Below are 143,322 nucleotides of genomic sequence, written 5' to 3' on the forward strand. Positions count from 1 at the left end.
TGTTAATGAGGGAAATAAGTATTTGATCCCCTGTCAATCAGCAAGATTTCTGGCTCCCAGGTGTCTTTTATACAGGTAACGAGCTGAGATTAGGAGCACTCTCTTAAAGGGACTGCTCCTAATCTCAGCTCGTTACCTGTATAAAAGACACCTGTCCACAGAAGCAATCAATCAATCAGATTCCAAACTCTCCACCATGGCCAAGACCAAAGAGCTGTCCAAGGATGTCAGGGACAAGACTGTAGACCTACACAAGGCTGGAATGGGCTACAAGACCATCGCCAAGCAGCTTGGTGAGAAGGTGACAACAGTTGGTGCGATTATTCGCAAATGGAAGAAACGCAAAATAACTGTTAGTCTCCCTCGGTCTGGGGCTCCATGCAAGATCTCACCTCGTGGAGTTTCAATGATCATGAGAACGGTGAGGAATCAGACCAGAACTACACGAGAGGATCTTGTTAATGATCTCAAGGCAGCTGGGACCATAGTCACCAAGAAAACAATTGGTAACACACTACGCCGTGAAGGACTGAAATCCTGCAGCGCCCGCAAGGCCCCCCTGCTCAAGAAAGCACATGTACAGGCCCGTCTGAAGTTTGCCAATGAACATCTGAATGATTCAGAGGAGAACTGGGTGAAAGTGTTGTGGTCAGATGAGACCAAAATCAAGATCCTTGGCATGTCTGGAGGAGGAGGAATGACCCCAAGAACAGAAAAGAAGAGAAAAGGACCTGCAGCAGCAATACCATTACATGACATTACATTATCATCCAGGGCGACTTACATTTGTACCCATTTATACAGCTGGGCGTTTTACTGGAGCAATCTAAGTGAAGTACCTTGCTCAAGGGTACAACAGCACTGCCCCACCCAATACCCTGTGCTTCAATCCGCCAGGATGAACACGACACTGGCCTGTCTTTGTGGAAGCAAGAGGAAGATGCAAAAACCCAGGCTGTAAGGGATTGATCAAAGTCCAATGCCAAAAGTGCAGTGCGAACGGAGCCAAGGTGTACCTCTGTTTCTGAACTGTTTTATGGAGCCACACACAGTAGAGAACAATGTCAGGACTGGATAGTCAGGATAAAAGACTGTGAGGACTGATTTAAATCTGTCCACAGTGTTACTACATTTCATGAATGAATGCATTTTTTTCTCAAAGTTTTTTTTCCATTCTGTAATTGAACAATGATACTTCCAGGTAACATACCTACAAATATTTTTATTTTTTATTTTTTCCTCCTTTATTTCATAATGCGTGCAATAGAGGGTAAAATGATTTGCAGATAACTCTAAATCATTAAAAGATATCTGCAAATCATTTAAAGATATCTCTAAATGTACTTTTAAATAAGACATCTTTAAATGAATTGAAGTTCTCTCTAAATGATAAGTTGGCTTGCCATAGCGATAAGCTCTGCTACTGGGTCACCTTGTCAACAATACTAAAATAAAGTGCAAATGGCTGACAGCAAATGCCCCAAACAAACACAAGTGTCCACCTGTATGGTACCAGAGAGGGGCCGAGAGTTGAGCGATAGAAAACCTGCACAACTGCACACACACACATACACTGGACAGATGAACTATAACGTCTTTAAAATCTGTATTGTGTTATTCAGTATTTTTTTCATGAAGTAGAACTGCAACTGTGTACTAGTTAGAAATGAGCTGAGTAAGTCACCACACGGGGGCACCAGCATTGAGTTGAATCGGCTACATATGCACAGATGTGTGTGTGCCCTGTGCACTGTTGGGCTTCGTGTTTCTAGCCTGTGTCTGTGCAGAACGCCGACACACAAACAACCAAGAGTTTTATTTTGTACGGTTTTATTTTCAGAATATAGAAAACGGCCGAAAATCTGCATCGTCGTCGTGAACACACAAAAAACGAGGAGAGCAGCAAAAAACGTAGAAAACGGAAGCGAGACGCAACAACGCACAAAACCGCCAGCGATTCGGCCCAGGACGCCGACTTCCCTGGATCCCGAACTTCCTCTCCCGGGAACGAGGCAGGATTTACAGTTGGTGGTTCCCAGGAAAAAAAAAATTAAAACAGCCATAAAAAGTTCCACTGAATTGTCTTTACAAAGTTGTATTGATACTGATGTTTACAGGCAGAAAGAGAAGCACCGAGAGAGTAAGCACAAACAAAACAGCAATAATAATCTTGATCTTGCTGGTTTTTGTTCCAACTGAGCCCTTAATTACTTAATTAACATTTATAATCCCTCATTTCAATTAACCAATTACCAAAAAACTGCAGGGCAGGGTAGTCAATTACTATCAACACCATTTTTTTTCCCTGTTTATCTTCTAGCTGCACCTGCCGAGACACAGAGTCACTTAAACATGTCACCAGGTACTAACAAGACTAATTAAGCGATGCCCCACTTCGGTAAGATTTATAGCAATGTTCTGGTTCTCATTCCACCTTGAGCTGCTAATTAGTTAATTAGCCTAATCACTTAATTGGTTGAGCCCCTATCCCAGCTGGATTCAAAGCCCTTCCAGGACAGCCAGCTGCTTAATTGGATGAGGGGATTGTCAATTAATCAATTAACCATATGGCAGTGTTTAAATCCAGCTCTTGGGTGCAATGGAGTGACCAGGCCTTATTATTAGTTCAATTAAGTAATTGAGAGACTCCTTTTTCGTCCCCAGATTGATGGGGATGGGGGAAGAATGGGAGCTGTGCTATATCATTTTGTATGGCACTGCACTTATTACCCTACAGTGTAGTGTGCTTGCCCTGCACTCCACTCCCGTACTGCAGTTTACCGCGCTGGGCCGACATCCCATGACCCCGTTCCGTGCCTCCCACAATGCACTGCAACACTGTGAAAAAGCCACACACATCGTTTTTAAGTTACAATCATAATCCGAGGAGGAGAAACGAAATAACAGATAGAATACTAAACAATAAAAACGATGAAGGGGAACAGTCCCCCAGGGGGGTAGTAATGCCAGCTACCCTGGAGTTGCTTGGCCTCGACTGGCTATAGTCTAGTCGAGTCCGGGCATTCTGGAGCAGGGCGCTTCATTAAAAGAACATATTTACAGATATAAAACACAACAAGGCCACATTTGATCTCGTAACGGTCAGAGGGGATGTAAAGATCAGACTGTCACTATATATATATATGGGAGAATGTCTGTGTTTAATGTAGCTCGGAGGAGAGAGCATACTGCCCCGCCCAGTCTAGTTTGGCTGGCTCCGTCCAGAAGAGAGTCCTCTCTTCCTCTCTTCCCTCTCTCCCTCCCCGCCTGTCACCGTCTTGGCCTGAAGACCGGTTGGGTGGGAGCGCTAGAACTGCTCACCCGGAACCAAAACAGTCTAACTGTGGCGCCAGCTTCATTATCTCCTCCTCTTCCTCCTCATCCGTCCATCCTTCCTTCTCTTCTGCTGCCGCAGGTTTTTCCAGCCTCTCTCGCTCACTGTGAAGACAGGAGACGCAGAGAGGGAGCCGTGAGGCGCCGCGCCGACGAGGGTGTCTCTGTGCCGTACTGTGGCCACCGCGGCACAGAAACTCAACAGCACACCACACAGAGGGTTTACTTCCGCTCCCATTTTCAGGAATAAAATAAAGTATTGTTGCACATATATTTGCCTGGAGATTAAGATGATATTCATGTATATATATATATATATATATACACACACTCACCTAAACGATTATTAGGAACGCCTGTTCAATTTCTCATTAATGCAATTATCTAACCAACCAATCACATGGCAGTTGCTTCAATGCATTTAGGGGTGTGGTCCTGGTCAAGACAATCTCCTGAACTCCAAACTGAATGTCTGAATGGGAAAGAAAGGTGATTTAAGCAATTTTGAGCGTGGCATGGTTGTTGGTGCCAGACGGGCCGGTCTGAGTATTTCACAATCTGCTCAGTTACTGGGATTTTCACGCACAACCATTTCTAGGGTTTACAAAGAATGGTGTGAAAAGGGAAAAACATCCAGTATGCGGCAGTCCTGTGGGCGAAAATGCCTTGTTGATGCTAGAGGTCAGAGGAGAATGGGCCGACTGATTCAAGCCGATAGAAGAGCAACTTTGACTGAAATAACCACTCGTTACAACCGAGGTATGCAGCAAAGCATTTGTGAAGCCACAACACGTACAACCTTGAGGCGGATGGGCTACAACAGCAGAAGACCCCACCGGGTACCACTCATCTCCACTACAAATAGGAAAAAGAGGCTACAATTTGCACAAGCTCACCAAAATTGGACAGTTGAAGACTGGAAAAATGTTGCCTGGTCTGATGAGTCTCGATTTCTGTTGAGACATTCAGATGGTAGAGTCAGAATTTGGCGTAAACAGAATGAGAACATGGATCCATCATGCCTTGTTACCACTGTGCAGGCTGCTGGTGGTGGTGTAATGGTGTGGGGGATGTTTTCCTGGCACACTTTAGGCCCCTTAGTGCCAATTGGGCATCGTTTAAATGCCACGGCCTACCTGAGCATTGTTTCTGACCATGTCCATCCCTTTATGACCACCATGTACCCATCCTCTGATGGCTACTTCCAGCAGGATAATGCACCATGTCACAAAGGTCGAATCATTTCAAATTGGTTTCTTGAACATGACAATGAGTTCACTGTACTAAACTGGCCCCCACAGTCACCAGATCTCAACCCAATAGAGCATCTTTGGGATGTGGTGGAACGGGAGCTTCGTGCCCTGGATGTGCATCCCACAAATCTCCATCAACTGCAAGATGCTATCCTATCAATATGGGCCAACATTTCTAAAGAATGCTTTCAGCACCTTGTTGAATCAATGCCACGTAGAATTAAGGCAGTTCTGAAGGCGAAAGGGGGTCAAACACAGTATTAGTATGGTGTTCCTAATAATCCTTTAGGTGAGTGTATATTCTTATAAAACACGGTCACATAAAACGAGTCTCTGAAATATTAGTCTATCCAGCCCCTGGAATTAAAGGGGAGGTTTCTACACTTTACAGCACAGAAGTCACTTAAATTCCCCTTTAAAAGCCGTTTCATTTACATGAAGGCAACACTGCAGATTTGCCCGTTATCGCTTGGCCAGCGATTAAACCATTTTACATTGTGATGCACCTTGTAAACATGAGTCTCCTTCATAATAACAAGCGTTATTAAACAATCAATACATAATTTTTAAGCTATTACATCATAATGACAACAGCATATAGTACTATATGTCTGTAAAAAGGGGCTCTCTCATATCTCAAGAGCACAGACAGAAAATACAGCACCTTCCCTTTAATGAGCCTGAGGCTGCGTCATTCAGCGCCTTATGCTATTGGCTGATCGACTAATATTTCAGATAAGTGACATCATCAAATAGCGCCAGACTGGGGAAGCGGTGTGCGGCGACGGCCATGGGAGTCGGGAGCCGCCCTGGGAAGTGTGTAGTGCTGGGGCTGTCCGCAGCTCGGCCCCCCCGGCGGTGCCCAGGTCGGAGGTCACGGGGTCAGAGGTCAGGGGGGTTACGTACAAAGGAGATGTCAGTCTCCAGAACGATGTCCGTCAGGGAGAGGGCGTTCGCGGGGTCTGCAGTGGCTTCACTGAGAGAGAGGAGGAGAGAGAGGGAGCTTAAACTCTCACACTTATTTACAGTCACTCACACTTTCTTCGCTCCCTCCATCCCTCCCTTCCCTGCGGTGGTACCTGTGCTGTGAGCCATGGTCCTGCTCTGTGCTGGCAGACTCGTGCACGTCCACCCCAACTGACCTGGACAGAGAGAGAGAGAGCGAGAGAGATAGAGAGAGAGATTGTGAATGATAGGAAAGGGATGGGGGGGACAGAGAGAGAGACACAGACAGAGGGCAGGAGACAGACCTGCGAGGCGGGGGGGAATGCTGCCCAGCACTGCCAAGCGACGAGGTCGACAGGGTCGTCTCCACAGAGTCGCTGATGACCTCATCTGGGGGCGGGGTCGTGGGGAGCAGGTCAGGGCGGCCCGACTGCATGCCTGACAGAAAATCCACAGACAGCAAATTCATTATTCCACACAGTACTGCCCTGCTCCCTCCCCGTACCCATTCCCTCCCCAACTCTCTCTCCCCAGACTCTCCCTTCCTCCCTCCCTCTCCCTCCCTCCACAGACTCTGCCACCTCCCCCTCACTCACCGCTCTCCCCCGCCACCTCACTGCTTGCGTGCTGCAGATGCGAGTGGTACACTAGTCTGGGCTCCAGCTGGGTGTGGTTAGGGGGCTGCTGGGAAGCCCCTGCGCTTGACCCTCCCCGTCGCGTCCCCCCCAGGCCCCCGCTTCGACTCTTCTTGGAGGGTGAGGGCTTCACTGCACCAGGAACAAGGGAGAGAGGAAAAATTTTAAAAACAGTAAAAGAGAGAGAGAGAGAGAGACTGTGTCAGACAGACAGACAGGTACATATAGAGAGAGAGACAGACAGACGGGAACACAGAGACATACAGAGGCAAGTAAACAGAGACAGACAGACACTGAAACCGAACTGCAGACAGAGACACAGCTCTTACGTGGTATTTTCTTGAATACAGTGTTGCACATGAACCTCTGGAAGCGTTCAGCATAGAAACCCGGCCTGTGGACTGACACCGTGTCCTGAGAGAGGGAGAGAGAGAGACGAGAAAACTGTAGTCACAAATGTAGTTTCCGCAGCCGACCAGAGGGAGAGGGGGGAGAGGGGGAGAGGGGGAGGGAGAAAGGAAGAGGTAATCCAGGGAGACTCACCCCATCGTGAACCAGGGCTTTCCAGGAGTGCTCCAGCTTCTTCACAAACCTGCAGAGAGAGAGAGAGAGAGAGAAACACCACAGATCAGGCCAGTGGACAGTGGTCAGAGGACAGTGAATGGTCAGTGGACAGTGCCTGTGTGGGTGGTCAGTGAGTGGACAGTGGTCAGTGGACAGTGGTCAGTACCTGTATGACTGTAGGATGTCAATGATGCCGATGTAGACAAGCAGTCTCTCCCCCTTGGCATTCTTGGCCGGGATCCCGCCCATCCTGCAACGCACAACACCGTTACACAACACTGCTACACAACACACACCAGCATTAATTTCATACGAAAACTATGGCAAAAAATATTCGTCAATGACCTATTTTCAGTAACGAAAACTATGATGATAATGAGACTAAATACTTTGAAAACAACGATAGCTAAAAAGAAATGCCTTCTAATGTTAGTTGACTAAAATTGGACAAAAATGAAAATGAAACAAGACTAAAGGACATAAATTACAGTATTTTGCAAGGCAGCTGGTCAGATAGCTGTTTCATGGTCCAGTCATAATCATGCATGCCTTGACTTGGTCATCGGATTTGTGTAGTGCAGCTTATCCCAGTTCTGCGCAGATCTGCGCTGCTCCACCAATGGGACCGGTGGGATTCTGCAGCTCTGCGCAGAGCCGCGGAAATCTGCGCAACAGAATGCGACCCAATTGTACACAAGCATGTGTTTTGATAAACGTTGAACGCACTTGGTGTGGTTTACTGTGTTGGGCTTAATGTGAAGTTGATACATATTGTGAAGTTAAATCGCCTCTTCTTTTGTATACAGGACTGGTATACAATTAGTAAACTAATTAGTAAAGTTAGGATCTAATTGGTTAACTTATAAGTACAGTAAGACAAGTTAAGTGCTTACAGCATGAAGCACAATTCACGCTTGACTACAGTAGAGCTTAACAATATGCTTATGCTTGTAATATCACTGTAAACATGCAGTATTTTGTGTATCAGTGGGGGGCATGTTTGAAAATGAAATGTTAATGCAACAGCCATTTGAAATGTTAATATTGTCAGTGAATGTGCGCACTGGAATATGAAAATACAAATGGCATGGTTATATTTGCATTCAGACCTAAATAACGCGTGCATTAATAATAAAATAAAAAAATGTAACCATGGGATTACATTTGCAATTGAATAAAGTCCATAGATATGCATCCATACTGTTCTAGTAACTCTATTCTTATTGTGACTCGAATACATTTCAAATTAAGTCAATCAATGTTTGTTTTGCATCCATCCACTAATTGATGTAAACATCTGGACATAATGCATAATGGTGATAAAGAAAGTAAAACAAATTACACTGACTAAACCTAGACAGGAGTTTTCATCAACTAATATTAACTAAAACTAATGAAAGATGAAATAACTACAAAGTGTCTAACACTGAGAAGCATTTTAGTCGAAAGAGTAAGACTAAAACTAAATCTAAAAGAGCTGCCAAAATGAACACTGCCACACACACTCACTTGTCATCCGTCTCCACGGTGCCCTTGCCCCTGGCCTCCCCCTGGATGGACTCCACAGCTGTAGAGTACAGGGCCTTCTGCGCCCGGTGGTCTGGGGTCACCGCCCTGTCCGGGCCCCCCGCCGGCCCCCCACTGGCCCCCCGCTCCCGCTGGGCCTGCTCCAGGTTGTGCACACCCACCAGCAGGCTGTAGTCCATGATCTTAAAGCTCTGCAACAACTAGAGGGGTGGAGAGAGAGAGAGATGGGGTTAATGCAATGACAGAGAGAGAGAGAGAGAGAGAGAGACACACACACACACACACACACACACACACACACACACACACACACTCTGTCCCCCCTCACCAGGCAGTCCCGCTGGATGGTCTTGCACAGGGCATTGTACATGTCCGTCTCCAGGAACAGCCCGTCTGGGACGTCCTGGATGAAGTCCAGGTCCTTGCAGGTGGGCACGGCCTTCTCGCGCTCCTTGGCTGAAGCGCGGCGCTTGTAGGTGGAGCCCTTGAGGTCGTACTTGTGGTGCATGCGCACGGCGCGCGGCAGCAGGTTGTTCATGACGGCGATGCGGATGTTCTTCCCCCCCGCCTGAACGCAGTAGAGTCCGTAGAACTTGGGCAGCAGGGTCCGCTTGTTCTGGTTCAGGTTCTGAGAGTGGGGGGAAGCATAGGCAGCACAGGTTATTCAAAGGGACTTATATAATATTCAGTTGTGGGCCGACACCTGGCAGATGAAATTCAATGTGGACAAGTGCAAGGTAATACATGCAGGTAACAAAAATGTCCACTATAATTACACTATGGGAGGAACAGAACTAGATGAAGTAACGCATCAGAAAGACCTAGGAGTCTATGTGGACTCCTCACTTTCTCCATCCAAACAGTGTGGGGAAGCAATAAAAACGGCAAACAGGATGTTAGGGTATATTGTCAAAAGTGTAGAATTGAGAACAAGGGCAGTGATGTTCAGACTGTACAATGCGCTAGTTAGAGCTCATCTGGATACTGTGTACAGTTCTGGGCTCCACACTTCAAGAAAGATATCGCTGCTCTAGAGGCAGTTCAGAGGAGAGCAACCAGACTTATTCCAGGTCTGAAGGGAAAGTCCTACTGAGAGACTGAGGAACTGAACCTTTTCACCCTGGAACAGAGGAGACTACGTGGGGACTTGATCCAAGTCTTCAAAAATCATGAAAGGCATCGACCACATCAAACCAGAGGAGCTTTTCCAGATCAGCAGGGACACACGCACCCGGGGACACAAATGGAAACTGGGCTTCAAGGCATTCAAGACAGAAAACAGGAGACACTTCTTTACACAGAGAGGCGTCACAATCTGAACAAACTCCCCAGTGATGTGGCTGAAGCTGAAAGTTTGGGAACATTTAAAAATAGACTGGATAGGATCCTTGGATCACTCAGTTATTAATGGACACCAAACAAGCACGATGGGGCGAAAGGCCTCCTCTCGTTTGTAAACTTTCATATGTTCTTATGAGAGGGTGTCAGTCGGTGTGTCAGTCACTTAGTGTGTCAGTCAGTGCCAGCGTGTCAGTGCCAGTGTGCCGGTCCCTCTCACCATGAAGTAGCCCGGCAGCAGTTTCTGCAGGAACTCGGCCTCCTTGTGCTGCACGGTCTTGATGATGAACTCGTCGTCACTAGACACGTAGAACAAAGAGCCGCTGGCCCCCGAGTTGGACAGCTCGATCAGCGGCTGGCTGCACAGGGAGCACTGGCCAAGGGGGGGGGAAGATGCTAGTTAGCCATACTGTACCCCCTCTCCTCCTTTCAACCTCCCCCACTCTCTCCTTCCCTCTTCTCTTTTCTACCCTCCCACCCTCCTACCCTTCCACCACTCTCCGCCTATTCCTCTCCCCATCTCACCATGTAGTCGTCGGGCCGGATGCCGAACAGCTCTCTGAAGTAGCGGAAGGCGATAGGAGCGTAGGTCTTGAAGCGGAAGTCGCTGTACTGGTGCGCTGGGGTCAGGTTACTGCCCTCACTGTGAGAGAGAGAGAGAGAGAGAGGGAGGGAGGAGAGGGTGTGAAGGAAAATTAATTACAAGGAAGCATTAAAAAATATATACAAAATACAAAAAAGCGAGAGATGAGAGACACCCTCAGAAACACACCCACACCCAGATACTGGCAGATACAGCCACAGAAACACCCTCACAGAAAAACACCTGCAGACACACCCACACAGAAACCCAGAAACACACCTAGATACACCCAGACACACACCCACAAAAACCCAGAAACACACACCAGACACACCCAGACACACACCCCGACACACCCACCAACACCCAGAAACTCACCCCGACACACCCACAAACACACACTCGGATATACCCAGACAGAAACACACCCAGACACTGGAAGACACCCAAGCCCGCCCCCTGACACCCCCCCAACACCCACCCAGGGAAGAAGATGCTCTCCACGACCACGAAGTCCTGCATCAGCACATCTCTCTCGGCCTTCTGGCTCAGGCTGCCCACCGTGTGAGTGATGCCCAGCTGGATGGCCCCCTTCAGGGCTGAGGATGTGGTCTGGAGAGGGAGGGGGAGAGAGAGGGAGAGAATTCATCAGTCTGCCTTGCTCTCGCCGTGCTGTGCTTTAATGCACCTCCGTGTCACCGGCTGACCTCTGACCTTTTTGTAGGTGGTCTCACCAGTGGGGTTGACACCCCGGTGCCCGAGCTTCTTCATCGTCTGAGAGCTGGACAGTCCCGACGAGCTGGGGGCCTGGGGGTTAATAACATGGAGTGAGAGGAGACAGACAGAGTTGTACATTCATACACACGTTGCACAAATCTGGTATGTTACACAGGTATAGATCGGGGGGGGGGGGGGAGTGTCACTGGCTTACCTCAGTGGGGGTCGTCATCCGGGGTCCACTGGGGCCTGAAAGAGAGGGAGGGAAAGAGAGAGAGTTACCCACAGAGAGTCACAGGAGAGAAGAAAAAGCGAGAGAACATAGAAAGATAGGGGGGGGGAGAGAGAGAGAAACCAAAAGAGAGATTATGATCAGACAGCCCACATTCCAGAGAATCTTCTGTGAATCCGCATCCATGACAACCGTTACCGCGACAACGACAGCTGCGCCCGCACCAATAACGACACCGCACCGCACCGCACCGCACTCTATAGACAGCCCGACCCCACACACACCGGGGCCTCCAGCTACGGCCGCTCACCTCAGGAGAGGAGAACAACACAGTTCGGCGCACAATACCCCCATATAGGTTTGACCCGAGTCACTGAGCGGAGAGAGATGGGGAGTGGGGGAGGGATATAGAAGAAAAAACATCAATATTATTGTCCGCTGAAGTATCACAGACCATGGGAGAGGCCACCGAGAGAGAAAAGGTCAATATATCAAAACGATAAATATCCTAATTAAAAAAGAAAAAACTGTAGTAATAATCTTGTATCTCCTCTCAAATCTTCCACTAGGACAAATCAATCAAGTAGATTACAATTAAGGGTCAAGGACAATTACCAGTCAATCACAATCCATAAGCCACTTACACCCCACTGCAAGTCACATTAAAATCAGCCCAACGTGAATTCTGAGCGCGGAATTCCTCAGGCTGGAATTCTCAGAATGGAATCTCTCTCCTCCCTATAAGGCTACTGCCACACCTGGGCAGAATGCACAGCTGGCCCTGGGTGGGCTTTTTTCCCCCCAAAAGCAAAACATGAGCCAAACACTGAGTCAAAAATGACTCTGGAGGAGAGAGCCATGTGCGCTGTGGAAGTACACACATGCCTGGTGCCAACGCCTCCCCCTCTCCCTCTCTCCCTCTCTGCCTGGTTGTCTGTAGATACCTTTGGGCCACACTCACACGCATGCTGATGGACAAACTGAGACACGGGCTGACGTACACACGCTCTCACTCCTCTGACAGTCCCCCCGCACTGCAGCAGCTCCTCCCAGTAGAGTGATAAGCTCGCCACGCCAAAAGACCATGTCTCCCGACGCAGAACATTTTCCACTGTACCGATTTCACAGAGGGGCTACGTCACAAAGAGCCCCGTGATACACACACTCACCACACACCCACACACGCACACAGTGTACCTGTGTGAGGGAAAAGCAGTCTCCAGAACGGCATCCTCAAGTCTGGGAGGAGAGGACAAGGTCAGTTACTCCAGAGATACCTAGAGCTCAGACCACAGTTACTCACAGCCCAAGGCACTCAGAGTTAGTGTCAGAAAAAACTAAGTTATTCTAGACATACTCAGAGCTCAGACCAGTTACTCACAGCCCAACTCCACACTTTCCTCTAGAGCAGGGGTGGCCAACCACGTTCTTTGAGAGCCGCAATCCTGCAGGCTCTCCAGGTCTCTCTAAACCACCAATCATTGGATACTGTGGATAATTAAAATCCACAGGGTTAGCCACCCCTGCTCTAGAGATACTCAGAGCTCAGACCAGTTACTCACAGCCACACACCACACTTTCCTCTAGAGATACTCAGAGCACACATTTCTCCAGTGATACTCCAAGTCCAAACCATGCTTTATGCCAGAGAAACTCAGACCACACTACACTCCAGTCCAGTCCTGGGGGGCCACAGTGTCTTCTGTTTTTTGTTCCAACAGGAACTACTTAAAAAATGTCATTATGTACTCAGATAGGCTTATCTAAAACTTCCATATTTTATTTTTATAGCCAATTGGTTGATTACTCAAAACATAGAGCTTTTCAGAGTCTTAATAGAAGTGTTAAAGCCATCCAGTTAATTGTTTAATTAGACCAATTAAGGGCCCAAGTGCTGGGCTGGGCTGGGCTGAAACAAAAGCCAGCAGACACTACATCTGCAAAAGTGTGAGGACATGGACTCCAGAACTCCTCTCACTGCAGACCACTTACTCCAGCATTACTCATTCAGACCAGGTTACTCAGAGCAGCTCCTCTCACACAGGCGTACACAAGACATCACAGTTCTGGAATCTCTCCCTCTCCCGGTTGCCAAGGAAACCGCTCCATTGCACAACAGCGCTGTCATGCAGGCCTGCTCCTACACACCCTGCTCTCCACTGGCCTTTCCCCCTCCTTTTCACTCTCTGGGTTGTCAAAACAGTCTTTTTTTTTTTTTTTTTTGGTGGGTCTGTCTAACTGTCCACCCTCTGTACAGACACCTCCACCAGAGAGATGGAGGCACAGACAGACAGAGAAATATGGGACAGACAGTGAAAAATGGGACTGACAGAGAGACAGGTAGAGAGAGCAGACAGGCAGGCAGAGAGTGCAGGTCTATATTTAACTGTATTTCTGCACATTTAGCAGCCCATCCCAGAGCTGTATTAATAAACCGAGGATGAGGGGTAAAAATAGAGCCCTGCAAGGACACAGGGGAAGGCCGACACACCGCAGCCTGCAGAGATACAGTCCAGGAAAGCAGGAGCAGAGCTGAGACCCTGCTGGACTGGACTGTGTCTCTGTAGGACCAGGGCTGAGACCCTGCTGGACTGGACTGTGTCTCTGTAGGACCAGGGCTGAGACCCTGCTGGACTGGACTGTGTCTCTGCAGGACCAGGGCTGAGACCCTGCTGGACTGGACTGTGTCTCTGCAGGACCAGGGCTGAGACCCTGCTGGACTGGACTGTGTCTCTGCAGGACCAGGGCTGAGACCCTGCTGGACTGGACTGGACTGCATATTGAATGGGTGGGACTAATTAAACATCCACAGGCCACTCAATTGCAGCGATTCGCATTGTGTTCTGCGGCAAAAGTGTTGTTGGTTGTGTTGTTTTTGTTCCAACTTAATCGGTCATCATTTCCGCGGGCAATACGGTCGTTATAGACGTATGTCGACCGGGAGTCCAAACAGGCAGGATGACATAACAATCGTTGATAACAATGAAGGGGGGGATGGGACCCAACAACAACAACAACAGCTTCAATGCAAACTTTTATTGCGTTTCGTTTCTAGCGATTCCTACAGGATACTATCCCAGCTGGCACCAATCACCCCCACTAACACAACACAACCCCTGCCGCCCCAACTCCGGCTCTGTCCGACCACGTCTCCCTGCTCCCGCCTGCTTCCCCACGGGTGTTGCTGTCTGTTGCACTGTACCTGTGGGAGCAGTCGATCCCGAAGCCGCCGGCCCCGCTGTCGCCATCTTGCCACCCCCGGAGTCGTGCGGCCTCGGTTTTTCCTAGGCGCTCGATCCGACTCAGGCGGCGCCTAGTCCGGCTGCTGCCCGGCTGTCTTTGCCGCGGTGCGGGTTGCCTCCTCTCTCCTTTCTCCCCCTTTTTTTTTTGCCGATTTGTAATCCCGGAGAAAACACAAACGAGGACGGCACACCCGGCCCCACAGTCACTCTTTCCCTCCACACCACATTCCCCGGCACTGGAGAGGAAGATGAATGGAAAATAAAACCCAATCTGGGAAAAGTCCTGCTTGTGCCAATAATATGATTAGATGATAATAAGATGATCCGACGAAAAAGGGAAAGTCACAGCAGCTGCTCTTTCAGCACCTCGTCCGGAGACATAAAAATAAAAAGCGCTCCTGTTTGTTTGTTACTCTGTCCCCACGTCAACGGCTGTAAACATGTAAACAATGACGCCCTGCCTTAACATACTAATAAAACTACTACTAATACTAATGCATTGCAGTAAACTATGTACACTGATGCCAGCTTACAGATCACACTGTGGTGTTATTGTAGTCCGGAGCGATTTCCACAAAAACAACCCCCTGCTCAATTAGCATCAATTAGCGCGTCTCGGCGCCGGTCTTGCGGCCGCATATATGAATAGTAATGCGTCTTCCCCTCGAAACCAAACGGTGAGAAATCAACCCCAAAAAACAACACGTGTGACGTCTTGTGTCGTGATCTAGTCGCGTCCCCCGTCCAGGCGAGGACTCCGCTTCCGTGGTTTGCCGCGGAGACGGGGAGCTGCTGGCCGGATCCACTGGCGGCTGCGGAACAGGCCGACCCCGGCGCGGAGAGGGACACTGGCGTGGGAGAGGGACAGGGGGACGCTCCCGGTGCTGCGCATGCGTGGAGCGGCGAGGGGGACAGACGTTGCGGGGCAAAAGGGGATAAGGACGGGTTTGAGTCCAAGTGACCTGCCCAAAGCCTCATTCAAATGGATTTAGATGCACTTTCAGAAGCGCAATCTGGATGCGGTTTGACTTTTAATTGTGTTGGGTGGTCCTGCAGAGACAGTCCAGTCCACTGCAGTCCAGTCCAGGAGGGTCTCCAGCCCGGATTGCGGGTGCAGAGAGTGACAGCACATCCCCTCTCAGCACACGGAGCAGCACTGCCACGTTGTGGTGAACCGAGGAACCGTTTCCATGTCCTCTTTGTGATGTAGTTTCCAAATAACAGGACACACACACAAGTAGAATTTATATGTTTTTTATTTATGGGTGAGGGTACAACATTGAGTTCCCCCGTCCCACCCCCGCAACCCTGAAATAGATATAAACTTCCCAATTAATTGCAAATATAAAATGTAGTGTGGAGAGCATCACTGGAGACCGTGACACCGTCCCCTCGGTGTATTTGTCGCTGAAGCCCACCAGTGGAGAGAGGCAGGATTTTGGCAAGTGACGTCTAGAGACTGCTGCATTGTGGGTTGACTTCTGGGAGTAATTATATGCTAGGTAAGAGTAGGGCACACACAGGTTGATAATTATAATAAAATAAGCTCGGTTATGTTAGCTCTCCTAGCGGTTGTACAGTACACTGGGACAGAGCGTGTAGGAGCAGGTATACACCGACTGTGCTGTGGCTGTCCTCTGCGTTCAGATTGGGGAAGTGTGTCGCAAAGTGTGATTTGTTTATGTGTGCCAAGAGAGGTCCAATTTGTTTACGGATTGACTATTTTTCCCCACCCCTCCTCCACAGGCTCAGATCAGAGGACACTTGTTGCGATCCGGGGAGGCAGTCGCTATGGAGACGGCCTCCAGCTTGTTGCCGTAGATGCAGCGGGCCCGTTTGTGGAGGGGCAGGCGGCAGCAGGCCCGGCGGTCCGTCCAGTCGCTCATCCTCTGGCCACAGAGGTGCTCCGGCAGCCCTTGGACCTGCAAGCACAAGCAACAGTCACTGTGGGAGCCACGCCCGTCAGCTACTTAACGAGCGCTGTAATGGGTCTCCATTGGAGAGGCCTGGATCAGTTTAATAAAATGTGTGTTATTGTTGTAATGGTTTGGGGTTAATGCTGGGAGTCGCCTCGCCTCACCTCCACTTGGGCACACGCAGTCCTGCGCGGCTCCCGCAAGGGGCAGCACTGTGTCTTCAGCCTCATCAGCAGTTCGGGCACTGGGGACCTGTGACACACAAACACGCAGTGAGACGACACACACACGGCACAGTGAGGCGACACTTTCAAGTGCGCACACACACACACACACACACACTCCTGCTGCACTGAAGCACCAATGTCCTGCAGCCCCCGTGTGAGTTCAGTGCTTCCTACCCCGCTCTCCTTACTTCTTGCTCAGCAGCTTGTGCTCCACGCAGACGGCGTCCAGGGCTGCGGGCGTTGGCGTGGAGAGGCTCAAGTTGCGGACCTCGCGGTCGTAGCCGGGGTGGGGGGCGCGGTCGGCAAAGCAGCGGAACAGCCCGTCCCCCTGCTCCCTGCAGCAGGGCTCCTGTTTGTCCTTCACCGAGGACACCGCCTCACAGTACTGCTGCAGCACCACCTTCCACTGAGAGAGAGAGGATTGATACAGAGATACTCAAATGACACTATCGTACATAAGGACTGTGGAGAGAGAGAGAGAGAGTGGGACGGCTCACCTCCCTCACAGCGCAGTCCAGCAACGCTCCCTCGCCCTTACAGCAGCGCTTAAGCCCCGCCTCCAGCTGGCCCAGGGCCTTCGACTGGCGGGTGAACCAGCCGTAGCCAGAGCGGGGCAGGCACTTCGAAGGGTAGCGGGGGCGGAGCTTGCGCAGCTGGCAGATCCGCTGGATGTTGGAGGGCGAGGGCTGGCCGGGGGGGAAGCTGAGATTGGGGATGAGGTCCTGTTTGGAGGACCGGGGATGGAGCACCACCCTGGAACTGAAAACATAGGAGACTGATTAATAACAAAATAAAAGTGGCGAGAAACGGGAGACAAGTAAACTGTCCATCAACTGCTTTGGATAGATTTATTTTACGCACACGCGCACACAGGCAGCCAGACACCCCTACCTCACCTCTGGCAGGTTTCGGGGTCCCATTGGAAGCCGGGCTCTGCAGTGGCGTGTGGAAAGTCCATGTCCCGGACCTCTGACCCTGGTGGGGGCAGGTAGGTGGTGTCAGGAGCATCTTTTTGGAAGCAGTCCCACATGGCCTCCCCCTTCTTTCGGCAGCAGTGGTAGTGGCTGGTTTTCACCGTGAACTCCTCCTTGCAGTAGTCTGAGAGAGCAAGATGCCACTGCAGAGAGAGAGACTGGAATCAAGGATTGATCACCCCCATTTATAAAAGTGGAGACAAATTCGACCCCAACAACTACCCGGGTGTCTGTGTGAGCAGCAACCTGGGGAAGGGGTTCTGCAGTATCATTAGCACCAGAAAAAATACCGTTTTATTAGGTAGAGTATTTTACATTTCAATAATAAAAACAGTCAACATTTTAATACTTATGATTAAAAAAAATTAAAACAATTCCTAAAATCACGTAATTTTTTACAGTGATTAACAAAACACATGAACTCAAATAAACCTGTGGTCAGGGCAATACTGCCAAATAAATCCATTAAACAAATAAACAATATGGTCAAATACATTGAAATTAACTGAACCAGAAAAAAGGCAGATCTCAGGGACACAGATAGCGCCTCACGCTGGACAGCACAGTGCTACAGCACAGCACCAGCTACAGCTACCTCAGTGACTCAGGGAGTTTCAAATCAGGCCACCAACAGTAGAATAAAAAGCACGTCTGGCTTTCTACGCCATAAAACCAATTCGGCCAAACAAGAATACCAATACAAATCTGGTTGAAAATGTTACAAGCAATTATCCAGCCAATCCTGCTCTACGGGAGCGAGGTGTGGGGTCCGCTAACAAACCCCACCTATACAGTCTGGGACAAAAGCCCGATAGAAAAACTGCAACTTGAATTGTGTAAGCACATCCTGCAGGTCCACAGGAATGCCCCCAACACAGCCTGCAGAGCAGAGCTGGGTCTGTTTCCCCTGCTGATCCCCATCCAGAAGAGGGCAGTGAAGTTCTGGTCCCACCTAAAGCAGGCGGACCCCCCGTTCTACCACCACCAAGCACTACTGAGCAACCAGCTCTCCCCAGAGTGGGACCCCCTGTGCCAGCTGGCCCTGAGGCTCATAACCCCGAGCTGCATGGACACCGGAGAGCCCCAGATCTCCACAACAACCAAAACGGTCGACCTTAACCTAAATCTTGGACTCGGGTTTCCCTCCAATAGCGAGAGAAACCTTTGTCCAGCAGGGGGCTTTTGAACTGTACTTGACAGTCTTTCTTTTTTCCTTGCAGGGAGCTGATCCATCAGGCCAGACCAGACGAGACGGGGAGGTGCCGGTTGACAGAGCTGCAGAGTCCTGGGTCCTTGGAGCGGTCCGGAGGCCGAGGCGAGTGGAGATTGGGACGGACCGGGAGCGACAGGGGACCTAGCCAGAGGGGTCGGAGGACTCCTCACGGAGTGGGTCCCATCCAGAAGCCCGGCCGACCATCTACCCGGAGCCCGGCCTGACCAGGACTGCTCCCCGCTGACGTCACCAGCCAGGATCCAGGAGAGGCCTCGGATTCCAGGGACCGACCAGGCCGATCGGCAACGTCCCTGAGGGAGGCCTCCTGCAGCCAGGGCCCGGACTTCTCCCCGCAAGGCCCGCTCCCTGCAAGAGCCCCGGAGGTGGAAGCTGCTCCCCAGCCAGGTGGACTTGCCCCGACCTCCGGATTGAGAGCCTCCCGACCCTTCTCCAAGGTAGGAAAGTGCAGCATGGCCCAGCGAACCGCCGGTGTGAGGCGCCATAATGCGGTGCGCTTCAGCCGTGAGGCTGGAGCCGAGACCGCGGCCCTCACCCGGCTGGAGTTCAGCAGGTCCGTGCTGCAGAGGGGCCTGGGCTTTGCCCCTTCTGAGCTGAACTGTGTGGTAAAACTGCCTGGACCTAGGGACGTGTTCGAGGTGAGCTTTAAGAACCCTCAAGTGCTGGAGAGTTTTTGGAACCTGTATAGGGAGAAAAAAGACAGCATGCCCCTGAATGACTTTGTGGTCGACGCCCTGACAGATAGAGAGATTAAAATTGTAACTATTCAGTTTTACAACGAAGCAGTGGCAGAGTACGACGTAGAAGTATGGCTGAGGAGACACTGTGAGATCCTGTCTGAAAGTAGGAGAGTTAATGATGAGGATGGGGTCTGGACCGGTGCTCGGCGGTGGCAGGTGCGCCTGCAGGTGGAAGTGGCCGCCATCGGCGGAGTACGACATCTACCAAGCACCGTGGTTTTAGGAGCAAATAGGGGGCTTGTCTTTTATCATGGCATGCCCAAATTATGTAGGTACTGCGGGGCCCTGGGTCATTTAGCCGCAGCCTGTACCGTTGTTAAGTGCAAGGTCTGCGGCGGGGAACATCAGACCAGGGCCTGCAAGCAGGAGAGGGCCTGCAACCTGTGCGGTGGGGGAGGGCACCTCTTTAGGAATTGTCCCTCCTCCTATGCAAATAGGGCGCGGGCCCTCGGGGGTGGTGGAGAGAGAGAAAACCAAGCGGAGGCTCCTCCAAAGGTGATACCCCAAGATGGGGGTAGAGAGGAAACAATCCTCAGGAGCCTCATAGGCTCCCTCTCTGACTCTGGGTCAGAAGTGGAGGCAGAGGGAGAGTGGACAGTGGTAGCGGGGAAGAGAAGGAGGGCTGAGAAGAGGAGCATGGGTAGGGGGGGTATGATGAAAAAGAGGATTAATTCTGCAGATTCTCCCCCCCCCGCCGGCTCCTCCCCCGCTCCAGAGTCCCCTCCCTCTAATTTCTATACGCCCCACTCTGACTCCGGAGAGGAGAGTGGTGGGCCTTCTCCACTGCCCCGAGTGGGCAGCCTGGTAGATGAGAGGCCCCCTAGAAATAACATTCCTCCTGCCCCACAACTGAGACTCTCCCAGGGGAGGGGTCAGGTATGCCCTCCCGGCAGTAGTGGGAGAGCCGCAGGTCCTCAGGAGACGAGAGTCGGCGCCAGTGTCCTTTCCCAGAAAGACATCAGGGACGTGATGGCAAGGTCACTGGCGCTGGGGGAGGAGGCCTGCGGCGGCAGACAGCCGGGAAGGGAGAGACCACCCCCTCCCCCACCATTAGTTAAAAGAACGACTAGTGGGGTCTATACAGTTTTCTCCCCAGTTGTACATAAAGCCTCTGCCCTGCCATCTGTTCGTCGGGCCTCGGCCTCAAAGGAGCCAGGGAGAACCTCCAGCACCACGGGCCCTGAGCCCAGTGGAGTTTTGCCCGCCTTACCGGGTGGCGGGAGCCGAGCCCCCCCCATAGTCTTCCTAGAGGATCAAGCGGTGAGGCAAATGATTGAAATGATGGGTGCTAGCGCTAAGCTAGGTGAGGGAGAAGAGAGGAGTGCGGAAGAGAAAGGTTTCTTTACATGATTGTTACGGAGCGGGTAATTGCCCTCACAGCCATTATGGCATTAACCATTATTTCAATTAATGTGAGGAGCATTGCTGAGGTGAAAAAGAGGACCGATGTTTTAAACTCTCTGGCTGGAATGAAGGCGGATATTATCTGTTTGCAGGAGAGCGGCATCCCGTTCCAAAAAGAATACAAAGATCTCCGGGACACTTGGACCCTAGGAGAATCCTTCTGGTCGGGGTCCAATGTGTCCCGAGCGGACGGGATTGCCGTACTCCTGAAAAACCCCTTCTTAATAGTTAAAACATTCAAGGTTATAGAGGCGGGCAGACTGGCCAGCCTCGATTTTAAATACAAGGGGGCTGTATTGAGGCTGGTCAATGTCTATGCCCCCACCAGCCAGAGAGAGAGAGTCCTCTTTCTCCCTCAGCTACGCCCGCTCCTGATCGGCACCTTGCCAGTTATCATTTCAGGTGATTTCAACTGTGCTCTGAGGGATGTAGACCGGAGTAAGCCCCGCAACGATAGATCCAGCAGGGACCTCGCTGCGTTCGTGGAGGACTTTGAACTCTGCGACGCAGGTCGGGACCTGGTCCCCTTGTTCACCTGGGTGAGTTCTTCTGGCTCCTCCTTCTCCAGGATAGATCTCGTCCTCCTCAGCAAGCCACTGGAGAGGACCGCCATGTCTTCGGAGGCGGTCTTCTTTTCAGACCACAGGCTCCTGACGACAGAGGTGCTCATTCCGAGCACACGGGAGTCGGGGCCTGGGGTCTGGAAGCTCAACACCTCTCTGCTCGATGACCCTCGTGTGATTAAGACCTTTAGCAGACGCCTCGAGGAGTGGAGGACCCTGAAGGACCTTTTTGATTCTCCCATAGAGTGGTGGGAGATGATGAAGAAAAGAACCAAGGGCTACTTCATTCAGCTGGGGAAACGGAAAGCTCGCGAGAGGCGGGCGAGATATTCCCATCTAAACGCCCGCCTCCAGCGCCTGAGTCTTTTACAGCTCAGAGGCTTCGACCTAGCTGAGGAGGTGGCCCGGGTCAAACTGAGTCTCTCCGCCCTCTATCGGGAGGAGCAAGAGAAGATCAAGGTCCTTTCCAGGGTCCGCATCATGGAGGACGATGAGAAATGCAGCCGCTTCTTCTTCAAGAAAACGAAGGAGAGGCGGCCTGCAATGTCCTCCATGATCGACTCCTCGGGGCAAGAGGTGGAGGGCAGAGAGGCTGTTGAGACAGTGGTGCGGGATTTCTACAGGGAGTTGTACGACCAGAAGGTGGTGGATCAAAATCTGATCCATCACTTTCTGTCCCTGTTGGAGTCCCGCAATGAGGGGGACGAGGAGGAGGAGGAGGATCCAGAGATCACCACCACTGAACTCTCCCAGGTGATAAAGAGTCTTAACTCTGGAAGGACACCGGGTCCCGACGGGATCCCTGCTGAGTTCTATAAGATCTTTTGGGAGGTGCTTAAGGAAGATCTGGGCCAGGTCCTGGGGTCGATGTACAGAGAGGGCAGATTGGCCCCTTCGATGAAGAAGAGTATCCTCTCCCTTCTTCACAAGAAGGGAGACACGAAAGATCTGAGGAACTGGCGGCCAGTCAGCCTCCTGTGCACCGACTACAAGATACTGGCCAAAGCACTGACGCTCCGGCTGCAGCGGCCACTCCCTCAAGTCGTGGGTCCCGACCAGGTCTGTGGTGCCCGGGGGAGATCGGCGGCCGACAACGCCATGCTGCTCAGGGATGTCGTGGCCTACTCGAACGAGAGAGGGCTTCCCCTGGTCCTAATCAGCTTGGACCAGGAGAAAGCCTTCGACAGAGTGGGCCACGAATACCTGCAGCTTGTTATGGAGAGGATGGGTCTCGCTCTTGGCCTGAGGAAGTGGGTCAAGATCATCTACAGCGGCCTAAGCAGCAGGGTCCTTGTGAACCGCCACCTGACCGAACCATTTCCGGTCAGGTCGGGGGTCCGGCAGGGTTGTCCCCTGTCGGCCCTGCTGTACGTCCTCTGCTTGGAGCCGTTCATGCAGGCGATCCGCCGGGACGTCCGGGTGACAGGTTTCCATCTCCCGGGTTCCGGCGGAGAGCAACTGAAGGCCCTGGCCTATATGGACGACGTGGCCGTGGTCTGCACGGACGCTCAGTCCGTGGCCAGGGTCGAGGAACTGCTGGACGGCTTCTGCGGGGCGACGGGGGCCGCTGTGAATAAGGCCAAGAGCGAGGTCTACCTCTCCAGGGCATGGCCTGTCGGCCGGGGCCCGCCGACCGTGTTCCCTGTGAAGCCGTTTATCAAGGTTCTGGGGATCACGATCGACGGGACCAACACGGGCACCCGGAGCTGGGAGGAGGCCATAGCAAAGGTCCAAAGGAAGATCCACGGCTGGAGCACAAGGACCTTGACGATGGCTGGTAAGGTGCTGGTCGTAAAGGCCATCCTCTTCCCGATACTCCTCTACGTAGGAATGATCTTCCCCCCAGACAAGGGTATCGCAAAACTAGTGACCCGAATTATATTTCGGTTTGTCTGGGGGAGCAAAATGGAGAGGCTGAAAAGAGTGCAGATGGTGAAGGGTACCCTGGATGGAGGCAGGGGGGTCCCGGACGTTGTGCGGCTGATAAAGGCGCAGGGGCTGGCCTATGTGGTTAAGAACATCCAGGCTGCTGGCAAGAAAGTGAGTTTCATGAACCGCTTTTATTTTGCCAGCAGCCTGAGACCATTCGGCCTCTGCGCCATGGACAACACCAGGCCGCACTCGTGGGATCCCCCGCCGTTCTACAGGGCGCTCCGAGCCTTTGCGCTCGAAGTAGGCCTCCATAAAGTCGTGCTGGCCTCCTGGGATTATAAGACCATCTGTAGTCAGATGAGATCTGCCCAGGAGACCAGCCGGATAGAAGATTTCCCTCCCGAAACCTGCCGGTTTATCTGGGCTAACGCTACGCACGTTTGCCTCACGAACACGCAGAAAGATGTCTCCTGGATGGCTGTGAGTCGGTGTCTCCCCACCCGAGTGTTTATGCACAGAAGGGGCATAGCTCCTTATGACACCTGCCCCTATAAGGGTTGCTTGGGGAAGGAGACGGAGGCTCACATCTTTAGTGAGTGCCCCTCCGCCCACAGGGTCTGGCTCCTGTTTTCTCCGTTCCTCCACAGGTTCGCCGTTCCTGCGCGGGCGACCGCCCAGCAGATCCTATACGGTCCAGCCAAGGGAATTTCTACATCTACCTTGAGGTGCTGGTGGCGTGTCGTCTGCGCAGTGAAGCAGGCACTGTGGGAGGGACGGAACATCTGTTTGTTCAATAAGCAGGAGCTGGACCCGATCGTCATCGCGCGGAGGGGCATGGTGTTTGTGAAAGACTACGTCAATCTGGAGGTCCATCAGAGGGGCAAGGAGGAAGCCTTTAAGAACTGGCGCATACAAGATCTGGGGGAGCTCAGGATCCCATGATGGGACCCACCTCCGGGGACGGTTAGTTCCCCCTGCTGGAGCCCGAGTCCAAGATCTTTTAAAGATCTTTTAAAGATTTTAAGAATGATTGTTTTTAAAAGAAGATTTTAAATAATGAATCTTAATTGTTTTTAAAGATTTAGTTGTTTTTAAATCACACTGTTTAGGGTTTTTGGTAGAGTTTTGTTATATTTTTTTGTCAAATACATTGACCGTTTTGGGTTTAATTTAAAATGCATTAGACTTTTTTGTTTGTTTTTTATTTTTACTTTTTAATTGTTTTTTTAATTTGTTTAATGCATTTTCTGTTATTTTCAATGTATTTGACTCTTTTGTTGGTGTGCAATTTTTTTGCTTTTATCACGTTTTGTTTATTTGATTTGAGCACGTTTATTTTAAAGTTTATTGTTTTAGTTTTGTTAAAAATCACAAAGATTTTAAAAATTTTAAGTGATTTTAAGAACTGATATTTTGAACGATTTTAATCATAAGTATTAAAATTGGAATTGTTTATAATTTTGTAAAATGTGAAATACTTTAACCAAATAAACAGTATTTTAACCTAAAGGAGAAATGCAACGAAATTTGGGAACAATTAATAGATAAACGTGAATGTTATTGGGCCCTTAATAGGAATATTATGTTTGCAGAAAACTCTAAAGAAAGGCAAACATTGACAAGGTACAGACTCAGTGACCACAGCCAGAGAGGAGTGGCTGTGCGCCACTGTGAGCAGGGAGAGATTGAAAGGGACACTTCCTGCTCGAAAGACATACGAAAAGAACACCCCCCCCACACACACACACACACATTTCTGAACCATATCAGAGAATTCACACTCCTCCCAGATACTGAAAAGGTCCCCATCTGTCTGGGAGAGGAGGAGAACACTGCTGGTATAGCAGCCAAATATGCGTCTGCATGCCACAGACAGTGTGTGGACAGTGGTGTGGACGCCCTGCAACCGCACGGACCCACTGCTACAGGGCAGGGGGGGCAGTCACACAGCCCATAGTCCGATATAGGATCAGCGCATCAGAGGGGGACAGTGTTAGAGCTGCTTTCTAAGGTGGGGGAGGGGGGACTTTACTGGGAATGAGGAACATTTTATTGAGGTCTCATAAATATTACCATTATTTACTATGATACATTAATGTATTGAAATGTACCCAATCATACAATGATATTTTAATGTATTCATTTAATCTATGTACTTATTTTTATTTTCTATAAATCAATATTTATAATATGTATGAATTATATCACATGATTTGGCAATACATGTATTCAAATGACATGCCCATAAAGCTTGCATTGAATTGAATTGGAGAGAGAGAGAGATACTGATCGGAGACAGGCGGAGACTCACCGCCTGGTCGGCACAGCACAGTCTCTGCGTTTCGTCGCCACGGCAGCAGAGCGGGTACCAGGACTCCAGGCGGTTGATGCAGTCGCCTTGGCGACTCTCGCGGCCGAAGCCGGTGGTGGGCAGGGAGGGGAGCGGGTAGCGGGGGCGGCGGTCTCCATGCTGACAGATGTTGGGGAGGTTGGCGGCGGAGGGGCGCGCGGGGGGGAAGGGGACCTCGTGGGGGTGGGGGGCTTGAGGAGAGAAACGGGGAACTGAGAGAGAGAGAGAGAGAGAGAGAGAGAGAGAGAGAGAGAGAGAGAGAGAGAGACACAGACACACACACACACACACACACACGTGTAAATGGCATGCCAATAAAGCTCGTTTTGACAGAGACAAATCAATGGATTTGAAGCCAACGGAGGTCCCTCAGCCAGAACTTTTACTCTCAATCACTGATCAATCAAGAGCATCTTAATAAACAATCAGTTAATGACAGAATGGGTCAATGGCAACGAACTCGCAGAGTTAGTTCGGAGCTCTGTACTAAGTCACGTACTAGCTAGTAAGGCATTATCTCAGGATGATCCCCAGCTGCGGACTAAAGTTAGTACCCATTGCAATGGAAAAAAAAAAAGCTTTAGTCCGGTACGAAGGATTAAGGTTGTTGTTAGGTTGTTCCTACTAAGCAGGAAGTACAATCAATGAAGAGGCCGGGCCTCGGCTCAACTAGCACATCTGAGCAGTTGTTTGCCTTGCATACAAAGTGCCGGGTAGTGATGCCGATTATTATTTATTATTTTTATTTCTTGGCAGACGCCCTTATCCAGGGTGACTTAAAACATAATGATGCGCATTGGCAGTGCTAATCGTGTTAAAATCCAAATGTCATTTACATGCTATAATACTACATTTATTTTAGTAAATAGTCGATAATATTTCCTTCTTCAGAAGTATTTTGTTTGTGAATATATTTAAACACCAGACAAGTGTACGAAAATATATTTGCATTTCCCATTGCACTTCCCCCCCCTCCCCAAACATTATCTAGACTAAACATTTAATGTGATGTTTGTCAAAGTTATTTTAAAGAAAATAACGAGTTTAATGCACAGGTGGAGGTTCGGACCTGGCACCTCCCAACTGTGGTCCCGAGCGGAGCTCTCAGTGCGGAGCCACAGCCCTGCCCTGGGCACGGTATACCAATATACCAGTACTTTATTGGCAAATACACTACTGTTACTGTACTACTAAGTCAGCTATAGGCTACATACAGCCCACTATATATAGCTTCATATTATGCATAATATTGCATTACAGTTACAACTGTGCAATAATTCCTATAGAGCTTTCAATAATCTATATTCTCAGTTATTTCATAGCATTTAATCAAACCTTGCAGAAGTTTTTTTTTTTTGTTTTTTTTTTAGCTGGTGTCAATTTGTATCCATGTACACCAGAGCATTTGCCGCTATTCATACATTACAAATATAGTCAGTCAAAAACAAAAATGTAAAATGTTATATGTAAAAAAAATAGTGTGGATATGAATAGTTAAGTTACACAAGTAGTGAATACATTGCGATTGGCACATTTTGTCCCCCTTAATATGGTGCTATCCATAGTTAGTCCATAGCTGGAGTAGGACTAAGTTAGTCCCGTACTTAGTCTCCTCTAGAGGCAGCAGCAGCGATTTTGGGGTTCGTTGCAATGGAGACCTTGTTTAGTCCGCAGCTGGAGACTAACTTAAGCTGCCAAGTTTGTTGCAATGGGTATTAAACTTGCAGACTCATTTAGTACGGAGCTGTGCACTAACCACAGGAGCATCTCCAGTTAGCACGCTTCTTTTGGTTTGTCGCAATTTACCCAATAAGTGAATATACATGCGTGTACGTGTGTGAATATTGATGTCAGTGAAGAAACAGGAAGCAGGAACACTTACAATTCTCCTTCTTGCTTTCCTCTGGGGACACAGACACACAGAGGGGGACACAGAGGGACAGTGTTAATGGAGGTAAAACAATTTTCTGAAAATTACTATGATGAGGAGTAGTACTAGCCATCATTTAGTAGTTTCCAGAGTATCTACACGCTGGGTTACCTCTCAATGGGATATCAGGGAGTTCAAAGGTCACCTCTCTCTGGGTGATATCAGGCTCCCCTGCATGGAGATCTAAAAACAACAAGTGTGCAAGCAAAGCTGGACTATAAGGCCTATGGCATAATTTATACATTATACAGACATACAGTTAGGGCCATAAATATTTGGACAGTGACACAATTGTCATTATTTTGGCTCTGTATGTCACCACAATGGATTTGAAAGGAAACAATCAAGATGTGCTTTAAGTGTAGACTTTCATCTTTAATTTGAGGTAGTTACATCCAAACTGGGTGAACGGTGCAGGAATTACACCCATTTTTATAGGTGTCCCATAGACATCAGCAGATGCTGGGTTTCTTCCCTGGTGATGCTCTACAGGCCTGCACTGCAGTGTCTTTAGTTCCTGCTTGTTCTTGCTGTTTGGCCTTCAGTTTTGCCTTCAGCAATGAAATGCTGCTCAGTTGGATTCAGGTCAGGTGACTGACTTGACCATTGCAGAATATTCCACTTCTTCACTTTAAAACAGTCTTGGGTTCTTTCACAGTCTGCTTCAGGTCATTGTCCATCTGCACTGTGAAGCGCCGTTCAATGAGTTCTGAAGCATTTGGCTGAATCTGAGCAGATAATAGAGCCCTGAACACCAGAATTCATCCTGCTGCTTTTGTCAGCAGTCACAGCATCAATAAATACAAGGAACCAGTTCCCCTGGCAGCCATACATGCCCATGCCATCACACGCTTCACAGATGAGGTGGGATGCTTCGGATCATGAGCAGTTCCTTCCCTTCTCCATTACCCTTCTCTTCCCATCATTCTGGTACAAAGATCAACTTGTACCAGAATGATGGGAAGAGAAGAGTATGGAGAAGGGAAGGAACTGCTCAAGACCCAAACTGGTTTCCTTTCAAATCCATTGCGATGGCATACGGAGCCAAAATGACAATTAGGTCCATACATATTTGGACAGTGACAACTGTATATACACAAACACAAACACAGTATGGGGACAAACTGGAGCCAGTGCTATGTGACTATAGTATAGTATAGTGGCCCACCTTTCAGCTTCTGAAGGATGGAAGGGTCAATTGGCACCTGTCTCTGGAGCAACGGGTCCATGTCGTCATCTTTTGTGATATCTGAACACGAAAACAAAGATATTGAGACTACTGACAGCAGGAGAGAAAGAGAGGTAAAGGGAGATGGGCACAGATGGAGAGAGAGAGAGAGAGAGAAAAATGTTTTTTTGCAGTGATGTCACACCCAGCTCTGGTACCTGTCCACTCCAACCCCTCAAAGTCAAAGGTCACCTCCCGCTGGGTCAAATCAGGGTCATGCTCACCAGCTCCTTAAACACACAGAGGAACAGATAAGCCCAGCAAAGCCCAGTACAACACAGTAAGCCCAGTCACACTGACGTTCCCAAACTACCCCAGCAATACCGTTTCCTACCCCAGTTCCCCCTGCAGTACAGCCGGTCGCCAGCAGAGGGAGGCTGGCCACTGTGCAAAAATGGATTAAAACGGCTCCGATTCATACAGGTGTGTACACTGGATAGCACGGGTTCCTGTGACGGCAAACTAGTGCATTGCTCTCTTGGGATGCAACAAGGAAATAGAGTCAATAAAAACAAAAAGAAGCATACAAACTGCTTGCGACAGTGCTTTTTTGCATGATATATCAGTCATAGTAGCCTAATAAAGTATTATGTACTACTATGTAGGTTATATTAATAATGTTTTTTTTTTTTTTTTATGTAGTATGCGGTTCAATATCAGCGAGCTAGCGATCGAAATAGTAATTTTATAATTCGGGTTAGGAGTCGTGTGCATCAGCAATAGTGTGCAACAAGTAGGTTGTTAATAATATTAATAACGGATTGTACAGTGGAAACTGCCCCCCCCCCCAAGACTAATTAAACTTTTTACACCATAACCCCTTGCTATGTAAATACGATCCTGCTAAGGACAAATATAAAAGTGTCACATAGAAGCAAAAAGTGGCATGCGTGACCAAAAATGCCATTGGGCCGCAGAAAACAGCATACAAGAGTAAAGGAGCTGGGGGGCCCGTCCCGGGTCCTGGAGGGCCCCAGTGCCTCTTGGCTTATTTTATCCGGATTGTTAATTGCTTAATTGGTCCAATTAACGGGTCTTAATTAGTACAAATGTCCCTGCTTTCGAGGTACCCAAATCTCACGCCCTCCCAAACAGCAGCACCCGGCAAACCCTGAACGCACGCACTTTCCCAGCCTGTATCCCTTCATGTCCCTCCTCCACTTAGCGGGGGGATGCCAGGGGGGTTTCTGATTGGCTTGTCCCCGCGGCCGGGTCATCGCTCCCGGAGTCAAGCGAGGTCAAAATAAACAGTTTTTAACGTCTACTTACACCCGCCTGTTGGGCGGGTCTGTGTGTGTCCCAGCTGGAATGCAAACAAGTAGAAGCAGGTGAAACCAACCCGAGAGCCGCATGCAAACCAAACAGCCAGCACCCCCACAGTAACGCACGAACACGCACTGGCGTCCCGCAGAGGCGCAGGGGTTATTCAGTGCAGTGTACAGACCTCGCTCAGGCGCCGTGCAGGACACCCGCAGCACACAGAGCCAGCACAGCAGCAGCGCGACGCGCAGCATGGCCACTCTCAGTGTCCCTCTCCTCTCCCTCCCCGACGCAGATGTCTGTCCTGAAACGACTACGAAGAGCCTAGATGTGGGTTTGCGGGCTTTGTTTCTTCGCTGGTTGTTCCTCTTTCCTCCGTTTCCTCTTCTCCACCTCCTGCGCCTGCAAACTGGGGAAAGGCAGCAAGACGGGAAATGTGTCCCAGACTGATTTCTCTCTCTCTCTCTGACCTTTTAAGTGTGTGTGGGAGAGAGAGAGTTATTCCCACCCCCCTTCAATGAGCTGCGGTTAGCGGAGTTTATTTATTTATTAAATTAGTGCATTTTCTTTCTGTGCCAGGAGCGGAGCAGTAAACGGCCGACACTCCCTACCGACCGCAAATACGTGCTTTCCCACGCTGGCACCGGGACTTGCACAATCACAATGTACCTATCGCAGGGGCCCCCAGCCCTGGCCCTGGAGGAGCCCCTCCCCTGCTGCTTTTCGTTCCAGCCGAGCTCTCAATTACTTAATTGGGCCTGCATTTGAGTACCAATCTGCTTAGATTTGACTTGTGTCATTTGAACTTTGTTATATAATTCTGATTCTTTCACAAGTTCTTTCAATAATTATATACTTCACTTAACCCCCCTACTGTTTAAAATAATGAAAAGGAAATTTTTGGTTCAATTAAGGTTCAGTTAAGTAATTGAGAGCTCGGCTGGAACAAAAACCAGCAGGGGAGGGGCTGCTCCAGGACCAGGGCTGGGAACCACGACACATATGTACCGTATGAACTCCGTTTGATTATTTTCAATTTTGTATGTGCTTCATACACTGACAGCGACAGTCGATAGGTTTTTCTTGTGTCCTATTATTTAACGTTTCTAAACCGTTTTAACCCAAAGTTGTTTCAGAGCTATGCTATTTTATATTTTCCATCTCTGGCATAAATCCCCGTATGATACATAATTGTGAGTCGTTTTTCCTGTCTGGCCAGCGGTTACAGTGGGGCGGTAAAGAATAGTTAAAAAAGGCAGGGTGGGGGGGCAAAAAATCAAAAATCAACACATGCACACAATAACAAAGATTACGTTTGGATTGTTTCACCCTGCTGGCACATCTTAGCCCATTGGGGTATCATTGACCTCACCCTGCCAGGACGTTTTTTCTTTTTAATGACAGAGCGACAAAACAGCCGCACCGCAAATGCGTTTACCTGGTTGACGTCATCAGAGTTTGTGCAAGTGGCCTATGTTTCGTCATCACTGGATCAGGACAGGTCTCTGTGTCTGAAGCATTTGAGAATTATATCCTGGTGAGTGAGCTGTCTGATGCATAAGCTCGACTATTCAATTAAAACTATTTCAACATCCCTGAATAGAAAAGCTATTAAAACTGCCAATGTATACACGTTTTGTTGGCACCCCTGGCCTTGAGGCGTTTTAAGTACTTTACATGTTTATGCTTGGACTTGTAAGATGTTGTTTATTGATAACTAATATACATCTTCTTCTTTCTCTTTAGTTGACTTTAAGTTTAAGACTTTGCTGTGGACTTTATTTACTTAATGAGCGCATTTCATGAAACGGTTTGTGTTTCAATGAAGCAATACCATGACGTGATTGTTTAATAGTAAAATATTCTCCAATACCAATACCCCCCCCCCCCCCCCCAAAGGCTGTACCATATTAATCTGATACTTCCACTGTCCTTGTCCTACAACATTACACATAATATCCTGAAAGGGGAGACTTTGCGTATTGCGTCACATATGGTAAACTCATGCATTATCCAGAATCGGGATCTTCCCACTAATTACGACTTGATTGGCCGTCCAAGTAGGAAATGTGTCATTTGTCAGTGTCCGATACCACCTGCATACAGCATAAGACCCCACTGCCTTCAATTCCTCGCAACGCCTCTGCTGAACCCTATTGCTCAGCCTGACACAGTTGTGTGTTGAGTGATGGCTAAGGGACACGGTGCTGTTGCAGCGGGTGTCTGCGCAGTCTCAGTGCCAGCACGTTTCTTCGGAGAATTTCAGTGGAAATCAGTGCAGAGACGAGCCAAGATCTGTCCGTGTGTTTCTGTGAGTGTCTGTGTGTGTGTGTGGAGGGGGGAGTCAGTGTGTTTCTGTCCGTGTGAGAGAGTCAGTGTGTGTGTGTGTGTGTGTGTGTGTATGGGAGTTTGTGTGTGTGTGAGTGTGTGTGTGTGTGGAGGGGGGAGTCAGTGTGTTTCTGTCCGTGTGAGAGAGTCAGTGTGTGAGAGAGTCAGTGTGTATGTGGGGGGGAGTCAGTGTGTTTCTGTCAGTGTGTGAGTGTGTTTGTCTGTATGTATGTGAGTTTGTGTGTGGGTGAGTCTGTTTGTATGCGTATCTGTATCTGTGTGATTTTGTGAGTGTCTTGTATGTATGTGTATGTTTCTGCGGGTCTGTGTGTGTGTGAGTTTGTGTGTGTGAGTGTGTCTGTATGTGTATCTGTGTTTGTTTGTGTGTGTGTGTGTGTGAGAGTGTCTGTGTATATATATATATATATATATATATATATACACACGAGTTTGTGTTTCTGTGTGTGAGAGAGTCGTTGTGTCTCTGTGTGTGTCAGTGCGTTTCTGACTGTTTACATTGGAAGAGCTCGTCCAAGTTTATCGGAAATATTACATAAAAACCAAGAAACAGACTGCATTCAGGGAAGGGAAGCTAGCACCGCGCTGACATACACTGACGGGGGAATGAGGGAGGAGGTAGATGGGAAGGAGCAGAGGAAGGGGTGAAGGGTTGGTATGCGTCCTTTGCTCTGTTTGTGATGTTTTGTTTTCCTCCCAGAAAAGTTTAGTCTGCCGCAGCTGTATTTTTCAGATACTTGGAGAGAGGGAGAGAAACCGCAGGAGGGGGAAATGGGAAGATATGAGAGAGACAGAGACAAGATGGGATCAGGACGGAGAGAGGGAGCGAGAGGAGGTGAGGTGAAAGAGAGAGACACGGAAGGAGGGAGATGGAGAAAAGAAGAGAGAGGGGAAAGGATGGAAATGGAGAGAGAGAGAGACTGACACTGACAAGGCTACCGAGCCATCATTTCCCGACAGGTTTTATTGCAATTCTCCTCGTTACAAATAATTACAACCAAAGAAAACAGAAGTGCTACAGGGTGAGGTTTGGACCAAATAAAAACAGATTGACCCCAAATAACAACAACAACAATAATAATAACAATAATAATAATAATGACAATAATAACAGCCTTCATTATGTTGGTTATATACAATGGTAACTCATAAAAAAACCTGAAATGGAAATCTGTTCCTCTGTGATACTGTAACACTCATTACTCACACACACACACACACACACACACACACACACACTCTGTCCTCCCACTCCTGCCCCAGCTGTTTCAGTGACACATGCCTCGCTCACTCCAGTGGCTGCTGGGCTGTGTGGGATGGGATCCACAAGCACTGGTCATTCACACGGCTTTCCCGTGTACAGGGTCTGTGGGGGGTGTAAGGAGCTAACATTCACACACACACATGCATACTCACATACTCACATACTCAGACAAACATACACACTCCCAGACACTCTCAAAGACACACACACACACACACACACACACACACACACACACACACACACACACGATAATCACATCCAGTGATCTGCACATCTCTGTCTGCTGGTGAAGGCGGCTTTGGAAAAAAAAAAACATTGTTTGAAAATCCCTTCCACTGCCCTGTATTGTCAATATTCCCACCACAGTCACATCCTATTGCCATCCAAAATGAGGGTAATTTATACCTCTTCGGTTTGCAAAAATATATTTATATCAATAGATGCATAAATAGACTTTGTATTTATAGGTTGATAGAAAGAGAGAGAGACTTCCTGTATCTGTCCCCCGGGTATATATCAGCATAGGGACATCTGTGAGTGTGAGTGTGAGTGTGAGTGTGAGTGTGTCAGTGTGAGTGAGTGTGACTGTGTGTGTGAGTCAGTGCTTCACTATGTCAGTGTGAGTCAGTGTGGGTGTACAGGCAGTGCGGGCCGCAGTTGGCGTCCTTGGCCAGCGGGGGCTCCCCATCGGCGGCGAACAGCTCCTTGTAGAGCGGGGGGAAGAGCGAGTGCACGACGAGGGGGTGCATGCGGGAGAAGACGCGCAGGCGCTCCATGTGCAGGGAGCACACCACACCCAGCAGCGCCACCTTCTGGTACAGCTGGGGACCGCAGCCACACACACAGAGGGAGAGGGAGAGGGAGAGGGAGAGAGAGGTCAGAACAGTACAGTATGCTGGTCCCCCCTCGTTCTTTCATCCCTACCTCTCCCTCTCCCCCCCTCTCTCTCTCTCTCTCTCTCTCCCTCCCTCTCTTCCCTTCTCCCTCCCTCTTCCTTTCTCCCTTTCTCCCCCCCCTCTCCTTGTTCCTCTGTCTCCCCACTCTCTCTCTCCCTCTTCCTCTGTCTCCTCTTGCCCTCCCTCCCTCTCGATTCAATTCAATTCAATTCAAGGGTGCTTTATTGGCATGACAAACAGTTTTGTAGTGTTGCCAAAGCAGTTGATATTATATATATGTTTTGGTGTTATACTGTGTACTAAATATCCCTTCCTCTCTCCATCTCTCTCTCTCTCTCACCTTGCTGATGAGGCTGTGATGCTGGCTCCTCTGCAGGGTGTGGGTGAAGGCCAGCTCCACGCGACTGCGCAGCCTCTCCACTCGGCCCCTGTCCTGCAGGCCAGCACGGTCTGAGAGAGAGCGATAGAGAGAGAAAGGGATATTTAGTACACAATATAACACCAAAACAATCACAGTCTCCGCTCTCTCTCTCTCTCTCCCCACCTCAATGCACACACCTGGATTGATGAGCACTAGGGCAGAGAACAGCGCGACCTCCTGCTCGGTCAGGTGCAGCGCACACAGGCCATTGGCGAACTCAAAGATAGTGGAGATCAGATCGTTACAGCCTGGAGAGAGAGAGCATTAGTCAGTGTGAGTGTCAGTCAGTGTGTCAGTGAGACTGTCAGTCAGTCAGTCAGTCAGGGTTACCCAGTGACTTGAAGAGCTCAGTGCCGGCGTATTTGCCCTCGAAGAGAACAGTGTTGTTCTCTGGGTTAAACACTTGGCTCATCCGCACCAGTACCACCTCCATAGAGCCTGAGAGAGAGAGAGAGAGGGAGGGAGGGAGGGAGGGAGAGATGGAAACAAAGAAAGACAGAAGAGTGTGTGAAGATCAAACTAAATTGAATAATGAGAAAAAACATCAACCAAAAAACAATCTCCTCTGTTCTGGCACCCCACCCATCCCTCTCTCCCTCCCTCCTTCCCCTTGACGCATCGCCGGACAGACAGCCAGCGGAGAGAGTGACCGAGTGATCGGTCCGCTTCCGACTGACCCAACGCCAGTGGACAAGCGATCTGTCAGTCAGTGAGGGTGGGGGGGCGGCGACCGGACACGGTCATTACCGGCCTTCAGCAGGGCAATCTGGTCGTTCTGGCTGAGGTCCATGAAGCCGGGGGTGCGCTTGGCGAACTCCACCACCCACTCGATGGCATCGGTCAGCCGGCAGGCACAGCGCTCCCACATCTCCTCCATGGGCTGAGAGAGAGAGAGAGAGAGAGAGAGCAAGCAGGGTGGGAGGAGAGAGTTACAGTTACATCTGTGATAATAAGGACAGTAATGACAATTAAAGTTTCTCAGTGTTCAGGGGTACAGTCTCTCAGTGTCACAGTGTTCAGGGGTACAGTCTCTCAGTGTCACAGTGTTCTGAGGTACAGTCTCTCTGTGTCACAGTGTTCAGGGGTACAGTCTCTCAGTGTCACAGTGTTCAGGGGTACAGTCTCTCAGTGTCACAGTGTTCTGAGGTACAGTCTCTCTGTGTCACAGTGTTCAGGGGTACAGTCTCTCAGTGTCACAGTGTTCAGGGGTACAGTCTCTCAGTGTCACAGTGTTCTGAGGTACAGTCTCTCTGTGTCACAGTGTTCAGGGGTACAGTCTCTCAGTGTCACAGTGTTCAGGGGTACAGTCTCTCAGTGTCACAGTGTTCTGAGGTACAGTCTCTCTGTGTCACAGTGTTCAGGGGTACAGTCTCTCTGTGTCACAGTGTTCAGGGGTACAGTCTCTCAGTGTCACAGTGTTCTGAGGTACAGTCTCTCTGTGTCACAGTGTTCAGGGGTACAGTCTCTCAGTGTCACAGTGTTCTGAGGTACAGTCTCTCTGTGTCACAGTGTTCAGGGGTACAGTCTCTCAGTGTCACAGTGTTCAGGGGTACAGTCTCTCAGTGTCACAGTGTTCAGGGGTACAGTCTCTCAGTGTCACAGTGTTCAGGGGTACAGTCTCTCAGTGTCACAGTGTTCTGAGGTACAGTGTCTCTGTGTCACAGTGTTCAGGGGTACAGTCTCAGTGTCACAGTGTTCAGGGGTACAGTCTCTCAGTGTCACAGTGTTCTGAGGTACAGTCTCTCTGTGTCACAGTGTTCAGGGGTACAGTCTCTCAGTGTCACAGTGTTCAGGGGTACAGTCTCTCAGTGTCACAGTGTTCTGAGGTACAGTCTCTCTGTGTCACAGTGTTCAGGGGTACAGTCTCTCAGTGTCACAGTGTTCTGAGGTACAGTCTCTCAGTGTCACAGTGTTCAGGGGTACAGTCTCTCAGTGTCACAGTGTTCAGGGGTACAGTCTCTCAGTGTCACAGTGTTCTGAGGTACAGTCTCTCTGTGTCACAGTGTTCAGGGGTACAGTCTCTCAGTGTCACAGTGTTCTGAGGTACAGTCTCTCTGTGTCACAGTGTTCAGGGGTACAGTCTCTCAGTGTCACAGTGTTCAGGGGTACAGTCTCTCAGTGTCACAGTGTTCTGAGGTACAGTCTCTCTGTGTCACAGTGTTCAGGGGTACAGTCTCTCAGTGTCACAGTGTTCTGAGGTACAGTGTCTCTGTGTCACAGTGTTCAGGGGTACAGTCTCAGTGTCACAGTGTTCAGGGGTACAGTCTCTCAGTGTCACAGTGTTCAGGGGTACAGTCTCTCAGTGTCACAGTGTTCAGGGGTACAGTCTCTCTGTGTCACAGTGTTCAGGGGTACAGTCTCTCAGTGTCACAGTGTTCTGAGGTACAATGTCTCTGTGTCACAGTGTTCAGGGGTACAGTCTCAAAGTGTTCAGTGTCACAGTGTTCAGGGGTACAGTCTCTCAGTGTCACAGTGTTCAGGGGTACAGTCTCTCAGTGTCACAGTGTTCAGGGGTACAGTCTCTCAGTGTCACAGTGTTCTGAGGTACAGTCTCTCTGTGTCACAGTGTTCAGGGGTACAGTCTCTCAGTGTCACAGTGTTCAGGGGTACAGTCTCTCAGTGTCACAGTGTTCTGAGGTACAGTCTCTCAGTGTCACAGTGTTCAGGGGTACAGTCTCTCAGTGTCACAGTGTTCAGGGGTACAGTCTCTCAGTGTCACAGTGTTCTGAGGTACAGTCTCTCTGTGTCACAGTGTTCAGGGGTACAGTCTCTCAGTGTCACAGTGTTCAGGGGTACAGTCTCTCAGTGTCACAGTGTTCAGGGGTACAGTCTCTCAGTGTCACAGTGTTCAGGGGTACAGTCTCTCAGTGTCACAGTGTTCTGAGGTACAGTCTCTCAGTGTCACAGTGTTCAGGGGTACAGTCTCTCAGTGTCACAGTGTTCAGGGGTACAGTCTCTCAGTGTCACAGTGTTCTGAGGTACAGTCTCTCTGTGTCACAGTGTTCAGGGGTACAGTCTCTCAGTGTCACAGTGTTCTGAGGTACAGTCTCTCTGTGTCACAGTGTTCAGGGGTACAGTCTCTCAGTGTCACAGTGTTCAGGGGTACAGTCTCTCAGTGTCACAGTGTTCTGAGGTACAGTCTCTCTGTGTCACAGTGTTCAGGGGTACAGTCTCTCAGTGTCACAGTGTTCTGAGGTACAGTGTCTCTGTGTCACAGTGTTCAGGGGTACAGTCTCAGTGTCACAGTGTTCAGGGGTACAGTCTCTCAGTGTCACAGTGTTCAGGGGTACAGTCTCTCAGTGTCACAGTGTTCAGGGGTACAGTCTCTCTGTGTCACAGTGTTCAGGGGTACAGTCTCTCAGTGTCACAGTGTTCTGAGGTACAATGTCTCTGTGTCACAGTGTTCAGGGGTACAGTCTCAAAGTGTTCAGTGTCACAGTGTTCAGGGGTACAGTCTCTCAGTGTCACAGTGTTCAGGGGTACAGTCTCTCAGTGTCACAGTGTTCAGGGGTACAGTCTCTCAGTGTCACAGTGTTCTGAGGTACAGTCTCTCTGTGTCACAGTGTTCAGGGGTACAGTCTCAAAGTGTTCAGTGTCACAGTGTTTAGGGGTACAGTCTCTCAGTGTCACAGTGTTCAGGGGTACAGTCTCAGTGTCACAGTGTTCAGGGGTACAGTCTCTCAGTGTCACAGTGTTCAGGGGTACAGTCTCTCAGTGTCACAGTGTTCAGGGGTACAGTCTCTCAGTGTCACAGTGTTCAGGGGTACAGTCTCACAGTGTCTCAGTATTCAGGGGTACCTTGCTCTGGAAGGCGCTGATCTCCTCTCTGCTGAACAGTTTCCAGTACAGCGACGGGACTGCCTCCATACGGCACTGACTCGTCTCCCTGTGAGCGCGTACCACCCCTGCACACAGCTCCTCTGCACAACAACACAACACATTAACACACACTGACACTGACTCGTCTCCCTGTGAGCGCGTACCACCCCTGCACACAGCTCCTCTGCACAACAACACAACACATTAACACACACTGACACTGACTCGTCTCCCTGTGAGCGCGTACCACCCCTGCACACAGCTCCTCTGCACAACAACACAACACATTAACACACACTGACACTGACTCGCCTCCCTGTGAGCATTGTGTCTGTGTGTGTGTGTGTGTGTCCGTGTCACAGTACCTGTCTGCAGCTGGGATGAGGACGGGGGCTCCAGTCCTGACAGCAGGTTGCTGTAGAAGTCCACTGTGCTGATGAAGGCCGCTGGGCCACCCCTTCCCCCACGGCCCCCCAGCTCCGACTGCTCTGGAGGATCCGGGCCCCCCACGCGCTCCCCTGCAGGAGAAAGAGAGGGAGAAAGGAGAGAGTGAGAGAGTGACAGACAGAGAGAGAGAGACACTTCTTGTTTAACTGTGCCCTTCAATTACCTTTCCCCTCCAGCCGACTCCTGCCCTCCCCCCGGCCCTGCAGACTCGAGACCGGGGATCCGGGGAGGCCCTTGTAGGCCGGGCCCGTGGACATGGGAGCCTGGGACTCGCCCGGGGAGCAGGCCTGGCACGTGAGCCCCTCGGACGGGTAGGCCGGGCCGTTGGAGTCCCCGGCTCCGTTGAAGGGGTAGGCCGAGGCTGGGGGCTCATCTAGCCGGGGCTGCCCATCCCGGAGCTCCTTGCTAGGGAAGGGTACGGCCACTTCGGCCTCCCCGGGGCTGTGCTGGAGCTTTTGCTGCTGCCTGTGCCGCTCCACCTCAGCGAACAGAGTGTCTCTCTGGCGCTTCGACATGCGACCGAACTTCACGGCTGAGGAAACAGGTTGATTGCTGTTAATTTATAGGTCGTTAATTAATTAATCAGTTCCTTCATTTACGGTCAGTCCTGTTGGTTCAATATGGGTAAGAAATATATATACCCTCACACAGGTAATGTATTTAACTCTCTCTCCCTCTCTATACCACCCCCATCCCACCCCTCTCTCCCTCTCTCACCGTCTCTGCTCATCCCCTGGGCGACGCACTTCTGTAGCCGGCAGTGCTGGCAGCGGTTCCGGCTGGTACGGTCGATTTGGCAGTTCTTCTGCCGGGAGCAGGAGTACAACACACTGGACTGCTGGCTGCGCCGGAAAAAACCCTGAGAGAGCGAGAGGGAGAGGAGGGAGAGGAGGAAGAGGGGAAGGAAGGAGAGGGAGGGAGTGTTATGCTGGTCGGTGTACTCTGCTCTGTTGTATACTGACACATTCTCCGTCCTGTGCTGTCTTACCTTACATCCCTCGCAGGTGATGACCCCATAGTGGACTCCTGATGACTTGTCTCCGCAGATTTTACAAGGAATCACCTCAATCTGAGCTGCACACACATACACACACACACACACACACACACACACACACACACAGAGCGACAGATGAGAGAGAGAAAGATAAATTAATCAATACAAATAATCCTTACATACCACCTTAATTTAGGAAAACAAAAGTTCACCAGTTGATCCATGTGACCACCAGAGGGGAGTATTGAACTGAGTACAGAATCTCTGAGTCCGATTCTGATTGCAGCAGAGATGCACAGCAGAGTATGGTGTAGTATAGTATAGTATAGGGGCCCAGACTGGAGCCAGCGCTGTGTGGACTATAGTGTAGTATAGTATAGTTTAGTATAGTACGTTAATATGCTAGTTTTTGTGTGCAGTGTGTTTTGTGTACATTGTGTGTTTGTCGTGACTTTTTTTTTGGTAAATCTAACCAGTTTAGAATCTTTGAATCTGTCCGATTTTGGTCAGCATTGGTCTTCCCCTGAATTAACCAAGACAGGGACCACACGGTTATACAGAAGAACAGACACACACACACACACACACACACACACACTAACACAGACACACACACAATGTGGTTCCTATTCAACTCAGTAGTGAACATTGGTGTCACAGAGCGTTACAGCACAGCCCTGTTCAACGGGCATGGAACTCCCACAGACAGAGCACCCCTGGGATGAACTGGAACAGGCGAATCGGGAAGAACGAGGCTTCTCTCTCTCTCTGAACGTTCCCTGTGTATTTGGGCCTGCGTTAGCTCCAACCCACACATCCTCGCACTGTTAGACCACAAACCGAAAAATAAAAAACATCCCTCTGTTTGCTCGATTTAAATCTTCTAGAACTCGGCTATCTTTTGGAAGCCCTTTGTCGTTTTGTGTATCTATGCATATTGAAATGTCTTAAAATATTGAGATATCTTCTTAAAAGGTAATTGAAAGTTCCTGACATGAGAGAGAGAGAGGGAGAGGTTAGGTGTTTGAATAAAGCTATTTAAAACTATCTAAAAAAAGAACAAAGGCCGAGTCACAACTGTCACAAAAGAAAGAGAGAACCCATGAAAGAGAAGGAATGGGTAAGGTGTGAGGAGGCTGGGAGGAGGGGGTTGCTGTGGTAATCTCAGCCCTGTTTGAAGCGGTCTGTCCGTGGCTCTCGCTCTGAGTGTCCCTCTTTCAAGCCGTCTCTCTCGCTCTCTCGCTCCCTCTCTCTCTCTTTCGCTCACACAGGAGAGCTGCCGGTAATGCAGCCTTTCATGTGCGGTGTGTCTGCCGGGAATAACCCCCCCACCTTCCTTCCATCCCCCCCTCCCCTCCCCTCCCTCCATCCATCCGAGATCAAATGTCTCTGTCCCCCCCAACCCCGCCGCAGGCTAATGGCAGACAGACAGACACACTGCTGTACTGAGACACTACTGAACTGACACACTAACACACTGACTCCCAGAAGCAGACACTTTGACACACTGATACACCGACGCCCATAAGCACTGACACAGTGACACACTGCTGAACTGACACACTGACACACTAACTCCCAGAAGCAGACACCTTGACACACTGACACACTGCTGTACTGACACACTGATACACTGACACACTAACACACTGACTCCCAGAAGCAGACACTTTGACACACTGACACACTGATACACTGACGCCCATAAGCACTGACACAGTGATACACTGACACACTGCTGTACTGACACACTGATACACTGACACACTAACACACTGACTCCCAGAAGCAGACACTTTGACACACTGACACACTGATACACTGACGCGCATAAGCACTGACACAGTGATACACTGACACACTGCTGTACTGACACACTGATACACTGACACACTAACACACTGACTCCCAGAAATAGACACCTTGACACACTGACACTGACACACTGACACACTGACTCCCAGAAGCACAGACACCTAGACACACTGACACACTGTCACACTGCCTCCCAGAAGCACAGGGATGGCGCTCAGCAGGCTGAGACGAAGCAGGCGTCCGCCACCTTACCACAGCCATTATGCGAGGAATAACCTATGACCCCTCGGCAGCTGAGGAAAATGGGCCAATAGGATGTGGGAGCATCGCGAATAATAATAAGATACAATCTTCAACACCAATGGAACGTTCATTCTACAGCATGACCAAAGCAAATATTCAACAGGAAGAAAACAATCTCAAAAACAGAAGCGTCCGGGCCGACAGTACAGTACACAGGGGTGCGGAAAACAAACACGGAGTATAAAGCACAGACAGGCAGATCTCCATAGAAAGCGAACTCTGTCAGTGCTGGGGGGGGCAAGAGGATAGATAGCACTTCAGCTTATTATGCTCCTCGTGTTCTTGATTGTTTTCCTCCTTGCTCCCTTTCCCATAGCCCTTGTCTGTGACCCTACATCTTGACAGCACTTAGCTTTCACCGTCCAGGATGTAGGACCTCACTTACTGTACTTGTGTAAATTGTAAATTGGAATTTGTAAAATGTATTATTTTGAATTGCTATGTTTTAGCTGAGTTGAATTTGTAATGATTGATGCCTTGCACTTCTCTGTATTTTTGCACTTTGTTTGCACTTATGTTGCCCTGGATAAGGGCGCCTGCCAAGAAATAAAAATAATAATAATAATAATAATAATAATAATAATAAAAGGAGCTGGGTCTCACGGCAATGGCAAGGTCAGAGTTCGGACAGGGCAGGGGCCAAAGCACTGGTGGCAAAACCAAGGTCCACAATATATATTAAAATCAGGCAAAGTGTGTAGAAAGTAGATGTTGAAACACATGCATCGTTGTTAAGGAGTTGCAGTGGCGTGTAAAACAACGCACCCCATTTTGAACTTTGTCCACTCAGGGAAGACCCCCCAACCACCATCAATTTATTAAAATTAATATAACACATCTTCAACACAGGAGATATGCGCACAGACAGACAGACAGATCCATCTGCTTGTATTTTTAAAACATATCTGACTGAGTGACGTTAGTGTGACCCCAGTTCCCCTCTGTGTGTGTGTGTGTGTGTGCGTGCGTGTGTGCGTGTGTGTGTGTGTGTGCGTCAGTCAGCTCTTGCAGGCCAGAAAAGAGTAACAAAACTGAAGTTTCCTTTCCCTTGTGGTTGGAAACCAAACTGAGTGACACACACATACTCACACAAACACACACTCACACACCCAAACACACTTTTGCACTCACACACACACTCTCTCTCACACACATCTCTCTATCACACACATCTCTCTATCACACACACACACACACACACACACACACACACACACACACACACACACTTCCTGCACCCCCCCCCCAACATAGTCAGGACTGGAACCACACTCCCACAATCTTATCTCTCCATCTTCTATTTATTTCTCTGTCTGCTGTGTTTTTCCTGTCCTGTTCTTGTCTCCGTGTTTCCAGCGTGATCAGCAGAACACGGCTGCCGGAAAGTTCTCCCTGCGTGGCTGTTTTGTCGGGGGCTATTTTTACACGCTCAGACAAGACGTGCTCCCCTCGAGGGGTGCGAGGTCAGCGCCGCCCGCCCCCATGGTACCGCCGAGCCGGAAGACAGACAGACCCCCATGTCACGCACTGGTAACCTTACACACACGCCAACTTCACACACTGACGGACACACGCGTTGCTGAATGAACGCAATGGCCAGGGATACATTCACACACACACGCACACACAGCCTTCAATCACAGCTTCACACATCCTCGAATAGACACAACATGAATACACTCTCAGAGAACTCATTCACAAATTCACACGGAGACACTCATTTGCTCTTTGACACACGCATGATGCTCTGATTCACACAGGCACGGATATATTTTTGCCACAAGGGTAATTCACACAGCAATACACTCATTCACTCAAACACACACACACACACACACTAATTCACAAATACACACACACACACACACAACATACACTAATTCACAAACACACACACTATCCCAAAATACACAAATTCACACACACACACACACACTCCCAAAATACACTTGTTCACAAACAAAATATAATACATACGGTTATAATTATACAGTAATATAATTTATTATTATTAACCTTTATTACTAGTATTATTATTATTTATTTATTTATTTATTTATTTAATTATTTTAACAATGTTTATTTCATTTATATATTTCACTTTTATTTACCTAATTATCTATAAATATGTATTTTCTTGTTGTTTTTGTGTATCGCTTGTATCTTACTTGTTTTGGCGATACCAAAGAAAGAGGTCATGCCAATAAAGCTCAAACTGAATTGAAGTGAGAGAGAGATGCGCAGAGCTGGCTGAGTGTGTCAGGCACTGTGCTGTACAGTGTGTAAACCCTGAAGGTTAACACCCCAGCCCCAGACACACAACCACAAACCCCACTGAGACTCGGTCAGAGGGAGCCGGGCGATCGTTTCTGCGCTGCAGAGAATAATACGAGAAAACAAACGCACCAAACAAACCAACACGCCGCTGAGAGACACTGCCGGGCCACCGGCGCCCACAGGCCCAGAGACTGTGCTACAGTGCTGCTGATTAACACCATGCTACAGCACAGCACAGTATTAAAGTACTACAGCACAGTACAGTACAGTATAATAAAGTACTACAGCACAGTACAGTATAGTAAAGTACTACAGCAAAGTACAGTATAGTATAGTAAAGTACTATACCACAGTGCAGCACAGTACAGTAAAATACTACAGCACAGTGTAACACAGTGCAGTATAGTACTACAGCACAGTACAGTATAGTAAGGTATTACAGCACACTACAAAACAGTACAGTATAGTGAAGTACCACAGCACAGTACAGTATAGTAAAGTACTACAACACAGTACAATATAGTAAAGTACTACAGCACAGTACAGTATAGTAAAGTACTACAACACAGTACAATATAGTAAAGTACCACAGCACAGTACAGTATAGTAAAGTACTACAACACAGTACAGTATAGTAAAGTACTACAGCACAGTACAGTATAGTAAAGTAATGTACTAGAGCACAGTGCAGCACAGTACAGTACAGTAAAGTATAGCACAGTATAGTATAGTCCAGAACAGTAAAGCACTGTACAATCCAGTATAGTACAGTAAAGAACACTGTAAAGAAAACTGACACACTGACTGACTGACTGGCACACTGACTGACTGACACACTGACACTCTGACAGACTGACTGACTGACTGACACACTGACTGACACACTGACACTCTGACTGACTGACTGACACACTGACTGACTGACTTACTGCACACTAACTGACTGACACTCTGACACACTGACTGATTGACTGACACACTGACTGACACATTGATACTCTGACTGACTGACTGGCACACTAACTGACACACTGACACTCTGACTGACTGACTGACACACTGACTGACACTCTGACTGACTGACTGACACACTGACTGACACTCTGACTGACTGACTGGCACACTGACTGACTGACACACTGACACTCTGACTGACTGACTGACTTACTGCACACTAACTGACTGACTGACACACTGACTAACTGTCTGACTGACTGACTGACTGACACACTGACACATTGACACTCTGACTGACTGACTGACTGACTGACTGACTGACACACTGACTGACAGACTTACTGCACACTAACTGACTGACACACTGACACTCTGACACACTGACTGACTGACTTACTGACTGACTGACACACTGACACTCTGACACACTGATTGACTGACAGACACACTGACTGACAGACTTACTGCACACTGACTGACTGACACACTGACACTCTGACACACTGACTGGCACACTGACTGACTGCACACTGACTGACACTCTGACACACTGACTGACTGACGGACACACTGACTGACAGACTTACTGCACACTAACTGACTGACACACTGACACTCTGACACACTGACTGACTGGCACACTGACTGACTGCACACTGACTGACACACTGACACTCTGACACACTGACACTCTGACACACTGACTGACTGACTGACTGACTGACTTACTGCACACTGACTGACACACTGACACTCTGACACACTGACTGACTGACGGACACACTGACTGACAGACTTACTGCACACTGACTGACTGACACACTGACACTCTGACACACTGACTGACTGGCACACTGACTGACTGCACACTGACACTCTGACACACTGACTGACTGACACACTGACTGGCACACTTACTTACTACTGACACTCTGACACACTGACTGACACACTGACTGCAATATATTTTTCAGGCATCAAAGTGAAGGACTATCCCTTCATCTCTCCCGCTCGATCAATTGACTCGTAACAAGACGAGATAAGGGTCTCTCTGTACATATATCTCTCACTATCTCTTCCTCATCATCGCTCTCTATCTCTCGCTCTCTCTCTCTTTTTGTTCCTATCTCTCTTCTGTTTCTATCTCCTTCACCTAAAACCACATGCTAAGAAAAAATGCTGATCAGGGGAAAACCTGCAGATTGTTTTCAGATGAAGATTAAAACAAAGTGACACAAACCTCTTCTGTCAGTGAGCAGATCTGTGTCGTTTTGTCTGTGTGCCTATGTGTGAGTCTTTATGTGTGTGTGAGTGTGTGTGTGCATGTCTCGTTTGTCTGTGTGTTTGTGTGTGTGATTGTGTTGGTTCACTATCTCTCTGGATTTTGCTATCTCTCTCCCTCTATCTCTCTGTCTTTCGCTCTCTCAATCTCTGCCTCGCTATCTCTTGCTTCATAAAAATATAAAGAAATACGAGAATATAGAGAGAATCAATGGGAAGTCCCCACAAACGCTGCCAGGCAACGTGTGTGTCATTGTGCTTGTATGTCAGCATATATGTACAGTGCGTGTGTATCTGTCAATCTGTGTGTGGGCACACTGCCGTTGTGATTGAGCCTCAGCACTTTAGATAAGTGAATTTCCTCTAGTCTGTGCAATTTATTGGGGAGATTATCTTGCCACGGTTGAGAACTAATCATTTATTTTCTTATGCAATTTGTTTATCTTTAACTTCAAAGAACGCGCTCTGATTTTAGTGATACCGGCTTTAGGGTTTTCTGTCTTTTCCTTTGTATTGATTTTTTCATGTTTACCAGCCCAGCAGACTCCGCCCCCTACCCAACATGCACTTTGTGACGGGTGACTGCGAGAGCAAGTGTCTGCTTCTTTTTCTTCCGGTGTATTTTTATAGATCTCAACCCCCGGCGTTCACCCCTCCTCGATCGCACATCAGAAATGGTGCCCGACTTCACATGAATTTGATCATTCATTCATTAATTCTACCCGTGTTTTTTGTTGCCCCCTCCAAACGCACACACAGATTACATGATGTCACAACTGCTATCTCAGTATCACAACTAAACCATTTTACAGCAACGCCATTTCACAACAAAGCAATTTACACATTTTCCAGCTACACTATCACAAAGATATGTAAAATTAGAATTAGAATTAGAATTAGAATTAGAATTTAGAATGTTCTATACAGATTCACAAATTCACACACACACACACACACACACACACACCTGTCCAAATCTATGACACAGAACAGCTTATGTCAACTTGAAACAAATCAAGAACCGAGAGAGCAACAACAGATCAAATGTGTTCTTCAAAGCAGCATTCACACCTCCCTCACATGAAAGGGTCACACCTTTTGTGACTTCTATTGCAAATTTCACGAACCAGAAAACTTCCCAAACTTATAACAAAAACAAAAAAGTAAATGACACAATGTTTCAGTGCGAGAAAAATAAAATGTACAAGTGTGAAAACTTCAAAACAATCCAGGGGTTCGCAGGATGGCAGTGTTTGCTGTTTCTGAACGTCAAAGCTTCCCACCTCCTTGAGATTTTCGGGACTTCAAAAAGAGGCAGTGAAATCTAAAGGTCAGAGTGGGCTCTCACATCAAAAGAGACGGGGTTCTGAAAATGACGATTTCAGACACACAGTTTCCAGAGCTCTTCCGTGCAGAGGTCTGAAAATGTCACCCCTCTCATAGCAAAACTGTCTGGTCAGCCAGACAGAGTAACACAGTGAACGCGGTCAGAGCACCGGGGGGATCGCGCGCCCCTGTGTGCACAGTAGATCTGTTCCAACTGTCATGTGATCTGTTTTTAAAATCAGGTGTACAGACGGGTGACATATTAAAGGAAAAACCTGAATAAATGGGTGGAGGAACATAACGAATGCAGATGCCTCCAAACAGGTGCACTGCATGATACAGTTAAGCAATTTACATCCTGTCATGCTCTGTGGCATGTATACAAATGCTGAGCGGCCCAGCTGACCTCGATTTTGGATCAAGACAGCAAGAGGAAAGGATCTCAGTGACTTTGAAAGAGGGGTCATTACTGAGGCACGAATGGCAGGAGCTTCAGACACAAAGATGCTGAACTGGCTCGTGTTCTGGACAAGCGGGCGAGTGCATGTGTGGGACACCAAGAGAACAGGACAGGCCTGACTGCTGGACCCCTACAGTGAGGGGGTCCGGAGGCTCTGTTATGTTGTGGGGGGCATTTTCCTGGCATGGTTTGGGTCCACCTGTCCCCTTAGAGGGAAGGGTCACTGCAAATCAGTTATTCTGAGTGATCACCTTTATCCTATGGTGACACATTTCTCTCCTGATGGGAGTGGTCTCTTCCAGGATGACAATGCCCCATCCACAGGGCACGAGGGTCACTGAATGGTGTGATGAGTATGAAACTGATGTGAATCATATGCTATGGCCTTCACAGTCACCAGATCTCAACCCAGTTGAACACCTATGGGAGATTCTGGAGCGACGTGTCAGACAGCGCTCTCCACCACCATCATCAAAACCCCAAATGAGGGAATATCTTTTGGAAGAATGGTGTTCATCCCTCCAGTAGAGTCCAGAGACTCTAGAATCTGTGCCAAGAGCATTGAAGCTGTTCTGGCAGCTCGTGGTGCCCAACACCTTACTGAGACACATTATGTTGGTTTTTCCTTTAATGTGTCACCGTCTGTATATATTTTGTAGTTGTCTCACTGCTCTGTGTTCAGGTGGACTGGGGAGATGTTGGCTCTGGTTCCCTCAGCTTCCCATTCCCTCCCTCCCTCTTTGTCTGTCACCTTCTGATTCGTAAACACTGCATGCAAATCGGCCCTGCTGCGTCTCCTGAGCTGGAGAGACGGGGCTTCCCTTCTATCTCTGAGCAAAATCCAGCTCAGCGCAGTACTGGTGCCAGTGAGTTGACCCTGTGGGCCTGACTGGCTGTGAAATTATCTGCAAAGACCTCTGTCTCGGAGTGTCAAGCTTTTAAAAGCGTCATTAATCCAAGCCTGTGTCCCAATTAAAATCACATTTGTGGAGAACGGCTTTCCTTTAAAATTATGCTATTTTAAACTGCAGTGTCAGCCAGTGTGTCAGTCAGTGTGTCAGTCAGTCAGTCAGTGTGTCAGTCATTCAGTCAGTCAGTCAGTTGAAGTTGAAGTTGAAGTTGAAGCTTCCAGTAAGCTTAAGAGAAACTGTTGTGAAAGCAGCAGGGAACCATGAAACTGTCCTGTATACAGAGAGATATTGAAATATCGAACTTTATACTATAATACATACACACACACATATATATTATCATTATTATTGTCTTTGATCACGTACAGCAAAGCATTGGTTTTAGTCGGATGCCTTTCTGCAGCTCTGAATGAGCCGGAGCGGACGACTCCTGGACTACAGCACAGATCTGAAGATTTCGGTATTTGAAGGGGGAACCAGTGACAGAGAGAGGGGGGAAGGGAAAGAGTGAAAGTTTTTTAAGCGTGGGTGATCGTGGGCCAATTACAAGCAAATTAATGTCTGCGCTAGCTTCCCGGACACAGAGGCAGGCCGTAATTGCCAATAAGAGACATGCAACCCAAACACAGAGCACCTGTTCTTAATATTTTGATGGATTTGAGGTGAGCGGGCAGGGCGCAATTATCTAGAATGTGATCCAGAACATGGTGACAAAGACAACGAGAGCGCTGGCACTACGGACCAAGCCCGAGGATCAGCATGGCAAAGCACCACGCTCCAACCATCAGCTGCGGCCCTTGCACACACTGTAAAGCGGCGCACTTCCTGAGAGGACGTCCACACGCAAATCCTGAGGTTTACCTCCCCCCAACTCCTCTCTCTCTCTCTCTCTCTCTCTGTGCACAGAATGAACACTTGCAGACAGACAAACAGAGAGACAGAGAGACATGAAGCTGCAGTTTGCACCGCGTTTGCAGAAGAAACCAGAACGAACATTAGAGCTCACCACAGACAACAGACAACAACACCTGGAAACTGCACCAAGTGGGATTTTCTTAGTGTGTGAGTGTGTGTGTCAGAGCATGGGTGTGGTTGTGTGAGGCCGAGGCTGTGTTGGATATGTACTTTGTTATCGATTTGCAGTTTTTTTCTTGTTTTGCAAAGGAGGGAATTACTTTGTAATAACACAAAATGGTTGAACAGTTTTATAACTATACTATAACCACAGTATCAATCAACAGCTCTTTACCTACACTATACAAAAGTATAAATCAACAACTTTTTAACTACAGTATAAATCAACAGCTTTATAACTACAGTATAACTACCATATAAATCATTAACTATACAACTACACCATAACTACAGTATACATCAAGAGCTTAATAACTACACTATAACTACAGTATCAATCAACTTTATAACTACAATATGAAACAATAGCTTTATAACTACATTACACTATTACTACAGTTTACATCAACCACTTTATAACTACACTATAACTACAGTATAAATCAACAACTTTATGACGACACTATTACAACATTATAAATCAACAGCTTTATAACTACACTATTACTACAGTATACATAAAGAGCTTTATAACTATACTATAACTACAATGTAAATAGCTTTATAACTACAGTATAAATCAACAACTTTATAACTACACTACAACTACAGTATAAATCAACAGCTCTATAGCTACACTATAACTCCAGTATAAATCAACAGCTCTATAACTACAATATTACACAGTATGCATGATCTCCCAGTGCTTTGCTCTGTTATTAGTGATAAAGTGTAGCTCTTTAAATCCACACTAAAGTGTTTGTGTGATGTAACAGAATACGCACACACACACACACACACACTATCTCTCTCTCACACACACACTCACACACACTCTCTCTCTGTCTGCCTGTGCGCCGCGGTGCTGAGGGGGCTTCCGAAACGCCCCTGCGCCACAAGACGCCACTGCAGCCCAGCGGTGGAACTTGCTGATCTGACTGAAAACAACCTCAAAAAGAAAAAGCTCATCGGAACGGAAGTCGATTAGGGCAACTGATTGTTTACGCAAACAAGCAAACAGCTAAACACTGTACACAATGTATTATTAATTACATTAGGCCCTTACCTACAGTGACTTTTTCAGTGTTTAGTAACATTTCCACAGCTGGGTTTGTACTGGAGCAATCTAGGCACAGTGCCCTACTCAGGGGTACAGCAGCAGTGTCCCCCACCTGGGATTGAACCCACAACCCTCCACTCAGGAGTCCAAAGCCCTGATTGCTACCCCACACTGCTGCATAACTATATAAACTTATATCGGACATGAAGAGAGAGAGAGAAATCCTGTCCGCACACTTTAAGAGGAGACAAATTCAACAAAAGTATTTTATCATAGACACCACATTTTATTTCTAAGTGGAATCTGGTCTCAAAGTGCTCAAGTGAAGAATACAGCGTTGCACACAATATCACCTGGCTGACGTCACCACTGTATAGGAGAGCGGGTGAAGCTGGTGTAAACTGGTGTTTCATCACACCAGCCCAGGGCTTCAACTGGTTCCAGACTGGAAAGAAACCCCCCCCCCCTCTCTCTCTCTCTCTCTCTCTCTCGTCTGTATCGTGAGCTCTATGGAAAATGAATGCATAACTGTATAAGCAAACAAAGCAATCGGAAAGCACGTATGCTGCGCCAACCACACTCGCACAACCGGCGGCGTTTCGATTTCTCTTTCTGTTTTCCCGGGGCGCTTTTTGCACCACTTTGTACAATGCCCCCCCCCGTCCCATGCTAAGACTGGCACCCCTACCCCCATCAAGGATAAGCACAAAAAATAGGAAAGAAGCGTCGCCGGAGGGCTGGCTGCAGTGCACGGATGGGGGGTCATTTGAAAACCATAATGGGGTTTCATCTTAAAAGAAAAAAACGCTGTCTGTGAATTGAACACGACATCAAAAGTGCCTGAAGACTTTGAGAAGGGCTATAGTTAGTATTTTAAAATATTTCAAATATATTTGAATAATCTTAATACTACTACTACTACTACTACTACTACTACTAATAATAATAATAATAATAATAATAATAATAATAATAATAATATATGACATATGCATGACACAATCGGCTAATAGGGACTATGCATGTATTATTATTATTATTATTATTATTATTACTATAGTAATTAGCACACACCCTTATCCACTGTGGCTGAAATTACTTTGCAAACACTAACATCCAGTGCTAAAACACACACAGCATCAGAAAGAGAAAGAAGTCCCTGAGCACAACCCGTCTGCTCGCTACCGTGATTTCAGACCCCCTCCGGCTGTGACGTCACTCGACCCCTCGCCCGGCGCTTCTGAGAACGGCCGCACTGATCTCGGCAGCACTGACCGCACAGGCCACCGTCCGTTCCAGAAGCTTCGCCGCCAGCGCCAGGGAAAGTCTCAGATCTCCATTACGTCACACCGTGACAAGCGGCGACGTCCATCATCCTTTTGTTTTCTGTTTTTCTATTGATTGGTTCATAGGCGAGATTTTAAATTAAACAATTTCCAAATATTATATTATGATAATAATAATAATAATAATAATAATAATAATAATAATAATAACAATAATAAAATAATAACAATAATATATCTTTCCAAATCAGTTATAATTCCACTTAACGTTTCAACAGAAAGACGGAACAGCAGCCATTCAATTAAATAGTGTATGCAGGCTACGAGTTTACCGATTGTGTGTGTAGTGCAGCCTCATGTATCTTATTGTAGGCAATATTCATGTTATAGTCACCGTTTGAATATTATGATTGCTTTATTATTATTAGGAATGTGTGCATGTTGCAGCTCACAGACAACCCTGTGCAAACGGCCGTGCAGTGAGAAATCAAGAAGCAACAGATCTAATCCAAATTTCAGATATTCGTCTTAAAAAAAGAAAAGGAAAGGAAAAAAAAAATCACATACACACACACGACCGCAGGATGAGAGCCGCCTGTCAGTAATTCAGAGAGCTGACTCAGGCGCCGCGGCTCCGGGGGCCCCTGAATATGAAACCCGGGGCCTCAGTGCACATCAATCAGAGCGCCCAGACTCAGACTAACGGGCTTGTACAGACGGTAAATAAACCGAACTGAAACCCGCTCTGAAAGTGTGTTGTTGTTGACAGTTTGATTGACAGTAAAGGCTGCGTTTGATTGACAGAAATGGATCGGGTTTGACTGATAGTTGATTGACAGTTCTGATTCGATCCCGGGTTACAGGCGCCATTTCACTCTCACTGTCTCTGTATCCAAACATACTGTTGTTGTTTTTTTAAGTTTAAAAATAGTAAATAAATACATAAATAAATCGTCTGATTAACAAGAAATATGATTTTGTATTTTTGTGCACAAATATATATTTTTGGTTTCTTTTCACTATCAGAAAACAATACAAAACACTTTACATTAAAACAAAATCACAATCCTGCAACTTAAAATGTTGTGCTTAATATAATTGTGCTTATTATTATGATTATTATTATTGAATACATTATTATTATTTAATTAAATATGTATAGTATTATTACTATTATTAGATTTATTATCATCGCTGTTGTTCGTTATAACACGCAACCTATGCGATTTAACGGCGTGCTTTTAGTTTCTAGTTCAAATAATCAAACTTGTTTATAGTTTAAATATTTTAAAAGTATAGTTTATAAAAAATAATTGCTTATTTATTTATTTATTTATTTATTTATTTATTTTGTATATGTATATTTAATATCTGTATTATTCTACATGTCGCAGTACTACGCCACACAACACATACAAACATAAATAAATACATAAATAAATACATACATACATATATAAAAAGCGGATAATGAAGTTTTCAATTCTGCCAAATGCGTTCTTGCAAAAATCCAAACTTCATAATAAAATCCCAGTCTTGGCACAAATCAGTTTCTAACGAGGCAAATCAAATGACGGGCCACATAATATTATTAACAATACGGCCATCAGCAACAGGAGCCGGTTAGAATGAAGGTGAATGTTTTAATATAAGGAAAAACGTTGTTTTTACATTGATAATAATAATAATAATAATAATAATAATAATAATAATAATAATAATAATAATAATATACTATAGCGCCCGGCACCGCGAGGGAAAAATACCAATCAACCCCGATCGAACAACCAATTAAAATATCGTGCAATTAAATTCACAGTGCAAGAGGAAGAGCGAGGGGTGTTGCGCCGGTTTAGACTTGCATTTCAATGTAGTCTTTTTATTGTTATTAATATTTTAAATATATATATAATGCATAGGTTCATTACTTAACTCACAAAAAACGGCAATACAGATACAGAAATAAGTACACGGTTTGCAAGCGCACGGATCTAACGGACAACATAAATGACTGACTCGCAATTGATGTTGGAGGAGAAGGGCGGAGGACAAAAAATAAGAAAAGGCAGGCAGGGGAGGAACGAAAGAAAGCAAACTAATTATCTCAAAAATAGCTTGTTCGATATTTCGGAGATGTTGGAAATTGTGAAAAACGGCAACTAAAGTAAAAACTAGAGGTTTCAATTTTAGTATCAAAGGAGAGTAAAATGACTTGAAAAGACAAGGGCTTCTTTTGTAACCATCATAGAATATAATTTTCACAATGAGTCAAGTTATAGCAGGACAGGCATAATAATAATAATAATAATAATAATAATAATAATAATAATAATAATAATAATGTGACTGACAAGCTATGGTGCATAGGTGGCCAAACAATTGATCCTATCTGAGAGAGATTTATAAAGACACAGAGCAGAACAAGATGCAAGAGCAAGTTGTTTCCAGATTCAAAGAGGACCAGAAAGCATCGCTGCCTTCATTCCAAACAATCTCATTCAGTCACACACTCCCCTTAATAAACCTTTGCTAATTCAACGACGTCTTTCATTGTTTTTTTGCAAATCGATTCAATTAGTGGAGCGACCAAAAGAAAAATGCACAGCCTCCACAATGAACGAATCACAGAAGAACAGCGGAAATGTGGAAAAACTGCAGAAAGTAAAGGAAATCCCCCCCCTGCACAAGTGAGCCCTGTTTGTACATCAGTAATGAGTAAACATGAAGTATAATTACACACAGCTAACACAGTAGGTACAATTCAACTCTTTGTGTCTTAAATCGTGGCATATCGGCTGCCATAAGATACACACGTACACATTGCCTACACTGGGACTACTAGGTCACTGTGAGTACACTGTGAGTAAAGCAGGAAACGGGTGTGTGTATTTAACGAAATAAAATAAACAGTTCTTTTGTTGTTTAGCTTTTCAGTATTTTATATACGTAAAGTTGTTTTATAGGCAGCAGGTAAATGAAACCTGCTTTTGAAGTTGTATAAATAAAGGCCCCTATGTGAAGTCCTGAGGAGTCTCGCTATTTTTGTGTATTATTCTTATTTTATTGTATCATTTTAACTTGCACATTTGAGTTGGCCGTATGGGATTTCCACACAAGGCGAGTGTGTAGACCGTGTCTCGTGTGGGGATTGGATGCTGTGCGCTTGGATAAAGGGCCTAAGCCAAGCAGCGTAAAACATAGAACATGTAACGTCCAGAAAAATGATTTTGAGTCCAAGTGTCTGTGTCCATGCCTGTGTGTGTCCATGTGTTTGTGTGTCTCTTTCTGTGTTTGTGTGTTTGTGTCCCTGTGACCGTGTATCTGTGTCCATATGTCTTTGTGTTTCTGTATCGGCGTCTGTGTCCGTTTGTGTCTGTGACTGCGTGTGTATCCGTGTTTCTGTTTCTGTGCCCGTGGGTGTATTTCTGTGTCTGTGTCTATCTCTGTGTCCATGTGTCTGTTTCTGTATCCATGTGTCTGTGTCCACGTCCGTGTTTGTGACCATATGTCTGTGACCGTGTGTCAGTGTCTCTATGTCTGTTTCTGTGTATCTCTGTCTGTATGTCTGTTTCTGTCTGTGTTCATGTCTGTGTGTCTGTTCATGTGTCTGTTTCTGTGTCCGTGTGTCTTTTTCTGTGCCTGTTTCTTTGTCCGTGTGTCTGTTTGTGTGTCCATGCGTCTGTTTTGTGTCTGTGTGTCCGAGTGTCTGAGTCTGTCTGCCTCAATGTTGACTACAGCACCTCATTCTCTTAACTGGGGTGCTGACGTCGGCTAAGAGGTGGTGCTGGCTAATCTGGCCCTCAGATGCGAAGCCACTGCAACAATGTGTGTCTCCCTCCCGGTACCTCTCTGGGCCACTTCCGGTCCGTTCCCCAATTCCCCTTGCTTGTGCTCCAGCTTGGGCCCACCTGTGACCCCATCCCCCTCCCACAGTTCACCACCCATCACTCGGCCGGCGGCTACGATCCGGGGCCAGAAGCCACTGGCCACCACTCGTCACTAGAGGCACAAGAGGGGTTCAGGCCCCTGGGCAGGCAGGGCGCCATGCCTCCACACCGTTTCCAGGACTGTCACCACCTCTCTGCTCCACTAACCCCCAGGGGAAGATCCTGGCTTGATGGCTTGTTGTGCCCAACTATTGTTTCACTATTACGTCAGCAGGGGGGAAAGCCTCACACACTGATACACTGAGCTTCTTGTTTTGTTTTAAACCTATTTTGAGTCAAAATGTCTGATCAGGCTAAGGGTGTGAGCTGAGACTAAATAAACAGAATAAAACTCTGTTCTGCGCTCTGACCCTGCCAGGACACCTCAAGTAAGAACTAAAAAGGGATTAATTGTTTAATTGCAACTGGTAAATTGCCACGATTGACCAATCATCATTTTTTTTTATCTGTGTCATTCGTTTTATTCTCTTTGCTCTGCTTTTCCATCTCGCGCTCACCGCTCTGTGTTTTCTTGAAATGCGTGTCTCCGGTGAAAACGCTTACGTTGCCCCGGGGAAAAGGGGGCGTCTGCAAATAAATACGTAAATAAGAAAATCCAGACTCAGAACAGCCTAATTGCCCACACTTTACTCTCACGCTGCACTGCACTGCTTTCCATGAACAAACGTATCATAATAGGAATATGAATCATAACAATCATAAATAAAAGCTGACTGAGCGCTTGATTGAGGACTGGCAAATTGATTAATTGATTGGGTAATTAACCAATTGCTTGCCTGTGCTAAGAGATAGACAGACAGACACACAGAACTTCCAGCTGTTTGCGCTGTGCCTCTTCTGCACACAGACACACGGATTGACATCTCTATAGATACATTGCCTGTGCGGTACCAGACAGACAGACAGACAGACAGAAAGACAGACTGACTGACTGACTGACTTGATCCCCTGATCTATACGCTCTGTGCAGAGGACTCCAGTGCAGGTTAACTAGGCCTTATACATGGACACCTCAAATACTTTTATCCTGATAACACTGCTACTGTACCAATCCCCAGTATTACTACTACACATAATAATAATAATAATAATAATAATAATAATAATAATAATAATAATAATAATAATAATAATAATAATAATAATAATAATAATAATAATAATAATAATAATAATAATAATAATAATAATAATAGGCATAGGCAGCACTGTGGAGTAGTGGTTAGGGCTCTGCACTCATGACTGGAAGGTCACGTGGGTTCAAATCCTGGGTGGTGCAGTGCTGTTGTACCCTTGAGCCAGGTACTTCACTTAGATTGCTCCAGTAAAATTCCCAGCTGTATAAATGGGCACAAGAGTGTCAGCTAAATGACAAAAAAATAATAATAGGATTAGTATTGACAGAAGTACAAATGATCAGTGTGAAACTCAGGTGCCTACCTCTCATTGCTGCACTGTGTCGCTGTCCCACAAGGCTCATGGTCCCTCTTCTTTTCTTTCTGTCTTGTCTCTCTCTCTCTCCTCGCACCACACAGCTGTCAAGAGTCTGCGCCGCGCCGTAACGACCACAAGACCAACAGCACAGAGTCTGAGATGGGGAGCCTCAACACCTGTCTCTCTCTCTCTCTCACTCTCTTTAAAGTCAAAATATTGGTCTCCCTCTCTCCCTCTCTCTCTCTCTCTCCGTCTCTCTTTCTAGCGCACTCTTGAAATACTCACAGCTCAGCGCTCACCACAAAAGACATACCCACACGGCTGGGCGACAGGCCCCGCCCCCACGCCCCACACCGGCCCCCGACTGACACCCGGGCCGGCCAATCACGGGGAGGAGTTGGGGAGCGGAAAGGAGGAGCCGCTCGCTGTGGCAAAAGTTCGAGAGTTCCCAGGTCCCCTGTGATGACATCGCTTGCACTCGTGCTGCCCTCCGCTCTGCAGCGTTCTGTAGTGCGAACAGCAGCCACAGGCACCAGCTTCCTGTCTCAGATCTCTGTCATTGTCCCCTCTGTCTCTGCTGTCTCTACTATCCCCACTGTCTCTACTGTCCCCTCTGTCTTTGCTGTCTCCTCTTTCCCCACTGTTCCCTCTGTCCTCACTATCTCCTCTTTCCTATCTTTCGCCTCTGTCCACTCTGTCCCCTCTGTCTCCATTGTCCTTGGACACTGATTGGACTGGACTGGACTGGACTCTATAGCAGAGTCACTGACTGGACTGGACTGGACTCTGTAGCAGAGTCACTGACTGGACTGGACTGGACTCTGTAGCAGAGTCACTGACTGGACTGGACTGGACTCTATTGCAGAGTCACTGACTGGACTGGACTGGACTCTGTAGCAGAGTCTCTGACTGGACTGGACTCTATAGCAGAGACACTGACTGGACTGAACTGGACTGGAATCTATAGCAGAGTCACTGACTGGACTGGACTGGACTCTATAGCAGAGTCACTGACTGGACTGGACTCTATAGCAGAGTCACTGACTGGACTGAACTGGACTGGACTCTATAGCAGAGTCACTGACTGGACTGGACTCTATAGCAGAGTCCCTGACTGGACTGGACTGGACTGGACTCTATAGCAGAGTCACTGACTGGACTGGACTCTATAGCAGAGTCACTGACTGGACTGGACTGGACTCTATAGCAGAGTCCCTGACTGGAGTGGACTGGACTCTATAGCAGAGTCACTGACTGGACTGGACTCTATAGCAGAGTCCCTGACTGGACTGGACTGGACTGGACTCTATAGCAGAGTCACTGACTGGACTGGACTGGACTCTATAGCAGAGTCACTGACTGGACTGGACTCTATAGCAGAGTCCCTGACTGGACTGGACTGGACTGGACTCTATAGCAGAGTCACTGACTGGACTGGACTGGACTCTATAGCAGAGTCCCTGACTGGACTGGACTGGACTCTATAGCAGAGCCACTGACTGGACTGAACTCTATAGCAGAGTCACTGACTGGACCGGACCTCTGCAGAGTCACTGACTGGACTGTTTTGTATTGGTAAGTCTTTATCCTGATGTAGAAGTAATTCATTTAGTGAAGAAGACGACAAAAAGAAAATAACACAAAGCACAGAGACAATTGAACGCAGAGCCACGCCCAGCGGGTTCTGTTTGCCTTCCTGTGTAGAAGATAGGAGGCCTGGCGCAGTGCACACATGTGGCAGGTTGTGTGCAGACAGGTGTGTGACTGCGGTCCTATTACAGATGGGCAGGGAGGGAAGCCCAGCCCCCAGCTCTGTAATTCATATTGTACGCATTGTGACGCAGCTGCACAATACCACCCCCCCCACCCACCCTCAGTGCAGTGAGAGAGGGGTGTTGCTGCTGCTGGTGGTGATGGAGTGTCAGTTTGCAAGGCAATAGCAGGTGGGACCCCTACAGTGCCCCCTGCACCAATGCCTGTTCACAAACCTCATCTTCCTCTCTCTCTCAGATAGTTAACCACAGAGCTACACACACACACTGACTGACACACACACACACACTGACATACACACAGACACACACACCCATGCTGATACACAGATACACACACCCTGATACATACACACCCACACACACAGATACATACACACACACACAAACACACACATACACACACACTGATACATACACACATTCATACACACACACACACATACACTGATACACACAAAGATACATACATGCAGATACACACACACACACACACAAACACACAGATACACACACACTGATACATACACACATTCATACACACACATACACACACAGATACATACAGAGACACACAGGCTGATATACACACACACACTAACCAATCAATAAGTCAGTCAATCAGTCACTGTGCAAGAGCTTCTCCAGAGTTGCCCCAGAGCACCTCACACACCGCAAAGCACAAAACACAGAAGAACACACGCACAGGGGACAGGCTCATGTGTCATGTCATGTGTCCCTGGGGCAGCCCTGTACCCCCCGTGGGCACCGCTCTGTGGCAACTCCTTTGGGAAGGGCGCTATATAAGAACACAGATTGATTTGACTATAATCATCGGTGGGGAGAATTCCACTCCTCTCTCCCCTCTGCTATGACTACTGCTACTATTGCTTCCAGTACTACTACTACAACTACAACTACTACTACAATTACTACTCCAAGCATCACTATGACTTCTCACGCGTGTACTCGTCGGTGGGGAGTGGGCCGTGTGCCTGACTGAGATTGAGCAGCACAATCTGCAGGGCTCCCGGCCTCGGCGGTTTTCGGCGCTTATCTGATCTGATAACGCAGTTAGAAAGTCTCGAATCAGATTAGGTATGATGAGAGTAAATCTAATTGAAAACACACCTCCAACACCAGAGGGCAGATCAGACACGGGAGCGTGTGTGCTTCCACCCCACCCGGCACAACACAGGGCTAATCCCAAACGTCGACGGTCATGGGTGTGTTATAAACGTGTTATAAAGCGATTGTAAACCGACGTGTACTTACACAAGTGTGTCTTCTTGGCCGTGACACTTCCTGCAAACAGACACACAGACAAACACACAACACAGACAAAACAGCATGAGTCAGGCGTTCAGCCGAGCGGCGGCACGTCAAGGTAAAAGCACAATGAACTCACACAATACACACACTGCTTGTATGCGCCACAAAACTGGGGAACAAGACTCCCCTCTCTCTCTCTCTCTCTCTCTCTCTCCCCCCTCTCTCTCTGACAGAAATGGACTATGAGGTTAATGTCTGGTATATGGTTGTCCTTTTTCGCACATCTTTTGAGAGAGAGAGAGAGAGAGAGAAGGTGAGAGAAAGAGAGAGAGAGAGGGTACAGGGGCAGTTGACGAGAAGGAGGGAAGGACTGATTTTATGTCTGAATGAGAGGAAAACAGCGATCGGGAATGAGGGAATGAAAGAATTAGAGAGGGAGAAAATTTGAGAGAGAGAGGGAGAGACAGTTAGTTAAAGTCTCAGATGTATAATTGCTGTGTGTGTTGTTCCTGATGTCACTCAGTCAGGACAATAAAGTTTTCTTCGAATTGAATGAAAGTTAGCTGAGAGACAGGGAGCTGGGCAGGGAGAGGGTTAGAGGTCAGAGCTCAGAGGGCAGGGGGGATTGGAGGGACCATCAATGAATGAGCAAGTGCAACGTGGCAGTGGAAAGTTTGTGAGTGGGTGTCTGTGGGTTGGGGGGGGAGGGAGGTTGTGCGACCAGAGGTTTCTGACGTTCGGAGATGGAGAGACAATCTGACAGCACGTTTGAGAAATGTCAGAGCCTGGGTGAAGGTGGCGAGGGATTGGGGGGGACAGGGGGGTCTTTATTTATAGCGAGTGGCACTCGTGTTTTCCGCGTGTCTCAGATATGGGAGTGTAGAGTAGTGAGTTGTGGTCTGTCCGCCCCCCCACTCAGAGAGAGACACAGGGAGTGTGCATGTCTGTGTCTGCGCAGCTTTTTAAGATGTTGGTTTTTTTTTTTTGGTTGGTGTTGTTTTGGTTTTGGCTCACTCAGTTTTGCTTATTTGGCAGAATAGGAAAATGTCACTTTCACTCGCAGGTGGTTTGACACACGATGTGGAGATCACAGCACAGCACACACACGCACATGCACGCGCACACGGACATACACACACATAGCATCATCTGTTTCGTAAGAAGGCCAAAACCCCCAAGAACAAGCAGGAACTAAAGACACTGCAGTGCAGGCCTGTAGAGCATCACCAGGGAAGAAACCCAGCACAAACACTGTCTGTTTGTGTGTGTCTGTGTGTGTGTAAGCTAGGAAAACGTGCACCAAAAAAAATGAATTAAAACTGCTCTGCAATGTTTCCCCCACCACCTCTCTCTCTCTCTCTCTCTCTCTCGCTCTCTCTCTCTGACCCTGTGTTCTAGTTTTTAAAGAATGCTGTCAGCAATACAGCATACCCCTTTCCCCTCCTCCGCCGCCTATCTCTCTCTCTGTCTCTCTCTCTCCTTCCCCCCACCCGCTCCTGTCTTTCACGGTACCCCTTCTCTCCTCCTCTCTGTCTCCGTCACCTTCCACCTCTTCCTACCTCCCCATCCCTCGTTCTTTCAACCCACCACCTCCCGTCTTCCCCTCTCCCTCTGTTGCTCCATTCCTCTCTCCCTCCATCCCTCACTCTCTCCCCACACACCTCTCTATCTCTCACAATGTCCCTCTTTCCCCGCTTCTTTTTCAATCCCCCTTTCTTAACTGACATCTTCTCTCGCCCTCCCCAACCCCCCCCCCAACTATCTCTCCATTCTTCAGTCAGCACTTTAAACCGCTTAACCTCCCTTCTCAGTCTTTCCTCTGAGTTGCGTGTCACTGGTACAGGCGTGTTTAGCACACGTGTGTCCAAACCACAGAACAGGTGCTTCTCTCTCTCTCTCTCTCTCTGTCTGTCTGTCTCTCTCTCTCTCTGTCTTTATGTCTCTCTCCATACCCATCTCTCTCTCTCTCTCTCTCTCTCTCTCTCTCTGTCTCTCTCTCTCTCAAAATCAAATTGCTTTATTGGCCTCCCAGGACTGGTACAGTATTGCCAAAGCATTTAAGGAACATAGATGACTGGTCACGGACAGTGGGTGCCAACTGTGCCACCGGAACCTCCTCTCCTAAAAAGATCGTCTCTCTCTCTCTCTCTGTCTCTCTCTCTCTCTCTCTTTCTCTGTCCCAGTTTCTGGTAACAAAGTGTTTATATGCAGTTTGTGTGTTTGCAACAGATGATTCAGTTAGTTTAGAGCCCCTGTGCCCAAACCGTGCCGTCTGAAAGACACTCTGGAGCCTGCAGGACTGTCCTCCGTTTTGTGTGTGTGTGTGTGTGTGTGTGTGTGTGTGTGTGTGTGTGTGTGTGTGTGTGTGAGTGTGAGTGAGTGAGTGTGCATGCAGTTAAATGAATCCCTGACATGGTGACACAGGCCACTGACACACACACCTACACACTGACACACACAGACGGGCATGTAGAGGAACATTCCCAAAGACACACCCCTACGGTGACATCTTTGCCAGCCAATGGGGTGGATCTCTTCGCCCGTGCCTGTGCTCAGCTGGCGTTACATAACTGCCTGCTCAGTGGGAACCTGGCCAAGGACCCCAGGCAGTTTGGTAACAGGCCATCCAAACAGAACGCCTGATCTGCAGGGGATTTTTGTCTCACACAAATGTCAGGTTTTTCTACTCTACTTCCCCTTCTCTCTCTCTCTCACTCTCAGTTCAATTCAACAGTGCTGTATTGGCATCGTAAGCAGTATTGTGATGGCAGTTTACTTAACAATAAGCATTGGTAAACACGGGGGTGGGGAAAGTCTCTCTCTCTCTCTCTCTCTCTCTCTCTCAAAATCAAATTGCTTTATTGGCCTCTCAGGACTGGTACAGTATTGCCAAAGCATTTAAGGAACATAGATGACTGGTCACGGACAGTGGGTGCCAACTGTGCCACCGGAACCTCCTCTCCTAAAAAGATCGTCTCTCTCTCTCTCTCTCTCTCTCTCTCTCTCTCTCTCTCTCTCTCTGTCCCAGTTTCTGGTAACAAAGTGTTTATATGCAGCTTGTGTGTTTGCAACAGATGATTCAGTAAGTTTAGAGCCCCTGTGCCCAAACCGTGCCATCTGAAAGACACTCTGGAGCCTGCAGGACTGTCCTCCGTTTTGTGTGTGTGTGTGTGTGTGTGTGTGTGTGTGTGTGTGTGTGTGTGTGTGTGTGTGTGTGTGTGTGTGTGAGTGAGTGAGTGTGCATGCAGTTAAATGAATCCCTGACATGGTGACACAGGCCACTGACACACACACCTACACACTGACACACACAAACGGGCATGTAGAGGAACATTCCCAAAGACACACCCCTGCGGTGACATCATTGCCAGCCAATGGCTCAGCCGGCGTTACATAACTACTCAGTGGGAACCCGGCCAAGGACCCCAAACAGAATGCCTGATCTGCAGGGGACTTTTGTCTCACACAAATTACTCGATTTCTTAGCATACCCCATTGTCTTACAATGGATTTACAATTGTTACAAGATATCACATTATTTCTTACATTTATCCATTTATACAGCTGGGCATTCTACTCTACTTCCCCTTCTCTCTCTCTCGCGCGCTCTCGGTTGTATTGGCATCGTAAGCCGTATTGTGCTAGCAGTTTACTTAACAATAAACATTGGTAAACACGGAGGGGGGGCAAGAGTGTATCTCTCTCTTTCTGTTTGTCTGGAATTGTCTCTTAAGTGTGTCTATCTCTTTCTCATCCCTTTATTCCCTCAATCTCTCTTGTTTTCTCCTTTTCACCGCCATGTCCATCTCTTCTAACTCTCCCTCTCCCCCTCACTGAGTACATTAGTCACCCATTTCCTTTTCTCCCTACCCCCACCCCCCAGTCTCATCTGTTTCCATCACTCCCTCCAACTACTATTTTTTTCCAATTCTGTCCTCAAGGCCTACACCTATTTACTTAATTGTACTATAGTACAGTATAGTATAGTATAGTATAGTATAGGGGCCAGACTGGAGCCAGCACTGTGTGCACTATAGTATAGTATAGTGTGGTATTGTATAGTATAGTATAGTATAGGGGCCAGACTGGAGCCAGCACTGTGTGCACTATAGTATAGTATAGTGTGGTATTATATAGTATAGTATAGTATAGGGGCCAGACTGGAGCCAGCACTGTGTGCACTATAGTATAGTATAGTGTGGTATTGTATAGTATAGTATAGTATAGGGGCCAGACTGGAGCCAGCACTGTGTGCACTATAGTATAGTATAGTGTGGTATTATATAGTATAGTATAGTATAGGGGCCAGACTGGAGCAGCACTGTGTGCACTATAGTATAGTATAGTATAGTATAGTATAGGGTCAGCTTAAACCACGTGCACTGGAAAAGCACAACAGCTAGCCAGCCAGACAAACAAAGGTAATAATTTAAAATCAGTCAACATAAAACACACACACACACACACAAAGGTGTATGACACTGCAATATAGTAACAGTTATCAGAAATGGCTTGGGAGGCTCTTGAAAGGAACAGCCAACCACGTCTTGAACTGTGAGACACATGCAGGACGTCAAAGGTCATGGAGGTCAGAAAGGTGTTGGGGGGAGTCACTGCTCGGCAGCACCTCCTTGTGGCAGAGCGTGTCAATAGAAGTGTCTGTCTGCGTCAGTGTGTCAGTGTGTCTGTGAGAGTCGTGATCATTTTCCGTATTTTGTGAGCATTCGTCAGAATGTCAGTGTCAGGTGTGTCAGTGTCCCTGTGTGCATCAGTGTCAGTGTGTGTCACATGACACTGACAGAGACTCAGTACAGGGACACAGTGACAGACTGTCACGCTGACTGACACTGACAGAGACACACTGACACTGACACTGTGACAATGACAGAGTCACACACAGACACTGACACCCTGACACTGACACTGACTGACATTGACAGAGACATACTGACTGACACACACTGACACTGACGGACACAATGACAAAGACATACTGACGTGGACTGACACTGACAGAGACACACTGACTCTGACACCCTGACACTGAGCGAGACAAACTGACACTGACTGACACACACTGACACTGACACTCTGACACTGAGAGAGACACACTGACACTGACAAAGATACACTGACACTGACACACTGTCTGACACTGACTGACACTGACACCCTGACAAGGTGTAAAACGAGCACCTTGGGCGGCACTTGGTAATTTTCCTGTCAAAACAGATCTCTGTTCTTCTGCATACAGCCATGAACGAACTCAGCTCACAATTCAAACCACTGACACAACTCGACACAAACAAAAAGCAAGAGTTAATTAGAAGGCAGGGGCACGGTATGTGACAAATAAAATACATGCCAATAAATCAACAAATAACTTCACTTGCAACGACTATTTCTGCTCCAGAGCGCAGACACACCAGCACCCAAACCCCACTGAAACAGTGCAGTTCACATGTCACAATATAATTGTTCTCACGCATTTAGCAGCGCTATACAGCAGCACTGTGCAATCGGACACGGAAATGGTTGTGCTTTTACACTTCTGATCAACACGTCACTCACCTGTCTTTGCGAGAGTTTCGTCCGGCGAACTGTGCGGGGATCTGGGCTCGTCGTCATCTTCCATTACTTTCTTTCTCTATTTTTATTTATTTTATTTTATCCCCCCCCCCCACCCCGTCCGCCCGCACTCCACTACTCTGCCGCACAAGATCCTTCAAAAGTACTTTGATGTGCATGTGTATGACCTCAGAAACGAACGTGGAACTCTTCGCAGTTGATACAGCTATAAAATGACGTCAGTGGCATGATTTTCTCACGCCTGTCTTCACGCACCGCGCTGTCTGTCATTGTGCCGGAGCCTCACCGCCAGCTCCCTCCCCGCCTCCCTCTCTCTCTCTCTCTCTCTCTCTCTCTCTCTCTCTCTCTCTCTCTCTCTCTCTCTCTCTCTCTCTCGCTTTCTCCCTCTTTCTCTGGGTTAAAACTAGTGAAGTCCAGGATCTGTTCCCATCCAGGGGAGACCAGCCGAGCGCCGAGACGGACTCTGGTGGCTCAATATAGGGCTGCTGTACACTGTCCCCCCCCCCCCCCCCCTCTCTCTCTCTCTCTCTCTCTCTCTCTCTCTCTCTCTCTCTCTCTCTCTCTCTCTCTCTCTCTCTCTCTCTCTATCCAGTACACTAATTAAAGTCACGGCCACCTGGACCAACCGCATACCTACTGTGCTGCTTCTGATTGAGCGGTTATGTAACTGGGCCGGCTGGGTGCAGTGGCGCAGTTCAGACAGAGACAGCGCAGTCGAGCGGCAGGTGCTGGTCTAGTAATATAAAGCGCAACTCTGATAATAATAATAATAATTGTGCAGTATATTGCACTAATGAAGTTATATTGTTCCATGTAAACAATCAAACTAACATTTTGCAAAATGATCCCGCAGGGACCGTGCTTTGCTGATATCAATATAGTTAGTCCGGTGTTTCATCGGTGATTTATGCAACGCTTCGCTGAGCGCCACGTCTCTCTTGCACCGCCTCACCGAAGCGAAGGTGACAACGGGACGAGTCAGCGCTGATTTAAACAACACCGCCCGGCGCTTTCAACTCTGCGCTGTTGGGTTTCGAGTTTGCACCAGGAAAAGGAGCTGAATATTTGTATACCACACAGTTTAATATTTATACTGTAGGAGAGAAATGAACACAGTAGATCAATTCCAGTTTCTTCCTTTTTTTTTTTTTTTTTACATTTTCCGCTATTGAAATCGAATAATACAAACAAAACGATGGGTCCTAATTAGTATTTATATAATGAGTTAACTAAGAAAGTCTATTATTACACTACATTCAATTAAAATATTAAATTAATTTCACTTCATTTTAATTAAATTAGATGTAATTAATTGTATTGTCCTACCAGGTGACCCGCATAGACCAAGGGACAGAAATAATAACAATACAGTATAAAGTACAGCAACAGATACAGAGCATTATATATAAATTATTATGATTATTATTATTATTATTATTATTATTATTATTATTATTATTATTATTATTATTATTATTATTATTTCTTGGCAGACGACCTGATCCAGAGCAAAGTGCAATACAAAGGCATCAACCATTACAAATTCAAATTTACATAATATAAAGCAATTCAAAGCATAATACATTTTACAAATTCCTATTTACACAAGTGAATACAATAAAAGAGGTCTTACATCCTGGAAAGGAAAAGCTAGGGCACAGTCAAGGGCTGCGGGAAAGGGAGCAAGGAGGAAATCAATAATACAAGTACTAGTAACACAAGAAGCATGATAAAATGTTGTGAAGTGCTGTCTCAAAGGAGAGTAAAGGACTAATATTACAAGTACTACAAGTACAAGTACATATTTGTGTGTGTGTCTGTGCCAAAGTGTGTGATTCTGTGTATCTGTGTGTTTGTGTCTAAGTGTGTGTGTATGTGTCTCAGTGTGCATGTGTGAGTGTGTTGATGTATGTGTGTGTGTCTGTCACACAGTGCTGCACACAACACCAACACTACACTGAATGACACAGTGACACTGTACTGAATGACACAGTAACGCTGTACTGAATGACACAGTGACACTGTACTGAATGACACAGTAACGCTGTACTGAATGACACCGTAACGCTGTACTGAATGACATGGTGACACTGTACTGAATGACACAGTAACGCTGTACTGAATGACACCGTAACGCTGTACTGAATGACATGGTGACACTGTACTGAATGACACAGTGACACTGCATTGAATGACTGCACTAAATGACACAGTGACGCCGTACTGAATGACACAATGACACTGCACTGAATGACACAGTGACACTGCATTGAATGACTGCACTAAATGACACAGTGACACTGTACTGAATGACACAGTGACACTGCACTGAATGACACAGTGACACTGCATTGAATGACTGCACTAAATGACACAGTGACACTGTACTGAATGACACAGTGACACTGTACTGAATGAAATGGTGAATCTGTACTGAATGACACAGTGACACTGCATTGAATGACTGCACTAAATGACACAGTGACGCCGTACTGAATGACACAATGACACTGCACTGAATGACACAGTGACACTGCATTGAATGACTGCACTAAATGACACAGTGACACTGTACTGAATGACACAATGACACTGCACTGAATGACACAGTGACACTGCATTGAATGACTGCACTAAATGACACAGTGACACTGTACTGAATGACATAGTGACACTGTACTGAATGACATAGTGATACTGTACTGAATGACACAATGACACTGCACCGAATGACACAGTGACACTGCATTGAATGACTGCACTAAATGACACAGTGACGCCGTACTGAATGACACAATGACACTGCACTGAATGACACAGTGACACTGCATTGAATGACTGCACTAAATGACACAGTGACACTGTACTGAATGACACAATGACACTGCACCGAATGACACAGTGACACTGCATTGAATGACTGCACTAAATGACACAGTGACACTGTACTGAATGACATAGTGATACTGTACTGAATGTCACAGTGACACTGCACCGAATGACACAGTGACACTGTACTGAATGACATAGTGATACTGTACTGAATGACATAGTGATACTGTACTGAATGACATAGTGATACTGTACTGAATGACATGGTGACACTGTACTGAATGACACAGTGACACTGCATTGAATGACTGCACTAAATGACACAGTGACACTGTACTGAATGACAGTGATACTGTACTGAATGACACAGTGACACTGTACTGAATGACATGGTGAATCTGTACTGAATGACACAGTGACACTGCATTGAATGACTGCACTAAATGACACAGTGACGCTGTACTGAATGACACAGTGACACTGTACTGAATGACACAATGACACTGCACCGAATGACACAGTGACACTGTACCGAATGACATAGTGATACTGTACTGAATGACACAGTGACACTGTACTGAATGACATAGTGATACTGTACTGAATGACACAGTGACACTGCACCGAATGACACAGTGACACTGTACTGAATGACATAGTGATACTGTACTGAATGACACAGTGACACTGCACCGAATGACACAGTGACACTGTACCGAATGACACAGTGACACTGTACTGAATGACATAGTGATACTGTACTGAATGACACAGTGACACTGTACCGAATGACACAGTGACACTGTACTGAATGACATAGTGATACTGTACTGAATGACACAGTGACACTGCACCGAATGACACAGTGACACTGTACTGAATGACACAGTGACACTGTACTGAATGACATAGTGATACTGTACTGAATGACACAGTGACACTGTACCGAATGACACAGTGACACTGTACTGAATGACATAGTGATACTGTACTGAATGACACAGTGACACTGCACCGAATGACACAGTGACACTGTACCGAATGACACAGTGACACTGTACTGAATGACATAGTGACACTGTACTGAATGACATGGTGAATCTGTACTGAATGACACAGTGACACTGCATTGAATGACTGCACTAAATGACACAGTGACACTGTACTGAATGACACAATGACACTGCACCGAATGACACAGTGACACTGCATTGAATGACTGCACTAAATGACACAGTGACGCCGTACTGAATGACACAATGACACTGCACTGAATGACACAGTGACACTGCACCGAATGACACAGTGACAATTTAACCCTTCTTTCAGAGTCTTTCAGATCCCGCTTGCCGTGTATAATCCACACACACACACACTACTGTTAATGTTACCATCTGAACAACACCACCAAGAACACAAACAGTGGGTGTCTCACACTGACTCTTTCTAAACGATGTATGTGTACTATCAGCATTGGGACTGTCACTGTGCACGGGCAGCGGGGGTCTCTTACGTAACCTGCGCGGCTGCCACACACCGAGCGCACACACACCGTGCCCCCTGCACCCTGCCCCTGCCCACTGCAGCCGCATTGAACATTTCAATGTTCCCACAGCAGCACCTGGCTTCAGACTGAAGTAATTGAGTGCAGGAGAGATCACGAGTTAAATAGAGAGCGGGGTGGGGGGTGAGATTTGTCACAGGGCTCTTAGAAAAAATAAGCAGGAGAATGGGGTGGGCAGTGTAAACATTGCGTAGCTGCCTCAGTTCGCATGCAGGCGTGTGTGTGTGTCAGTGTACGTATGTGTCAGTGTGTTTGTGTGTCAGTATGCGTGTGTGTATGTATGCGTCAGTGTGTAGTGTACTATACTGTAGTGCAGTGTAAATGTCTTGTTTAGTGTAGGGTCATTCCTGTTATCCGGTAACATTTTGGCCTCATAACTTTTGGAAAACAAATGATCGATTTTTCATGTTTTTAGCATTATATCAGAATAGTGATATGTTTAACTGTCAGGAAGAGATACTGGACAAGCTCAGGCACTCAAATGATAATAAGTATGGGTGGCTTGTTCAGACATAGACTGTGAAGGTATTCCACCCTGTTTGGGACATACAGTGCATCCGTAAAGTATTCACAGTGCTTCACTTTTTTCACATTTTGTTATGTTACAGCCTTATTCCAGAATGGATTAAATTCATTATTTTCCTCAAAATTCTACAAACAATACCCCATAATGACAACGTGAAAGAAGTTTGTTTGAAATTTTTGCAAATTAATTAAAAAAAAAAAAAAAAAAAAGCACATGTACATAAGTATTCACAGCCTTTGCTCAATACTTTGTTGAAGCACCTTTGGCACCAATCACAGCCTCAAGTCTTTTTGAGTATGATGCTACAAGCTTGGCACACCTATTTTTGGGCAGTTTCTCCCATTCTTCTTTGCAGGACCTCTCAAGCTCCATCAGGTTGGATGAGGAGCGTCGGTGCTCAGCCATTTCCAGATCTCTCCAGAGAGGTTCAATCGGGTTCAAGTCTGGGCTCTGGCTGGGCCACTCAAGGACATTCACAGAGTTGTCCTGTAGCCACTCCTTTGTTATCTTGGCTGTGTGCTTAGGGTCGTTGTCCTGTTGGAAGATGAACCTTCGCCCCAGTCTAAGGTCCAGAGCGCTCTGGAGCAGGTTTTCATCAAGGATGTCTCTGTACATTGCTGCATTCATCTTTCCCTCGATCCTGACTAGTCTCCCAGTTCCTGCTGCTGAAAAACATCCCCACAGAATGATGCTGCCACCACCATGCTTCACTGTAGGGATGGTATTGGCCAGGTGATGAGCGGTGCCTGGTTTCCTCCAGACATGATGCTTGCCATTCAGGCCAAAGAGTTCAATCTTTGTTTCATCAGACCAGAGAATTTTGTTTCTCATGGACCGAGAGTCCTTCAGGTGCCTTTTGGAAAACTCCAGGTGGGCTGTCATGTGGCTTCCATCTGGCCACTCTACCATACAGGCCTGATTGGTGGAGTGCTGCAGAGATGGTTGTTCTTCTGGAAGGGTCTCCTCTCTCCACAGAGACACACTGGAGCTCTGTCAGAGTGACCATCTGGTTCTTGGTCTCGTCCCTGACTAATGCCCGTCTCCCCCGATCGCTTAGTTTGGCTGGGCGGCCAGCTCTAGGAAGAGTCCTGGTGGTTCCAAACTTCTTCCATTTACGTATGATGGAGGCCACTGTGCTCATTGGGCTGCAGAAATTTGTCTGTACCCTTCCCCAGATCTTTCCAAATCATGTCCAATCAACTGAATTTACCACAGGTGGACTCCAATCAAGTTGTAGAAACATCTCAAGGATGATCAGTGGAAACAGGATGCACAGGAGCTCAATTTTGAGTGTCACGGCAAAGGCTGTGAATACTTACACTCACCTAAAGGATTATTAGGAACACCATACTAATACTGTGTTTGACCCCCTTTCGCCTTCAGAACTGCCTTAATTCTACGTGGCATTGATTCAACAAGGTGCTGAAAGCATTCTTTAGAAATGTTGGCCCATATTGATAGGATAGCATCTTGCAGTTGATGGAGATTTGTGGGATGCACATCCAGGACACGAAGCTCTCGTTCCACCACATCCCAAAGATGCTCTATTGGGTTGAGATCTGGTGACTGTGGGGGCCAGTTTAGTACAGTGAACTCATTGTCATGTTCAAGAAACCAATTTGAAATGATTGGACCTTTGTGACATGGTGCATTATCCTGCTGGAAGTAGCCATCAGAGGATGGGTACATGGTGGTCATAAAGGGATGGACATGGTCAGAAACAATGCTCAGGTAGGCCATGGCATTTAAACGATGCCCAATTGGCACCAAGGGGCCTAAAGTGTGCCACGAAAACATCCCCCACACCATTACACCACCACCACCAGCCTGCACAGTGGTAACAAGGCATGATGGATCCATGTTCTCATTCTGTTTACACCAAATTCTGACTCTACCATCTGAATGTCTCAACAGAAATCGAGACTCATCAGACCAGGCAACATTTTTCCAGTCTTCAACTGTCCAATTTTGGTGAGCTTGTGCAAATTGTAGCCTCTTTTTCCTATTTGTAGTGGAGATGAGTGGTACCCGGTGGGGTCTTCTGCTGTTGTAGCCCATCCGCCTCAAGGTTGTACGTGTTGTGGCTTCACAAATGCTTTGCTGCATACCTCGGTTATAACGAGTGCTTATTTCAGTCAAAGTTGCTCTTCTATCAGCTTGAATCAGTCGGCCCATTCTCCTCTGACCTCTAGCATCAACAAGGCATTTTCGCCCACAGGACTGCCGCATACTGGATGTTTTTCCCTTTTCACACAATTCTTTGTAAACCCTAGAACTGGTTGTGCGTGAAAATCCCAGTAACTGAGCAGATTGTGAAATACTCAGACCGGCCCGTCTGGCACCAACAACCATGCCACGCTCAAAATTGCTTAAATCACCTTTCTTTCCCATTCAGACATTCAGTTTGGAGTTCAGGAGATTGTCTTGACCAGGACCACACCCCTAAATGCATTGAAGCAACTGCCATGTGATTGGTTGGTTAGATAATTGCATTAATGAGAAATTGAACAGGTGTTCCTAATAATCCTTTAGGTGAGTGTATGTATTAAGCGAGTGCTCCTAATCTCAGCTTGTTACCTGTAATAAAAGACACCTGGGAGCCAGAAATCTTGCTGATTGATAGGGGATCAAATACTTATTTCCCTCATTAACATGCAAATCAATTTATAACTTTTTTGAAATGCGTTTTTCTGGATTATTTTCTTGTTATTCTGTCTCTCACTGTTAAAATACACCTACCATTAAAATTATAGACTGATCATTTCTTTGTCAGTGGGCAAATGTACAAAATCAGCAGGGGATCAAATACTTTTTTCCCTCACTGTACATGTGCTTTTTTTGTTTTTTATTTTTAATACATTTGCAAAGATTTCAAACAAACTTCTTTCACGTTGTCATTATGGGGTATTGTTTGTAGAATTTTGAGGAAAATAATTAATTTAATCCATTCTGGACATAACATAACAAAATGTGAAAAAAGTGAAGCACGGTGAATACTTTCCGGATGCACTGTATACATAGTTATCACAGAATGCTAATAATGTAAATGTTTACCATTGTTGTCATATTATTTAAAATGACCTGTCTAACAGGGTGGAACTGAGCATAAAAGGGTGGAACTACCACCAATAAGTGACTTGTTAGATATGGATAGGAAAATGTTGAATAGAGTCTTAGTAAATCAATACTACTACTTAATAAAACCTGTATCGGGTACTTATACAAGGAGGAATTAGTTATATATTAGCAGCTAATACATGTTCCCTGTTCTAAAGTGTTACCACAAATATTAACATATAAACATAAACCATTGAACAGTGATGCACAGTGATGCCCTTCCCTCAACGAACACAGCACTGCAGCGCTCCTCCCCCATCCGCCTAAATCCATGTCCTGCATTTCCGCCAGTTTCAAGTGATTAGGCTACATCTGTTCTTCAATGTATCTCCATGTTGAGAGGTCCAGTTGCACAGACCTTTTATTGAGTGCCTGAGGCTCTTCGATCAGGCACAGTACCTTTTCCTTTCTCTCCATTGCTTTCGTTGGGCACACTTTCTATGCACACAGAGGTCTTCTATTATTTTCTTTTTCCCTGTCTCTCTGTCTCGCTGCCATTTCTCTCTCTCTTTCTGCAGATATTTTGCTCTCCTCTCGGGGTCTGCATCTCTCTTTGCCCTGTAGCAACACTGCATCTCAGCTGCGCTTAGTGGAGCCATTTCCCAAGAATGATTTTAATTTTTCATCAGTACAATTTGCATAAATGTACTTATTCCATGGCGTTGGAAAGTAGCCATGGAATAAGCAGGATAATGTATGGCCATGCAGTCACTATCATGAAATAAGCCCTTTCGGAGCGATACAAGACCCCTCCACTTCACATACGGGTCATTAAACGGTCTGGGCTTATTTTGTGATAGTGACCACATGGCCAGTTGTTATCCCTTACTGAAATGATATTGATAGTTTAAACCACAAATAGATATATATCAAAATATAAATGCATCTCAGTGTAAATCATTTATTTTCTAAATTTTCTATTAGAATTTCCACCCAGGTTCATATTCCTAACATGGTGGAAACCTTTTAGTCACAGCTCTGTGAGTGATCCAGGTTTAGCTAGCTAACCTTCTACACATAAACAGAACTTTTATAACTATATCAAACATGCTTAAAAAATATATATATATCGGACCAACTTTCTTCATAACTTAGCCTAACAGGGTGTAACTTTAAGAGTGTGACAAGCAGGTTAACATCATAAAACTAGGAGAAAAAAAATACGAGTGAAAGTTCATGCTCAGCTCACTTTTCTCCTTTGAATTCCTTCCACAATAATGACGTCACTTCCTGAAAATGGTCTCAATGGAATTGTAATCTTATTTTTTGGAAGGTGAAAACTACAAACTAACAGGGTGGAAGATGACTTCAGGGACACACAGTACATGATGAAAATGATAGTCTCTCCTGGTACGTATGTATGATTAGAGAGAGTTTAACATGGTCTATACAATAATTAAATAATATTTTGATTATTTTATCATTTTAATGGCTTATAGTTCTTGTAGAAGTTGATTACTTTGCACTGTTGACATGGTAAAATGGAACGCATGTACCAAAATAAAGGTGAGTAAAATAGAAAAAAAGTTTTTTAATGTGCATTATTCTGTGTTTATGTGATAAAGAAGACCTAAATCTATAATGTAAGCCATTTGTTATAAATATTTGACAGGTTTACAGAAAATATGAGGAAGTAATTCATGGGGACAGAAAAGTCACTGCATAACAGGAATGACCCTGTAGTTCAGTGTAGTATACTGTGTAGTATCTAGTTTACTGCAGTGCAATGCTGTAATAGTGTAGCGCAGTGTAGTATACTGTAGAGCAGTGTAGTATACTGCAGTGTAATCTAGTTTAGTGCAGTGCAATGCTGTAATAGTGTAGTGCAGTGTAGTTTAGTGCAGTATAGTGTAGTGTAGTATACTGCAGTGCAGTGTAGTGTGTAGTGTGTTGGAAGAAAGCAATCATATTTGAATACACTGCAATATACAAACCAGGGCTGTGTGTGTACAGCAGGACGATCACAGCTGGAGCACGCAGACTGAGACTCGGGTAACCGTGTGCACCGCAGGGGGGTCATGTCTGACTTTGGCGCTACATGGTTCTCCCGGTTCCCTACAACACAAGGACACAGTGACCATTATTTTTTTTTACCCTTGCCTCATGTAACGACAACAGCCCTAGCAACAAACACTAACAATTAATGAATAAACATCAAACTGGAGCGCCCCAAAACTGGGTAAATACACCCTGGTGTGTATCTCAATCTGGATAAAAGGAGGCGTGTGGAGAAAAACAAACACAACAAAAGAACAACAGAACCCTTTACCTCCTCCTCTCCTCCTCACCCCTTTCTTCTTCTCTTGTTCTTTCTGCGTATGACCGCACAATCGCAGCCCCACCCCCCCGCAGGCAGACGCCCCCCAACACACGCTCTGTGAGGCCTAGCTTCCTGTGAGGCCTTGCTTCCTGTGAGCGAGAGGTTCAGCCTGGCCCTCGCCTGGCCGGCCTCCCCACAGGCGCTGTGCCCTCGCCCAGCAGGCCTGCCCCTCTGACGCCCCCTGGCCCAGGTCAGGGAGTCTGACGACAGTCTTCACGTTGCACAACAGCTAGCTAATGTGACAGTCAGTTAGGCCACTGTGGTTGCGGGTGGTTTCCTCTGGACTTCACTTAGTAGCTGAATTGTTACATCTTGGATTTTTGTGTGTATGTGTGTATGTAAATACGTGAAAATTTATATCTGTTTCAACTCTGGTTTGGATTTTTTTTTTCAACCAGCTCCTCACATAGACATACACAACTCCCAGTCAGCAGTTCTCTCCTGCCTTGGTCTACTGACATTAACGCTCTGTCATATATGTGTGCGTGTCCCATATTAAATACAGACACCGCACTTCCACGGTGCCCCCTCTTTGGGGACCGAGGACATCGTCACGGACTGTTCCCATGGCGATGGGGTCGGGGTGAGAACTGGAGGTGAGAGTTCGGGGGTCAGGGGTCAAGGCTAGGGTGGAGGAGAGAGCAGGAGCTTTGGTGCAGCAAAGGTGGGCCGGGGGCCGGAAAGCAGTCAGAACGACCTGTTGGTCCAGACACGGCTGCTGGCTGCAATTCAGTGTGTGTCTGTGTCTGCGTGCGTGCGTGTGAGTGCGTGCATCTGTGTGTCTGCGTGCGTGCGTGTGTGTGTCTTGTGTGTGTGTGTGTGTGTCTGTGTGCATGCGTGCGTGCTTGCGTGCGTGCGTGTGTCTTATGTGTCTGTGTGTGTCTGTGTGCATGCGTGCGTGTTTGTGTGTGTGCGTGCGTGTCTGTGTGTTTGTGTCTGTGTGCGTGCGTGCGTGTCTGTTTGTGTGCGTGCATGCGTGTGTCTGTGTGAGTGTGTGTTTGTGTGTCTGTCTGTGTGCTTGCGTGCGTGTGTGTATGCGAGTGCGTGTTTGTGTGTGTGTTTGTGTGTCTGTGTGTGTGAGACCTGCAGCTTGTGTCTCTGTCAGCACATGACCCACAGAGAGCCACAGAGTAGACCGAGTGGAAATTTGGTTTCAAGTTTGAACACAGCCAGCGCCCCCCCAATCCAACCAAAACCCCAAACCCCCCCACATTGGGCGGAGTATGCCTGAGCTGTCCTATATTGCCCCACCGGCCCCTCTTTCCCCTCTCGTATCTCCCTGTGCGAGGCTGGGGCTCAACAGGTCGGGTGTGCAACCACAGGTCTGTCTGTGCTGCCAGTAAGCCACACTGCCCAGCGCCTGCTCTGCCCGGCCACACCGCCCTGCCATACTGCCGTACTGCCCTTACTCTCACTGACTTTTCTCATATATATATATATATATATATATATATATACATACATAGATAAGTGTGCGTGTGAAACAGACAGAATGTGTGTGTGTGTGAGAGTATGTATGTGTGAGTGTGTGTGTCTGTGAGAGTGTGTGTGTGTGTGTGTGTCAGTGTGTGTGTCTGTGTGTCTCTGTGAGAGTCTGTGAGTGTGTGTGTCTGTGCGTGTCTGTGAGTGTGTGTCTGTGAGTCTGTGAGTGTGTGTCTGTGTCTGTCAGTGTGTGTCTGTGAGTGTGTGTCTGTGAATGTGTGTGTCTGTGAGAGTGTGTGTGCGTCTGTGAAAGTGTGTGTGTCTGTGAGAGGTTGTGTGTGTGTCCGTGAGAGTGTGTGTGTGTGTCTGTGAGGTTGTGTGTGTGTCCGTGAGAGTGTGTGCGTGTGTGTGTCTGTGCGTGTCTGTGAGTGTCTGTGAGTGTGTGTGTCTGTGAGAGTGTGTGTGTGTCTGTGTGTCTCTGTGAGAGTGTGTGCGTGTGTGTGTCTGTGAGAGTCTGTGAGTGTGTCTGTGCGTGTCTGTGAGTGTGTGTGTCTTTGAGAGTGTGTGTGCGTCTGTGAAAGTGTGTGTGTCTGTGAGAGTGTGTGCGTGTGTGTCTCTGTGAGAGTGTGTGCGTGTGTGTGTGTGTCTGTGAGAGTGTGTGCGTGTGTGTGTGTCTGTGAGAGTGTTTGTGTGTTTGCTCTCACACTCAATTCTTTAAATAAATACAAGGTAGGTCTTTACAAAAGTTTATTTCCAGATGAGTCAGCAATGTGTGGACTATAGTTTAGTATAGTATAGTATAGTATTGTATTGTATTGTATAGAGGACAGACTGGAGCCAGTGCTGTGTGGTGGAAGTTGTCTGGAAAACAGAGAGACACACACACACATACACACAAACACAGACAGACAGACAGTCGCACGCACAGACACTGTCACTATTAACTACACAGAGAGTGTTTAAAGTGGTTTTAGTCGTCCTGTCTTCCATCCCCTCTCTGTTTGATGCCGTGCTGGGTTTTTCCCTCTCTCTCTCCCCTTCCATCTCTCTGAGCTCAGCCAGTTCAGCGAGTGTGTGTGTTGTGTGTCTCTGTGGTCTCTGTCTCTCTCTGTCTCGGGATGAAAGGGCTGTGTGCGCTGTGTGAATCAGGCCTGCTGGGTGAGGTGTGATGTTACTGTAACCTGGCAGTCCTACACACTTCTCGCTTGCTCACTCGCTCGCACATTACTGGAACCCCACTGGCTGACAGCGCACACCCAGAGAGAGAGATCAGAGAGAGAGAGAGATCAGAGACAGAGAGTGGGAAGAGAAACAGAGATGGAGATAAAGAGATAAGCTTAGGGGTTGGGGGGGGGGGGGTGTCATTAATATTCTTGTGATCATTAACTCACACTGACCCCCCCCACCAAAGCCATCCAGTTGCTGTTTGTTTTTCCGTGTGCGTGTGTATCTGCGCGTCGGTCTGTGCTTGTCTGTGTATTTATGCGCATCTGTGTGAGTGTCTGTCTGTGTGTGTTTGTGTGCGTGTCTGTCTGTGTGTTTATTTGTGTGTCTGTCTGCACGTGCTTCATTCTGTCTGTATTTCTGTGTGCATCTGTCTGTGTTTGTTTGTGTGCATGTCTGCCTGTGTGTGTCTGTCTGTGTGTATTTGTGTGTGCGTCTATCTGTGTTTGTCTGTCTGTGTGATTGTCTGTATGCGTGCGTCTGTTTGTTTGTGTGTGTCTGTCTGTGTGTGTATTTGTGTATGCGTCTGTCTGTGTTTGTCTGTATGCATGTGTCTGTGTCTTTGTTTGTGTGTGTATTTGTCTGTGCGTCTGTCTGACTGTATGCGTGTCTGTGTGTGTTTGTCTGTATGCGTGTCTGTGTGCGTGTCTGTCTGTGTGTGTATTTGTGTGTGCATGTGTTTGTCTGTATGCATACGTCTGTGTGTGTGTTTGTGTGCGTGTCTGTCTGTGTGTATTTCTGTGTGTCTGTCATTAATATTAATATTAACTCACACTGACCCCCCCCCAAGCCATCCAGCTGCTGTTTATTTTTCCGTGTGCGTGTGTATCTGCACGTCTGTCTGTGCTTGTTTGTGTATTTATGCACGTCTGTGTCTGTGTGTGCATTTATGTGTGTGTCTGCACATGCTTCTGTCTGTCTGTATTTCTGTGTGCATCTGTCTGTTTGTGTCTGTCTGTATTTGTTTGTGTGTATGTCTGCCTGTGTGTGTGTCTGTCTGTGTGTATTTGTGTGTGCGTCTATCTGTGTTTGTATTTGTTTGTGTCTTTGTTTGTGTGCATGTCTGTGTGTGTATTTGTGTGTGCGTGTCTGTCTGTCTGTGCATCTGTGTTTGTGTCGCTTTGTGGGTCTCTGCTTGTCTTTGTGTAAATGTTTGTATGTCTGCCCATCTGTCAGTCCCCTATATTGTATGATTTTATGTTTTGGATGCCATATTTTTCAAATTCGACTGAAATACACATGGGCGAGCGCTAATATAAAAATGAACTTTTACGCTATAAAAGTTTTAACTTCGAGTTGTACATTTGCTGGACACATCTAAAGACTCCCAAATATGGATATTCAGAATTTGTTTTGTGAGAGTTACTTCACTCTGGTGAATGATTTAGATTGCTTTATGTTAAGAACAATATTGATATATTAAGGCAATGTTTGTGTAACACTGGGAGACATGATTCATAAAGTGCTCCGTTTCATTTATTTACACATTTATTGTTATGCCAATATAGGTAAGGTATTAGTAAATATGTCAAATAAAGTTAAAAATAATCAATTAAGAGTAATTAAATAGACTGATTTCAAGAACACTAATACTGAACTTTATTCTCGTGTGTGTATATGTCAAATTAGGGATCAGCACAGTGACAGTGTCAGTCAGGTTGTGCGTTTTGAATGGACTGGAATGAGCGATGACATACCCTGAGAGAAGTGCAGTGACCCAGTGCTGAAGTCCCAAATGAGGACCACAGCGCCACCTGGTGTTGATCTGAAGCCATTGTCGAGGTGTAATATACATTTAAGAAACATTTAAGAAACAAGTGGTAGAAATACATAGTACATGTTTCACTGAATCCACACAAGATCATCTCTACTGGGGGGACACTGTGATGTAACCCAGAATTATATTAATCATCATTAGAATTTTAACATGAATAATAAAAAAGGACAAGGATTGAAATTGTCTGAACATGCTTCGTCTGCCTGTGGCAAGACTGCGTGTGCTATATTACTGGCCATGTATGACCGTGTGTGCTATTACTGGACATGTATGACCGTGTGTGCTATATTACTAGACATGTATGACCGTGTGTGCTATTAGTGGACAAGTATGACTGTGTGTGCTATATTACTAGACATGTATGACCATGTGGCAGGACGGTGTGTGCTATATTACTGGACATGTATGACCCTGTGAAAGGACTGTGTGTGCTATATTACTGGACATGTACGACCATGTGGCAGGACTGTGTGTGCTATATTACTGGACATGTATGACCCTGTGAAAGGACTGTGTGTGCTATATTACTAGACATGTATGACAGTGTGGCAAGACCGTGTGCTATACTACTAGACATGTATGACTGCATGTGCGCTATATTACTAGACATGTATGACCGTGTGGCAGGACTGTGTGCTATATTACTGGACATGTATAAGCGTGAGAGGACTGTGTACTGTATTACAGTGTATGTATCCATGATATATTACTGGACATGTAGGAGCACACTACTTCACTGCATTTATAATCTGAAAGCTAGGCTGAGCCCACCTTGGCTGTGCCCCGTGACAGAGCACTGCTTCCTGCCCATCTCCTGCAATGAACAGAGCAGGGCTTCCCACACGGGACCAGCTGAGCACAAAGACTCCTTCTGGTCATTAAAACACACAGACGAATGAGCATCACTAGAGCTGGAGTTTTATTTCTATCAGATGTCAGTGAAACAGAGCAGAAAAACAAAAACAAAAAACACATAAATAACTGGACTTCTGATCAATTTCAATCCAAGTTTCTGACGGAAAGGCAGATGACAATTACGAAGGGGCTGAGAAGACTGACCTCCCCATAAAAATAAATCTTGAATTGCCAGAGTGAGGGGAAACATTTCAATTGGGGACAATGAGACAGGGACGTGGCGTTCGATTACCCCCGGGACCGCCTTCACGGTTCCAGAACTTTGAGAACATTCTTTAACCCCAAACTAAACAACACACTGGAGCGCAGACAAACCATTATTTCATTTTTTATTTACTTAATTCGATGTTTTTAAGGATTAGTTTCTTCCGGCTCCCGCTGTGACGGAACAGGAATGTGCTGCATAACGGGCCCCTGGGACGAATGCCGTGTTACTCCCACCCAGAGACGAGCAGGAGTCAGACCTTCTGGCAGCCTTCTGGGAGCTGAGCTGCTCAGAGAGCCCCCCCATAGTGAGACAATGGTCAAGTGCTTTGCCGTTCTCTGCGCCTCTCCCAGTCTTCCTCCCCCTCTCCCTTCCTCCCCACCCCCCTGTACCCCCCAAGTTGGCTCTACTGCTCCCCTGGCATGGCTGCTCCTGCGCCGGAGTCGTCGCTCTTCTTCTTGTGTCCCGAGACGATGTCATCGATGCGCAGCAGCAGGATGGCGGTCTGAGGGAGAGACGAGACACTCGTTAGCCTTACCAATTAACTAATTAACCCATCAATTAATCAAGTACACTACAAATAAACAATCCCCCCCCACCCCTCTACCATCCCACTTCACTCCCTACTGCTCAACTACCCTCAAACACCTTAATGCCCCTCTAACCCTGCTTAAAACCCACGATATTGCCCCACTCCATAACCACCTCCCCACCCCTCACCTCCACCGCTGTCTTGTAGGTCTGTGCTTTGACAGCCAGGGGCTCCCAGATGCCCAGCTCCTTCATGTCCACCAGGGCCCCGGTCTCCCCGTTCACCCCCCATGACACGCTGCCTTCCTGGGTGTGCTTCGCCTGGGGGAGAGAAAGAAAGATTGATTAACAGTTGTTTCTCATCTCTGAATGTATGAATGAAACCAGGACAGAGGGACGCACAGACACAGGGACACAGAGAGACAGACGTGTGCGTTACCCTGAGGGAGGTGAGGACGCGAATGGTGCTGGCCCCGCAGTTCTGGATCAGGGTCCGGGGGATGACCTCCAGGGCCTGGGCCACGGCTCTGTAGGGCCACTGCTCAACGCCGGTCAGTGCCTTGGCCTTGTCCGTGAGCCGCTGGGACACGGCCATCTCCGCTGCGCCACCCCCCGGGACCAGGTACGGGTCGAGCAGCACGTTCCTGCACACCTGCATGGCATCCTGCAGGTTACGCTCCACCTCCTGCAGAGAGAGGAAGGGAGGGGTGATGGTAGAAAGAAAGAAAGACAAATTTAAAATGAAAGTGAATAGATGAGGTCAGAGAGATGCATGGAGATGAGGGAGATGAGATGAGATGAGGCATTGAGGGAGGGAGAGAGGGACACACACACACACACACACACACACACACACACAATGGCCCCCACTCACCGCCAGGATCTCCTTGCTGGCCCCACGCAGGATGATGGTGCAGGCCTTGGGGTCGGTGCACTCGGTGATGAAGGTGAAGTACTCGTCCCCGATCTTCTTTACCTCGAACAGCCCGGCGCCTGTCCCCACGTCCTCCTCCCGCAGCTCGTCTGTGCGGCTCACGATCCGCGCGCCACACGCCCTGCGGACAAATGGACAAAGTTGAGGATGGATATTCGGCGCAGTCTGAGGCTACGAGGCTCCCCACCATGCCATCTCCAGTCTGGGGCCTTTACTATACTGTAGTCCACACATCACTGTCTCACGTCTGGGCTCACCTGGCGATTCTGTTGTTGTCCGTCTTCCGGACGCGACGGATCGCTGTGATGTTGGCCTTCATCAGGTAGTGCTGTGCCAGGTCTGCCGAGAGAGAGCGTGTGAGAGACAGGAGACAGGACACAGGAGACAGGACACAGGACACAGACACAGGACAGGACACAAGGACACAGGACACAGGACACAGGACACAGACACAGACACAGGACGTACCGGAGATGCCCTTCTCGGTGAAGATGAGGCGGGCTTGATGCGGATGACATCCTCACAGATCTGCTGGATGTTACTCCTCCTCAGCTGCAGGATGCGGGTGAAGTCCTCCTCACGCGTCATCTCGATGTCGTCTTACCGGGAGGGAGTGAGGGAGAGCACGGTCAGCCAGGCAGCTGAGAGACAACCCTACGCTGTGCGGTGTGTGTACTGAGCAATGCATTGTGGGTACCTGGCTCTCGCCCTTCTTGTACTCCAGGGAGCAGTCCAGCAGCACGATGCGGGGGTTCTTGATGGTGCGGCGCATGCGGGGTGCGTCACGTCCTTGTTCACCATCACGCCGCGCAGCACCTGGGAGTCCTCGATGATCCCGCCGGGATCTGGAGAATGACACAGAAAATTAGCAAAGCCGCTTCTCCCAGGCCCCGCTAAACCAGCGCTGTGGTCTTCTCCACTCCACTGGACCGAGCTCCCCTCTGCTGGGCTGTACCGACCTTCTCGACCTTGGCGTACTTCTTGATGTCAGATCTCCTTGCGGCCGTTCTCCTCCAGCTGCACGGTCAGCACAGCGTCCAGCGCGATGCCGCAGGCCAGGTCTGCCCAGCGGCTGATGGCCTTGGTGTTGATGGCCGAGTTTATGATCTTCAGCATCATGTCTCTGTTACTCACATCCACTGGAGTGCTGAAGACAGAGGGCGAGAGGTTAGAGAGACAGACAGAAGTCATGGTCGCCACGAGAGGGACAGACAGAACTCCAAAGCGAGGGACTCAGAGAGGAAGCCCCCCCAGGAAGGACAGGCGCTGCGGGTACCTGATGTCTTTGAGCATGTTGATCATGTCGTCCAGGGCCTGCCTGTAGGCACTGATCACCACCGTGGGGTGCATCTGCTGCTCCAGGAACTGCTCGGCCACCGACAGCATCTCTCCGGCTGCAGGGAGGGAGAGAGAGAGAGAGAGAAAGGGAAGTGAATGAGCAGAAATGGGAGGGAGAGGGAGGAGGGGAAAATTTTAGCAAGGCAGGTGATAAAAATAGATAAAACATCCACCCTACTTCCCCTTCCCCATTACAGCACACTATACATGTGACTCTGCTATAGAGTCCACTCCAGTCCGTGACTCTGCTATAGAGCAGGGAATAAAAAACACCCGCCACGCGCCAAATGCGGGAAGATTTAGCCTGTGGCAGGTAAATCTGTCAATCTTACCAGCCACTTTGGCGGGTAGCCAACAAGTGTACAGGAACTCAACTTTTTTGTTTGTTTGTTTCTCATAGGGTATTTGTCAATATATTTCAAAATAAGAATGTATTTGTTGATGTTGTATTGTTGGTATGTTAGTTGGTTTGGCAAACCGTAATATCATGTTTTTTTAAAATATATGGCTGGACAGTCTTCGGTCCAGGAGCACATATTTCATGGAGAGTAATGAAGTAGAAGCTAGGTTCCTTCAGGTTAAGGATGTGGAAAAATAATTACTTTTCATAGTCATAATTACTGACTTTTTAATTACCTGCATCAAAGCGTTTCAGAATTATAATAAAACCGAAAACAAAAGAGGACCGCAACAAACATTAATACACACAGTCAGCTATTGCTATTTATTTTGTATTCGCAGGATCTCGAGCGCACAGTTATGTTTCCAAGCGTAGAGTGGCAGTCTGAGTGTTGTTTGGAGAGGAAAAGTCAATCGTTTAGTCAAGTAGATTGTTTAAATTAGCTAGATAGATAGGTCTTATACATTTGTATTTCGCGGTTGTGACCGGAAAACATTGACACAAGGAAGCTAATGTTAAGGCATTTTCATTGCAGCTCACATTGCTAAACTGGCAATTGAATGAAAATGTATAAAAAAATTAAAAAAGAAAAACATATTGGTCAGTCAATTACAGCTATAATTGCAAAATATTCCTTTATAAAACAAATAGTCACAACCTTTATAGTTAATTTGAAATTGTGACAATAAACAGTTGTGATAATGTCAGGAAACAATACAAGACTCTGACACGAGGTGTGTGAGAGTTGACAGGTCTGCTGTTATTATGCCATTTCCATACATCTTCTAATAATGTATTTTTACATAGATATTTATTTAACAAAGTTGTGTTAGATAAGTATTCATCAAATTAATCAATTACAGTATTAATTTATGTGGAAATGATCTGCGATAGATTTTTGCTGCGTAGCGGAGATTCTGCTGAAGAGAAACGTGCAGTTTGTTTACACCGCGTATTTGCTGGCGTTTGCACAACTGCAGAATTTAGGCATAGTATTGACCAATGGAAAGGACGTTACGGTCTGTCATCATTCCTAGAGATTATATATTTTTACCACAGACCGTGACTCTATGAATATCTAGCCAATCCAATTAAATCCTTTTAATGACATCCAGAAACCCAGAGAAGGGTATAGCACTGAAGAGGAATATGAAGAGCAATAATGTGTCACCATATAACACCCCTTCTCATGTGTTAGTTTAGTGCGTTTATACAGATCCCCATTAGCTGCCATGTTATTGCATATGTGATTGATTAATTTGAAAACTCAAACTAGCAAGTGCTATAATTCAATAGAATGCAATGTTTTGATCAAAGACCCTTATTAAACTTGCAAGTAGAAAATGTGTGGGAGCATGTTTTTCTATCTAGATCCTTTCCCCTCATACACACCTGTCTAGTCTATACAGTTGTGCAATTAGCTTTTGCTATTGTGATTGATTAATTACCTGAATAATTCACGACACATTTACACACCCTCATGCATTTTTGGCTGGTAAAAATACCAAGTGGCTGGTAGATGTTTTCCTTCCACCAGACACAGTGGCTAGTGGCCAAAAAAGTACATTTTATCCCATGCTATAGAGTCCAGGCCAGTCCAGTCAGTGACTCTGCTATAGAGTCCAGTCAGGCTGTGGTTTAGTTCCTCTATGTCCACTGGAAGGACACTTACCTAGGATGATGACGGATGTGGTCCCGTCTCCCACCTCCTCGTCCTGTGTGCGGCTGATCTCGATCATCGACTTGGCCGCAGGGTGCTGCACCTGGATCTGCAGACGGACACACAGACAGTGATGACAGCAGTCTGCAGACCGACAGACACAGACCGTGGGTGTTAGAGATCGCGCACAGCGCTGGGCGGTGTGAACCAGGGCGTGGAACTCACCTCTCGCAGGATGGCGTTACCGTCGTTGGTCATCACGATGCCGCCCATGGGGTCCAGCAGCATCTGACGCAGAGAGGAGAGGCACAGTAAGCAGAGAGAGACACAACACATACAGGTTTACAACTCCTTGTTCCTTGCCGAACGCCTTGGCCAAATACACCACCGCCAACCAGAATAAATAACCCCAATAAACACAATAATAAAGCAGACAATACCTTCATCATGGCTCTTGGTCCCAGACATGTTCGGATCACATCTGCAATGGTCTGAAAGGGAAGGAAAGAGGAATCAGGGCTCTACGTTTACTGTTTTCATCAGGAGCACTTTGCCCCTATATTGAAAAATGTAGGGGCACACTTTAAAAACAAACAAACAAAAACAAAACCAGAAAAACTATTTGCACATCATCACAAATGGTTCATATTTAATGTTAAAATGAAAAACAAATGCAAAAATGTTCAAGACATTTAAATACAGACAGTGCTGTACAGTGAAGCCTTGTGTGTGGGGGGGGGGGGGGGGAGTGGCTCAAACCAAAACATTTGTTCCAAGGGGGCAGCTAGAGAAGTGTGGTCTGGGGGGGGCAGTCGGGTCATACAGGGCAGCGGTTCTCAAACTGGGATCCACGAGAGTCATAGGGGGTGCTCGGCAACCGCCAGGTTTCTCCTATCAGCAGCCCCTGTAATCCTGCTAACAAGTTTTTACAGTATTTTTAATTTTTACCCCACCCCCCCTTGGGGGGTCCTCAGCCAAAATCTGGGCGGCAAACGGGTCCCTGGTTCAAAAAAGTTTGAGAATTACTGATATAGGGCACTTCAGGGGAACAGCAGCACCGTTACAAACTCAAAACGAACCTCAAACGTTTTCCATTTGTTTTTTCCATTTTTGACATATATTTTGAATTCAATATGTATGGCACTAGTTTGATCATATAGTATAATGCGCCACGGCTGTGCAAAGCACTTCCAGAGGCTCTGAGGCGTGCCTTACACATTTAAACAAATGCCTTAAAAATCACTTGCTCTCCTTTATTGGCTAACCTAGCTGCTTGTTTTCTGGCTTACTTTGTTGTCTGTGTACTGCACTGCAGTGTTGCATCTTTGCACTGTATGTTTTGACTGTTGCTTGAGTGTAGTGTGTGGGTAGAAGAGCACATTATGAATAAAATGTATAATAATGTAGTTGAGCCGGTAAAGAAACAAGCATAGCTTGCGAGGCGAACACCAGGTCAAGTAACGGGAAAGGCTGAGTACTTTGTGCGGTTTAAGCGGATCCAATGTGCCGTCCTTCACGGACGGCTTATCGGATCCAGAGGCAGCAACCTGCACCAGCTCAGCGTCTCCATCCTGCCACCGCGGCTCCAGTGTCCCTCTCCAGTGCTCTGCGTCACTGTCATGCTCGCCATGTGAGCTCAGCTGTGCACATGTTGAAGCAACTGTCTCCAGTGTAAATTCAATGTGAAGTGCTCCTATACTTTACACGGGTGTAGCTGCTGCCTCCGCCATCTCTCAAGGCTTTTTTTAGTAGCTGCGTCCCAGGTAGACCCAACTCATCGTCGATTCATTACATTTTAATAATCAACATTACTGCCAAGGTTCATTACTTTTACTCGCAAATGCAAGTAAACACTCACACTGTAGAGCCCTGGGGACCCATTAAAACGCATTTTGACAGCTCGTGGAGGATGCGGACGGGAGCGCCTGCAGGGAGACTCACCTTGGCTGCAGAGATGTTCCCCGTCTGCACCTTGCGGCCAGACTCCCTCTTCATATTCTGACCTGGGGAAGAAACCACCATGACCATTAACATCATACAGTACAAGGCACAAACATAAGCAGGCTACAAGCCAGCAAAATTGTCTCTCTCCCTCTCCTGTTGATTATATAGCACTGTGTAAACAGGGCACAATAATATAAATGCAAATTAGTTTCAAATTATACTCTTGACCTCATAACAAATGCACCAGTGACACTCCAGAGCAAACTACAAATATCAAATACATTTTTAATTGAAATAATTTCGTAAATCAGATGTCTTCTCTTTATTTTAAACAGAAGGGGGTTTTAATTGAAGAAAACAACTGTAATAAGAAATTATATTAAGGAACCAACTCTTGAACAGTTAAACAATCTTAAGTCCAATGTAAGCAAATTACTACTTCAATTAAGGATTCAATTAAGTAACAGCTCAGCTGGAACAAAAACCATCAGGGTGGGGGCCCCTCCAGGACCAGGGTTGGGAGCCACTATTGTATAAAATATACAGGCCATCACTAGGGGCTGGTTTGTGCTGTATACTACACAATACACACCCATCACTAGGGGCTGGGGACCTCACTGCGTTGCCTTATTTGGACTCAAACCGCCTAGAAACACGTGTAAACAGTCCAGTAAGTGAAGCCGGTTTGATACAAAACGGACCGGATCACACTGTTGACACGGGGGTTTCACACGCTAGAAACACGCAATTGATAACCCGTACATACATATATAGCGTTACGTGCCCGGAGGACTATTTATATTGCAATATTGGCCATGCAATGCGACCCGGAGCACATGTCAACGGTGAAATCGCATTCATCTCGGCAGTGGCGTGAATGGACGAGTCCCTATGCAGACTGCGGCTCGTTTCATTGCACAAAACAAGTGGCCTAATCGTCTGGGCCGACCCACAAGAGCAGGATCTGACCACGGAGCAGCTACACACACACACGCATGGATATAGTCTTGTGTTTTTTTACGGGTGAGGAATAAGCCAGTGCGCATTTGCAGGGAAACTTTTTCACAGGGGACTGAATGACTTGGCAAAGGCGAGGCGTCACAGTTGAATGGCCCGTTATTTCATCAGCGACCGGGCTCCCCACTCAGGAGAGCGAGCACCGGCGACCCCCGGACGGGTTTCATTCATTATATGCCCCGATAGGAGCGTGAAAGAGCGCATTTCCGAGCTCTCCACTGCGCAGGAAGGTGGGACTCGACGTGGGGGCCGGACAAGCGCTAGGCCCAAACTGGCTCAGCCGCCGCTGCCGCTACGACGGGGAGTCACTGCCTGCGTTCGTCCACTACACCCCATCCGTCTTCAAACCGCACGGCTGTCCGGTAGACATTATTAAGGATAAAAACGCTCATAAAGGGTAAATACGAGCTACTCACTCAACACGAGAACCGGGCGGCCCATCATCGTGGCTGTGCGCGTGTGTGGCTCGAGCGACTGGAACCTTCTCCTCAGCTCGAGAAAGAGAACGCGTGCGGGAGGGGCGTGGCCCCAGCTCGCACGCCGACCAATGAGGGACCGGGGAATCCGGACGGACAGCTCCTTCGCCCAATCAGAGCGGAGAAGTGGCGAAGAAAGACCCACCCGTAAAGCCCAGATGCCGGTTTTTACAGTTTGAAGGGAGGCGGGGCCTTGGAGGAGGAGGAGCCAATGGCGGAGACGACGAGCTGATGGACTGGAGTGCGAGCCAACGGCGAGAGAGAAGGCGATTGAGTGACACGGGAGGCAGCCAATCACAGGAGCAGGAGACCCGGACGCACAGGGCAGGGGCGTCGGCGGGGACAGCCCTCTGTTACCGGTGTCTCCTCGTGGGGGGAGAGGCACCGGGTTTCACACAAATAAACCATTTTAAGACTATATACAGCAACTGCACAGATCGGATTTAATTATCGCATTAACACCCCTATTTTAATAGCATAGCGGGCCTTGATTTTGGGGTAAGGGTTGTAAAGCTCTCCCTTAGTCCTAGCACGGGCTTTGTTCTTTGCAAAGCCCATAGACTGCACATGCGCCATCGATACGCTCCTATTAATTAACTTGAACATGTCAACCATACATAATCTCCTAGACACCCCCATAGTATTTTGATTGTTTGTTCCAGATTTAATGCATTATTAATCATATAGACATTTCTGTTATCTACCTGTACCTATCCCACCTACAATAAAAACCTTGCTTATTTATCTCAGTAGATTAATAACATTTCAATAAAATAAAATAAACCAAACAAGCTTCTTCAGACACGAACTGTAAAAAAAAAACCAAAAAAACACAATGCTATAGCATTATGTGCTTTAAAATAAAACTAAAAATGGACAGTGTCCAGGAACTGGTGTCCAGAGCCCTGCAAAACCAAGCATCACCTGACAGGAGCATTGAAATAAACACTCCATACAACGCGGACTTCAAACCATTCTCTTCATTTAATTATGTCCGTGTAAACATCTTCCAACACAAACATGAAATAACAATACAAATAAAAACAGAACAGGCATGAACAAAGTACAGGCAAGACTGAGAGAGAAAAAATATTTATTGAAAAAGATAATTGCCTTTTTTATAGAATGTAACATGGTGGCAGATCTGAGTCCAACTACAAGATGGTTAATATAGGGCTTCTCCCAGTCCAGTACAGTCTGTGCAGGACCAGGGCTGAGACCCTGCTGGACTGGACTGTGTCTGTGCAGGACCAGGGCTTTGCTGCCACTACTTCAAATTGCATAACCATAAAAAATAAATAAGAATTGCACAGGATGTAACAGTCAGGGTGTGACCATATTTATTTGAACATTCTTAGTTTAGAATTGAAAATATTGCAGTCCGATAGCCCACCAGAGTCACAGGGGGCGAGGTATTGCCCCCTGGTAGAGATACACCACCCTCACCCCTCTAAACCACCCCCCACCAACCCCACCATGACCACTTATAACCCTTGCTCTTCCAACACATTTCCACCTTTTCTTTTCCACCCCTCAACTCTACTTCAACCCCTCGCTTTCTCCCAATCTCTCCCATTCCCTCCCTCTCCGTGTTCACAGGTCTTGCTTGGCGCTGCTCAGTACAGGTGTGTGCGTTGCCTCTCTCTTCAGGTAGCTCAGGAAGTCACTCACCTCACGCCCCCCCTGTAACACAACACGGCGCGTCAGTGAAACATGGCTCAAAACAGGAACAGAGCCACACACACACACACACACACGTACACCTAAGCTCAGACAGTCCAGAACAGAGTAGATACAGAATTATTGCCAAATCATGTTTGAAAACACACACACAGAAGAAACACAGACAATGTGCGCGTGTGCGTGTCTCACCTCATATCTCCTGGGTGAATCCTTTTGACCCATTGGAGCAAAGTAGATGGTGGGGAAACTGGGGGGAGAGAAAAACAGCAATTCATTCACACACAAATCCATCTCCCTCTCCATCTCTGTGATAGAGAAAAAGAGAGAGAGGGAGAAGGGGTAAAAACAGGGGAGGGAGGCAGTGTGTGGAAGGCAGTCTCTCACCCCTGGACATCATAGCCGGGCGGGATGTCATTGGTGGTGGCGTCCATCTTGGTGATCAGGATGTGAGGGTCGGCGGCCAGCTGCCAGAGAGATAAACACAGCCGTGAACACACACACAGCATTGCACAACACAGCGCCAGAGTCCTTGTCTGTGTGTGAGCGCGCCAGTCTGTGCGTGTGTACCTGCTGTGCCAGCTCGGTGTACTTGGGCTCCAGGCTCTTGCAGTGCCCACACCAGGGGGCGTAGAACTCCACCAGTACGTCTCTGGAGGCGTCGTTCACGATATCATCAAACGTCTCTGCCACAACCACCTGCACACACACACGGGCGGTTACTGCACACGGCACACAGTATATAGACACAAGGAGGATGGAGGGAGACAGCCAGCCCGGACGCACCTTCACGGGGCCGTCGTTATGCTCGGGGGGGGCCTCGCTCTTCAGGTAGCGCTTCAGACGCCCCGAGAAATAATCCAGCAGGAACCTCTCAAGCGCCCGGCCATCGGCCCTGCAGCAGCCAGCACACACAGGCCAGAGAGAGAGAGAGAGCGTGTGAGTAAGAGTGTGAGTGTGCGAGAGTGTGTGAGTGTTAGGGATGCACCGATTAATCGGCCAACAATCGGTATCGGCCGATTATAGGCAAAACAATTTATAACTTTAAAATGGCAGATTACTTGCGACTGATTGTGGTGTCTGAAAAGGCATCATGCTTACCTAATGTTTAAAATAGGCTTTTTCTCCAGTCACGTCAATGACAGATAACAGTGCCAGGCTGCTTTGTTCTATATAAGGCGAGAGCTTTCACACTCCTGCCCAGTTTCCGGATCGGGAGCAGCCGATATTATTAATATTTTATGAACAGCTGGACGGTGTTTCAGGCTGTTGTTCTGTGGATGGTGTTGTATAACAGCCCCGCAGAGACAATCAGTATGAAGGCGAACACGATTTAGTTACGTGTGCCCATTTACAAGTTAAATGAATTAATAAATAAATACAACAGATCTGGGTTTCCCTCTAAAACATTAGGACTGGTTGCGTCCATAAACGTCATGACTGAAACGTGCACACTTTAGTTCAATTACAACCTGCTATATTGTAGCTGCTGTTATTGTATGATTAATCTTGAAACGTTCGTTGTGTATTTTGTTTTTGTAACTTGCCCTGGTTAAGGACGTCTGCTAAGTAAATTAACAATAATACAGCAAAAAATCTACTAGCACATATCTTGATGATGATTACAATAATAATAATAGCAAATATTTATTTTATTGCTGCACATGGAAACGTTTTCTTATGGTAATGTAATGCTTGTCTGAATATAATGTCTATACATGTCCAGCTCTTCCTAATATCTCTTAACAGAAAAATGTATTTATTATGCTGTCTCCAATCATGTAAAGCAAAAGAATAAAACAGACACAGAAGTCCTTTCCACATCAGGCTGTATCACTCATAGTGTTGCTTTCTGTCTGTCAAAACAGTTCTTCCATTGACGTTTTTTAATCTTTAAAATACAGATGGTGTTAATAAACGGATGTTTAAAAGTAAATGTTTTAAAGATCGTTTTTTGTCCGTCTGAAATACATACATATATATATATATATATATATATATATATATATATATATATATATATACACACACACACATATATATATATATTTCAGATAACTTATGCATAATGCATGAAGCCTGCTACTATAGTAGTGAATAATAATCTTCAGAAGATGTGAATTTACGTGCATATTTAATTAACCTACTGCGTTAGCCTGTATTGTACATTATTAAATACAGTAATCTGTAAAGAAATCACAGATAATGTGTTCTTATTGAAACTATTACCACAGTATTAACTACAAAATGCCTCCAACGCTGGTACCCCATTCATAAAAATCCGAGGTAAAATAGACTACCTCCTTTGCAGGAAAGAAATGTATCAGCTTTATAGATGGGTTTCCCTTTGCGTACCTTTCATTTCTAAAAAATACACCATGTCATATTGGTGGCCTTTATCCTATGTCTGAATGGGGTAGAAGTTTTTTCTTATTCACAAATATGGAAAAATAACTTGTATAATTAAAATGAGCTGAAATTAGAAGCCTCATCAGAAGCAACATTTTAATTTAATTTATGACAGGGTAGAAAATTACAGAAATGTCAAAACATTGGTATCAGCCAATTATGTTATGAACATCGGCTATCGGTATTGGCCAATAATTTTCTTATTGGTGAATCCCTAGTGAGTGTGTGTGAGTGTGTTACTCACGTGAACTCCTCCTTCATGCTGTACTTGTGTCCGGCGGCAGTGCGCAGGGCAACCAGGGGCACCCCCCCAGCCTCCGCCACCCCCAGGCCAAACTCCTCCAGCTCCTCCCCCAGCTCCGCCCTGTCCGCCACCACGAAGCTCAGACCCCGCCCCGAGAACTGAGAGGCCACCTTCATCACTCTGTGAAGAGAGAGAGAAGAGAGTTACATCTGGTCACATTTTAGTAATCTTTCATTAGTTTTAGTTAATATTAGTTGATGAAAACCCCTTGCCATGTTAGTCTAGGTTTAGAGTCAGTGTAATTTGTTTTACTTCATTATCACCATTATGCATTATGTCTGATGCCAGATGTTTACATCAATTAGTGGATGGATACAAAACATATTGATTGACAAGTCACAAACAGCTATTGGAAACTTCATGGTCACAAATTACTAATTCACATTATTTTCAGTTTGAAGTCTGTCTTGAAAATGTGTGTAATAAAAATAGAGTTACAGAACAGTATGAAGCATATCTATGAACTTTATTCAAATGCAAATGTAATCCCACAGTTGCATTTCCATTAATGCACGCGTTATTTAGGTCTGAATCCAAATATAATCATGCCATTTGTATTTTCATATTCCAGTGCACACATTCACTGACAATATTAACATTTCAAATGGCTGTTGCATTAACATTTCATTTTCAAACATGCCCCCCACTGATACACAAAATACTGCATGTTTACAGTGATATTACAAGCATAAGCATATTGTTAAGCTCTACTGTAGTCAAGCGTGAATTGCGCTTCATGCTGTAAGCACTTAACTTGTCTTGCTGTACATATAAGTTAACCAATTAGATTCTAACTTTACTAATTAGTTTACTAATTGTATACCAGTCCTGTATACAAAAGAACAGGCGTTTAACTTCACACAATGTGTTTCAATTTCACATTAAGCCCAATACAGTAAACCACAGCAAGCGCATTCAACGTTTAGTGATACACACGCTTGGGGACAATCGGGTCACATTCTGCTGCACAGCCCTGCGCAGAGCTGCACAATCCCACCGATCCCATTGGTGGAACAAGTCTGTTGACCAAGTCAAGGCATGCATGATTATGATTGGACCACGAAACGGCTCCCTGACCGGCTGCCTCGCAAAATACAGTAATTTATGTCCATTAGTCTAATAGAATTTTCATTTCGTCTAATTTTAGTTGACTAAAATTAGAAGACATTTATCGTTCCCCTCCCCCCCACCCCCCAAAGTATTTTGTCTCGTTATCGCCATAGTTATCGTCACTGAAAATAGGTCTTTGATGAATATTTTTTGTCACAGTTTTAGTTGATGAAATTATCACTGGTGTGGACAAAGTTTTCCTGTACAGAAATAAACAGTCCAGTCCAGCAGGGTCTCAGCCCTGGTCCTGCAGAGACACAGTCCAGTCCAGCAGGGTCTCAGCCCTGGTCCTGCAGAGACACAGTCCAGTCCAGTCCAGTGCAGCAGGGTCTCAGCCCTGGTCCTGCAGAGACACAGTCCAGTCCAGCAGGGTCTCAGCCCTGGTCCTGCAGAGACACAGTCCAGTCCAGCAGGGTCTCAGCCCTGGTCCTGCAGAGACACAGTCCAGTCCAGTCCAGTGCAGCAGGGTCTCAGCCCTGGTCTTGGCCACTCACCTGTTCCTCCAGTAGTTGGAGCCCTTGGGGTTGCGCAGGTAATCAATGTCATAAATCGCCATCAGCAAGTCCCGCCCCATCAGTTGCTCCCTGTTCTCATTGGTCAGATGGGGGCACAAACCAAATCTACAGAAAAAAGGTTGGAGGGGGTGGGCAGGAGTGTCATTAAAATGTGTGCATGGCTTCAGAGAAGCAGAGGGACACGCAGCGGGACACAGAGAGAGAGAGAGAGAGAGAGAAATCTCACATGTTATCCCTGATAAACTTGCGCAAGGTGCCGGGGGTGATGGGTTCGGCGTGTCTCAGCACCGCTTCCTCGAACTTACTGCGCAGCCGTGGGGGGCGGAACAGCAGCACCTCCCTGAGAAAGACAGAGAGAGATATTAAGAGCAGGGTGTGGACCAGAGTTAATTTTGGCAGCTATTTTAGATATAGTTTTATTCTTACTCTTAAATAGACAATGGGTCAATTGGAATACACTGAAAGCTGCACACTAACTGGAGATGATCCCGTAGTTAGTACGTAGCTCCGTACTGAACTAGTCTGCAAGTTAAATAACGGTTACAATGAACTCAGTGGCTAAAGTTCGTCCCCAGCTGCGGACTAAACAAGGTCTCCATTGCAACGAACCCCAAAATCACTGCTGCTGCCTCTAGAGGAGACTAAGTACGGGACTACTTTTTGACATTCACAACATATTAATTTATAAATAGCCGCAAATGCTATTGTGTACATGGGTAAAATTGATACCACAGCTAAAATAATGTATTAAATAAAAATAACGGTTGATAGGTTTTATTAAATAATATAAATTAACTGAGTATATAGACTACTGAAAACTCATAGGTTATTTAGATCTCTTTTGTGGGGAAAAGTGCAATGGGAAATGCAATTTAGCCTTAGCTATGCATTTGCTTGCCATTAATATATTTTCATACACCACTGTCCTGGGTTTCAGTTTACAAATACGCATTCACAAACAAATTATTCAGAAACTCCACCCTGACGCTCTCCCCGTCCCCCTCTCACTCTGCGGTGACAGCGTGAGCCTCTCTCAGGCTGGGCGCGGTTGTGTGGGCGAACCGGTAGCCGTCTCTCATGGCGCTCGCTGCCTTCAGGAACTCCGCCAGCCCGGCACTGTCCCCGTCCACAAAGAACCCTGCGGAGACACACACACACACACAGTTTTAGCCAGTTCATTGTCTCGCGGTTCTGAGACACACGTATGTTTGCCCACAGCATGACCAACTCCTGGACTTCACTCTGACACCACAGCACTCTTGCCATTTTTATTTTTCAGACGCACACAGACGTGTGACCCTTGTTTTTGTTTTCAACCCGTAGTCAGCATAACCCTGTTGCTTCACAACCAGCTTCAGAGGGATTTTTACCCCGGGTTCAACTGTCTAGAGTGAAAGCAGTTACAGAAACAAATATATGCGCGCCTCACACGCGGTACTGACCCACCACGCTGGCGTCAAAGTTGTTGACAAAGGCCTCCAAGTCCTCTTTGGTCCTCAGCTCCACAGAGCTGGGCCCGGCCTGCTTCTTCATGTAGCTCACGATCCCCTCTGTGGACAGACACAGACATCAGAGACACTCAGAGACAGAGAGAGGGAGAGGAGGAGACAGGGATAGGTAGTGTCATAATACAATAAAACAAGAAAATAATAAAAAAAACACAAAAATAAAACCAGCAGGAACTCCCATCTGCGTACCGGCAGTGCGGGGGCCGTCATAGACCGAGGACTCCTCCCCCCTATGGAAGATCTTCAGGGTGGGGTACCCGTTCACCCCGAAGCGGCTGCAGGTCTCCGAGTTCACCGTGCAGTCCACCTGGAGCGGAGGGTCACGGGTCAGACAAGGTCTACTGTTTTGCAGGTGTGGTTTTTGTCTTGTTGACAAATCCAGATCCCCACAACATACTGTTACTTACATCAAACCAATGTAGTTGTACTGTATTAATCAATTACAAAATAAAGTCAGCGTAACAAAATTATACAGAACACGGACGTTTTTAAGCATTTCAGAGCAGGACTGCTGATCTAGGATCAAGATCTTATTTATAATGACCCAAAAAGGTCAAACTGGTCCCATGTCAGCACTATCTTAATCTTAATCTTACACAATTTACTTAGACAGCATACTTCAGTTATTAATGGACACCAAACGAGCAGGATGGGGCGAATGGCCTCCTCTCGGTTGTAAACTCTCTCATGTTCTTATGATCTGATAAAACATGTTCAATCTGTGCTTTTTTCCCCAGGAACAATGCGTTAGAGGAGGCATTGAACAAGGCCATTGCAAACGGTCTGTGCACGGCCCTGGGTAGGGGTGTCATGGTGGGAAGGGGGTACCTTGGCTAAGGGCACGGTAGTCTTCAGCCTGGTGGCCGCAGCTTCAAACTCCGGGGCCAGCTTCTGACAGTGCCCACACCTGGGGAGACAGACGGAGTGGAGGGGAAAGGTAGGAGGGGAAGATAGGGCTTGTGCTTGTGTAGCAAACCCCGCGTATCTTATTACATGCACATTTCGTGTTGTCAAAATGCATGACCCTACCGCTGATAAGGATAAAAGACCGAGTTACTACATGCACAACACAAGACTTAGCATTATCTGCACTACACTGCGGTTCCTGGGTGCGGGATACACATATATGAGACTATACCCTGCCTGAAACAGATCCAGATCAAGGTGCTGCTGCACTAATGGCTTAGATAAGGCGGCTCGCCGGGCTCACCACGGGGCGAAGAACTCCACCAGCACGACGTCGTGCGGCGCCACCGCGGAGGCGAAGTCCGCGTCCCCCAGCTCCAGCACGTCACTGCCGGCGACCAGGGCCGCTGCGCACAGCGCCAGACACAGCAGGGAGACGGGCATCTTTCTGCCAAAAGAGCAAACAGAGGTGGAGGGAGAGGCGGGGAAAGAGCCGGCCGGGACGCGGAGGCGGCGCTGTGTGTCTGCGGGTGACCGGAGCCTCTGCCGCCCCCTCTCTGCGCGCTTGTGGCCGGGGCGGAAGTGGGGGCGGGACGTGGCGAACGGGTAACCAATAGAGCGTGACTTCCGGTTACCTACCCCGATATTTGGTTGTGTGCGCATGTGTGAGTGAGTGAGTGGTTGCAGCATCAATGACTTGTTTGTATTCTTAATTTTCTTTATTAAAAAACATATCGCACACCCCCTCCCACCTTATATAATCTTACTCGCATATCGTTCTCCAATTCATACAGTAAGATTTGTTTTATATTATTTACAAGTGAACTGAAACAAGAAAAACACAATACAAATCACTACTGTAAAGTACACAGGAGTGTATTCATGCGTTTGTGTGTATGTGAGTGTATTGCGTATCTGTGTGTGTGTACCTGTATGCGAGTGTATTATAATGTGTGTTTGTGTGTGTTAGTGTATGGGAGTGTGTTCATCTGTGTTTGCCCGTGTCTATGTGAGTGTATTCATGCGTGTTTGTCTGTGTGTACGTGTATGTCACTGACACACTCTCCCAACCTGCCTGTCTGCACACCCAGCAACAACTACCAGCACTGGGTGGGGGTTACTGCAGGTAATGGTGCTGAGCAGAGCATGCGTGTGGACGCAGACACTGACACACTGAGGTCCTAGTGCCTTGCGTCCTCAGTGTCCACCTCTCCTGTCTCTCACTGACCACACTGTCCTCTCTGTGTCCACCTCTCCTGTCTCTCACTGACCACACTGTCCTCTCTGCATCCACCTCTCCTGTCTCTCACTGACCACACTGTCCTCTCTGCATCCACCTCTCCTGTCTCTCACTGACCACACCGTCCTCTCTGCATCCACCTCTCCTGTCTCTCACTGACCACACCGTCCTCTCTGCATCCACCTCTCCTGTCTCTCACTGACCACAGTGCCGCTCCTTTCCTTTTATTAACCTTTTTTTTTTTTTTTTTTTTACAGTGAAATAAAGACTGGTTACACATTTCATATAGTCATAGTATTTTATCATTTTATTTTATTGCAGTACAATGGCACGTATAACGAGAGATGGACATTTATTGATGAGACCTCGTGTTTCTTGAATAACGAGAATCGTAATTGTTAGACAGTCCCTGGATGTGGAGACGATACAAATACATAGAATACACATTTTTCATTTCATCAAAGTTATTGAATATACAGTAACTCAAGTATGACTTCCCAACCTCTAATCTGTAAACTTAAAACTGCAAATCTGTCCTCATCTCTGACATGATCAATGGAAGCCTTTGTAGACACTTTCCAGTCTAATATCAACGGATTTAAGTTGCACTGGGAAACAATTTAAAGCTGGTTAAGCTAATCTCACACCACATAAGTGTATATCCATGTAAAACAGGACACAGTTTGTTTGTTACTCACCTGCTAATCAGATCATAAATGTGATTTAATCTGCCAACACCTGTGGAACTGGAGGCCAATTCCAATCTAACCTACCCATGATTATAGTGAAAAAGAAATAAAATAAAGGGTTAATATATAAAAATGAGCATTTTACTAAATCCATGATATGTTAAAAGGGTTCTTTTGTGTAAAAAAAAAAAAAAAAAAAAACACTTGTCTGCATGTTAAGTGGGGAATTCTGTCTTGTCAAAGTGCAGGGCGCTGGTACAGGATTGGAAGTGTAACCGTTAAGTAATGTGAACTGGATTAAGGAAGGTAGAATGTGAGAATTGACTATTACCCCGTTTCCACTGGTCATGCTTAGGTGCAGCTCCACCTAGCCGGGCTGTAACCGTAGACCTAAACTTTGCTGCCAGCATTTCCACTCATTTGTGGGATATTTGTGATCTTTTCAAACACTTACTGCTCCAAGCAATTGATGCTGTGTGGCACTGTGTGATCGTACAATAATAAATGCTCAAGCAGACGCCATTACTGTAGTTACAATTTCAGAATGCAGTGGCGTTGCGTCTGGCTGCATCAGGGACGTCACAGTACGTGTCCCGGAGCAGTTTGGCACTCAGCCGCTATGATGTAAAAAACAGTGCCTCATGAAACTAGTTCGGGCACAGGCGGAGGTGCAGCTGAGCCACAGTGGAAACGCCCAGGATTCGAACCGCCTAGTGGAAATGGGACACATGTAAACTGAGGCGGAGTATAGCTTGGGGAAACCCTGCGGTGTGAGAGTTTAGTGGCAGATCTTGCTTGGATCTGAATGTCCATCTCCCACAGACACTCCAAGAGGAAGGCAACCTGATTGGGGGGCTGAAAGTCTAGAGGTTGATGATGTCATCGTATCCATGTCATGATCCTCATCGCCAGCCCTGCTGTAGGTGCAGGGCTGTTGACAGCACTGTGTTAATGGAACTCGATGCCCAATAGCAACAGCGAAGGAACCCACATGGGAGAGCGGGGGTCGGACTCCTGACCGCAGAGATGCCACTGCTGCCCCCGAGCCCAGTACCGAACTCTGATTACTCGGCTATAAAGGCATCAAGGTGTTCAGCGATCTTTGAGGCCTCCGGTCTGCCTTCCGGGCTCTTGGAGAGCATCGCCATAATGATCTGTTTCTACAAAACAAAGTATAACGAGATGCCATTAAGAAACGTTAGACGTTTGAGAAATCCTTCACCTCTGAAGGGAAATGACCATTTTTGAGAAGTGCCCCGTTGGCCTGCTGTCCAGTAGTTCCCCACTTCATGTCTGTGTGTGTGTGTGTGTGTGTGTGTGTGTGTGTGTGTGTGTTCTTTCCTTTTAAGACAAGGAGTACAGCTCTTACCTCAGGGTTGAACTGCTTCGAAAAGCCACGTGGAAAGTTTAGTTCGATTAAGTCACCACATATCTGTGAATGAAACGTATAGCTCAGCCCACAATCTTCATTTCCTCAAAAAGGGTGAAGAACTTTGCCAATATGTTCTCGTAATTTTTTACTCACCTTTAACCTTTCGTGGCCCGTGTTAACTTTCCACAGGAGTTCAAAGTAAATCAGTCCCAGGGCGTATATGTCCACCTTACGGTCATAGTTATTTTCACACTTTAATAAAATATAGACATTATTCCACTCCAAGAATTACACCACGGCACATGAAGTACGCATTGTAACTATGAAATGGACACAGATTAACAAAGCTAAACACGGCTATTTACCTATTTTAGTAGGCGCAGCACAGATAAATACTAAAAGCAAGCAATCCTGGATTTGTCATTCATAAATTATACCAAAGATTTGGTTTTAGATATTTTTATGACTAGCATTTAAAAATATATAGACGGGTGACAAATTAAAAGGAAAAACCAACATAAAAGCGTCTCAGTAAGGTGTTGGGCACCATGAGCCCCAGAACAGCTTCAATGCTCTTGGCACACATTGTACGAGTGTCTGGACTCTACTGGAGGGATGGACACCATTCTTCCAAAAGATATTCCCTCATTTGGGGTTTTGATGATGGTGGTGGAGAGCGCTGTCTAACACGTCAGTCCAGAATCTCCCATAGGTGTTCAATTGGGTTGAGATCTGGTGACTGTGAAGGCCACAGTATATGATTCACATCAGTTCCATACTCATCACACCATTCTGTGACCCTCGTGCCCTGTGGATGTGCATTGTCATCCTGGAAGAGACCACTCCCACCAGGACAGAAATGTGTCAGCATAGGACAGGGATGGTGATCATTTTTAGCCTGGAGTGCCCAGTCTGGTTGTATACTTAGCAAGTGCCAAAGAGTGCCAATGATAAATTAAGGATATAAGTTTTTACAGTGGCTAAACTGCATTTTTTTTTTTTACATATAAGTTATTAAGCAAACATTCCATCCTGCATCCACTGCCAACTTCCCCCCACCTTGAACCCACCCCCGTATCCCTCTAGTCTGGAGAGCAAGTGCAGCTGCAGAATTTGAAGTGAGGCACATCTTCTTCCCAAAAAATATAAATATGCAGGTTCCATTTTTGCTCACAGATTGTCAATTTACAAATACAAAAAAGCAACAGTAATAGCAAAATAGCTCAATCATTTTTATTTTGGACAATGAGAATCTTTAATCCTCATTCAAATTAAATCAATCAATCTAAATTGTATATATTGGAACACCATACCAAAGGTGCCCTGGATAAGAGCGTCTGTTAGAAGTACGATAATGTAATTTCTACTGCTTTTACATTTTGTAAAATAACTAAAACTGGTAGATTAATATACATATGTGGCACTTTGGTTTGAAGACAAAATAAGGCAGTGGTATCAACCTATCGTGAGCATGAATGTACACAAATGTACTCAAATTTGTACACAAATTTATTTTTGAGAATGTACAGCTTTCTTTTACAAACTTTATGAAGTTTTTAAGTTGTCGGAGTGTTAAATATGAATGATTGTGGCCATTTCTCCATTTGATACAGGAGATTACAGTTAACAAAATGCTTTTCCCCGCATGGTCAACATTCCATTGCTGACCACCATTAAAAATCACATCAGGACAGACTCACAGTTTCTGTCATCTTCCTCCTGCTCCCACAGTGCCGCACCGCAGCATAACACTAACATCTCGTCCGTGAAGTGTAGATTATCGCAGTTCTGCACAGATCTGCGCAGCTCCACCAATGGTAGCGGGGGATTCTGCAGTTCTGTGCATAACTGCGAAATCTGCACACAAAAACCTGACCTAAAACAGCAGGAAAATGCCCCCCACAGCATAACAGAGCCTCCGGACCCCCTCACTGTAGGGGTCAAGCAGTCAGGCCTGTCCCGTCCCACATATGCACTTGCCCGCTTGTCCAGAATATGATGAAGGATGACTCATCTGACCGTATCACTTTTTTCCACATCTGTAGACCAGTGCCTATGGTTTTTGCCCCACTGAACACTCAGATGTGCATTTGTCTTTGTAACGAGGGGTTTCTGCACTGCAGCCCTGCTATAATATCCTCTGTGTGGTTCTTGTGGACACAGTCAGATCACTTCCTGCATTGACATTCTCAGTCACCTGGGAAAGAGCTGCTCTTCCGTTTGTCCTTACATATTGCAGTAATGCACGAGCATCACGGCCATCAAATGTGCACTTTCCACCACAATTTCCAACCCTGTTTACGGATGTCTTTCCCTTAGATCTCAATGCAGATGTAACTTTAGTCTCTGTTCCTATTGAAACACTGTGCAGTTGAGCGTCTGTGTGACTGAAGCTCCTGCCATTCGTGCCCCAATAATGACCCCTCTTTCAAAGTCACTTAGATCCTTTCCTCTTGCCATCTTGATCCAAAACCGAGGTCAGCTGGGCCTGCTCAGCATTTGTATACATGCCACAGAGCATGATAGGATGTTAATTGCTTAATTGCATCATGCAGTGCACCTGTTTGAGACATCTGCATTCGTTATGTTCCTCCACTCATTTATTCAGTTTTTTCCTTTCATTTGTCACCCGTCTGTATGTACATATTAAATACATCTTCACAAGTTAAGATCTGGATGTATAAATGCGGGTTAAATATCGGCTCCTAAAACTACTCTAATGGAAGAAAAAAAATCTAATCAAAGCTGTCACCTGTTCCGGGCTCATGTAGAAAGACGTCCCTTTGTCAGTAGTCCGGTCACTGTCTGTTCTGGCAGACGTCACAAACCCAAAATCTCCGATCTTGACTTTGTCATCATTCCCAAGGAATATGTTTTCTGGCTAATAAACGTACATAGATTATATATACTGTCTATATTGGCTTGTGTATGTAGAGCCTTATAGGTTTAGCGATTGTGAAACCTTACCTTCAGGTCTCGGTGAAAGAGATCCTTCGCATGAATGTGTTTCACTCCATTGATGATCTGCTTAAATACACTCAGAGCGTCGTTTCTGCGCCTCTGCATTTCCTGTTCGCTGCTCGCGGTCTTTCCATAATTCTTCTCCTGAATCCATGACCTCAGGGTACCCTTCTCACACAGCTCCATCTGAATGTAAAGGTATCGGTATCGGCCAGAGGAGCAGCTGCCAGGGCTTGTGCAAGGTTTAAACAAAGACAAAGGGAGGCGAATGAAAAGCAACCGAACCAAACATTGGAAACTTTCAGATCGGTGTCGATTCATGTTCAGTGTAGGGAATAGATGTACTAACGGACTTCTGCGTGGTTAAAAGCCCTGAGTTGTAGAAACATTGTGTCTTTGCAGTCACGCTGTTGATGGATATTTAATGGGGGGTGTTTTTACAAGAAGCCGCAAACACGGGGTGGAGATCGTGTGAATGAGGTTCGTCTACACTTTATGGAATTTGAACTATGCTTTGTGCTTCCTGGCACCTAAATTACCATCAGTGTAATGTTTGTGTTGATAAAAAGGAGGTTTTGCATGACTTGGAGCTGCTGTACCTTTCAGAGCTCTCTTCCGTGTCTTCTTCACCTTCAGGCGAAAGGCTGTTGTTTCTTGGGGGAGAGAAATAACAGAATTGAGTGGAATTTCTTCCTGTACGAAGAGTAAAAAGGGAGGATTCAAAACTCTTTTGGGGGGTAAGAAACCCTGACGTATAAAATAATAACTTGCAATAACAACAAAGCACCAATAATTAATTAATAGTTCTTTGACCAACACTATTATCACAAGTGACTTCAGGTTTGTCCTTTGCTCTAGGGTACTCATGAACAATTTAAAACCTGTAAGTATTCAAAGCGTATCATTTGGTTGTCCTGGCAGATTGCTAAAGAGGCTGCACGTTGCTTTTAAAATACTGCCTTTTAAATATGGGGTGGAGGGATACTCATGTAGTGTCCTCACACCGTTCTGTTTTCCACTTTTGTGTATAGAAAGTGTTTGTGGAGACCAGGGCTGTATTTATTAAGGGAAAGTGCCTAACAGAGCTGCTGTACCTTTCACACTTTGGAACTTCATATCGTGTATTTTCTTCCCAGCAGGTGTAATAGCGAACAATGTTCTCGTGATGAAGCCCCACCAACGCCTTCACTTCACGCAGAGCTTTCCTGCGACATAAACAACAATATAAATAATCTACACACACTGAAACAACCCCACACATGAGAAACTGCTCCAGCCTGGACAGTTGAGAACAGTTTTTAACTAAAGTTCAGGAGCAGGACAACCCCCAGTCTCTCATCTGCTTCAAGCACCAATTATCAGCTACAGCAGGGGTGGCTAACAATGGTCCTGGAGAGTTTTTTTCTTCTATGCAGCTCATTAACTGCTTAATTGAGCCATTTAGGCTCTTAATTAGGCAAAATGTCCCTGTGTTCAAGGTAGCAACTGATTGGTAATTTAGAAAGACCAGGAAAACCTTCAGGATTGCGGCTCTGCAGGAACAGGGCTGCCCCCCAAGCTGCAGCCACACCCCACATTTGCCCAGACATGTAAAGGTGAATGCAGATTTCATAATTCATTACAGATTATTGGGGCTAATGCATTGTTGAGGTGACATTTAGTAAAGTATCAGAAATGTACAAGTATCCTACAAAGTGGATTAGATGTATATATATAAAAAAAATACCTCGTACACTTTACAATCTTCACAGCAAAGAAGACATCTTCCAGTTTTCGTCTTGCCTTATAAACAAAGCCATAAGCCCCTGTGCCAAGGGACTCAATCGAGTCATAGTCCTCCTGAAACCTAAAGACACCAGTTACACTCTTTGTAGTGTGTCACTCATTGCAATATTAGAACATTTCAAAAACACCATGACCGTCTTTTTTAAATTAAGTTTGATTTGCAAAACTTGCAGTTCTTATTTTTCATTTGCCTGATTTGTGTGACCAAATCACTTGATTTATATTTTTAAAAGGTGCTGAAAGTGGTATCCTATTTCATATAAAACCTGTGAAAGGAATTTAAACTGATTTTAGTTATTTTTGATCCGATTTGAAAATCATGCATAATGTCTCTCAATCAGATGTTATTGCAGTGGTGCTGCTCTTAGTATAAATACAAACTATTTCTAGATACTTACTACACGGCAAGGTGAAAACTATCAATAAGTCATACTATTTTGTTTAGGCACTCTACAATATCTTAAAACAGTGGTTCTCAACCCTGGACCTGGAGGAGCCACTACCCTGCTGGTTTGTGTTATATCTGAGCTCTCAATTACTTAATTGAACCTCAATTGGAGTAACAATCTACTTAGATTTGACTTTTTAAATCATGTAATAAAAGAGTTGGTTCTTAAAAAAGTTATTTATAGAATTCTATACTAAACTTAAAACCATACCGTTTCAAATCATTAAAGGCTCAGATTTAGGCAAATATTAGATCAATTAAGTGTTCAATTAAGTAATTAAGAGCTCAGTCTGAATAAAAACCAGCAGGGCAGGGGCTCCTCCAGGACTCGTGCTGGGAACCACTGTGTTAAAACTATGTGATTCTGTGTATATGAATCAAGATGCTTACCTTGGTGTTGTAGCTTGATTGTCAGACGACTTTAGATTTGAATCAATCTCCTGATTTTGAAAAAAAGTCCAAAAATAAATAGTTTAAAAACACACATAAAATACAAAACTATCTGTGTTTTGTAAATTAAAGGAGATGAACACAATTATGTTAAGGAAAAACACTTAACATTCACAATCAGAGGTGAAAGTTCAATTAAGTTTTCAATCCACAGCGGTGAGCAGTGAGCATTAACTGCATTCAAAGCATAATTCTTAGCAAGGCCCATCCCTCCCCAATATTTTACTTTACTTACCGCTTTTTCAAATGTAACCTTTTTAATATAATGTCTTTCGATGAGCAATTTCTCCCCTGTAAATTAAGAAAGCTGTCATTCATTAAACTCACACGGCTTGCCTCTGCAGACGAGTTCCCAATGGATGACTCTTCCAAGTCAATCTCAGCACAGTTTAGCAATTCAGAATTTTCCGTGGAACTGCTACAGAAAATACAATTACAATAAAATGACAAAAACAGCAATTAAGTCTTGCTTCACTCACAAGTACAGTAAGGGTGGCCGCTTCCACCGTTGCACTTTGTCTGATGGCGGCATGGACCCTCTCTGTGGCCTCATCCCCCCCTTACCTCTTCTCACTCCTCTTCCAAGAAACGCGGCTGTCCTCACTCTTCTCCACAACCCCTCTCGACAGCAGATCATACAGCTTCTTTTTCACACTTTTGGGGTTGGCCTTCAATTTCTTGGCAATTTCGAGGGCTGTTTGTCCTCTATCTGTTCGTAGTAAACTGAGCACAAGCGATTGGTCTACATCGGAGGACTCAGGGGGCGTACTGCTTGCCTGTGGTTCCTGGGTCGGCTCCCTCGGCTTTAGAGACCACTTTGGGGGGCTGCCCTCAGTCTTCTGCAGATGCCCCTTCTTCTCCAGGCTGTACAGCTGTGGGTTGACATCTTTGGCGCAGTTGAGTCCCACACCCTTGGCGATATTTAGTGCACTGGTTCCTTCCTCCGTCTGTATTAAAAAGTCAATAATCCGCTCCTCCAAACTCTTGTAACTGAGGGAAAGGACATCTTTCTTCCTTGAAGACATTGTTTGGGGATCTAGGTCTGGTTCAATTGGTGTGTCAATCTGTCTTGAATTTTCAGTTTTTCATAGGTTTTATATATGTGGCAGTCAATGGTTGCGTGCGTGCGTGTGTGTCCTCTTCAGCAGCCTGCTTGAGCAAAAGAGATCTCATGAAAGAGTCAGGAAGAGCAAGAGAGAGAGAGCAACTCTGTGACAGACAAACAGCTGACTGACCAGAGAAACGCTGGCCGTGTTCGTGTAGCGCAGATTTCCGCACGTCAGCGCGGCTCCACCAATGGGGTTGCTGGGATTCTGCAGATCTGCGCAGAGCTGCGGAAATCTGCGCAACAAGAACTCGACCACAATCATCCTAAACCTCGCTGTGCAGCGATTTAAAGAACATAAGAAAGTTTACAAAAGATAGGAGGCCCTTCGACCCATCGTGCTCCTATCCTATCCTGTCCAGTCTGGTTTTAAATGATCCCAGATTGTCCTTCAGCCACATCGCTGGGGAGTCTGTCCAGATGGTGACTGTGTGAAGAAGTGTCCCCTAATGAATGACAGCTCTGGACAGGAGACTGAATGGAGCAGATTCAAAATACATGGGTTTCAAAGTACCGGGGATCACGGTATCCGTCTAACTGGTTCCCAGCGCTGCAGGCGGTTTAAGGAAGTTCATTGGACTGGAGATTACAACTAGTACTGAACAAACCTTTTTTGTCGTCCGTTGTACTAACGCAAAACCCCGTCGCTTTTTGATTTTGTCAGATATGATGAATCTAAATATATAAGATTTATATACACTGACATAAAGCACACGTACAAAGTCGTGTCATCTCCACTGTAACGCAGTTCAATAAACACTGTAGGGTTTCTAAGTGTGAACGAGTGTTTAGCGGACTATTACTGCTCAGATAAATACAGATTATTATTATTGTGAATATTGTTAATCGTTTATTGTCCGCGTTACCTTTCTTGCGCCGGCTCCCCAGGCAGCTGCTAGGTCCTCTCACCACGCATGCGTACTGGGCTAGTTTCGTTTTCACAGAAATGCTTTGCACAGGACCTGCTCTCCAGTCTTTTGACACGTACAACGCATGACCACGCATTGCAGTTGAGGCTCAGTTTGCCTTCAATATTAAACCTTTGCAGCTGCATAAAGCCTTATTCACAGCAGACCTGCGAGTCAAATACAGTCGTGCAGTCAATTAACAGACAGAACTAATTACAGTTCAGTTGTTCCTGTGCCAAGCTACCTGACCATCTGATGAGTGCATGATTGACTGAAGGCTCATTTTGACGAATGCTACTGTAAACACATTATTCAGGTTTGCTGCCATGGTTATTACCTTTTAAGGCAAGGGCCATCAATTCTACAGAAAATAACTGACCTGCAAAATTGGAGTATCGCTGCAAATGTACCTCAGACTCCAAACACCGCTGTCATTTTAATTCTTACCCATCATAGACCCAAATCCGGTAACACCTACATCAAATTAAATGTATAGAATACATCAAGTAATCGGGACAAAAGCAAGCGTTCGTGTCCTTTGTCGTTGGCAGGTCCGAGAGCGTGTCTGGGGCAGCCACTGGCCAGAATGGAGCCTCTTCATCTTCTTCACCTCCCTGCTGCAGCACCTTCGCTTCTCTTGGCTCCTGGGGACCCCGCCCTCTGGATTTAACTGGGAAGGTGGGATTGATCTGGTCCCCACACCCTTTCTGTGTGGTCTACTGGAGTCAAATCCCTGGCAGCCCCTCCAAACAGGCCCCTGGACATCTGTGCTAATGGTGAAGTTTGAAGGGGACAAGTCGGGGGTGAGTCTTGCCCTGTGGATCTGTGGTTCCCAGCCCTGGCACTGGAGAAGCCCCTGGTGTCGACTGGTTTCCTTTCCAATCCACCCGATGCATATGTTATCAAGCAGTGAATGGATATTATCCACCTTTATCAGTCTGATTTGAATGGGTAAGTAGGTAACTGCCCTGGTTTTTGTTTTTAATAACTAGGTATAACAGTGTTGGTTAGGAAAAAAAAAAATTCCAGAATGTTCTACCCTTACGTTTAGCAAGGAAAAAATGCTATTTAGCTAGACATGCAGATGGGTGACAAATTAAAGGAAAAACCTGAATACATGATTGGAGGAACAAAACAAATGTGCAGGTGAAACAGGTGCACTGCATGATGCAATTAATCAATTAACATCCTCTCATGCTCTGTGGCATGTGTACAATGCTGAGCAGGCCCAGCTGACCTCGATTTTGGATCAAGATGGCAAGAGGAAAGGATCTAAGTGACTTTGAAAGAGGGGTCATTATTGGGGCACGAATGTGTAAAAGTCAGGGGGTGAATACTTTTGAGAGCCACTGTACTTCTCTGCAGGATTTCAAATTGGACCGAGTCCTGCCTTTTCTTCTTCAATAGTATATATCTGTATGTTCCTTTAATCTGAATGCAGCTCTCTCTCACACTGGGCCCCATGAGTTCTGTCCTATTGATAGAGAAAGTTGTTATAGTAACTGTACATTATTTTCATTTTGTATTATTTTATGAACATTTGCTCTGTGTAGGGCAGTGTTACCCAAACATGGTCCAGGAGAGTCTCTATCCAGTAAGTTTTGTAAGTCACCCTGAATCGCTAATTTCAACAGATTGTGAACATGTGGAAGGTATTGATCTATTAAGCAATTAACTTGGATCAATTAAGGAAACTCCGGTCATTGATGACTAAAAAGGGTAGTTCATTTTCTTTTTACCAAATCTCTACATTACTTTATTTCACAAATCACCTATTTTATTGATCACATTAAAATGGTCCCAGGTGTTAAGAAATTGATGATTAAAGGTTACCAACGGAGGCCCTCGAGGACTGGGTTAGGGCAGCGGCTATTTGTGGCGTCTTTGGATTTGTCATCATGATATGTTCCATGTTGTATCACGTGTCCCTCTGTAGCATCTTTTGCAGGTCAGACAATTCAGACAGACACCTTTTGACACAGTAAGGTTACTTACTTACTTACTTACTTACTTACTTATTTATTTATGAGGTTAATAATCATTCATTGTACATTATGCTGTCTTTATGCAATCGTTATATTATGTACACTACAGTATATTTGTTAAAATAAGCTAATTAACGGTTACAAATGACCATGTAGCATGACTTATTACTTCTCAACAGAAGTCCAACTTATGTTCAAAACCGGTTTACGGCAGGTCATAGGAACTATGGCGTAAGTTGGAACGCGCCTGTATTCATGGGCTGCCTGATGCCACTGGATGAACTCATCCAGGAAGGTTTCAATTGTGAACGTTGTCGGCAGGTTGAAATCCTAGAGATCAAGGTTCGTGATCTTGAGGCTCAGCTTGTCGATCTGCGCTGTATTAGGGATATAGAAGAATTGGTCAATCAGCCCATGAGGGAGATGGTGTGCAGCCAAAACCCAGGAGAGTTGAGACCTTAGAGCAGGAAAGTGGACAGAACTGCTTGGTTACAGTAGGTCGTAACTGCAGAAAAGGGTGCGCACAACCCCTAGAGACACCCCAAGAGCTAGAATTGCCCAACAGGTTCCAACTGCTGGACACCGAGTTGGACAGTGACAGCTCAGATGGTGATGGGGGTGCAGTTGAGCACCAGAGCACCATGGTGTCCACTCCCCCTCCAGAACATGGAGGTAGTTATAGTAAGAGACTCGATTCTTAGAGGCTTAGATCACACAGTGTGTTCTAGTGATTCAGTAGTTTCACATCACTGATTTGTGTTGGGGCGGGGGAATGGATTTTATTTGATTTTGGCTTATTCTCTTGGCTAGCCGGTCCGAACCGTCAAACCCCCCCCTTTCAGGGACTGAGCCAAGGAACTGCTGCAGAGGCGGTCTATGACAGGGGAGGTGGTGGGATGCAAGAGAATGAAGCGCTGCGGATGTGTGTTGATGACGGGGTATTTATACGCTTTGACCGGAAGCGAGTGTGATGACATCGCAGTTCACTCCCGAAATGAATGTATAAATTCCACTAAGGAGCCCCGCCTGGTGCTCAGGTTGCAGATCTCCCTAAACTAAAAGATGCTCCACATTGGAATCAATGACATAGGAAAAGGAAGGGCAGAGGTTCTGCAAGACAAATTTAAAGAGTTAGGAACAAAACTAAAGAGCAGAACCTTCACGGTAGTTTTCTCTGAAATACTTCCGCTACCACGTGTTCGGGCAGGGAGCTCTGACAATGGGAGAAAACCAAGGGAAACGGCTAGTAGGAAAGTCCTGAAATGTTTGTTCCTCAGTGCCAGGAGTATAACAGCAAGAGGTCAAGGGGAAGTGAAACAGCTAAAGGCTAAAAATGGAAGGATCTTAGAAAATGAACAAGATGTGGCAAATGTTCTAAATGAGTATTTCACAGAGGTTTTTACAAAAGAAAAACAGATAACATGCCACAGGTTAACAAGCAGTCCAGTCAAACCCTAAGAGAGATCAGGATGAATGAGGAGGAGGTACTAAAGGGACCAGCAGAATTGAAAACAAACAAATCACCTGGGCCAGACAATATATTTCCAATAGAACTGTGCTGGGAGAAAGATTTGGAGTCGGCAATTCTAATCAGATTTTATTACGTGCACAGGAAAAACAGCAGAACGCAGCTACAGAAAGTATTAAACAAGTATAATGCCGTTTCTTCAAAGAGTTCAAGGAAGTACATAGCTTTTATTCCCATTTTGGGACACACCCTCAAGGGGTTTGACATTTTACAAACAGTGTCTGATTGGTCATCTAAATAACTATGATAGTAGTCATTGGCTTTCTAAAATAAGCCTCCCCTTCTCATCAATATTATTACCATTATTACTCATGAATAATAATTATTGTCCTCTAAATTGCCAGCTACATTTAGGTCATTTGCCGATAACAAATATAGGTTTGAAACAATTAAACTTTAATAAGAAACAAGTAGAGAATGCAAGTTGCTGATAAACTAAAAAGGAGTAACTGAGAAGTTAGAAAATAACAGGTTCTCATAATTCATTGGGAAGAATTCAGGCAAATTAATAGTTACTTGCCAGCAACCTCCAGGGTCACAGCACACAAAGCACAGAGGCACAAAATGAATTGCCACTAGCCCGTTTGGACTTGATACGATGTATTTTAATCCACGTTAATGTTGCTGACGTACATGCATGCCTATGGGTAGTCAGGTGTCTTGTCTGTCATAATCTGCGCTGTATCTTGATCAGAGATGAACAGAGAGCGAGAGAGGTACTTGGATAGACACAGAGAGGTAGACACACACACACACACACACACACACACACAGACACAGACACAGCCAAGCCCCAGAGTGCTTCAAATTGCTTTATTGGCATAAGCTGCAGTGACACAACACAAACACAAGGGGGAGACATTTCACATCATTCAGCCTCCTCCTGTGTGGTAATGCAAGGCTGTGTTATAGGACAGTGCAGTGTGTGAGTCAGTGTGCAGTGTGTGAGTCAGTGTGCTGGGTGTGTGTCAGTGTGCAGGGTGTGAGTCAGTGTGCAGGGTGTGAGTCAGTGTGCAGTGTGTGAGTCAGTGTGCAGGGTGTGTGTCAGTGTGCAGTGTGTGAGTCAGTGTGCAGGGTGTGTGTCAGTGTGCAGGGTGTGTGTCAGTGTGCAGTGTGTGAGTCAGTGTGCAGGGTGTGTGTCAGTGTGCAGGGTGTGTGTCAGTGTGCAGTGTGTGAGTCAGTGTGCAGTGTGTGAGTCAGTGTGCAGTGTGTGAGTCAGTGTGCAGGGTGTGTGTCAGTGTGCAGGGTGTGAGTCAGTGTGCAGGGTGTGTGTCAGTGTGCAGGGTGTGTGTCAGTGTGCAGTGTGTGAGTCAGTGTGCAGTGTGTGTGTCAGTGTGTCAGTGTGCAGGGTGTGAGTCAGTGTGCAGGGTGTGTGTCAGTGTGCAGGGTGTGAGTCAGTGTGCAGGGTGTGAGTCAGTGTGCAGGGTGTGTGTCAGTGTGCAGTGTGTGAGTCAGTGTGCAGGGTGTGTGTCAGTGTGCAGGGTGTGTGTCAGTGTGCAGTGTGTGAGTCAGTGTGCAGTGTGTGTGTCAGTGTGTCAGTGTGCAGGGTGTGAGTCAGTGTGCAGGGTGTGTGTCAGTGTGCAGGGTGTGAGTCAGTGTGCAGGGTGTGTGTCAGTGTGCAGGGTGTGTGTCAGTGTGCAGTGTGTGAGTCAGTGTGCAGTGTGTGTGTCAGTGTGTCAGTGTGCAGGGTGTGAGTCAGTGTGCAGGGTGTGTGTCAGTGTGCAGGGTGTGAGTCAGTGTGCAGGGTGTGTTTCAGTGTGCAGGGTGTGTGTCAGTGTGCAGTGTGTGAGTCAGTGTGCAGTGTGTGTGTCAGTGTGTCAGTGTGCAGGGTGTGAGTCAGTGTGCAGGGTGTGTGTCAGTGTGCAGGGTGTGAGTCAGTGTGCAGGGTGTGTGTCAGTGTGCAGTGTGTGTGTGTCAGTGTGCAGGGTGTGTGTCAGTGTGTCAGTGTGCAGGGTGTGAGTCAGTGTGCAGGGTGTGAGTCAGTGTGCAGGGTGTGTGTCAGTGTGCAGGGTGTGAGTCAGTGTGCAGGGTGTGTGTCAGTGTGCAGTGTGTGTGTCAGTGTGCAGTGTGTGAGTCAGTGTGCAGGGTGTGTGTCAGTGTGCAGTGTGTGAGTCAGTGTGCAGGGTGTGTGTCAGTGTGCAGGGTGTGAGTCAGTGTGCAGGGTGTGTGTCAGTGTGCAGGGTGTGAGTCAGTGTGCAGGGTGTGTGTCAGTGTACAGGGTGTGCGGTGCTTTGCTATAAATCTCAGTCTCTGCTCTCCTCAGCTGTAGGAATGCGGATCTTGCAGACAAAGGGTTTGAGTTCAGTGCAGACGTGGTCGTTCCACTTCTCATTCTCTGAAACACAGGAGCTCACAGTCACTCATTCCAGCACAGCTACTCTGTCTGCCTGTCTGATTAGGATGGATAGACGCACTCACAAGACACACTGACAATCCGCCCCCACTTTTCAAATTAACTATATAGAGGCCTAGCCTATATAAGAATGTGTTTATTCAGCCTCCTGTATAGTCACACTGTCCATTCAATCTAATCCACAAGATACACTGCTCGAGTTCGCTTTTTACACACCATGCAAGACATATCCAGCAAGCATAAGCTACAAATGGAGGAAGGAGGATATAAGAGTGTTAACTAACAATGAAAATATTAAACTTTTTTTTTTTTTTGGTTTCTGGGTAGTAAGTGTTATTTCCTAATTACTTCTGCCTCAAAAGTATAGAAAATGGCAAATTTTCCCCACGAACCTTGCTTTTGTGACCAGGACAGTGATATTTTAAATTGACCAATTTCAAATGAGAAAATGGGCGAGAAAACAACATATTTTATTTTAAACCCGCAGAATTACCCTTTCCTCCCGAGTCACTTTCACACCTCAGAGATTAAAAACACTTTCGACATGGTCCCTGACGTCAGCCGCGCAATACGTGATGCATTATGGGATTTGAAGTTCTCTTGCCTGCTGATTGCACCCCAAACCAAAGGTAAGGATATCCAAACACCCACACATCCCAGGGTGCCCTTGCATTTAAAGCACTGGAACTTTTTTCTCTCTTTAATAACTCTGCACTCACAGGTGAAATCGGGAGCAATATTCTTTTGAATCGTTCACTGCGCCCCGGCTTCAGATCTCGATAGGGTTAACGCTTTCTGGAGTGGATACAATTACTCAACATTTCAGATTCATTACAAATATTGGTAAGGACAATTTAGTGTTCTTTTGGCATTGGTAGAGTCTGTCTGCAGTTCTGGGCTCCACACTTCAAGAAAGATATCGCTGCTCTAGAGGCAGTTCAGAGGAGAGCAACCAGACTTATTCCAGGTCTGAAGGGAATGTCCTACACAGTAGGAATGTCCTACCCTACCTAAATCTACACTGTTGCACAGATACACACTCACTCACTCTACACACTTACTGGACCAGTTCATCTCGATGCAGTGCTCCTTTCCCTTAGTATTATCAGGGTTCCCAGGAGACCAGTTCTCATAACTCCAGCTGCTTCCATCAATCCACATAAACGCATTAGACTGGAGGGAGAGGAAAAGAGGAGAGTGAAGGTACAGCAACAGAGGAGACACAGTCCAGTCCAGCAGGGTCTCAGCCCTGGTCCTGCAGAGACAACGTCCAGTCCAGAGCAGGGGGAAACAAACTCACTCTGAGACTCCCCCACTCCCCCAGTCTCACAGTGTCAGTTGTTACCTGAGGGAAGCGGAAGCCCCCCAGCCAGGTGCGTGCATGGCTCTTGCTGTGCTTGTGGATGAGTTTAAACACCCCTGTATTCTCACAGACAGAGTGGACAGAGGCCAGGTGAGCCGATTCTGACTGGCATCTGCACATTTTCTGAGACACAGAGAGATAGTGTTACTACAGTAAAGTACAGACACATTAACACTGACTGACTGACTGACTGGACACTACAGCACATTAACATTGACTGACTGACTGGACACTACAGTACATTAACACTGACTGACTGGACACTACAGCACATTAACACTGACTGTCTGGACACTACAGCACATTAACACTGACTGACTGACTGGACACTACAGCACATTAACACTGACTGTCTGGACACTACAGTCCATTAACACTGACTGACTGACTGGACACTACAGCACATTAACACTGACTGTCTGGACACTACAGCACATTAACACTGACTGACTGACTGGACACTACAGCACATTGACTGGACACTACAGCACATTAACACTGACTGGACACTACAGCACATTAACACTGACTGGACACTACAGCACATTTAAACTGACTGGACACTACAGCACATTAACACTGACTGGACACTACAGCACATTAACACTGACTGGACAGTACAGCACATTAACACTGACTGTCTGGACACTACAGTCCATTAACACTGACTGACTGACTGGACACTACAGCACATTAACACTGACTGTCTGGACACTACAGCACATTAACACTGACTGACTGACTGGACACTACAGCACATTGACTGGACACTACAGCACATTAACACTGACTGGACACTACAGCACATTAACACTGACTGGACACTACAGCACATTTAAACTGACTGGACACTACAGCACATTAACACTGACTGGACACTACAGCACATTAACACTGACTGGACAGTACAGCACATTAACACTGAGGAGGGTTAGATCTAAGATGTGCTCTCTCTACTGCAGTACAGTTTAGTGCAGGATAGAACAGTGTAGTACAGTATTTTTCAGTATTGTTACAGGACAGTGTTGTGTGCAGTGTGTTCAATGTGTGTGTCAGTGTGCAGTGTTGTGTTGCAGTGTCGGTGTGTGCAGTGACACTATAGTACAACAGTAATAATATATATATAATTATAATAATATTAATACTAAGACTGATGACAGCCTGGGTACCTCAGCATCTTCGAAGCTCTTAGCATCTGCAAAGAACATGAAGCAACTGTCTTCAATTTGAGTCCAGTTTTTAAACCCCTTCAATGGACAGTAAAGAGGTCGAGGTCCACCAGCACAGCCAGCTTGATTTCAGAGCAGAGGGAGGGAGGGAGACAGAGAGACAGAGAGAGTGAATAAGAGGGAGGGAACAGGAGAGACAGAGTACAATACAGTGTGATGAAGATAACAACAACAGCACTAGCACTACCACTATGAATAATAATAATGATAATTATAATAGTTATGTACCTTTATTGAACTCCATGGCTGCTGCTCCCACCAGACATAGAGCAATGACAATCTTCATTTCGCCTCAGATACTGTAAGAATAGAAATCAGTTTCTTTCAGCAGAGAGAGGGGCTGTGCTCAGTTATACAGTGGGGGGTCCTTGGTGCGACAGTCACAAAGCACTGGAGCTACAATGCCGATGTGGATGGTCAATGTCAGGCCCCACCAAAAATGTTAAACGCTTGAAGATAGTTTACCTTTTCAGAAATAACTGGTGTTAATTAGAACCATATACACCCCCCCCCCCCCCCGTCCTTATATCACGCCTCACTAGATCGTGGATTCAGATATACCGCGGTTGCTGGGTTGGCTCTCCTTTTTTATATAGTCAAGTGTGCTCTCCTAACTGTATTTTATTAGTTTTTTTTACAATGTTTTCAGTTGTCACATTAGTAATGAATAACTTCCAACTGCTATTTTCTTTCTAAAGCTTTAATGTGTCAGTCTCATATGCTTATTTATTAATGAAATGCAAAGAAAACACTTAGCCTTCAACTCAGGAAACATCCTTTAGCTATACGAAAAGCACACACCCTCTCTGAAAACGAAAAAAAAAAATATCCGCCGTGTCTTCACACACTCAACTTCACTCTCTGCAAAAAAGCCACATCTTCCAAGGCTCATTCATGCTAGTTTAGTGGCTAGATTAGACTTAAGACTGGAATATACTCTGATCAGCCCGATCTACAAAAAGAAAAAAATGAAATTACTACATTTAGAAGTAGCAGAAATCATTTGGCGGTTGAATTTTAGCCTACTTTCTGAAATTATAAAACAAAAATGCCAAAAGGAAAAGACGTCTCTGTTGAAGAAAAGCTTAAAGCTATTGACCGAGTGAAAAGTGCGGCTAAGCAAGTGTGGCCTGTGAATTAAACGTCGGAGGATCAACTGTGAGAGGGTGGACGAAAGACGAAGATAAACTCATAGCGTTCATTCATAAAGTACAGTAAAGAAAGCTTAACCCGAAAACAGACACGAATGGCAGCAAATAATGACATTGATACAGCGCTATATGCCTGGTTTGTACAACAACGCACACAGGGAACACCTCATTCTGGTCCAATCCTACAAGCAAACGCACAAGACTTGGCCCAATGACTAAATGATGGTTCTTCAGCGGTTCTATTAAGAACCTTTGGGTTCTTCGTGAGTGTACGAACCACGAGGTCTGTCTTAAACACAAGGGATCATATAAGAATCCCTTTTCATCATGATTGCGGTTGATTTAAGATACATCTAAGGTTTTTTAGGGAGCCTTGTTTGCAAGAAACCTTGGTAAAAGGTTCTACTAAGAAGCTTTAAGGGTTCCTCCACAGTATCAACCCCAGGAACCCAAAAAAGTTCTTATTAGACCCTTTACTTCTTAGAGTGACTACCGCCGTGGACTGCTTTGCAAAATTCTTGCCGGATTACGGATTACTCTTCAAGAAGCCATCAAGGCAATAACAGTACATTATCTGGTGTACATTGCTGCCGATTGCTGGGGTTGCATAACAGCAGAATCGATCACATTTGCTTTGTTTTTAAAATAATTAGAGTAATATACAGTACATGGGATAGTTATTTGTAGGACACTGACAAAGAGGACACAGACAAGTGTGAGCAAAGCTTTGAAGGGTTGAGCGTCTTCAAATTCTTCAAGAGCTACAAATTCCTTATGCAGATCTGCAACATGATGCGAATTTGTCGGTGGTTGTACAGTATTTGTGACTTTTTCTTTTCTTTCTACCTCGCTATGTCGCCGCCCTCAATATATATCGTGTTTTTTGTATTGGACCTCAACACCCGTGATATAACGATGGGGTGATGTAGTGGTAATTATGCGAAATAATAAAGTGGGAGAAACTGCGGACGACACGAAGATGCACGGAAGGGTGTGTGATTGAAATAAAAAGAAGGTGAAAAAAGAAAATGAAAGATGAACAGAGGAAGTTATTGAATGGATCCCAAGAAATGAAAAAAGACCTAGAAGACGAGCACATAGAAGATGGGAAGCCCATATCGATCCCCTGCTGGATGAAGCTTCCCAAAGATGTCTCCACTGGCTTTGATCCACAGCTTCTCTTTTCCATGCCACGCCTGCAAAGTGTATGACTTCATCTTCCCATCTATGATGCGGTCGTCTTCACACACACTGGACATTACTGCTGCTGTACATCTTGACAATACCAACTAAAAACCAGAACACAGTCTCCTACCTTGAAGTGTTAAGTGTCTTGATGTCCTTGTATCTCAATGTCCTGTGGCATCTGAGAGCCACTGTGGGCGAGGCTGGTGTTTATACAGGGATCGCTGGTCCAATTCTCACACCTGCCTTATATGGACAAATTGTGGTGAGTTCTGTGCCTCTACCCTTGGAAAAGAACCCCCCCACCACACACACACACAGGCCCCTAGACATCTGCTCCACCCCTCTGTGGTTTTCACACTTTTACACTTTTTTACATCTACATTTTCACTTGGAAAAAGAGGCGTGCGTGAGTTTGTGTGACTGTGTGTTTGTGTGTGAGCGAGAGTGTGAGTTTATGTGACTGTATGTGTGTGTGAGAGCGTGAGTTTGTGTGACTGTGTGTGTGTGCGCATGTGCACACGTGTGGATGTGTATGTGCTTCTGTGCGTGTGTGTGTGTGCTCATGTGACAATGATAACACAGAGGCACATGATGGCGAGAAAACACCCTTCCACTCACACTCAATCTCACACAAACGGACACACTCCCAATTCACAACCGAGCAACAATTGAAGCTAGCATGACTTTATATAATAAAAATAATATATAATATAACATCAAATTCTACTGCCATTTACAAGATCGCATTCGGTCAATAAAGTAGTGAAAGTTTGTGAACCCTGTGGAATTCTCTGTCTTCCTGCAGTAATTTGACCTCAAATCTGATCTAATCTTCATCTAAGTCCTAATAACGAGTCCCCACTTATATGGTACAAGATGACACTCACACACCTGAGTCCCCATTTGGATAGTAACCGATGACACGAGTCCCCACTTAAATGGTGCAGGATGACACTCGCACTCCTGTGTGAGAGTAACTGAAGTTATAAGTAGTTTTACTACCAACTACTTAATGAAATGTATAATTCAATATTTTTCGGTTTGTTGGTGTATTATACACTCACCTAAAGGATTATTAGGAACACCATACTAATACTGTGTTTGACCCCCTTTCGCCTTCAGAACTGCCTTAATTCTACGTGGCATTGATTCAACAAGGTGCTGAAAGCATTCTTTAGAAATGTTGGCCCATATTGATAGGATAGCATCTTGCAGTTGATGGAGATTTGTGGGATGCACATCCAGGGCACGAAGCTCCCGTTCCACCACATCCCAAAGATGCTCTATTGGGTTGAGATCTGGTGACTGTGGGGGCCAGTTTAGTACAGTGAACTCATTGTCATGTTCAAGAAACCGATTTGAAATGATTCGACCTTTGTGACATGGTGCATTATCCTGCTGGAAGTAGCCATCAGAGGATGGGTACATGGTGGTCATAAAGGGATGGACTTGGTCAGAAACAATGCTCAGGTAGGCCGTGGCATTTAAACGATTCCCAGTTGGCACTAAGGGGCCTAAAGTGTGCCAAGAAAACATCCCCCACACCATTACACCACCACCACCAGCCTGCACAGTGGTAACAAGGCATGATGGATCCATGTTCTCATTCTGTTTACGACAAATTCTGACTCTACCATCTGAATGTCTCAACAGAAATCGAGACTCATCAGACCAGGCAACATTTTTCCAGTCTTCAACTGTCCAATTTTGGTGAGCTTGTGCAAATTGTAGCCTCTTTTTCCTATTTGTAGTGGAGATGAGTGGTACCCGGTGGGGTCTTCTGCTGTTGTAGCCCATCCGCCTCAAGGTTGTACGTGTTGTGGCTTCACAAATGCTTTGCTGCATACCTCGGTTGTAACGAGTGCTTATTTCAGTCAAAGTTGCTCTTCTATCAGCTTGAATCAGTCGGCCCATTCTCCTCTGACCTCTAGCATCAACAAGGCATTTTCGCCCACAGGACTGCCGCATACTGGATGTTTTTCCCTTTTCACACCATTCTTTGTAAACCCTAGAAATGGTTGTGCGTGAAAATCCCAGTAACTGAGCAGATTGTGAAATACTCAGACCGGCCCGTCTGGCACCAACAACCATGCCACGCTCAAAATTGCTTAAATCACCTTTCTTTCCCATTCAGACATTCAGTTTGGAGTTCAGGAGATTGTCTTGACCAGGACCACACCCCTAAATGCATTGAAGCAACTGCCATGTGATTGGTTGGTTAGATAATTGCATTAATGAGAAATTGAACAGGTGTTCCTAATAATCCTTTAGGTGAGTGTATGTAATCATTGGTGCTACAACTTATCGGGTCCTTAATTTCCTGTGGAGAAACTGTAAACTTTACAACAAAGAGTCCCCAGTTGGATAGTAACCAATGACACAAGTCCCCTCTTGGATAGCACTGAAAAAAACATGTTAACGATCAGCTTATTGTATCGTCCACATCCTCACAGGCCTCATAACATCTTCTAATACCAGCCCTTACAGTGGAGTCCCCACTGCGATAGCACAGAGTGACACAAGTCCCCGCTTGAATAGTGCACAATGACATTATTATTATTATTATTATTATTATTATTATTATTTTTATTTTTATTTCTTGGCAGACGCCCTTATCCGGGGCGACTTACAACATAAGTGCAAACAAAGTGCAAAAATACAGTTAAGTACAAGGCATTAATCAATACAAATTCAATTTAGCTAAAACAGAGCAATTCAAAATAATACATTTTACAACTTCCAATTTACAATTTACACAAGTACAGTAAGTGAGGTCCTACATCCTGGACGGTGAAAGCTAAGTGCTGTCAAGATGTAGGGTCACAGTCAAGGGCTACGGGAAAAGGAGCAAGGAGGAAAACAATCAAGAACGAGAGAAGCATAATAAGAACTGTGAAGTGCCATCTAGCGGGGATAAAAGGACTAATATTACAAGTACTGTCTGTAAAGATGCGTCTTGAGTAAGCGCCGGAATGAGGTCAAGGACTCTGCTGTTTTGACTTCGGTGGGCAGGTCGTTCCACCATTTAGGGTCCAGGGATGAGAAGGAGCGGCTCTGGAGGAAGGAGAGTGGAGAGGAGGCAGAGTTAGTCGTCTGGCACTGGAGGAGCGCAGTGGTCTGGAGGGGATGTATGGAGAGACGAGTGTCTGAAGGTATCTTGGTGCAATGTGGTCGAGACAGCGGTAGGTGAGGGTCAAAGTCTTGAACTGAATGCGTGCCGCTATCGGGAGCCAGTGGAGGGAGAGGAGCAGTGGAGTAGCGTGTGCGAATCGTGGCAGAGAGAATACCAGACGAGCTGCAGAGTTCTGGATGAGCTGGAGTGGGCGGGTAGTGGATGCAGGCAGGCCGGCCAGGAGGGAGTTGCAGTAGTCCAGGCGGGAGAGGACCAGTGACTGGACGAGCAGCTCAGTCGAGTAGTCGGGGAGGAAGGGACGCCTGTGAGGAGAGGTTGGGGGGTGGATGAGGACCCTCACCATGTCACTTGGTAGGACCAGTCACTGAGGTAGGAGGAGAACCAGGTGAGAGCAGTCCCAGAGATCCCAAGGTCAGCGAGGCAGGAGAGGAGGATGGAGTGATCAACGGTATCAAATGCTGCAGAGAGGTCAAGGAGGATGAGGACTGAGGAGAAGGAGGCCGCCTGAGCACAGCTGAGGGAGTCAGTGACTGCCAGGAGAGCCGTCTCAGTGGAGTGAGCTGTTGCGGAAGCCGGATTGCAGAGGATCAAGGAGTGAGTGTTGGGACAGAAAGTCAGAGAGCTGACGGTGGACCGCTCGCTTGAGAGTCTTGGAGAGGAAGGGGAGTAGGGAGACAGGGCGGTAGTTCTGAGGAGAGGTGGCGTCAAAAGGGTTGGTTTCTTGAGCAGTGGGATGACACCAGCTTGTTTAAAGGCAGAGGGGAAACAGCCAGAGAGGAGTGAGGAGTTGAGGAGGGAGGAGATGAAGGGGAGAAGATCAGGAGCGGTTGCTTGTAGGAGGCGAGAAGGGAAAGGGTCCAGGGCACACGTTGTAGGTAGGAGGAGAGCGGAAACTTCAGCATTTGAGAGAGGTGAGAATGAAGAAAAGGAAGCTCGATCAGTGGGAGGTTTGGGTGTGATGGGAGAGGAGGGGGGACTGTTGAAGAGCCTGTGGATGTCTGCAATCTTGGAGGAGAAGAAGGATGCAAAATCATCACACACCTCTGTGTGTAAACCTTTTCAAAATGAGCCCAGGGAATAAAGGAACAAACCCTGTTTTGTGGCAGTTCTCCAGTAAGTCGGATGAAGTCCCCACTGAGACAGCAGAGAGCGGCACGAGTCCCCACTTATATATCCCAGGACGACACACACACACACACACACACACACACACACACACTAATTACATTTTAAACATATCATGTTTTAAAAGCAGTTTAACAAGTCATTTTTTATTGAGAATCAAATACTCATATTTACAATATGTATTATTATTTTTTAAAGTGACAGACAATGTGAATAAATCATTCTATTATCTGAACTATTTCAGTAACTATAATGTTTTTAACACTACTGGATGAACAGAGTTGGAGTCGACTGTATTATATATATGTATACTCAGCCAAAAAAAAAAAGAAACTTCCTCTCACTTTCAACTTCTTTTATTTTCAGCAAACATAAAAAGATTCAACAACTAAGACATAAACTGAACAAGTTTCACAGACATGTGACTAACAGAAATGGAATAATTTGCCCCTTAACAAAGGGGGGGGCAAAATCAAAAGTAACAGTCAGTGTCTGGTGTGGCCAGCAGCTGCATCTCCTCCTCCTGCACTTGCAAGTTCCTGGACATTTCTGGGGGGAACGGCCCTCACCCTCCGATCCAACAGGTCCCAGACGTGCTCAATGGGATTGAGATCCGGGCTCTTCGCTGGCCATGGCAAACACTGACAGTCCTGTCTTGCAGGAAATCACATCCAGCGAAGGTGGGTTTGTGCTCATAGGCGACGTTGTTGCCGGTGATGTCTGGTAAAGACCTGCCTCACAACACGCCTACAAGCCATCAGTCCAGCCTCTCTCAGCCTATTGCGGACAGTCTGAGCACTGATGGAGGGATTGTGCGTTCCTGGTGTAACTCGGGCAGTTGTTGTTGCATCCTGTACCTGTCCTGCAGGTGTGATATTGGGATGTACCGATCCTGTGCAGGTGTTGTTACATGTGGTCTGCCAATGCAAGGACGACCAGCTGTCCTTCCTGTCTCCCTGTAGCGCTGTCTTAGGCGTCTCACAGTACAGACATTGCAGTTTATTGCCCTGGCCACATCTGCAGTCCTCATGCCTCCTTGCAGCATGTCTAAGACACATTCATGCAGATGAGCAGGGACCCTGGGCATCTTTCTTTTGGTGTTTTTCAGAGTCAGTAGAAAGGTCTCTTTAGTATCCTACATTTTTATAACTGTGACCTTAATTGCCTACCATCTGTAAGCTGTTACTGTCTTAATGACCGCTCCACAGGTGCATGTTCATTCACTGTTTATGGTTCACTGAACAAGCATGGAAAACATTGTTTAAACCCTTTACAATAAAGATCTATAAAGTCATTTGGATTTTTACAAAATTATCTTTAGAATACAGTGTCCTGAAAGAAGGACGTTTCTTTTTTTGCTGATTATATTTATATATATATATATATATATATATATATATATAGGAGATAATAAAATACATGTTTAGTCTCAGAAACAATTAAATTATTTCCTGACGTTTTAAGATTCTAATTTGTTTATATGTATTGATTTGCTTGTTTTCACATACTGAGGATTATTTCTCTTTTACACTGTTTTTTTATGTATTACAAGGGTACAGTTAATGTAGCAAATGGCTGCATGCTCAGTGCAGAGAGCAGAGCAGCTGTGAAGAGCTCAGGACACAGGCTCTCTGTACAGGTCCCCACCTTTTAGTGTTGATGTCATCAGGTCCTCATATTTAAAAAAAATATTTTAACAGATTATCAATATTGAGCTCAAAACATAATTTTCTATGTATGTTTTGTTTGATGAAAGTGCTGGGAAAGTGGGGTCCCCACTTGGCTGTGCAGAATGATAGTCCCCACTAATATAGATGTGTATGTGCTCATGTGTGTGTGTGCGCGCGTGTGTGTGTGTGTGTGTGTGTGTGTACATGTGTAGGCTCGAGTATGGGCAGATCTCAGTCGGGGTGGGATAGGTTTAAATTCAGGTTATTAGAAATTCAGTAGGCTCTCAGCCCTGGTCCTGCAGAGACACAGTCCAGTCGGGGCTTTATCAGTGACTGGGTTGCTAGTGTTACAGACACAGTGATGGATGAAACCGATAACACAGAGGCACATGATGGCGAGAAAACACCCTTCCACTCACTCAGTCTCACACAGACACTCACACTCAGACGCGTTTCTCCCAATTCACAACCAAGCAACACTTGAAGCTAGCATGACTTTATATAATAAAAGTAATATTTAATAAACATCAGATTCTACAGACATACTGTATCTACATTCTATGTCAAACTTTGTCCAAAGCATCCAGGACATGCAGAAACACACATATTGGAGGTATTGCCAAGAGACATGCCTACCAACACAAATATGCATCTAAAAAACAAAAATTAGGAAACAAGTGAAAACAGACACACACACAAGAAAGGATGGTAAGCAATGTAAATAGTTCAGATTAAAATAAAGTTTGTGCAGGCATTAAGAAAGTGTACAAAGGAGAGGAGGCCATTCGACCCGTCGTGCTCGTTTGGCATCCATTAATAACCAAGTGATCCAAAGATTCCCAGATTTTCAGCTTCAGCCACATCACTGGGGAGTTTGTTCAGATTGTGACGCCTCTCTGTGTGAAGAAGTGTCTCCTGTTTTCTGTCTTGAATGCCTTGAAGCCCAATTTCCATTTGTGTCCCCGGGTGCGTGTGTCCCTGCTGATCTGGAAAAGCTCCTCTGGTTTGATGTGGTCGATGCCTTTCGTAATTTTGAAGACTTGGATCAAGTCGCCACGTAGTCTCCTCTGTTCCAGGGTGAAAAGGTTCAGTTCCTCAGTCTCTCAGTAGGACTTTCCCTTCAGACCTGGAATAAGTCTGGTTGCTCTCCTCTGAACTGCCTCTAGAGCAGCGATATCTTTCTTGAAGTGTGGAGCCCAGAACTGTGCACAGTATTTGTCACGCTGCGCGGGGCACAGGAACTGGGGACCCAGTGGCGATGCGAGGGTCGTGGGATCAGACAAGGCAAAGCGGAAAGTCCAAAGTCGTGGTCGGGAAGTCAGGCAAGGGGTCACAGAAACTAGGAAGATACAAAGCTCAGCGAGTATGCTCAGGATTGCAGGCAAAGCGGACAAAACTTCACCCCGTCTGAGGGAAGTGAAGGGATTGTAGCAAGGGCTACTGGGTGCACGCTTGTGTGGTCAACTACGCCACTGAAGGCACCACCTTCAGTTTAGGTTAATTCAGGTTGTTTTTTTTATTTTATTTTATATTATTATTCCAAGTTTAATTTAAAAAAAAATATGAAAACCAGGCATTAAAATACATTAAGTCAAATATAGGGGACACAGTTAGGCTCTGAAGCACCCAATCAATCAAGCTAGTCACTATACTATATATATATACACACACACTAATATATATATATATATATATTAGTCACTATACCCAAACCCACTTACTCTCTTCTAGGCGCCTCTAATACTATGCTTTTAGCCGATTTTCAAATCCAATTCTGCCACCACGACCCGCTAGAGGCAGGGGCGCTAAAGAGCACTGGAATCGGCTTTAAGAATTGTGGATGGTGAATCCCCCAAAATGAACTATAAAATACACCATAAAATAAAAACAAAAGATGCAATAAAGGCTGCGAAAATACCCACAAATGCCACCCTCTTCACGATCACTAATGAACACAATAAAACCCCTTCTCTGCGCGTATAAGTGTCCCTCAGTCAGTCTCTTGGACGTGCGGTCAGATGATGCAGCAGCTCGGATCACTGAAGCACAGCTGGACCGACGTGCAGACGGGGGACATCACGACACCAAACAGACCAGGGGCAGGACCTTCCTAAGAGCAGGACACCGTTTCAGCAGCAGCTCCTGGTATACAAACCAAGTTCCTTATAAAAAGGTACCACAGCTGGTGTAGGAGTTTCAATCAATCAGAGCCCAAGCCAATCAAGTAATTAGCTCTCAAACAATTAACTAACAATTTACCGAAAGTAAAGAAATAACGTGATTAAATAATTAAGGTAAAAATATCAAAAAGTGCACAAAAACAGTGTTACATTATAAAGGGAACAGAAAACCAGGTTTGTGAAGTGCAGGTCGAATGGGAGCAGAGGGTGAGAGAGCAAGTGCACAAGGGTTTCCGGAATGTTAATAGACTGATTGAAAGATGAGAGCAGGGAGAAGTGAAAGAAAGAATGGCGTAATGGCGGCCTCTAGCGGGGATAGAGGGTAAGTGCTTGGGACCGTGACAGTATCCAGATGAGCTCTAACTAGCGCATTGTACAGTCTGAACATCACTGCCCTTGTTCTCAATTCTACACTTTTGACAATATACCCTAACATCCTGTGTGCCTTTTTTATTGCTTCCCCACACTGTTTGGATGGAGAAAGTGAGGAGTCCACATAGACTCCTAGGTCTTTCTCATGCGTTACTTCATCTAGTTCTGTTCCTCCCATAGTGTAATTATAGTGGACATTTTTGTTACCTGCATGTATTACCTTGCACTTGTCCACATTGAATTTCATCTGCCAGGTGTTTGCCCACAATTGAATATTATCTGAGTCCCTCTGAATAGCCTGTGCTGTCGAGATTGTATCTGCTGAACCACCTATTTTAGTATCATCTGCAAATTTGACAAGTTTGCTAACTATCCCAGAGTCCAGATCATTAATATAGATTAGAAAAAGCAAAGGCCCTAGTACTGATCCCTGTGGAACTCCACTAACAACCTCACTCCAGTTAGAAGCAACTCCTCTAATCGACACCCTCCGTTTCCTAAACAACAACCAGTTCATAATCCATCTACTTACATTACCCTGAATGCCTACAGCTTCCAATTTGAGGATCAGTCTTTGGTGTGGAACCTTATCAAAAGCTTTTTGGAAATCTAAGTATATCATATCATATGCTTTCATGTGATCCACAGCTGCAGTTGCATGTTCAAAAAATTCTAATAAATTAGTAAGACATGATCTGCCTCGTCTAAACCCATGTTGACTATCTCCAAGAATATGGTTTTCATTAAGATGCTCCTCTATTTTCTGTCTAATCATTTTTTCCAACATTTTACAGGTGATGCAGGTGAGGCTGATTGGTCTGTAATTTCCTGGCTCAGTTTTGTCCTCTTTCTTGTGGATTGGTATGACATTTGCTGTCTTCCAGTCAGTTGGCACATCCTCTATTCTAAGTGACATTTGGAATATTTGAGTTAGTGACCTATAAATAATGTCCCTCATTTCTTTAAGTACTGTTGGAAATATGCCATCTGGCCCAGGTGATTTGTTTGTTTTTAATTCTAGTCCCTTTAGTACTTCCTTCTCATTTATCCTGATCTCTCTTAGGGTTTGGCTGGTCTGGTTATTAACCTGTGGCATGTCATCTGTTTTTTCTTTTGTAAAAACCTCTGTGAAATACTAATTTAGAACATTTGCCACATCTAGTTAGTTTAGTTTAGTTTTGCCTGTCAATCCTAAACTGTGTGTATCCTTTCAACTTGTATTCATCCCCATCATTTTCTGTAAGCCATGTTTCTGTCACTCCTACAACATCATAGTCACCCGCCAGCACTGTGGCTTCTAGGTCTAACATCTTGTTCCTTATACTTCTGGCATTGAGGTACAAACACTTCAGGACTTTCCTACTAGTAGTTTCCCTTGGTTTTCTTTCCTTAGAGGAACATCTCCCATTGTCAGAGCTCCCTGCCCCCCTGGTTCCTAGTTTAAATGATTCTCAATTTCACTGCACATACGTCTCCCAATGCATTAGCACCCCTTCTGTTTAGATGTAGACTGTCTGGTTTGTACAGGTCCCATCTATCCCAGAAGAAAGACCAATGCTCCATAAACCAAAACCCCTCTTCCCTACACCAGGATTTCAAACATGTGTTAAACTTTCTAATCTCTGCCTGTCTCCCTGGCCTGGCACGTGGTAGCGGAAGTATTTCAGAGAAAACTACCGTGGAGGTTCTGCTCTTTAGTTTTGTTCCTAACTCTTTAAATTTGTCTTGCAGAACCTCTGTCCTACCTTTTCCTATGTCATTGGTTCCAATGTGGACCATGACCAGTGGATTCCCCCCGGCTTTGGCCAGTAGCCCGTCTACTAGTTTAGGGAGATCTGCAACCTGAGCACCAGGCAGGCAAGATACCATGCGGGTCTCCTTGTCACTAGAACACACTGTGTGATGTATGCCTGTAAGAATTGAGTCTCCTACTATAACTACCTCCCTGTTCTGGGGGGAGGGGGCACCATGGTGCTCTGGTGCTCAACTGCCCCCCCATCACCATCTGAGCTGTCACTGTCCAACTCGGTGTCCAGCAGTTGGAACCTGTTGGGCAATTCTAGCTCTTGGGGTGTCTCTAGGGGTTGTGCGCACCCTTTTCTGCAGTTACGACCTACTGTAACCAAGCAGTTCTGTCCACTTTCCTGCTCTAAGGTCTCAACTCTCCTGGGTTTTGGCTGCACACCATCTCTCTCATGGGCTGATTGACCAATTCTTCTATATCCCTAATACAGCGCAGATCGACAAGCTGAGCCTCAAGATCACGAACCTTGATCTCAACCTGCCGACAACGTTCACAAATGAAACCTTCTTGGATGAGTTCATCCAGGAAGGCAATCATTCTGCAAACCTGACACTGTAGTGGCCACATGCTTCTAAATTTAGTAAGTTGTTGGTGCCCTAAACACTGACTCTTGGTTTTTGTCCCCCAACTGCTTGAACTTTTGTCACCGAGAAACAGCGCAGCTACTCATAACTTCCACGTATTGTCCTGCAAAAAGCTCAGAAAAAGTAAACACAATCCTTCCTTGTTGCTCAGTCCAGTTTTCCAGTCCAGTTGTTTCCATCCTGAAGTGATTGTGTGAGTGTGGGGCTGTGCAGGAGTGAAGGAAAGGGTGAGATTTTTAAATGCAGAAAAGAAACAGACTAAGGAGCTATTTAAATGGAAAAATAAAATTCTTTAACTGGTAGTGTTGTGGAGAAAGAAGGTATTTTAAAGAAACTTGCACAAGAAAGCCTGCTAGTGGCTTTAAGCTGTTGCTGCTGGAGTCTGTTCTTCAGTGTTGAGATGCTTCTATGCATAATTGCCATTAGCATGAACTTGAACTTTGCACTTCATCAAGGACTATTTTAATTATTTAAACCTTTGTATTTAACTATTGTTGGTTTGCATTTTGCACCTGCTTGATTTAAGGGCCATTTGAATGTTATTTTAATGTTATTGTTCAGTGGGAGTTTTATATATGGAATACTTTTTTGCTACCTTGTCAGTTTGTCAGGTCAGTGTGTTACAGTGCCATCTAGGGGCCACATCATAATGCAATTGTGCTCCAATTGTGTTCCAGACTTCTGTTAATAAGATACTGCTGCTGACAGGTCCCTCTTTCATCTTTACATGTACAGTACTGTGCAAAAGTTTTAACACCGATACAGAATGGAAGAGTCTGAGAGTATGGGTGAGTGTCTGTTTGGAGTACTTTTTACTGACTATATATTAAGAAATAATCATAACATGTTTAGACTGGAGTTACAAATGTAGTTCTCCCTTTAAATATCTGATCTTTTGATTTGATCTGCAAACCTGTGCCAATCTTTTGTCAGTCATTGTACCCGGGCAGGCGTGCACTGTCGGAAGACCGGACTGTTTTAACTGTGATTTGCATTCATATTGTCCCCTCTGTAGAGCTGGACAGTCCTAGGCAGGTGATAACGAAGAGCATCCAGGAGACCTTCGTGTGTTGATGGGCCCAAACCTATTTTGCTGTGTCTGGAATACCTTGAGGTGAGAATTGACTGTCTGTTTATCAAGCTTAAAAAGTGTGTTTTGTATATTTGAATGTATAGTAATTATCCTCTTTATTCAGTTCCTTTTCAGAACCAGCTGAGTATGAGTGTCTATATGAGTAGTTTGTTGTTGAGGTTACTATGTGATGCACGTTTTTCTGTTTGACAAAATCCAGATTTTTGGAAATCTGTACAGCTTTCAGTGTCCTTGTGCACAAAGGGTTCAAGATATAACAGGGTGTCTGTTATGCAGAAAAGAGACCTTGATCCTCGCGAGGCCTTTTGGCAATATTGTAAACCAAAGTTGTTGGGTGCTGTGTCACATCCCTCCTCAGCTCTTCCTCCTGTGTTCGTCTGCTCAGCTGGCCCATCCGACCCTCGTCCTGCAGGCATTGAAGAAAGTTCTGCGCAGCCAGATCGAAGACATCAGCTCCTCCACAGCCAGGAAGGTCATTGCTGTGGCTGCTTTTTCGTATAAAGATTCTTCTCACTCAGAGATGTGCCAGAAAGCCTTCTCAGACTCACGCCCCTCCTCTCGTCTTCCCCTGACTGCCTGTGGAAGTTGCCAAGCTAAGATCAGGCAAGCTAACATTACAACAAAAGCATAACATAAAGAGTACAGCAAATTATGAATTATGGCTGATCCAGCAAAAAAGAAAATGTATCAATTCAACAAGGAGTGGAAGGCAGAGCTCCTCTTCACAAATCTTAAAGTGAAAACTGTATGCCTAAGGTTTGGGGCTAGTATAGCAATAGCAAAGCGGCACAACATGAAAAGGCATTTCACTACACGCCACAAGAGCTTCAACGGGAGCTACCCACCAGGCAGCACGTTAAGAGAAAAGGCCCATGAGTTAAAAGGAGCTTTAGGGAAACCGCAGTCTTTTTTTACCAAGCCTGCAAAAAAGTCCCAAGCTGCAACTGAAGCGTCATTCAGAGCTGCACACTTTGACCAAAAGCAAAAAAAAATGTTCTCGGACGGTGAAATTCTGAAAGGTGCAATGACTGTGATTGTGAATACTTCATAGATGAGGAGAATGGCACCAAAATAATACTTTCTGCTATCTAAGACGTCAAATTGGGTGCCAATACAATGGCCAGAAGAGTATCTGCCGTGCCCGCGAACCTAACTGAACAGCTGAACAAAGACGTAAGTACCTGCAAATGGTTCTCCATCCAATGCGACGAATCTGTGGACGCCACCAGTACGGCGCAGCTGATGGTGTTCATCAGAATGGTGTTTGATTTCTTCTGTGAAAGAAGAACTCCTTGCAATACTTCCCCTGAAGACAACAACAAGGGGGGTTGATATCTATGACACGGTGAAGGGGTATTTCATGGAATAAAATGTCCCGTTGGAAAAGTCCGTCTCGGTGACAACCGACGGAGCCCCTGTGATGACCGGCCATCATACAGGCTTTGTTGCGTGATGCAGAGGTGACGCGGATTTCCCAAAGTTTCTTCATTACCATTGCATCATACACCAGGAGGCAATGTGTGCCAAAGTGATGGGATTTGATCACATCATGACTCCGGTCGTTAAGATCTTAAACCGCATTCTCTCCAAAGCGCAGACTGAGATCGGGGAGAGGGACACCTGGGCTCAGTGATTCCCTCCCAGACCAGAACAGACCAGCTATAGTTCACAGGGAGGGGGGGGGTTCTTGGGGAAACGATGATCATGCAGAACAAAACAACTGTTTTAATATACGTCAGGGTTACACTGACTCTTGGCACAGTGACAGGATCGCACAGCGCTCCCTTTAGCACTCGGCCCACGTGTGAGGAATCTGTGAAAACCCAGGGGCACCACAACACAGTCTTTCCCTGGGGGGCGTCAATTGTTTCATTATACCGACGTCGCTGCTCTACAGCTTTTCATTACCTAGAGTTGTAGCCCGATATGTGGTAATGACTTTAAGAAGCTTATGTTGTATCCATTAAAAACTTGTACTGCCTTTCATCTTAACGACTCGAAACTAAAAGCAGGTACTGCTCTGGATATATTATGCACTGAAATTGAACGTTTGCTTTCCCCACTGTGCCTCCATATGCAGTACAATTTACTGTATTATGAATGCACAGCGCCATCTAGTGGGAAAGACAATGAAATGCATTCCTCGTATTAAAGAGGAGGGCAAATTTCAAGTAATAAAGTAAATATGCCAGCAACAATGACAACGTGTTTTCTAGTAGAAGAACCAAGTAAAGTTGTTTTCATTTTGAAGTCACAAATGATTAACTATAATAAGTAAAACCCCCTCGATGACATTCAGGTGGGCTGGTTGGAGTGTCTAAGTTTTGGGGAAAGTGATGGGCAGGTTTCAGGTGAAGAATGCGCTGAGGGACACTGGGGACAACAACGCGATGACCAAGCAGGTGGAGCCGAAGCTGCCAGACAGGCAGCTGAGCGGAAACAAGGACATCAGCAAGCTGGTGCTGCAGTTGGGCTCCATCTCCACCCTGAAGGCCGATGCCAAGGACCACCTGAAGGGCTTCTCTCGTTTCTCCAGCCTGTGGAGCCAGGTCTGTCCTCCAGCCTCCCTCGTGCTGCAGACACTGGTGGATCTCAAGGCCTAGGGCCGCCTGCTGCTCTAGAGTCTTGGCTTCCTCTGTGTCTTTTGTGAGCAGAATAGTTGAATGGGAAATTAAATAAAAGGGATTTGACTACGTGGAGTTTAAACACTGCTGGTCCACACATGCTGCTCTGGAATCGGTTTGGATGACACTGATGGTTTCTCCCTGCACTATTAATGCAATTATGGAAAGAAAAGTTGTTTACATTAATGTGTGGGTTCCCTTCCTTTTCACTGCACTTAATTTTGTAATGTATGGCTTCTTGTTCCGGTTTAGGGTTGATCTACCCCCCTTAGTACAGTGGTGCTGTTAATGCCCCCTCGCCGTGGCCCTGCCGTGTCTGGCTGTGCTTTACTTGTCTGCTCTTCCCTCAGGACCCAGAGGAGCGGCTGAAGGAGGTTCTGGAGAGCAGCCCCACACTGTCTGAGTTCAGCGCTCAGACTGCCTCCTACTCTGTGAGTCCTTCTTTCAAATATATACGACAATATTGTGCACAACAAACATCCCACCCTCCTCAAAATGGTTTTTACATCAGTTCATCTCATCATTTTTCTTCAGCAGCAAATGAGTTTGGCGTTTCTGTGCATCCTGCCTTTTAAAATAGATATTTTAACTTTTCTGAACAAATGAAAGTTCTTTACTGTGCAGTTAGGTGAAAAAGTATATGGTTCCTTGTTATTTTATTAGCACATGAAGGATGGAATTAAATCAAAACTTTCAACGTGCAAATCCTGTCTTTCTGAACTGGCTGTAAAGGGTGTCCGTGGGAGTTTTAGTTTGAGTGCAGTCTGCGATTCTTTGCTCAGCGAAAGAGGAGGCAAGGCTCTATTCTGCAGACATCATTTCTCTTCTCATCTCAAGTCTCTGGAGGCCCAGATCGCCGAGATGTCGTGCAGCTGGATGTGGAGCCGGTGAAACTGTCACTGAGCCAGGAGTGCCGGCACTGGAAGCGGGTGTTCGGCGCGGCCCCAACGGGAAGGCTTCCGCTGATATGGAGGAAGTGTACGGCTTCATCGACGGCCTGGGCAAGAGGCTGAGCCGTCCCGTGGAGCACCTGGGGTTAACTAATAATCAAATCTAAAACTTTCCATAATTGTTGTTGATGTTTCTTCAATTCAAGCTAATAAGTGCATAGAGGTAATTCAGCAGATGGCAGCAACGAGAGTAACAATCACTGTTCTTAGTTTTCTGATAGAGGACTAGGACATTCATTTTCAAAATGCTTAAATAAATGAAGGGCTGTGCGGTCCGTCTACTTCTTAGTGTTTTACTTCAGACTTTGAATAACTACCCATGTGTGAATGCAATTTAGTTTTTAAATTGTTAATGAAAATTGAGCAAAATTTGCATTTAAATATAAATTCTGTAATCTGTAACTACCTTTGAGGTCTAAGCAGTGTAGAAAATAGTGTAGTGTAGCGCTGTAAGGCGGGCCTCTGGAAAAGGGTGAGAACAGAGCATAAACCGCAGATGTGCTGTTCAAAACAGACTTGAGTCTGTGGCTTGATTTGGGTGGACAGGCAATGCAGCCACAGGAAATGTTCGTTTTGCAAGTCGGGTTTTCATGCCGAAGGGTAGTCCAATCCTAGGTCGGTCCCGGGGGTTCAGTTCTCCCACCACAATCCAAGACGAAGGAAAACGGCACAGGGTGCGGTTACGTAGAGGCTCAGCTGCTTAGGGCCCCATGTTCGCAGCATTAACTTGCTTGGCCCTGGGGCAGGTGCTCCACTCTGTTGCCCTGTGGATGTGGCTGCTGAGCTGTCCCTGGGCCTGACTGTGGGCTGTTTTCTGTTACTGTCCGTGGTCCTGTTGGCCACAAAAGACGGATACTTTGCCGGCACATCACGCCCATCCACCACAGCCCCTGAAACTGCTACAGTAGTTTAAAACGCATCTTGCCAGAGTCAAGGTTTTCATTTTCCTTTCCTGGGCTGACATTGTAATGATGAAGTCTGTGGAAAAGAGCTGGACTCCTCTCAGAGCAGTGCGCTGCACAGAATACACTGTGGAAAAGCTGGGTATACTTTGAGTTGGGAAAGAGAAATCCCTAGTTTCAGCCGCTCAGAATCCTCTCGGACATCGTCCTGACTTGCTTTTAATCCCCTCGTCCTGCAGGCAGTGCTGTCTCGACACTGGCAGCGCATTGCGGAAGTCACTGCACACCATTTCCATGTGGAGTCAGACGGCGTCTTGCTCAGGCACGTAATGGAGGCCCCTCTGCTGGAGAACAAGGAGGATATTGAGGCACTAACTAGTGCGTCACACAACACGTTCTATAACCTTACATGACGAGGGCTGGAGTGACATGAAAATGTGACCCAGCTGCCAATTACGAATTACAAACATGGGAAATGTGCCGTCTTTGTTCATTTAAAATGTTCTTCTATCTATATCCATCTGTGCATCTATGTATGTGTTTAAAGGTACCTGAATTAAGGTTAATCGTAGGCAAAGGACAGGATCTCACTGCTAGGGGTATTTAAATCACCAACTTATACAGACATGGGAATCATTTCATTCGGGTCCTCTGAGCAGGCTGGAGTTTGAAGCACAGATTTGGAGTTCAATGGGATCAAACCCTTGAATACCCCTTCAGCCAATCACGGGCCAGATTCCTGTGTAATGAACAGCTGGCAGGCTTAATGAACCAGTAGTGAACATAATGCTCCCAGTGTGAGAAACTGGCTGAGCTATAAGATCTACTGGATCTACTGACTGCTTTCTCTTCCCGGGACATCTGCATCAGTGCTGTGAAGGAGAAAGACATTGAGGCCAAGCTGGAAGTCATGACGGCCGAGTCTGTGGATTTTCCCTTTTCAACAAATCAGAACTGCTAGCAGAGCCAAAAGATGTGCGCTCTCTCTCTCTCTCTCTCTGTCTCTCTGTCTCTCTCTCTCTCTCTCTCTCTCTCTCTCTCTCTCTCTCTCTCTCTCTCTCTCTCTCTCTCTCTCTCTCTCTCCTCTCTCTGTGCCCTTAAAAACAAATTAAATTATAAGCTATAAATTAAAAAATGCAGTTCAATAAATTCCAACTAAATTACACGATTGTGTTTTGGTTTTGTTGTCTTACTGGGAAAACAAAACAAAACAATTTTTTAACACAATTCATGAATATATTAATTTTAACTAGTTAAGTCCTATTTGTGGCGAGTGGTTTAAAGAAGGGAGTATAAAAAGAAAAACAGACAAAATGGCTCCTGGAGCTTTAACTGCTGCCCTCTCCTTTGGTCATAAAAAAGGCTGCAAAATCAGATCATTGATTCTACAATCTTGGGTATGTTTTCATGGTGCTTGATGCCATTCAAATCATATATAGGTTTTAAAAGCAGAGGTTTCCATTTTGTCCTCCGTAGCTGTCTTGAAAGGGATTTAATTTTAAAATGTTCTCAAACTTGAGGACAAATTAGGGGGAGTGATGGGGAAATTGCCCTGGGGCTTAATTTCACACAATGCTACATTCATGGGGTGTCTGGAAACGTGAAAATCAAATGCATTGTGTAAGTTTGTTTTATTCTTTTTCTTGTGTATGTATGAGTGCACGTTTTGATCCCGTCTGCCTGTCCTCTAATCGTCTCAGCAAGTTCCTAACTTGGACTTCAATCATGAAACTCAAGAAAAACTGCTCCTGCAAATCTAGAACTACTGAAGTCCATTACAGTGCGTTTCATAAGCCCTTACTGTTCATTTACTGTTAATACACTGTTATTGTTGATTTCCTGGCTGGCAGTGTTCAAATAATAGTTAGAAAAGGGTTATTCATTTGGAGACAAGTGTGTCAACTACAATCGAAAATTGAACCGAATGGAAAATGTGTGCAATCGTTACACCCCTATTAGTGAGCAAACATTTGACGAGCTGCTGGCAAAATGTGATAATGAAGCCAATTCCATACATAATTCAAGTTATATGGATATACTCCTAGAGAGCATCGCTTTTCGTGTAGTATACACAGTTTAATCTAAAATAAGTTATGTCTTGTAATCCCAATGTTGAAAATGTTTTGTTTTTTCCACAACACAAAATTTGACCTTTGACTGATTTATATGAAAACGCAATATATCAATTTTAGCCAATCAGATTCGCTCTCGATTTCACAATAGCACTGATCTCTGAAACGGTGACGTTCACAGTTAAAACAGCATTCAGCAATGTGGACGAAGCATCAGACTATCACACATCACAAACCCGTACTTAATCTCTGGAAAGAGATGTTTCTGTAAAATACAAGGGACAGATTAAAACGAATGACAGAACGAATGCCCATTGACTATAAGGGGGGAAACGGAAGGACGGCCTATATCTCCAAATCCCACACAGGAATCCTAAAATCCTGAATACACTTTCTTTAAAATAAACTAATATATAAAATAAAAGTGGAATGACAGGCCTGGAAACATAATAGGATTGTTGTTACAAAACAGAAATATTTTGATTGACAAGCAGGTCTCACAAATGAAATACTTCGGAGGTTCGATGGTGTCTGTTGAAAGGCAGCTCCATGAAACCACTTTCTGCATTGACAACAAGGAACCATGCCCTCTCTCATTTGATTTTACTCATTTACTTTCCAGAGTAAACAAACCTTGTCTACAGCAAAACAGAAACGCACAATACTTCATATTTGATTTAACCAAACCCATTGCTTTAATATTACAATTGAATGAAATATAAACTACTTCTTGATTGGCAATTACTGTGAAGAAATGGATTAACAACATAATAGAGTCTTTTCTTTGCAAAGGTGCACAGGAAGCAGCAGCAGCACTAGAGCTTCAGACGCTCCTGCAGATCTGGACATGGTGGTCAGTTCAGAGTCAGACTCAGAGCAGGAACCTTCAGGTGCAACTTAAGAGCACAAACCTAAACATGTAGGCTATGATTTTAGATGAATATGTGCTTTATGATGAGATTATCAGTAGGACTGTAATCGGGGGGCATACAATCGATGACTGCACAAGTAATACAAGTTTAAGTTTAGGTTATTTACAATGTTAATGTCATTCTGCAGAGCAACCAGAGAGAGAGAGAGAGAGATAACACAATATTTGATTTAATATTTGTAAAGTTTTTAATGTTATTGTATATAATTTCAATGTACCCAATTGCTTTGGCAATACTTGTGTGTAAACATCTCATGCCAATAAAGCTTGTTTTGAATTTGCCCAGTGCAGGGAAAATCAAAACGGACGGTGAAAGCACTGAAAATCCATTGATTATTTTGCCTGTCCTCAGTCCAAGGATTTTGACTTATTTTTTCAGTACCACCCAAAACAAACCTCTCAGAGTCATTCCCAGTGTATTCCACTCCAAAGATGGCACAGAGGGAAAATGGCTGACATACAATGAAGTAAGTCACTCTGAAGCAGCTTTGCTATGACTCTTCCTTAACAGGCTGACAAGGGTGAAAGAAAATGTGCTGTGAGATAAAGCTTTTGTACAGAGGCATGTTTTCTGGACTTTCGTATTATACTTGCAGTTATGTAGCCAATATTCAATTTCATTGGCTCAGTGTATAGATGTGTTTATTTTTGTGCTGTTTGCTTTATGGACACCAGTGAGTGAACATTGTAATCTAAGTGTTTTTGTAGAGGAGTGCTTTTCGACGTTTGTATTATACTTGTTTATACTTATTATACAGTGTTTCTTGATACTTTTGATATGCTTGATGCATTTGAGCTAACTCCGTACATCTCGTTCTCATTTTAAAAAGTGTAGGCTAATTGTTTTGTGTGTCTAGCCTTGTACGTCGTGTATTCCTAGTGCGTTTTTGACGGTGCACCCATAGCCGAGCATACCTTGAAAACTCAGTGTTCAGACACCTTGTTGGTCAGTCTCAAATGTTTGTATTTTGTAATGTGGATAACATTCTTCCCAGATGACCATAGTGGCCAAATTTATAACTAGTTTGGTACCCGTTACATCAACAAATAGGGTTAGCCAAAAAAATCAGCGGTCTGGTAATTTGCGTGAACAGGATGGCCTGGGATGGAGTCAAATTCCCGGCCTGGACTGTGTCTCTGCAAGACCAGGGCTGAGACCCTGCTGGACTGGACTGTGTCTCTGCAGGACCAGGGCTGAGACCCTGCTGGACTGGACTGTGTCTCTGCAGGACCAGGGCTGAGACCCTGCTGGACTGGACTGTGTCTCTGCAGGAGTGGAACGACCACGTCTGCACTGAACTCAAACCCTTTGTCTGCAAGATCCGCATTCCTTCAGCTGAGGAGAGCAGAGACTGAGATTTATAGCAAAGCACCGCGCACCCTGCACACTGACTCACACCCTGCACACTGACTCACACACTGCACACTGACTCACACACTGCACACTGATTCACACCCTGCACACTGACACACTGACACACACCCTGCACACTGACACACACCCTGCACACTGACACTGCACACTGACTCACACCCTGCACACTGACTCACACACTGCACACTGACACACACCCTACACCCTGCACACTGACTCACACCCTGCACACTGACACACTGACACACACCCTGCACACTGACTCACACCCTGCACACTGTCACACACCCTGCACACTGACTCACACCCTGCACACTGACACACACCCTGCACACTGACTCACACCCTACACCCTGCACACTGACACACACCCTGCACACTGACACTGCACACTGACACACACCCTGCACACTGACACACACCCTACACCCTGCACACTGACTCACACACTGCACACTGACACACACCCTGCACACTGACACACCCTGCACACTGACTCACACCCTGCACACTGACACACACCCTGCACACTGACTCACACCCTGCACACTGACACACCCTGCAAACTGACTCACACCCTGCACACTGACTCACACACTGCACACTGACACACATCCTGTACACTGACTCACACCCTGCACACTGACTCACACATTGCACACTGACACACACTCTGCACACTGACTCACACACTGCACACTGACACACACCCTGCACACTGACACACTGACTCACACACTGCACACTGGCACACACCCTGCACACTGACACACTGACTCACACCCTGCACACTGACACGCACACTAACACACCCTGCACACTGACACTGCACATTGACACACACACCCTGCACACTGACACACACCCTGCACACTGACTCACACCCTGCACACTGACACACACCCTGCACACTGACACTGCACACTGTCACACACCCTGCACACTGACACACACCCTGCACACTGACTCACACCCTGCACACTGACACACACACTGCACACTGACACACACCCTGCACACTGACACACACCCTGCACAATGACTCACACACTGCACACTGACACACCCTGCACACTGACTCACACCCTGCACACTGA

At 46.1% G+C, this 143,322-nt stretch overlaps 7 protein-coding genes across 13 annotated transcripts; all 7 read right to left on the reverse strand.

Moving 5' to 3' along the window:
- Positions 1–1,813: 1,813 nt before the first annotated feature.
- On the reverse strand, positions 1,814–15,265 carry pip5k1aa (phosphatidylinositol-4-phosphate 5-kinase, type I, alpha, a). Of its 2 annotated transcripts, XM_066721331.1 has the most exons (16): positions 14,330–15,264; positions 11,110–11,144; positions 10,893–10,985; positions 10,660–10,790; positions 10,121–10,238; positions 9,816–9,968; positions 8,586–8,885; positions 8,240–8,457; positions 6,897–6,980; positions 6,710–6,758; positions 6,496–6,580; positions 6,128–6,298; positions 5,837–5,969; positions 5,666–5,728; positions 5,493–5,562; positions 1,814–3,438 (listed from the first exon to the last, which is right to left on the reverse strand). In XM_066721331.1, the coding sequence occupies exons 1-16, from the start codon at positions 14,373–14,375 to the stop codon at positions 3,436–3,438; spliced, it is 1,752 nt and encodes a 583-aa protein (XP_066577428.1). In that variant the 5' UTR covers positions 14,376–15,264; the 3' UTR covers positions 1,814–3,435. The 2 variants fall into 2 exon arrangements, with proteins under 2 accessions (XP_066577428.1, XP_066577427.1); XM_066721330.1 differs by lacking the exon at positions 1,814–3,438 and having other exon boundaries at positions 4,672–5,562; positions 14,330–15,265.
- A 342-nt stretch (positions 15,266–15,607) lies between these two features.
- Positions 15,608–30,573, reverse strand: ecm1a (extracellular matrix protein 1a). 4 transcript variants are annotated; one of them, XM_066721334.1, is made up of 11 exons: positions 30,249–30,573; positions 28,963–29,034; positions 28,745–28,825; positions 27,688–27,759; positions 27,529–27,549; positions 25,608–25,858; positions 17,409–17,629; positions 17,010–17,271; positions 16,701–16,918; positions 16,450–16,537; positions 15,608–16,291 (listed from the first exon to the last, which is right to left on the reverse strand). In XM_066721334.1, the coding sequence occupies exons 1-11, from the start codon at positions 30,316–30,318 to the stop codon at positions 16,118–16,120; spliced, it is 1,530 nt and encodes a 509-aa protein (XP_066577431.1). In that variant the 5' UTR covers positions 30,319–30,573; the 3' UTR covers positions 15,608–16,117. The 4 variants fall into 4 exon arrangements, with proteins under 4 accessions (XP_066577431.1, XP_066577434.1, XP_066577432.1 ...); XM_066721337.1 differs by lacking the exon at positions 27,688–27,759; XM_066721335.1 differs by lacking the exon at positions 28,963–29,034 and having other exon boundaries at positions 30,249–30,572.
- Positions 30,574–33,354: 2,781 nt separating this feature from the next.
- On the reverse strand, positions 33,355–67,508 carry rorc (RAR-related orphan receptor C). Its single transcript, XM_066721126.1, has 12 exons — positions 67,004–67,508; positions 61,436–61,465; positions 40,249–40,334; positions 39,978–40,119; positions 39,424–39,792; positions 39,179–39,331; positions 38,793–38,914; positions 35,742–35,874; positions 35,325–35,432; positions 35,132–35,242; positions 34,914–35,023; positions 33,355–34,498 (listed from the first exon to the last, which is right to left on the reverse strand). The coding sequence occupies exons 1-12, from the start codon at positions 67,065–67,067 to the stop codon at positions 34,292–34,294; spliced, it is 1,635 nt and encodes a 544-aa protein (XP_066577223.1). The 5' UTR covers positions 67,068–67,508; the 3' UTR covers positions 33,355–34,291.
- A 15,196-nt stretch (positions 67,509–82,704) lies between these two features.
- On the reverse strand, positions 82,705–91,303 carry cct3 (chaperonin containing TCP1, subunit 3 (gamma)). The gene is given in 18 exon segments (XM_066721339.1): positions 82,705–83,428; positions 83,644–83,775; positions 83,894–84,139; positions 84,329–84,509; positions 84,646–84,727; positions 84,857–84,886; positions 84,889–84,987; position 85,042; positions 85,086–85,162; positions 85,165–85,233; positions 85,344–85,377; positions 85,379–85,535; positions 85,665–85,782; positions 87,799–87,895; positions 88,012–88,074; positions 88,227–88,277; positions 89,728–89,789; positions 91,164–91,303. Coding segments are annotated over 18 exon segments (1,626 nt in total). The 5' UTR covers positions 91,192–91,303; the 3' UTR covers positions 82,705–83,329.
- Positions 91,304–92,188: 885 nt separating this feature from the next.
- Positions 92,189–100,236, reverse strand: pdia7 (protein disulfide isomerase family A, member 7). The gene is made up of 13 exons (XM_066721340.1): positions 99,960–100,236; positions 99,578–99,656; positions 98,939–99,056; positions 98,684–98,791; positions 98,250–98,379; positions 97,468–97,581; positions 97,221–97,346; positions 95,557–95,736; positions 93,690–93,798; positions 93,474–93,602; positions 93,291–93,370; positions 93,096–93,153; positions 92,189–92,906 (listed from the first exon to the last, which is right to left on the reverse strand). Exons 1-13 carry the CDS (start codon positions 100,097–100,099, stop codon positions 92,817–92,819), a joined length of 1,461 nt encoding a protein of 486 aa, XP_066577437.1. The 5' UTR covers positions 100,100–100,236; the 3' UTR covers positions 92,189–92,816.
- A 954-nt stretch (positions 100,237–101,190) lies between these two features.
- LOC136767518 (interferon-induced, double-stranded RNA-activated protein kinase) lies at positions 101,191–110,626 on the reverse strand. Of its 3 annotated transcripts, none has more exons than XM_066721343.1 (12): positions 110,572–110,626; positions 109,165–109,749; positions 108,928–109,018; positions 108,541–108,590; positions 107,644–107,763; positions 107,012–107,122; positions 106,517–106,570; positions 105,924–106,149; positions 105,709–105,837; positions 103,110–103,184; positions 102,954–103,016; positions 101,191–102,744 (listed from the first exon to the last, which is right to left on the reverse strand). In XM_066721343.1, the coding sequence occupies exons 2-12, from the start codon at positions 109,623–109,625 to the stop codon at positions 102,649–102,651; spliced, it is 1,476 nt and encodes a 491-aa protein (XP_066577440.1). In that variant the 5' UTR covers positions 109,626–109,749; positions 110,572–110,626; the 3' UTR covers positions 101,191–102,648. The 3 variants fall into 3 exon arrangements, with proteins under 3 accessions (XP_066577440.1, XP_066577438.1, XP_066577439.1); XM_066721341.1 differs by having other exon boundaries at positions 103,110–103,208; XM_066721342.1 differs by lacking the exon at positions 110,572–110,626 and adding an exon at positions 110,314–110,354 and having other exon boundaries at positions 103,110–103,208.
- Positions 110,627–114,925: 4,299 nt separating this feature from the next.
- LOC136767519 (C-type Lectin CRL) lies at positions 114,926–121,588 on the reverse strand. The gene is made up of 6 exons (XM_066721344.1): positions 121,538–121,588; positions 119,300–119,370; positions 119,012–119,133; positions 117,825–117,965; positions 117,541–117,652; positions 114,926–116,461 (listed from the first exon to the last, which is right to left on the reverse strand). The coding sequence occupies exons 2-6, from the start codon at positions 119,355–119,357 to the stop codon at positions 116,370–116,372; spliced, it is 525 nt and encodes a 174-aa protein (XP_066577441.1). The 5' UTR covers positions 119,358–119,370; positions 121,538–121,588; the 3' UTR covers positions 114,926–116,369.
- Positions 121,589–143,322: the final 21,734 nt, after the last annotated feature.

Source organism: Amia ocellicauda, chromosome 14, assembly GCF_036373705.1.
Source record: "Amia ocellicauda isolate fAmiCal2 chromosome 14, fAmiCal2.hap1, whole genome shotgun sequence".
Classification (NCBI taxonomy): domain Eukaryota; kingdom Metazoa; phylum Chordata; class Actinopteri; order Amiiformes; family Amiidae; genus Amia; species Amia ocellicauda.

Bases quoted from the DNA above. Each gene is read 5' to 3' on its own strand.
- LOC136767519 (XM_066721344.1), bottom strand. From the start codon at position 119,357: ATGAAGATTGTCATTGCTCTATGTCTGGTGGGAGCAGCAGCCATGGAG. The intron at 119,134-119,299 runs GTACATAACTAT...TCTGAAATCAAG, and splicing joins AGCCATGGAGTTCAATAAAG to CTGGCTGTGCTGGTGGACCT. The intron at 116,462-117,540 runs GTAAGTGTGTAG...CCTGTGTTTCAG, and splicing joins CATCGAGATGAACTGGTCCA to AGAATGAGAAGTGGAACGAC.
- LOC136767518 (XM_066721341.1), bottom strand. From the start codon at position 109,625: ATGTCTTCAAGGAAGAAAGATGTCCTTTCCCTCAGTTACAAGAGTTTG. The intron at 103,209-105,708 runs GTGACAGCTTTG...ATTTTATTAAAG, and splicing joins TCTACATGAGCCCGGAACAG to TGTGAAAATAACTATGACCG. The intron at 102,745-102,953 runs GTAAGAGCTGTA...TTTGTTTTGTAG, and splicing joins CGAAGCAGTTCAACCCTGAG to AAACAGATCATTATGGCGAT.
- ecm1a (XM_066721334.1), bottom strand. From the start codon at position 30,318: ATGCTGCGCGTCGCGCTGCTGCTGTGCTGGCTCTGTGTGCTGCGGGTG. The intron at 27,760-28,744 runs GTGGGCCACTAT...TGTTGTTTTTAG, and splicing joins CATCCTTCAGAAGCTGAAAG to ATCTCCATGCAGGGGAGCCT. The intron at 16,538-16,700 runs GTAAGGAGAGCG...TGTGTGTCACAG, and splicing joins CACAAGCTGCTGAGCAAGAA to GTCCCCAGTGCCCGAACTGC.
- rorc (XM_066721126.1), bottom strand. From the start codon at position 67,067: ATGGAAGATGACGACGAGCCCAGATCCCCGCACAGTTCGCCGGACGAA. The intron at 35,243-35,324 runs GTAACCCTGACT...CTCTCTCTCCAG, and splicing joins TGAGCTCTTCAAGTCACTGG to GCTGTAACGATCTGATCTCC. The intron at 35,024-35,131 runs GTGTGTGCATTG...GCTCTCTCTCAG, and splicing joins CCTAGTGCTCATCAATCCAG to ACCGTGCTGGCCTGCAGGAC.
- pip5k1aa (XM_066721330.1), bottom strand. From the start codon at position 14,375: ATGGCGACAGCGGGGCCGGCGGCTTCGGGATCGACTGCTCCCACAG. The intron at 10,791-10,892 runs GTCAGAGGTCAG...CTCCCTCTCCAG, and splicing joins GTGAGACCACCTACAAAAAG to ACCACATCCTCAGCCCTGAA. The intron at 5,970-6,127 runs GTGAGTGAGGGG...ATTTTCTGTCAG, and splicing joins TGAGGTGGCGGGGGAGAGCG to GCATGCAGTCGGGCCGCCCT.
- pdia7 (XM_066721340.1), bottom strand. From the start codon at position 100,099: ATGCCCGTCTCCCTGCTGTGTCTGGCGCTGTGCGCAGCGGCCCTGGTC. The intron at 99,657-99,959 runs GTGAGCCCGGCG...CTGTCTCCCCAG, and splicing joins GTGGAGTTCTTCGCCCCGTG to GTGTGGGCACTGTCAGAAGC. The intron at 97,347-97,467 runs GTGAGATTTCTC...TTTTTTCTGTAG, and splicing joins AAGTTTATCAGGGATAACAT to ATTTGGTTTGTGCCCCCATC.